This window comes from Lepisosteus oculatus, chromosome 13, assembly GCF_040954835.1.
Source record: "Lepisosteus oculatus isolate fLepOcu1 chromosome 13, fLepOcu1.hap2, whole genome shotgun sequence".
Classification (NCBI taxonomy): domain Eukaryota; kingdom Metazoa; phylum Chordata; class Actinopteri; order Semionotiformes; family Lepisosteidae; genus Lepisosteus; species Lepisosteus oculatus.
Genome location: NC_090708.1, coordinates 28,026,077 through 28,170,255, shown reverse-complemented (window position 1 = coordinate 28,170,255; position 144,179 = coordinate 28,026,077). Strand labels below are relative to the sequence as shown.

At 40.1% G+C, this 144,179-nt stretch overlaps 4 protein-coding genes across 4 annotated transcripts; all 4 read left to right on the top strand.

Moving 5' to 3' along the window:
• The first annotated feature begins 38,285 nt into the window (after nt 1–38,285).
• LOC138242267 (olfactory receptor 6N1-like) lies at nt 38,286–39,245 on the top strand. The gene has a single exon (XM_069197760.1). It carries the CDS (start codon nt 38,286–38,288, stop codon nt 39,243–39,245), a length of 960 nt encoding a protein of 319 aa, XP_069053861.1.
• An 8,712-nt stretch (nt 39,246–47,957) lies between these two features.
• Nucleotides 47,958–54,508, top strand: LOC138242266 (olfactory receptor 6N2-like). Its single transcript, XM_069197759.1, has 2 exons — nt 47,958–48,790; nt 54,451–54,508. The coding sequence occupies exons 1-2, from the start codon at nt 47,958–47,960 to the stop codon at nt 54,506–54,508; spliced, it is 891 nt and encodes a 296-aa protein (XP_069053860.1).
• A 4,103-nt stretch (nt 54,509–58,611) lies between these two features.
• Nucleotides 58,612–110,880, top strand: LOC138242265 (olfactory receptor 6N1-like). The gene is made up of 2 exons (XM_069197758.1): nt 58,612–59,196; nt 110,605–110,880. The coding sequence occupies exons 1-2, from the start codon at nt 58,612–58,614 to the stop codon at nt 110,878–110,880; spliced, it is 861 nt and encodes a 286-aa protein (XP_069053859.1).
• A 23,612-nt stretch (nt 110,881–134,492) lies between these two features.
• Nucleotides 134,493–136,512, top strand: LOC107075970 (olfactory receptor 2D3-like). Its single transcript, XM_069197757.1, has 3 exons — nt 134,493–134,931; nt 135,096–135,272; nt 136,499–136,512. Exons 1-3 carry the CDS (start codon nt 134,493–134,495, stop codon nt 136,510–136,512), a joined length of 630 nt encoding a protein of 209 aa, XP_069053858.1.
• The last annotated feature ends 7,667 nt before the right edge of the window (nt 136,513–144,179 follow it).

Here is a 144,179-nt window from a genome sequence, read left to right as displayed (position 1 = left end):
TGGTGCTCGTGCCGGGAAATTCCAAATCCATACACAGTGGATAAGTAAACCCCATGTTCTACATTGCATCTCGAGAATTCAATTGTACCTCAACACACGTTGTTATCAATTTAATTCATGAGTAATGTATTTACTTCCGAATTTAGAGTAACAGTGGGTAATAACACTGATTAGCGATTTGGTAACCGAACAATATATATTGACATATATTCTCTGTTGTGTATCTCTTTGTGTTTGCATCTCTTCGAGATTATATACCTTATATATTGATAACCCTCACAGTAAGGTCTGCAGACTAGTATCCAGGCAGACTAGTATATGTTTGGTGCACAATTTATATTAATAAATGTATCTCGTGTATTGAACCCGTGTGTGCGCGTTGTTAGTTGTTCTGACGATTGATTTTCTAAAAGCCCCAACGAACAACCTCGTAATTACTGCTACAATTAATAATTGTCTCAGTAAACCCATCAAACCTCTACAACTGTTAGTAAACAAACCGGTTTCAAAGGTATTTTCAAAGTAGAATGGGGCGAGTCTTCCATGAAAGACACTCCATCTTCCACAACAGACATGTTTTCATAGAAAAACAGATTTACAACGCGAAGCTGCATCAGTCTTCTGTGTAAAAACATCGGTTTGAACCCAATGGGTTCTGTTTTTATGATGCTGCTGAGTATAGGAATTGTCCTGCTGTCAGCAGTATTGTGTATATAGTTGACCCTTACCTGAATGAAAACAGGACATAAAGAAAGGGTTTCAGAAATCAAACAAAGCTTTATTCCCGTGCTTACTGTCTGGGAAATTGGAAGCTACGCTGTTATGCTTCCTATGATGATTTACGGGTTTTTCGCACGAAGCCGTATTGAGCAGTATTTCTCGCGCTGTGAACATGTGTACACAACAGTCCACCCAGGTTCCAGTTATTGTGTAATAACACATTGATGAAAAAACTGAGGTTTAAAAAAGAGAATTAGCTCACTGATAGTTTTATGTGGAGGCTGTGAACATTTTCACAAGTCGTGGTCTTTAAAATGCATTTGGTTTAAAGGCATTCTGTGCTTCCCTTGAGAAGATATGAACAAAAGAATATTTGAGCGTGGTCAAAAAAATGGCTTAAAAAACGAAGCAACCATGTCAAAAAACGTTCTCCCCATTTAGATTTATTTTTCTTGGGATAGCCAAGAAGGAGTAAGGCTTAAAAACCTTACAGCATACACAGATTTCTAAGCTGTTCAGGAGGAAGAAAATCACCCATGTTTTGCGCATAAAAAGTGGTTGTAAACTATCGAAACCTGTTTCTATAGCTTTTAAAGTCGTGCAATGCAGGAACACATTATTATATCTTATATATAAAAAATATATAATATATATTTAACAAAACGATGGACTCCTGTTCAAGCAATTAGTTCCTCCTGGGTATGGTTTGTTTGACCTTCCGCGTCTTTCAAGCAGAGTCGGGGGCATCATTGTTATTTACAACCTTTTTTACAGTCTAAGTCCTATTACTATACCTCCTCCCTCTTCTTTTGAGTGTCTTGTTTTGATGTTTCTATCCCCCAATCTACTATTATTGCCACACTTTATAGACCACCCAAACCCAGTGAAGCCTTCTTAGGTGAGTTTGTTGATTTTCTCTCTTTCCTATGAATGTTAAGTTTAAAATAATTCTTATTCTAGGGGGCTTTAATATAAACATCGATTCAAGGTCTTCCAGTCTGGCTAAAGACTTCCTTTCTCTATTGGGATGCTTTGATCTTACTCAGTTTGTTTGTACCCCTACACATAACAAAGGACACACCTTAGATTTAATTATTGCAAATTACTCTTTTGTCTCCCATTGCTCTCCCCTTGATCTAGGCCTCTCTGACCACTTAGCCATTCTTTTCAATCTGGAATTACCTGTTTCTAATACTTCTCCCCACGCTCTGTAAATGTCCATAACTGGCGATCAATTAATCACCCAAGGTTTGCACATTCTGTTCTGTACTCGTTATCTTGTTTCTCTTTCTCTGACCCTTTAGAGCAGTGGTTCTCAAACTTTTTTGACCAAGTACCACCCCTGATCAAACCAAAGCACCCAAGTACCACCTACAAGTCATCTTCTCATAGGAACCCCACAAAATCTCAATGACCAATATGAGTGCACGTGTGCGCACACACTCACATACACATATAATAAATATAATAATAATAAACTTTATTTGATATAGCGCCTTTGTAGGTGGCTTCTCAAAGCGCTTTACAGAAGAAAAACAGGAACAACAACAAATAAAAATAAACAATAAAAAAGCACCATTTCAGTGAGAGGGGTGAGCCTGTTTAGTCAAGCAAAACAGATGTGAAGTCATTTTTCGAGCCTTGATACAATTCACGATCCAGTCTAACAGATTTCAAATCGTCAGGCATTTTGTTGACGGCAAAGGTCTCGCGGTGGATGTTGCAATGCGTCCATTCATTTCTGGAGCAACCTCTCTAATTCGTGCAACTACACCTCTGTGTCGGCTTGTCATTGCTCTAGCACTGTCTGTACAAACTCCGACGCATTTTATCCAGTCGATGCCATTCTCTTCGATAAATTCATTCAGAAGCTGAAATATGTGCTCTCCTGTAGTTCCTGTTGGTAGTGGCTTACAGGACAGAAAGTCCTCATGGGACATGCCCTCAAACTCGTATCTAACATAAACAAGCAAATTGGCCAAATCGACTACACTCATCTAATTGCAGTGAAAAGCATCTGCTCATCTTAACGGGCTCTATCAGCGTATTTTTTATATAATCCACCATTACAATAATTCTATGAGTGACTGTGTCTTTCAGAGGGGGCAGCAGGTCGAGCTGTTTAGCAGCTTCTCCTCCACACATAATACGTGTCAGCTCTTTTGCCAATGGTAAATAAGGTTAATCAAAAATAGTGTGGGGCTTACCTGCTTTAGCAACCTGCAAGCTTGCATTTTTCCACATTTTCGTTTCAGGAGTCTGTCTCAGAAGTTAAAAGAAGTTTTTATTTCATGCGCATGGGAGCGACACACGGAGGCGCTCTGTGTATTTTTCTCAAATTAACCTAGAACAGTTTTTAAATATTTTTCTGTTACCTATCACGCTTTCCTGTGCTCACAAGATAGCTTTCATAGCATGCATTTCGATGCATTCCTGTGTTTACAACATTGGCATTGGTCCAAAATCACGCACGTTCTCCTACCTCTCTACTTGCTTGAGATAAGTTTTTTAAAATACAATTGGTCACTTCGTTCGTAGCACGCATTCCTATAGAGTGGTAGAGAATTACATTGTAGCTCTGTGTCCATTTAAGTATTAGCGCGCGTTATATCGTGGTACGTAGGCTGCATATTTGACACGTATTAAAATAGATAATATGAAAACCCGTCCCGATTTTTCAGAGCACAAAACAAAGTTTCAGGGTCATATGGCGTAACAGGTGGCGGTGCTCCGCATACCACTCCTAGTACGCGTACCACAGTTTGATATCGACTGCTCTAGAGGACAAAATACAGTTACTTGACGTGCTCTTTTATCTACCCTCGACACCTTTGCTCCTTTAAAAACTTGAACCATCTCCTTCTCTCGCCCTTCTCCCTGGTACAATGACCATCTGTAATCCATGAAGGCAGCCTCTTGCAAACTTGAGCGTAGGTGGTGTCTTTTTGGCCTAAATGTACATTATCAGGCTTGGAGAGATTACTTATCTGAATATAAGGTTACTATAGATTCTGCTAGATCCACCTACTTCTCTCACATCATTGAAAATCACCAAAACAACCCCAGACATCTTTTCTCCACTATCAACAGACTGCTCAAGCCAAACTGTCCCACCACATTACCTGCCTCATCACAACTTTGCAACACATTCTTAGATTTCTTTAGTTCTAAGATTGACAACATCCGGCATCACATTCTCTCCACTAAGCATATCATTTCCATATCTCCTCCCTCCTCATCCAACTTCTCTGGTTCCCTTCTCTCCAGCTTCTCTCTTCTTGACTCATCATCCCTCAATAAACTAGTTACACGCATGAAATCCACATCTATTTTAGATCCCATTCCCACCACTTTATTTCAGTCCTGTTTTTCTTCTCTCTGTCCCATTGTCCTCAATATTATACATGAATCCATGAGCACTGGCATTGTACCAACGGTCCTCAAAACTGTTGCCATTACCCCTGTGCCAAAAAAGCCTAACATGGCTCTTGACAATCTTAACAATTTTCGCCCCATCTCCAACTTACCCTTTCTTGCTAAAATTCTAGAACGTGCTGTCACACTTCAGTGACATAATCACCTCATGACAAACAACCTTTTCGAACCCCTCCAATCTGGCTTCCGTCAACTTCATAGCACAGAAACTGCCCTGTGTCAAAGTCACTAACGCTCTTCTAATAGCTGCCGATTCTGGTTCTCTTTCTATATTCATCCTTCTTGATCTCAGTGCTGCTTTTGACACTGTTGACCATAACATCTTACTTTTTCATCTTGAGACTGTATTTAGAGTTTCTCACACTGCCCTCAAATGGTTCAAATCTTACCTCACTGATCGCTGTCACTTTGTCTCTCTTAATGGGTACAGGTCTGAAATTGGTCTTGTTAAGTCTACTGTTCCTTAGGGCTCAATGCTGGGCCCCTTGCTCTTCAGCATTTACATGTTTCCACTTGGTCAGCTTTTAAGATCACATGGCCTCAGCTTTCAGTTTTATGCTGACAATACTCAAATATACATCCATACCAAACTTGACACTGATGTGGCTGTCTCTATCCTATCTAATTGCATCTCTGACATAAAAATTTGGATGACTCAAAACTTCCTTCATCTTAACTGCGACAAGACAATCTTATTGGCACCCCCCATGTCCTTGAGCTTCAATCAAAATTGAAAAACCTTGGGGTTATATTAGATTCTGGCTTAACATTCGACCCACATGTGCAGCATACCGTCAAAACATCTTTTTTTCACCTCAGAAATATCGCTAGAAAATGCCCTATGCTATCACTAACTGTGGCTGAAAAGCTGATCAACACATTTGTTGCCTACTGTAATGCTCTACTTGCTGGGGTATATAAATCTACTCTGAACAAACTGCAGTATGTCCAAAATTCAGCAGCCAGAATCCTGATAAGGTCTAGGGCAAGTGTTCAAATTACTCCTATCCTGGAGTCCTTGCACTGGCTTCCGGTCAAATTCCGTGTAGACTTTAAAATCCTCATGCTCACCTATAAGGCTCTGCATGGCTTGGCACCTCAGTACCTGTCTGAAGTTTTATCGCCCTACTCCCCACTTTGCAACCTTCGCTCTTCTAATTCTGCTATCCTTACTGTCCCCCAAGCCCATCTACATTGTATGGGTGACAGGGCCTTCTCCTGTTATGCCCCCAAGCTCTGGAAATCCCTCTCCAAGGATATCAGAGAGTCACCTTTTTTAAACTCCTTCAAATCCAGACTCAAAACCCTCTTCTTCAGAAAAGCCTTTACTTAACTGGTTCCATTCTTCACCCCTCTGCTTTTCTTAGTACCACCATCCACGATCTCCTCTATACAGATGCAGCCAAGGGTATTTTGCGGTATACCCCGGTGGGCGTGTCGCGGTATCACACAGTATCACGGGGTTAATCGCGTCATTTGAAGTTATGCCGGAAAGTATCCGGCATCACCTTGTAAAACCGCCAAAAAAGGAGCCAATAAAGTTTAACCTCTCATGTACAGCATTTGAGCTTTTAAATTTAAACTGTGTATTACAGCATGTTAATCATCAGTCATTAAAATGTTGGTATATTTTATGAAAGCAAGATTGCTCAGTTGGACAGGAGTACACAACCTACCTTTATCAGAAATATTTATGCATCAAAGCCTTTACCGAAGATATTAATAATAGTATTAATAATGAATGACTTTGGACAAGCTGTATACTCAAAGTATAATTTCTTTAGAACATTTGTACAAGCACTTGGAATCTGTCCAAGCCCTACTTTGTCAGGCATTTTCTTTTACTTCAACGGACATAAAAACTCACTTGCTTTTAACAGGGCGTTTCATAATTTCTAACCACAAAAATTATTTAAACTGTGACACTTATCATTCAACTAGAGCTCAAAATATCACAAGAATCCTCAAGAGCACAGCAAAGACTGTATTGAAAGATACTTGTATCAGATACATGAGAATCCAAGCTTTTTTATCAATGCTTTCTTTTCCGTATACCAGATATTATGGAACCACTTCAGAAGGGTTTCAGCCAGTCAGATTCCAGGAATCGGTACTTGAAGAAAAAATACACACCGGTATTCCATTTCTCCCTTAACATTTTAAGCATCGAAGTATTTAACTAACGGGAAATAGCTTGTAAAAAAGTGGTAGTTTTAAGCTTTTCTGCTAATATAATATGGAATCGCGTATCTAAAGAAATTAATAGCGATATGATTATTTTTGTGTACTGCGACAGGGCTGTGTAGGGCTGTTTCGCCTCTCTTTTCATGCAACTTCCCTAGTAGCCCACTGGTCTACGTGCCTGATTACCAACACACAGGTTGTGTGTTCAAATCCAGCTGGTGCTGGACTTGTCTTTTAACAAACACTTCTTCGAAAAAATAGAATAGCAATATTATGGACAATCAATTGACTTTTATATTTCAAAATATCACAACATGATCGAATCTAACTCATTTTTGATAACAACGAATAGTCACCTTCTTCCCTTCTGACAACAGTTCCTGCTTCTGTGTGTGTGTGTGTGTGTGTGTGTGTGTGTGTGGGGATCCATTCAGATCTCTATTCAGATTTAAAAGGTTATTTATCATATCTTAGGTGTCGCATCTTACCAGTGCAGCTGATCTTTTGCTGCCTGGGGGGTCAACTATCACAAAGCTTTAGAGAACCTAACATTTCTATTATCAACAAATTGTAAATTTGTTATAGAGAAATGGAGGCTGTACAGTATGCGTTACAATATAAACATTTGTTTTGATTTAAATCACAAACACGTGTTTAATTCTATGTGTTTTTTTAATCATAATCAGACAAATGCAACATAAATTGATACAGTATCTTTGTCTTCTAAGTATCTTAATAAACTTTCAGCATAGCTTTCTCCCCGTTTAGATTTATTTTTCTTGGGATTTTGGGATCAAACGTGGAAGGATTAGATTGTAATCGTTTTTTTTTTCAAATACGTTTTAGAAAAGTGTAATCTATACTAAAAAGCTGTTCACCACCTGCTATACAGATAAATATTGTAATACTTTCAGGTTTGGATAGGACAGACACAAGAACTCAGACTTGTGGAGTTAAAGCAAGTTAAAGCCTTTATTTTTCTTCTACGTCACCACCTGCTAGCCCGGCTCTCCCATGCCCCCGCCCGCCCGCCTGCCAACAGCGTGAGCCAACACACCGGACAGAGAGAGAAAAGAGAGAGAGAGTAAGACCAAGGGGTGCAGAAGGAGGGAACTATTTACAAGGAAAACGGATACCTGCTCAGACTGTACGCCCGCTTCACTGTGGGACAGCCGCACTGGTCGGCGGCCTTTCTAAATCCCGCCCTGACCACTTTCACTCCTGTCCTGCTCTTCCCTGCGCACCCCAGCCAGGCGCTCTTCGGCCTCTGCCGGGGACGAATGTATATTTAGATATTTACACCGGGCGCTGCACTGAGGGAGCATCTGCATTTATAACTTAGTTTTTAAAACTAGTCAAGCAATATGAAGCATCTCCTTTTACTTTTAAGTCCCTTAAATACATTGAGCACAGCTTTCTCACCACTTAGATTACTTTTTGATACCATCCTTACATAAAGCAGAAACTTATTGTATTTTCCGATGACATACAGTACAAGTGGAAAGATTACAGATTTTAATTTTGTTACGTTATACGTGTTATTAAGATCTTTAATTTTGTTACGTTATACGTTTTAGGAACGTTTCATCTATACAAACACCACAAAACTATTCTCGATTGTATTTCTGAATGTTATGTCACTGCTTTAAATACATCGAATTAAGAAAGTTAAGGTGTAGCTAAGGTGTAGCACTTTAGATCTTTTTTTCTGAACCAGGGAAAATCTGATCATGTTTCTCTATAACAATAATAAAAAACTTTATTTTTCATTTCACCTTTAAAAGTGGTATCTCAAAGCAATACAGTAGATGTAAACCACAGATTACAAAGTAAATACCCAGACAAACACAAACGCGTTTTTAATAAAATGCTTTTATTCATTCAGCAGAAAGATAGAGAGACATCCAGCAGAGAGAGACACACACACAGGTTTTCATTGACAAAAAGTAATTGTTTTTTTACATTCCTCTTGTCTAACAGGAATGTTTTGTTTGTGGACAGACTGTCCACAAATGTGAGACTGTCTTTCTCAGACTCACATTCCAGATTCACATGTCCCCCGCCCCGGTCAACAATCCTAGGAAGAACACGAAACAGCCCGTTAATAAAATTGTTACAATTTTGTTAAGTCAGTTCTTCCTCCCAGAATTTATAGATTGCATCGATCAGTTCCTGCTTTGTGAGGGGCTTAGCAGTTTTCCGAACATAGTCTTTCAGCGAATGCCAAACCATCTCTATCGGATTTAGATCTGGGGATTCGGCTGGAGTTTTCACCCAATTCACTCCTTCTGCTACAAGCCCCGCCCTTGCTGCTGTGTGTTTCGGATCGTTGTCTTGACAGAGACAGTGCCTTGATCCAAAGTGCTCCCTGATATATGGGGCGGCATGCTGTGTGACCACGACTTCCTCGAAGAATTCACGGTCCATAATTCCTTCGAAAATAAGAAGTGGTCCTGGGCCTCTTCTAGATATACCCCCCCAGACGTGAACCTTCATTGGATGTTTGGGCTTTGGCTTGTCCACATATCTCCCCTTTTTGCAAAATGACATTGTTGAAAACTGTTCCAGAGCCACTGTTGTTTCGTCGGTGAAAAGTACATCCTGAAATGCCTCCCCCTGTTCAATCCATTGGAGCGCTTGTTTGAGTCTTTCCTCTTTGTTTTTTAGCCTTATCATGGGACATGTGTTGGTTTTTCTGTATCTCCATCCAACCTCCTGCGCACTCTTCTTATCGATGTCGGACTACCGGTCGCACCAAGGTCAGCCCATAGCTGTCTTTGGACTAGCATTGCCGGTAGCTCATCATTTTCATCAGTCAGTTTGTCAATAGCTCGCACAATAGGACTTGAAAAAAAAAGAGATCAACAGTTAGTTTTAAAAATAATGTGCGTAGTTGTATTTATATGCAAAAGTATTTTTAGAAAGTTATTTACCTTTGAATCGTCCTCAGTTTAGATTCTCTTTGCCTCCTCTCCCCTTTATAATGTCGTCTCACTGTGCTTTCAGAAACGAAGATGTCCATCGAAGCCAAATGCTGTACAATGTCCCGTGTTGACTTCCCGTTTCTTTTCATCTTCATTATTTGGTGTGAGAGATTCTTCGTGATTTTGGCCATTGTTCGTCTCCTTACCAAAGCGATATAGTGGTGCAGCTTGAATTCTGTACCTATATGCTGTATGGTATGGTACAGATAAAACTTACACCATACAGATGAGCTAATACCAGGACACCAGGAAATGTGTCTGATGCATTAGCAAGTTAAAACAATTGAGTCGAAAACCTGGGCATAACAGCTGTCCCTTTTTCTGATCACTCGCTCTCTGGATACACGTCTCACCTGTCCTGTTCTTTGTTTTCCTAATTTGCTGATTATGCCTGTTGCGATCCACTCCTACCCTTACACCTAAAGAAGGCTATTTTAAATTTCTTGGCGCAGTTCATTGTGCAATTAACTCTTGTATGTGCTGTCCTTAAGGTGATATCACATAAAGGTTATACTGCTATTTCCTTAGATATGTGATTAAAAAAAAATTTGAATCCCCGGCAGAACAAAGGGTCCTTGTGATATTTCGAGCTCTGGTTGAATGATAAGTGTCGCAGTTTAAATAATTTTCGTAGTTAGAAATTATGAAATGCTCTGTTAAAAGCAAGGGAGTTTTTATGTCCGTTGCAGTAAAAGAAAATGCCTAACAAAGTAGGGCTTGGACAGATTTCAAGTGCATTTTTGCAATTTACGTTGCATTGTCCATTGTGCTGCTGTAATACAGTTTAAAATAATTCAAAGTCTAAACTGTATCAGCTTTATTTATGGGTTGGAATGTAAAAAAAGTCAAAAACCGCACTCAAAATGCAATTTAGAGCTTTCTGGCAAGAGGAGACAACCAAATTAGTAATGTAACATGCCACTGTTTGTGCATGAACAAACTATTTCCTTAGATAAGCGATTAAAAAAAAACATTTTTGAATCCCTGGCGGAACACATTCCATAAGAATCAACGCTTTTATATATCGCCTTTAAAGGTGGCTTCTCAAAACGCTTTACAGGATAAAAACAACAATAACAGCAAAAACAACAATATTGTATTTCATTGCACTTTGAAAACCAAGTAATAACTTAACTATATGTGCAAACATTTTATGATATGTCACTGTTGTGAATGTCTGTGGAGTGTATCTTAATTGCCTGTCTGTACTGGCTCTCTCGCTCGCCCTCCCCCCTCTCTCCCTCAATTCAATTCAATTCAATTCAAGGTGCTTTATTAGCATGACAGATGGGTACAATCAGTGTTGGGTATTTACTTTGCTTTGAGATTCCACTTTTAAAGGTGATATTTAAAATCAAGGCTTTAACTTGCTTTAACTCCGCAAGTCTGAGTTCTTGTGTCCGTCATTTCCAAACCCGAAAGTATTACAATATGTATCTGTATAGCAGATGGTGAATAGCTTTTTAGTATAGATTACACTTTTCTTAAACGTATTTGAAAAATAAAAACGTTTACAATCGAATCTTTCCACGTTTGATCCCAAGATCCCAAGAAACATAAATCTAAACGGGGAGAATTCTATGCTGAAAGTTTATTAAGATACTTAGAAGACAAAGATATCAATTTATGTTGCATTTGTCTGATTGTGAATCAAAAAACACATATATTTAAACACACGTTTACGATTTAAATCAAAATGCGATTTAAATCAATATAAATGTTTATATTGTAACGCATAGGTGAGTATTCATTGTTATTAAAATGACTTAAATTCGATCATGTTGTGATATTTAGAAATATAAATTTGTTTGGTGCGAGTGAGGTTTAATTTAATCTCTGACCTAGGGAAACGTTTAATTGTTTCAAAGAAATGTTTGTTAAAAAAAAGTCATGGTTCCCGTGAGATTTGATCACAGACCATGTGATGTTGGAGTCAGGAACCTAACCCACAGTGCCACTGGCAAAGTCACATGCAGAGTGCTGAAAAAGCACTACAGAGACATTATCAACAGACAATGTACAGCGTGTACTATTCTTGTGTTGTGGTACATGAATATAATTATATTGTTATTAATTTCTTTAGATACGCGATTCCATATTATATTCTCTTTTAGTCAAATTTGAAAAGTATGCTTGTTGACTCCGGTATCACATTAGTTAAAGACTTCGATGCTTAAAATGTTTAGGGAGAAATGGAATACTGGTGTGTATTTTTTCTTTAAAGTACCAAGACCAGCCATATACTGTATGTTTATGTTCCAAAATTAATATCGTTTATGGCCTTCACACGCTTTACAGTATGCTCCTATTCTTTTTATGCTCAGCTACTAAGATTTCCCTTCAGTGGTAAAATTCCATATAAATATTCAATACTAAAATGGGCACAGTAAAGACATTTACTGTAAATCTTTCTACGACAGACCAACGGACCACGAGTGCCCCTGACGGTCAACCAATCATGTACCGTGATACCGCGCATCATTGTGCTTCACAATGCGCGTCCCCGTAGCCAATTACCTCCGGTACGTGTCTGTATCGCGCACTTTGAATGGCTGCATCTGTAAATTGTAATTCTGTTTTATCTTGTGTATTCTTCTTATTTATTGTTGTTGTCATCCTGTAAAGTACTTTGAGAAGCCACCTTTAAAGGCGCTATATAAAATAAAGTTTATTATTATTATATCTTATATATGAAATAGTGTGTGTGTGTGTCTCTCTGTACTGAAAAATAAAGCACCGTTTTTCATTCAACTAGTGCCTGAGTCACAGTGTCTGTCCTATATAATAATCCCAAAATATTATAAATACCCTATTAGGTTTTAATTTTAAAAAAAATGAGATGTAATGATGTGTTCCTGCTTAACTTAGGAATTGCATGACTTTAAAAGCGATAAAAACAGGTTTCAATAGTTAACCACTTTTTGTGCACGAAAATCAGGTGATTTTCTTCCTCCTGATCATCTTAGAAATCTGTGTATGCTGTAAGGTTTTTACTGCTAAATTAAACATTTAAAATACACGTTTCGAATTGAAAAAATCATATTCTGTTGTCTTCCTGTTTTGTAGAACAGATCGGCAGGTCTTTTTTTCCCTAATCAGAGGGAAAAAAATGAATGGCTTCAGAATGGTGATTGGCTGACACCATTCTGAAGCGGTGCCATAATGTCTGGTATACGCACACCCCAGAATTTTGACTTTTTACTAAGTGATAATGAAATTTTAAAAACTACTTCTTAATGTAGATAAGAAAGTGTAGATAAAAAAGCTTGGATTCTCACATATCTGATACACGTATCTTTTTCTGCAGTTTTTGTTGCACTCTTGAGGATCCTTGTGGTATTTTGAGCTCTCGTTGAATGATAACTGTCACATAGTTCAAATCATTTTCATTCTTAGAAATAATGAAACGCTTGGTTAAAAGCAAGGGAGATTATGTCTGTTATGTGGACATAAAAACAAGAGTTCGCTGCTGCGTTATTGGAAACTCAATTTTTACAACAAATCGTTTTTGTTATATCCTGACCAGCGCCAGTGTGAGCATGCCCGGAGCGTAAAAGAAAATGCCTGACGACAGTTTGGACAGTTTTTCAATGCTTGTACAATCAATGGAAATGTTCAAATAAATGTGCTAAAGAAATAAACAAAAAAGTCATTTATTTCTTTACCATATTGGCTAGCTAATGTCCTCTCTTTGCTAGTTACTTGTGGCTGTGTTTCTGCATTGCGTAGCAACGAGGGCCTATATTCTCAGGTGGAGGAATGTAAACAGCTTAATTTTCATGTTAAATATTTTTTTTTTAAAATTAAAATGCATTCTAAACAGGAATTGCATATTTGAGGACCATTTTATAAAAATTTGATGCTTAAAATGTTAAGAGAGAAATGGAAGACTGGTGTGTATTTTTTCTTTAAACTACCAAGACCAGCCATATACAGTACAGTTTACATACAGTAATATGTTTATGTTCCTAAATTAATATCGTTGATGATCTTCAGATGCGTTATACCCCTCTTCTTTTTATGCCCAGCTACTAAAATTTCCCTTTAGTTGTAAAATTTCATATAAATATTCAATACTAAACAGATTAAAATGTGCACAGTAAATTCATTAAATGATTAAATCTTTCCACGACCGACCAACGCACCATGAGTGCCCCTGTCCGTCATTTTGGCCAGCCAATCATGTACTGCGGTATGACGCGTTATGACGCAGTATGAAGTATTGAGTTGCCTGCAGTAGGGGTTTGTACCGCACACTTTGAATGGCTGCATCTGTATGGAAATAATATTAATAATAAATTAATTACACAAATGAATGTGAAAAAGTTTAAAAAATGTGTATACTGTTAATGCTGGGAGTACAAACCTGTTGAACAAGTCAGATAAGCAAGATCATCTTTGGGTTGATTTACCTTACAATACACCAGTTGTTCTTTAAACAAGTAAAGACTTTTTCTAATTGTAAAATTATAGAAGCTTATTAGCATCACAGAGAAAAAAAAATAACTCATTTATAAGAGAAAAGTGTCTAGATTATATGTGAAAATTATTCAATTTGAACATAATAGTTAATTTGCATTGTGCCGTTTATGTAATAATAATATTGTCCCGGGCAAAGTAGCATTGATGTTAACAACAGTAGAATATTGCCACAAAATAATCTAACGTAGCACTTGTTGTGTTTTGTGTATACATGAAATTTCTAATATAAAGACAATAATTTTATTGTATAAACGAAATGCTATCTAGTTTTTTTCTCTATGTTGCTAATAAGCTTCTGTATAAAATATAATAAATAATATCTGTACTGTATTGACAATTTTGTTTTTTGTTATTTTCACAGTATGTAAAAAATTCAAACAATATTAATAATAAATGAATAGCATGAATGAACATTAATGAATTAGCAAAACATGAATAATGTCAATGATGGGAGTAAAAACCAGTTCTACAAGTCAGACCTTAATTCCAGTAAGGGAATTTAAGGTTGTCCATAAACAGGAATTGGAAATGAGGTACTTGATTGCATATTTGCTTGCAAAAACTAATCATTAAATGCACTAAGTAATATTTATTTTTTACAATTAAATTCTAAGAAAGTGAATACTAAAAAGACGATACCCAACAAACATTCAAGGTTAGTGATGTTATGAAACAATATGTTCACATCTCACTCAGTACACCCTTTTTCCCCTCTTCTGACGAGGGGAATGTTTGGACCCCCTGCAGAGTTAGAAGTGTGGAAAAGTATAAGAGGGATGACAAATGAAATGTGAAAAAAGAGGGATGTGATATCATGAGAAATTCATGACCATTATGTTCTTAAAGATGAATATACATTTGCGGATTTAAACAGATTAAATTTGAAGAGAAATGTTTTTCAAAGTAAAAACGTAAACATGCTTTAACCTAATCACCTGAATAAAGATATGAGATGTGAAAAGAGGGTTAACTAACTTCTTTCTGTACAAAGACTTATATTCCATGCTTCAGCGCTTTTGAGCTACAGCAGGGATGGGAGTTAACTGATAAAAGATTCCAAGTGTGAGCTAGAAACTCCCTAACTGTGGGAAAATGAGACCAGCCATTCAAAGTGTTCAAGGCCTTGAGAATGTCCAAACAAAGGTGGTCACAGGCTGTTTCTGATGCAAATAGTTACCATGGAAATTGGGGGACCATTTCCATGGTAACGATTTGCAACAGAAACAGCTAAAGTTTGTTGTGTAAACTGGAGCTGTGCACCTATAATCTTTGACAAATTCTGATTGTATTGTTCCTTGCATGCAATAAAACTCACTTGTTCAGCTTCATCTTGGGGTCCAGAACTTATTTGTTTGTTATAACAATTTTGGCACTGTGAGCAGGGTCCTCCAGAAGGCAAGGGGATATCCCATTGGCAGGAGAGACGGTCAGCACACACTACAAAGAGGTAAGGACTCCTCTTTTATGAAAAGTCCTGACTCTCTCGTCTGACCATTTGGGAAGTCTTCACTCCCTGCAATGATCACCCAAGATGATGGAGTGAATGTTAGTTTCTGGTTTTCCCCTGGCCCAGACACTGGTGTATTCAATGGGTGGTTGAATGTAAACCCAGAATATAGTCTGGCAGGCAAAGAAACTGTGGTAGTCATGCCCATAGTGCACGCAAAGTTCTGAACTGGTTGTGCCCAGGGAGTGCGCAGAGTTCAGAACTGCTTGTGCAAGAAAAGTGAGCAGAGTTCTGAACTGGTTGTATATATGTTCGTATGAGCTTATCATGCAGAAGTTATATAGTTATATTGTCACAGTCAGGTGCCTCAGCCAGTCGCGGCTGGCATCATCCAAATCGATAAAGTTGCTGGGGCACCTGAAGTGAGGGCAGGAGTGTAGGCTGTGGTCGGCTGTCTGCTCCTTGCCATCGCCGCATTCGCACGTAGGGTCATCAGTGAGACCCCACTTGTGTAGGGTGGCCCGGAAACGGCCATATCCGGTTCTTAGTCGGTTCAGCTTGACCCAGGCTTGTCTGGGTAGGTCATTTCCAGTGGGTTTGTTAGATACTTTGTCGATAAACTGTTTCCGTCTGCGGTTGTTATTATTCCACGCATATTGCCACTTTTTGTTAGCTCATTTGGTGCCATTGTCGTTGTTTGCTTCTTTCATAAGGCGCCTCATTGTGTTAGAAGGTGAGTGTCGGTTTTCTAGTCGGAGGATCGTGGTGTTCCAGTTGCAGATGGCATCGTGCAGCCGGTGGTTGGTGTCATCCGAGGCTTTCAGTGCAAGGTTGATGCAACTTGCTTCTCTGCGAATATTTGGTGGAGAAATGCCGCTGGGAATTGGTAGCAGTTCAGTGGGCGTAGGTCTAATGCACCCGGTGATAATGCACATACTGTTGTTCAGGGCTGTGTCTACCTTCTTCGTGTGGCTGCTGTTATGCCAGGCAGGAGAGCAGTGTTTAGCTACCGAGAAGGCTAGAGAAAGCACAGAGGTGCGTAAGATGGTGAAATTTGCACCCCAGCTAGTGCCAGCTAGTCTTCGCAGGTTGTTCCTTGCTTGGATTTTTGCTGCTGTTTGTTCGAGATGTTGCTTGAAGGTCAGTGAGCGGACAAGGACAACTCCTAGATATTTTGGGCTTTTAGCGAATGGAATGGTTTTGTCTTCACACTTGACATTGATTGTTATGTTAGCAAGGCAATTGGTGAGGTGGAAAATTCTGCTCACTGTCTTGGTGATGCTAAGTTTTAACCTCCAGTCTTTGAAGTAGCAATTCAGCTTGTTCAGGTCAGTCGATAGTGTAGTTTCTATTGCTTTAATGTCTGTGGAGCAACGCATAATAGCGATGTCGTCTGCGTATATGTACTTTTTAGCAGTTGTACATGGCAGGTCAGCTGTGTAGATGTTAAACAGCATTGGCGGTAGCACCGAGCCTTGCGGGATGCCATTCTTAAGGTAAAATTTCCTGGAGGTGTTGTTGCCCAGTGTTAAGGTAAATTATTTGTTTGAGATTAGTTCTTGGATAAAGAGGACCATTTTCTTGTTTGGGATGATACGAAGCAGTTTGAGTATGAGTCCTTTATGCCAGACCATGTCATAAGCTGCTGTTAAGTCCACAAGAACAGCTCCCACTTTCTTTTTTTCTTGGAAGTATTGTTTGATTTCATCGACCATACAGCAGACCTGGTCAGTTGTTGATTTATGTGGTCTGAAACCTGCTTGTTCATTTGTGAGCTGTGGGTCCACGATAGAGCTTATTCTCTTGTATATTAGCCTTTCCATAAGCTTGAAGGTGATGCAGAGGAGGCTGATTGGCTGGTAGCTTTTTGGGTCCTCAAGTGGTTTACGAATAGTGATGACTTTTGCTGTTCTCCAGATCTTAGGTATTTTGTTTAGTAATAGGCAGTTGTTGAAAAATGCTACAGATGCAACCTTTCAAAGTGCACAGCACAGACACGTACCGCGAGTAATTGGCCACGTCCTCGCACATCGTGACGCGCAATACCGCGGTACATGATTGGTTGACCGACAGGGGCACTCGTGGTGCGTTGGTTGGTCATAGAAAGATTTAAATGTCTTTACTGTGCTTGTTTTAGTATTGCATATTTATATGGAGTTTTACCACTGAAGGGAAATCTTAGTAGCTGAGCATAAAAAGAATAGGAGCATAACGTGTCTAAAGGCCAAAGACAATATAAATTTTGAAACATAGACATACAGTATTAAAGTATATGGCTGGTCTCGGTACTTGAAAGAAAAAATACACACCAGTATTCCATTTCTCCCTAAACATTTTAAGGATTTAGGGCTGTGTAGGGCTGTTTCATTTCTCCTCATGTGACTTCCCCAATAGCCTGCTGGTCTATGTGCTGGACTAGTAATCCACAGGTTTTGTGTTCAAATCCAGCCAGCGCTGTGACTTTGAACAAACATTTCTTTGAAAAAATAGAATAGCAATATTAGGGACAATTAATTTAATTTTTATATTTCTAAATATCACAACATGATCGAATTTAAGTCATATTTAATAACAATGAATAGTCACCATCTTTCTACTGACAACTGTCCTTGCCCCTGCTTCAAACGTGTGTGTGTGTGTGTGTGTGTGTGTGTGTGTGTGTGTGTGTGTGTGTGTGTGTGTGTGTGTGTGTGTGTGTGTGTGTGTGTGTGTGTGTGTGTGTGTGTGTGTGTGTGTGTGTGTGTGCCCTTCAGATCTAAGAGGTTATTTATCATATCTTCGGTCTTCCCAGTGTAGCTGATCTTTTGCTGCCTGGGTAAACTATCACAAAGCTTTAGAGAACTTAACATTTCTTTTATCAACAAATTGTAAATATGACGTTTACATTGGCATTATTAATTTTTCACTTGGGTGTATGGAGGATTGTCAGCTGTCACTGAAGTAGACCCCCCCCCCTCTTAGACTGCACAAATTATCTTTTAAATTTTTATAGAAAAATGGAGGCTCTACAGTATGCATTATGATATAAACATTTATATTGATTGAAATCATGTTTTGATTTAAATCGCAAACGCGTGTTTAATTATATGTGTTTTTTGATTCACAATCAGACAAATGCAACATAAATTGATATCTTTGTCTTCTAAGTATCTTAATAAACTTTCAGCATAGAATTCTCCCTGTTTAGATTTATTTTTCTTGGGATTTTGGGATCAAACATGGAAAGATTAGATTGTAATCGTTTTTATTTTTTAAATACATTTTAGAAAAGTGTAATCTATACTAAAAAGCTGTACACCACCAGCTATATAGATACATATTATAATACTTTTGAGTTCGGATAGGATGGACACAAGAGCTCAGACTGCGTAGTTAAAGCTGCCTTTATTTTTCTTCTCCATCACCACCTGCCAGCCCAGCTCTCCCGCACCCCCAACCAGAGACAGACAGCCCCTACCCGCCAACAGCACGAGCCAACACACCGCCCGAGAGAGAGAAGAGAGAGAGTAACACACAGGGGTGCAGAAGCAGGGAACTATTTACAGGGAAAACGGATAACTCCCCAGACTGTACGCCCGCTTCACTGTGGGACAGCCGCACTGGTCGGCGGCCTTCCTAAACCCCGCCCTGACCTTAATTTTTAAAAATTAGTCAAGCAAAATGAAGCATCTCTTTTTACTTTTAAGTCCCTTAATTATCATTAAGCACAGCTTTCTCACCACTTAGACTACTTTTTCAACTTGTTGTACTTTCTAATGACATACAAGTGGAAAGATTACAGATTTTAATCATCTTTAATTTTGTTACGTTATACATTTTAGAAACGTTTCATCTATACAAACACCACAAAACTATTCTCAATTGTGTTTCTGAATGTTATGTTGCATTTAGTTCACTAAGTGAAAACAGAAAACAGATAGGCGTTCTGAAAGGTCACATATAAACAGGTTTTCAATGGACAGAACGATAGTGTAACGATGACGGACACAAAAACTCAAACTTGTGGAGTTAAAAGCTGCCTTTATTTTCTTCTCTGTCACCACCTGCCAGCCTGCTCTTCTGTGCCCCGACCAGACAGAGACACACGACCAGCCCCCCGAGAGAGAAAGAGGGGGTGAGAGTGAGAGTGTATCTTCTTTTTAGTTTTGTAGCCAAAGGGCCTTGCAGATCAGATCAGATTCCCTACCCCCTACGGAGAGAAACACATGTTTTCTCAGCTTAGTAGTCGCTATTCAGACGCAGGCGAGCAGCTCCTAGAGAAACATCAACTTTATTTAAACCAACGAAAGTATTAATGGTTTTTAATTACCGTACTCTTATGGAACATTCCACCAGCCATCTGCATAGAATGATTAAAAATAAAAACGATTACGATTGGTACACCTGTAGCTTTTTCACGAAACTTCCTAGAGAGAAACCTCCTTTTTCACTAAACCTCCAACAGAGCTGTTCAACCGGTTTTTATCGGGCACCTCTTATGTCAGGCGTAAGCGATAAATATACAGTATTTAGCTGAAAAGCTGTACATCGCAAGACATTTCGTTACTCTAGGAGGTTTCGTGAAAAACCACATTGTGCTGCTGTAATACAGTTTAAAATAATTAAAAGTCTAAACAGTATAATCTTATTTATGGGTTGTAATTTAAAAAAAGTCAAAAACCACACTCAAAATGCAATTTAGCGCTTTCTGGCAGGAGGAGACACCCAAATTAAAAATGTAACATGCTACTGTTTGTGCATGAACATAGTTATACTGCTATTTCCTTAGATATGCGATTTCATGTTTTTTTTTAATCCATGGCGGGACCGGGCATCTATAAGAATCAAGTAATAGGTTTCATTGCTCTTTGACTGATCGTCTTTAGATCAATTGTTGATTTAAAGTTTGACAGTAAATATTTATATTGTAACGCATACTGTAAAGCCTCCATTTCTCTATAACAATCTAAAAGATCAGGTGTTCAGTGAGCATCAGCAGCGCACCGTCACAAGCCGCACAGCACAGCCTGGCTTGGAGCCAGAGAGCCCGCAGGAGATCTGAATCCCCAGAAATTGGATGAGTATTCAACTTCAATGCATTACAGCTCGAGAATTCAATTGTTATCCCAACCAGTTGATAACAATTTAATTCCTAAGAGTTATGTACTTGTTTTGAGTATCTAATGTAGAAGTTATAACCAAGTTCATTTACGAAATGGTCTAAATGAATGATATACCGAACGTTCTCTTAAAATATGTAACTCTTCGTAACTGACTGAATATATATCTTTTGTATTCTGATAACCCTCACGATAAGATATGTTAGGTTTACATGCATATTCTATGTATTAATAAATGTATCCTCGTGTATTAGTACCTGTGTGTGTGCGTTGTTTGAGTTATATCGCATGGCTGGATTCTAAAGCCATCAAAAGAATCAATTTCGTGATTAATAATTAATAATTGTCCCAGTAAATGCCCAAACCCTACAGAACTGGTGCCTTCAGGGAGAACACTACATTTATTGGCGTCCCTGGGTGGGCTATGGTAAGACTGAAATGAGTCAACCAAGCGGAATAATTCAACATAAAACGCAGCGGGTTTCATACATGACAATACAGTGTGCTGAAAGCTGAAAGGAAAAAAAGTTCCCATTGCTCTTTAAGCAGTGCTTGATTGTTTTGTGATCTTTTACGATCTACAAGGTTGATTGCATACATGATCTTGTGGTTTTCTGTGGTAAAACTGTGATTTCGTACTAGTTTAACGATGGTTGCTAAAAGGTCGGAATTCGAGTCGCTATTAAGCACTCTCTCTAGCAGCGACAGGTCTGACCACGATCTCCGCCATATCTCCGTCAGCGGAGAAGCTAGAAGGATAAATCTCCATTCTTTGAGAGAGCTAGCGAAGGACATGGAGAGATTTGACCCCGCAGTGTCAGAGAATAATATCGAGAGTTATATTCAAGACCTCAGGTATACCCTGCAGTACCTGCCAAACGCCACAGAACAGGAGAAAGTGTTTCTGGTCAGGAAAACTACCAGCAGAGCTGTACATGAGTGGATGGCTAGGCAGATTAAAGAAGTCTGTAATGATTTTGAGAAGCTGTGTCAAGCACTTATCCAAGAATACAGTACGTTTATTGACCCAACTGCTGCGATAGCCGCCGCCCTTAACAATAAGCACAACAGAGCAGAGTCCCCTCGCGAATATTACGAGAGACTTAGACAAACTTATTTTGCAGGGAGAAATGATGACGGTTGCGAAGAGAACACACATTTCAAGGGTTTATTCATTGCGAATCTCCACCCATCAGTCAGAAAGATGATCTTAATGCATACAGATGCACAGACCATGAAAATTACTGATATTAAGAGATTTGTGCAGGAAGCCTGGGAGTATGATGTCCAAAGTCGCTCTGAGCAAAAAGCTGTTAAAGCGACTGTGTTTGCCATCAGCCAGCAGGGTTAACTCCCTCCTGCTTGAAGGAGCACAGGCTCCAGAGCTGGCTAAGCCCCGTTCCAAAGCAGGTACACAGGACCGCACCCAGCATCCTAAGTGCCATGAGAACGCCTGTCCAGGCTTGAACAAGTTTTATTAGGACAGAGACAACCGCTCCCCAAGGCTGCCGGAAACGTGAATGAGCTGATACTCTCCACTGGAGGAGGCGGAGACCCGCCCCCTGTCCCTCCCTCAGTGTATCTGATTGAGCGGAAGGGTTCCTGCCTGGATGAGGTCAGCCACTCCCAAGTGAGTGCTGACTCCACCCCTGAAGTCACAGAGCAGGCAGTAAAACAGAGAGGAAAAGCAGGAAGCTTTTACCTCAAGGCTGCCATGGGAGATGTCTTACGCAGTGAGACATTGATTGACACTGAGGTTGAAAGGTGTTTGATGTCATACAGCAAGCTCAAACGGGTAGAAAAAGAAAAGGGCATGCGACTCAGAGAGGAACCTTTGGTGGATCACCAGAAAGGCAAGGTGTGGAAACAGCTCAAGGCTCCTAAGCCTTCTGTACAGAAGGAAAGGGGGGCCAAGAGGCAGACTGTGCTCACACAGTGCCCACCGAACACAGAAGCCTATGTGGAGATTCCTTCTGTTCCCTCTGGGCTTCTTCTTCTTCTTCTTCTTTTTCACAGCCTTAGTCCCAGACTGTCCTGGGGTCAGCTGCTTTGGTTGCTCTTCTCCACTTGTCTCTGTCGAGCACATCTTCCTCACTCACTTCACATACCTCCATATTTTTTCTCACACAATCTATCCATCTCTTTCTAGACCTGCCTCTTCCTCTGTTACCTCCCACCTCAAATTCCATTACCCTCTTTGTTGCTTCCTCAACGTCCCTCCTCATGATATGTCCATACCACCGTAACCTCGCCTCTCGCATCTTCTCAACCACATCCACCACCCTACATCGTCTACGGATTTCTTCATTTCTGATCTTATCCTTCATTGAAGTTTGCAGAATTCATCTCAACATCCTCGTTTCAGTTCTTCTCATCAAGTTCTCTTCCCTCTTTCCAACTGCCAAGCATTCAGCTCCATATAGTAGTACAGGTATAATCACAGTCTTGTACATTTTGCACTTTAACTTACTAGGAATTTTCCTGTCACAGATTATTCCAGTTATTTCTCTCCACTTGTTCCATCCAGCTTTAACTCTTTGTTTTACTGCGTCCAGTGTTTCTCCTCCCTTTACCAGTTTTGATCCAAGGTATTTAAAGCCATCAACTTGTTTCAGTTTTCCTCCATTTGTCACCTCAACATTGGTTATACTATCTCCTCTTCTCTCCATTGCCATTATTTTAGATTTTTCTGCATTCATTTTCAGTCCACCATTTTCCAGACTCCTCTGCCATTTGAACACTTTCTCCTGTAGTTCTACTTCTGAATCTGCCATCAGTGCCACATCATCAGCAAAGATGAGTTCCCAAGGCACTTCTGTTCTTACCTCGTCTGTCAGTGTGTCAATAATGTTTATGAAAAGGAAAGGACTTAGTGCTGATCCTTGGTGTACTCCAACTGTGATTTCAAACTCTTTTGTCACTCCCCGCTGTGTTATCATCTTCATAGTTGCATCTCTATAGGTTGGTTGAACTAACTTCACCATGTTTTCTGGTACTCCTTTCTTCCTCAAGCACCAATACACCACCTCTCTGGGCACACGGTCATATGCCTTCTCCAAGTCCAGAAAGGCCACATACAGCTTTTTCCCTTTCTCTAGTGTCTTCTCCTGTAACTGTCTCATCACAAAAATGGCATCTGTTGTGCTTTTCCCCGCTGAGAATCCAAATTGTGAGTTGTGGATCCTGACTATCTTCCTGAGTCTCTTGTCCAGAATTTTTTCCAAGATTTTCAATCCATGTTCCAGAAGTTTTATTCCTCTATAGTTTTTACACTCCATTGGGTCTCCTTTCTCCTTGTAGATGGTAACCATACTGCTTTTTGTCCATTCTTCTGGAATTCTCTCTTCCTTTGCAATATTGTTTAGCAATCTCGTCAGCCACTGAATCCCCTCTTCATCGAGGTACTTAAAGTGTTCTGCTGCTATTCCTGATGGTCCAGTTGCTTTGCCCACTTTCATCTCTTTGATAGCCTCTGTCACTTCCTTTACTGAAATTTCTTGGATTGGTCCATACACTACGTCTGCCTCCACTAGGTTCTCCCTCTCATTTTCTACATTTAACAGATTTTTGAAGTACTCCAGCAATCTTTGCTTGATCTGTTCTTCTTTAATCAAGACTCTGCCTTCTCCATCCTTGAGTACTGCCACCCGGATAATATCTTTTTTTCTGTCTCGCTCTATATTTAGCAATCTTGTAGATTTGGTTCTCTCCTTCCTTTGTTTTAAGTTTATCATACCATTCTTTCCAGGCTCTTTCCTTTGCTCTTGCTACACTTCTTTTTGCTACACTTCTTTAGTCTCTTATATTCTTGTAATTCTCCAGTGCCATCTTTCAGTGCCTTGTATGCTTTTTTCTTTTCCTTCAGTGTTTCCTGAACTTCCATATCCCACCACCACTCTTCATTTTCCCTCGGTCTGCCTCCTCTTGTCTTTCCACAAACCCTGGTAGCAGCCTCTTCTAGGATGTGGCTCATCTCAGTCCACTCTTCTTCAACTGAAGGCTCCTCTGTTTCCTCTGTGTTGTTTTGCATTTCTCTCACCAGCCTGTTGAAATCTACTTTGTTTTCTCTCAGTTTCCACACTTTTGTTCGTGCTGGGTGTTTCCTCTGCCTTATTCTTCGCTCCTTCAATATTGTGATGTCCATCACCAGTAGCCTGTGTTGTCTGGTAACAGCCTCATAGGGCAGGACTTTAGCATCTTGGACTTTCGCTCTATCAATTCTTCTCACTAATATGTAATCTATTTGGGTATCATGGCCTCCACTCCTGTATGTCACCTTTTATTCATAATTCTTTGTGAACCCTGTGTTCACTGCAAACAATTCAAGAGCTTGGAGTGTTTCTAGTAGCCTTCCTCCTTCTTCATTTCTCTCTCCTAGCCTTCTCTGACCATGTTCATCTGGATAATCTGGGCATTTCTCTCCTAAATGTGCATTGAAGTCTCCTCCAATTACCACCATTTCATTTCCTGTGATTCTGCTTACCACTTCTTCGAGATCTTCCAAAAAGCTATCCTTTTCCTCCTGTGGTCTTCCTACCTGTAGTGCATATACAGAGATGATATTCCATAACCCACTCTCAAAAGCCACCTGTACATTGATAATCCTGTCTGAGTGTCTAACCACCCTCACTATCTTGTCTGCTAGGTCTTTGCACACTATCACACCCACTCCATTCATTTTTGTACTCTTTCCAGCATATAGAATCTTGTATCCATCTCCTAGGTGTCTTGAGCTGTTTCCTTTCCACTTGGTTTCTTGCACACACAAGATCTCCACTTTTCTCTCCTCAATTCTCTCCTCTCCCTGTCATGGTACCAACATTCCAACTCCCCACTCTCATTGACTTAACATTCCTTCCAGGCCCCTTCACCTTGTTTCTTTTCTGTAGCCACAACTCTACAGTTTTCCCCACAGTAGCATAATTTCCATTAGTACCCTGTTGGGACACAGCACTAAAGGCGGACGTTGTTAACCCGGGCCCAGACCGATCCGGTATGTGCTTTGTGTTCTTTGCAACCATGGTTTTGGCAAGATGGTTTTACGTCGGATGCCCTTCCTGACACAACCCTTTTAGTCGCCTCTTACGACAGGCAGGGATACCCAGGAGGTATTCTGATCCCCCTCCCGAGGGATGTCTGTTCCCTCTGGACAAGAAATAAAAATATTTTCTTGTTCACATACAGAGAAGTCGTGTTTCGGCTGAGGTCACAACAGCCTCCATGCCACAGGAGTGGTGCTCCAAGCAGCCGCCTGATCCACCAGGTAAAGCATGCCCCTTTTACATCCCTAAAGAGGAACAGATCTCCCCACCTGGCGATGAAAAGGAGCTTTCCCTGTGCACCCTGGCACCCAAGAGGGGTCAGGACCACCACCCTGCAGTGGTGGAAGGGATCCAGATGGCAGGAGACCAGTTTGGTGATGTAGCCCTCACCTTTAGCCCTGAGAGGTCCTCTATTAATGAGGATCTGCTTGAGCAGCTGTCACGGGGCCACCGCCGGGTGCCCCTGGTGCAACATTCACAGGTTAGACAGGAGGTCCAACTGGACGCTGAGACTACTGCTCTGTGGACACACCTGATCCCAGATGCCGATTCCCTCTGCTTTGACCCAGGGAACCTGCAGTCAGGTAACATTATTTCTCACAACTACCAGGTAGTGAGTAAGACTGACCTGATTGTTCCTGCCTCAACGGCAGGGTTGCCAACACACCCAGTCCCCCAGAAGGGACAGGGAATGAAAGCTGAGCCGGTTTTCTTACAACCACCAGCTCAGTTTATCAGTCTGAGTCTGACCAACAGTGGTTAACCCAGACTGGAGCTGGATGGTCAAGCCACCTGCCTGTTAGTGCAGAACATCGCAAAGAGGGCTGTCAGAATCCCCGCCTGCACTGACATGGGCCTGGTGGGTGATAGTAAGTTCAAAGACAGTGAACTAGCTATCCAACTGCTGGGGCAGCTCCCTGAACCCCTATCGAAGGAAGGGGGGAGCGAGCAGGTGTCCTACACTCACGCCCAGCTAACGACTGTAAACATGCCAATAGAGGGATTCCTCAATCAGGAAGTGTGCAGGTACCTGAACAGCGAGAATGGGGTAACAATCCCAGATCACTCAGGTGCTCCAGATGACCACTCAGCCAAGGGTCAGGAATGCTCCACCGCTGCACCGCCCCCTGCAGGGTTCCTAGAGCACAGGCATGAACAAATCGAAAAAGCAGATGCCCTGGAAATGGAGGAGCAGCATCAGCCACTGCGTCAGATCTCCCCAGATTTCCAGGATGTTGGTGCCCAAGATGCCACAGGGCATACTGAGAAAGACACCATGTACACGCTGCGCCAGCTTAGAAAGGCAACAGTCACTCAGAAGGAGATGACTGGGATCAGCCACCCGAAAAGACTTTTGGGAGGACTGATTGCTGCCGCCACTGTTGTGCATTTGCTCTTTTTGGTAGGTTTGTTTGTTACTGGCACTCTCACCCTGACTGCCCCAAGAAGGCAGGTGTCAGAGATGCAAGAGGTTAGTGACAGACTGTATCAACAGCAGCAAAAGTTGGAAAGCTTAGAGAAAACCCTACAGGCAACTTCCTATTCAACAGGGTTGAATCTTATCCCCCACCTAGTGGACATGATTGTTGGTGTTATGCAGTGGGTTTATGCTTGTGTGCAACAGGCCAGAATGTTGACACAAGACCTGTTAAGGGAGCTTAGTGCCACTGTAGCCAGTCTTACCATGGCACAATTCCCAACCCACTTGATTCCACTCTTCTCAGTAGAGGAGTATGTGACATTAACCCCATCGCTCATAGCTCACCCAGAAGGCAATCCAAGATTGAATTCAGTTCCAAATCTTGAGATGGGTAAAGCTACTAACGAGCAGAGGGAAGTTAATGAACCCCTTGAAGAGCAGGTGGGAAGTAAATGGCTGGTCAGCCCACCACATTTAACTGACACAATGACTTGTGAGAGGCATGATACAGCTACCACAATGCAGCTACCTAACCAATCAGTTTTCCTGCAAGTTCCCGAGGAGGCCATAGTACAGCTTGGTGACTTAACACTGTATGGTCTGGAACCAGACAATAAGACCAAACTTGAGGTCGTTAATTTCTAACTACGAAAATTATTTAAACTGCGACACTTATCATTCAACCAGAGCTCGAAATATCACAAGGATCCTCTAGAGCACAGCAATAATTTTCGTAGTTGGAAATTATGAAACGCTCTGTTAAAAGCAAGGGAGTTTTTATGTCCGTTGCAGTAAAAGAAAATGCCTGACAAAGTAGGGCTTGGACAGATTCCAAGTGCATTTTTGCAATTTACGTTGCAACAGACAATGTACAGCATGTACTATTCTTGTGTTGTGGTACATGAATATAATTATATCATTATTAATTTCTTTAGATACGCGATTCCATATTATATTCCCTTTTAATCAATTTCTAAAAGTATGCTTGTTGATTCCGGTATCACGTTAGTTAAAGACATCGATCCTTAAAATGTTTAGGGAGAAATGGAATACTGGTGTGTATGTTTTCTTTAGAGTACCAAGACCAGCCATATACCGTATGTTTAAGTTCCAAAATTAATATCGTTTATGGCCTTCACACGCGTTGCAGTATGCTCCTATTCTTTTTATGCTCAGGCACTAAGATTTCCCTTCAGTGGTAAAATTCCATATAAATATTCAATACTTAAACGGGCACAGTTAACACATTAAATATACATATACATACAGATGCAGCCATTCAAAGTGAGCGGTACAGACACCGCGGTACAGATACCGCAGGTATGATGACACGGGGTACCGCGGTGCGTGATTGGTTGACCGACAGAGGCACTCTTGGTCCGTTGGTCTGTCGTAGAAAGACTTACTGTAAACGTCTTTACTGTGCCCGTTGTAGATATTGAATTTTACCACTGAAGGGAAATCTTAGTAGCTGAGCATAAAAAGAATAGGAGCATACTGTAACGCGTGTGAAGGCCATAAACGATATTAATTTTGGAACGTAAACATACAGTATATAGCTGGTCTTGGTACTTTAAAGAAAAAAATACACACCAGTATTCCATTTCTCCCTAAACATTGTAAGCTTCGAAGTCTTTAACTAACGTGATACCGGAGTCAACAAGCATACTTTTAGAATTTGATTAAAAGGGAATATAATATGGAATCACGTATCTAAAGAATTTAATAATGGTATGATTATATCCGTGTACTGCGGCAGGGCTGTGTAGGGCTGTTTCGCCTGCCTGATCATTTGAGCTGTCTTGTAGCCTACTGGTCTAGGTGCGTGTCTACCAACTGGCAGGTTGTGTGTTCGAATCCAGCTGGTGCTGGACTTTTCATTTTTATTTATTTATTTTTTAATCGCGTAACATAAACATATTACCGTATGCAAACTGTACTGTATACAATATGTATATGTATATTTAATGTCTTAACTGTGCCCGTTTAATTGAATTAAAAAAAAATATTTAACACTAACATTAAGCTGTTTACATCTTCCGCCTGAGATCAGTCACCCGTTGCTACCCAACGCAGAATGGTGATTGGCTGACACTATCTGACACCCCTTTGATTGGAGAAAAAAGACGTGCTGGTTTGCTATACACACTGTACCAGGAAGAGGATTTCTTTCTATTCAAAACGTGTATTTTAAAAGTTTAAGAAGTAAAAACCTTACAGCGTACACAGATTTCTAAACTGATCAGGATCGTTATCTTTGTCTTATGCATAATAATGTTCACCGCTCTGTCCAGCAAATTAATAATAAACTTTATTTTATATAGCGTTTTAAACGAATAAGTAATTAGATTGCTCATAAACCTAATCACTTGCTTTTTCTTTTTATTTAGGCTCAGATTTCAACTATAGATCGTATTATTAATAACCATAATAATAACCAACCAACAAAAACAACCATATAAACATAATGGTGGTGCTGGACCTTCCAGTTTTATTTATTTATTTTTTAATCGCGTAACATAAACATATTACCGTATGCAAACTGTACTGTATACAATATGTATATGTATATTTGATGCCTTAACTGTGCCCATTTAAGTATTGAATATTCATATCTAATTTTACCACTGAAGGGAAATCTTAACATAAACATACAGTATATGGCTGGTCTCGGTACTTTAAAGAAAAAAATACACACCAGTATTCCATTTCTCCCTAAACATTGTAAGCTTCGAAGTCTTTAACTAACGTGATACCGGAGTCAACAAGCATACTTTTAGAATTTGATTAAAAGGGAATATAATATGGAATTGCGTATCTCAAGAATTTAAAGACCAGACAATCGCAAACTCGTTTTCAATAAAATTATTTATTCATTCAGCAGTTTGTGAGAGGGACATCCAGCAGGGAGAGACACACACACCGGTTTTCATTGACAAAATTGTTTTTTTTCAATTCCTCTTGTCTAACAGGAATGTTTTGTTTGTGGACAGACTGTTAGACAAGAGGAAAAGACCGCCTCCTCCTACGAAGCATTTCGTTGATCCGATCACGAATTCTTTTCCAGTCGTACGCAGCAAGGGTTGAGAATCTCCGATTCACCATCGTACTAATGGTTTCCCGGAGATTGCAAGGCACTTTTGCCTCTGGACCCATCGAAATTTACAGACGTGGTCCACCCCCAGTAAATTTCAAAAGTCACAAGATTTCGAAACACGAGGGCGGCGTAGCGGTCGGCTCTTGCTTTCCCGTCTATGCCGATGCACTGCAAGTACAACCCCCCCTCCATCACCTGGGTGATGGGTAGCAGTTGGACATCTGGGAGAATTATTCGTCCCACTGGCATCTGTGAATTCCGCTGTGCTTCCTGGGGGGAGATAGCCGGCGGGGACAGCATCAACAGATTCCTGCGCGGTGGTGAACTGAGAGGCCGGGATGGAGTGTCCTGAGGCGGTGTGTGCTCTGCGGGGGGCAGAGCTTCCGCCAGGCATTGCAGCCTGCGCGGCGGGGAGAGGCACTTTTCGGGAGACAGCTGCTCAACTGTTTGACTGCTGGAACTCTAGCCTCCCAATCCTCCCCAGTAATGCATCGTAATGCTCCCGCTGCTGCCGAAATGTCTCCATACAGGTGCTGCTTCTACAGGTTGGCACCCTGGCCAGTGGCCGAGAGCAGAGACCCACGGCCTGTGGCAAAATAACATAATTCATGTAAGAAATAAAGTCACACAGTAGTATTCATCAGTCGCGGAACAGAAGTCAAAATAAACTTTTCTTTTTTTCCGTCTTACCGCTTTCTTTTTTACTGTCCTGGTGGTAGATCGTTTCGCCCGTGCGGTGTTTTCTTGAAGAACAGGCTACGAAGAAATAATTATAATTGAATTTAAAATTCAAAACAGCAATAATACCTTGTAATATGCGCTGTAATCGCGTATTTCAGATGAAGTCTGCTGTATTTGCTTACCCTTCGCTCTTTGGAAGCTGGGGCGGCAGAAGCACCCCGTCTCTTCCCGTAAAACGCCTTGGTCTCCATACTGTACTATGGTCGCTGTAGTGCAGGTTCGCAGTTTTTTTTTTGTGATGGGAGCTCACCCAATCCCTTGGTGTCTTTTATGCGTCACACATACTGTATTTCAGTGCCATATATTTCATGGATATTATGGAATATAATGGATGGATATCTTAGTTATCTTTCTAGTTCACAGGTTTGCATGCATAATTTAATTTTGAAAGCCACTGAGACATCAGGTACTACTGTTGTATTTATGAAAAAGAAACAAAACAAAAAACATACAAACAACTGTGCCATCCTACTCCTTAGTTAATACATTTTATTATTCATAAACAGTTAACATTGTTAGCAAAATATTTTGAATTATATTTAACCCTATTTTTTCTTTAGTTATTTAACTTATTATATGATAGTCAGACTTAATGTATATTTGAACAATGAAAATATATTTTTACAAGATTTTACATTAAGCACTTAAAATTAATATGGTTAATAATAGTAAACTGTAACATGCTGTAACAAGATCGGTTAAACTGCGAAGAAAATGCTTTCAGAGAAAATGTTTCAGGTGTGAAGAACATAGATCAATGCAATTTCAACCAAACCTGTTCCCACACACCCCGCCCCCACTACCATTAGAATATACACAAACATTTTAGCGTTTCATTTTGAGCAGAAGACCCTCACACCTGAAGAGTGCTGGCTGTGACGAATTAAACCGGTTTTACAGGTTTCTATCACAGACCATGTGACATGGGACTCAGTAAACTACAGTAACACCGTATTTGATAACGCTTTAAAAACGCTATAAAATAATGTGACTTGGCACAGAACAAGTCACATCAAGTCAATTTAAACACAAGCTGTCTTTAGCCCTCTAAGCTGGTTCATACAGAAATGTAGAGATCCAGGCTCAGAACAGACAGCTTCATTAGCGAATACATATGCAGGACAACTAGAGAAGACGTTTTACAGAGGATGGATTTTTAGAAACATCCCATCAGACATCCCATCATATTCACAACGTGAAATCTAGAAAATAATATTACGTAACCAAAATCCGCAATATGGAAACAGAACCTGTGTAATTGTTGATAGATGATGTACTCATAACATTTTTTCAAGACGAACTACAACATTTAAAAAATGACTTGTAGGTACTTGATATCTCTAATCAATCCACGGGTCCCAGCACAAAACGAAAGTAAAACGCATACCGTTTTGCGCTTCTTATTAGTTGCTCAAAAGTAATTTGACCGTATGAAATGCATAATATAAACCTAGAAACATATACGTGAGCAGTACTTAAGAACTGTAGTATCGGTGTTAAGACATACCTCTCAAATACTGTAAATCAAGTTAAAAATATCTCAAGACCGATTCTGGTCATAATGAAACCATGCAAGGGAGTTTTTATGTCCGTTGCAGTTCTTTTGCAACATGAATATAATTATATCGTTATTAATTTCTTGAGATACGCAATTCCATATTATATTCCCTTTTAATCAAATTCTAAAAGTATGCTTGTTGACTCCGGTATTACGTTAGTTAAAGACTTTAAAGCTTACAATGTTTAGGGAGAAATGGAATACAGGTGTGTACTTTTTTCTTTAAAGTACAGAGACCAGCCATATACTGTATGTTTATGTTAAGATTTCCCTTCAGTGGTAAAATTAGATATGAATATTCAATACTTAAATGGGCACAGTTAAGGCATTAAATATACATATACATATTGTATACAGTACAGTTTGCATACGGTAATATGTTTATGTTACGCGATTAAAAAATAAATAAATTAAACTGGAAGGTCCAGCACCACCATTATGTTTATATGGTTGTTTTTGTTAGTTGGTCGTTATTATGGTTATTAATAATACGATCTATAGTTGAAATCTGAGCCTAAATAAAAAGAAAAAGCAAGTGATTAGGTTTATGAGCAATCTAATTACTTATTCGTTTAAAACGCTATATAAAATAAAGTTTATTATTAATTTGCTGGACAGAGCGGTGAACATTATTATGCATAAGACAAAGATAACGATCCTGATCAGTTTAGAAATCTGTGTACGCTGTAAGGTTTTTACTTCTTAAACTTTTAAAATACACGTTTTGAATAGAAAGAAATCCTCTTCCTGGTACAGTGTGTATAGCAAACCAGCACGTCTTTTTTCTCCAATCAAAGGGGTGTCAGATAGTGTCAGCCAATCACCATTCTGCGTTGGGTAGCAACGGGTGACTGATCTCAGGCGGAAGATGTAAACAGCTTAATGTTAGTGTTAAATATTTTTTTTTAATTCAATTAAACGGGCACAGTTAAGACATTAAATATACATATACATATTGTATACAGTACAGTTTGCATACGGTAATATGTTTATGTTACGCGATTAAAAAATAAATAAATAAAAATGAAAAGTCCAGCACCAGCTGGATTCGAACACACAACCTGCCAGTTGGTAGACACGCACCTAGACCAGTAGGCTACAAGACAGCTCAAATGATCAGGCAGGCGAAACAGCCCTACACAGCCCTGCCGCAGTACACGGATATAATCATACCCTTATTAAATTCTTTAGATACGTGATTCCATATTATATTCCCTTTTAATCAAATTCTAAAAGTATGCTTGTTGACTCCGGTATCACGTTAGTTAAAGACTTCGAAGCTTACAATGTTTAGGGAGAAATGGAATACCGGTGTGTATTTTTCCTTGTGATATTTTAAGCTCTTGTGGAATGATAGGTGTTGCATTTTAAATCATTTTCGTAGCTAGAAATTATGAAACGCCCTGTTAAAAGCAAGGACGTTTTTATGCCCGTTGAAGTAAAACAAAATGCCTGACAAAGTATGGCTTGGACAGATTCCAAGTGCTTCTACAAATGTGCTAAAGAAATTATACTTTGAGTATACAGCTTGTCCAAAGTCATCCATTATTAATACTATTAGTAATATCTTCAGTAAAGGCTTTGATGCATAAATATTTCTGATAAAGGTAGGTTGTGTACTTTTGTCCAACTGAGCAATCTTGCTTTCATAAAATATACCAACATTTTAATGACTGATGATTAACATGCTGTAATACACAGTTTAAAATTAAAGGCTCAAATGCTGTACATGAGAGGTTAAGCTCCCCCTGGCGGTTTTACAAGGCGACGCCGGATAGTTAGTCACATGACACACGTGAAATGCGTGATACCGTGACAAGCGTATGCCGCGAAATACCTCACCCATTTTGAATGGCTGCATCTGTACTGTATACAGTACAGTTTGCATATGGTAATATGTTTATGTTCCTAAATCAGTCTCTTTTATGAGCATGTGAAAGGCATGTTGAATCGATTCTCAAAATTACTGTACTTTGCATGATTGGAAACAAATGTGTGATTGCGAAATGCTGTGGTGTTACTTTTACAAAGACGGTATTATAGGAGAATTTACGGTAACTAGCGGTATTTCATTCAAAGAGTGTCTGAGTCACTGTGTCTGTCCTATATAATAATGCCACAATATTATAAACTCCCCTTAGGCTGGGCAATCAAATTTTTTAATTGAAAAAAAAGATGTGTTCCTGCTTCACTTAGAAATGTCATTACTTTAAAAGCGATAAATACAGGTTTCGATAGTTAATGACCACTTTTTGTGCACAAAAAATGGGTGATTTTTCTTCCTCGTCTTCAGATCTTTCTTGGAAAAATATCTTACCCGCTGCGATTCCAGCACAGAAGGGTTAAAAAGACAGAAAGTCAGACAGGCAGAGGGGAGGGTGAGATGTGAAACTATTACCTGTCCTGGATAATGCGGTTAGAAAATAGGTGGATTTACACCTGTGAAAAGCGTTCCAATTTTAATGTGATACGGAAGACATTATTAATAAAAAATGATTTTGTACGGTCTGTAAACTGAAAATGTATGAAGGAGACCCGTTGAGTATCGGCTCTTTTTACACTTGGAAGAACATTACAATGTTAAAGCGACACTGAAGATATAATTAATAACCTTTTAAATCTGAAGGGAGATCTAAAGGGATCTGCACGGTACCCGTTTCTGCTAGCTATTCAGAGGGAAAGATGGTGACATCACCGCGCAGGTAAGCAGACACACCCTCTAATGTCAGGCATAATGTTAGCCTCACAACATTGTCCAATAATACTCCTTTTGTGTCTAATTTTTAGTTAAGCAGAATTTCAGCTACAGATCATAAAAAAACAGGAATAACTTTTTTCACATATTGATGATAATGATATCAGTAGCAGTTTGAAACTATTCATTTTTATAAATAAATGACCTAGATTCAAACATGTTGTGATATTTAGAAATATAAAAAAGTCAATGGAGTGTCCATAATATTTCTATTTTGCTATTGCTATTTTAGCAAAGGTGTGAGGGAGAGAGAGATGCCATAGGAGGTTGTGGCAAAGAGAGGGGGGAGGGAGTTCCAGAGAAGGTTGAGAACATCTTGAAAACTGTAAGAAAAGAGTAGACATTATGGTAGGTAGGGATCCTGCTGTTTTCCATGAAATAGTTGACATTATTTGTTTGAAAAGAACAGAAAAAATAGAAATTCCATTACTTTAAAACAGTGGTTCAAAAAATTTTTGGACCAAGTACCACCCCTGATCAAACCAAAGCATCCAAGTACCACCTACAAGTCATGTTCTCAAAGGAACCCCAGAAAATCTCAATGACCAACATGAGCAAATGTGCACACATGCTCTCACACACATATAGTAATAAAAACTTTATTTGATATAGTGCCTTTAAACGTGGCTTCTCAAAGTGATTTACAGAATGACAACAGGAAAAACAACAATTAAAAATAAATAATAAAAAAGCACTATTTCAGTGAGAGGGGTGACCCTGTTTAGTCGAGCAAACCAGATGTGAATTCATTTTTCGAGCCTTGATACAATTCACAACAGAGTCTAAAATATTTTAAATCATCGTGCATTTTCTTGTCGGCAAAGGTCTTGCGGTGGATGTTGCAATGCCTCCATTCACTTCTGGAGCAACCTCTCTAAATCGTGCAACTACACCTCTGTGTCGGTTTATCATTGCTCTAACACTGTCTGTACAAACTCTGACGTATTTTACCCAGCCGATGCCATTCTCTTCGATAAATTCATTCAGAAACTGAAATATGTGCTCTCCTGTAGTTCCTGTTGGTAGCGGCTTACAGAACAGAAAGTCCTCATAAGACATGCCCTCAAAACTTGTATCTAATGTAAGTGAGCAAATTGACCGAATCGTCAACATGTACAGACTGATCTAATTGCAGTGAAAAGCATCTGCTGATCTTAAAGTGCTCTATCAGCGTACTTTTGATATCATCCGCCATACCAATAATTCTATCAGTGGTTGTTTCTTTTCACTGTAGCTCCTAAAACTAATTTCATGGTCATATTCATCTAGCAATTGTCATTAAGTGTCAGTAATCAGGCAAGGGGTCAGCTGAAGAAATGCAGAAAAGTGTTTTGTCAGAATATGTCTAAATTTTATGTATAAATGCATCTGCGGCAGTGGAGATTTATATTACAATATACATACAAATAATAACTAGAAAACGTTTTGAGATCAGAGCTGAATAATTGTGGAGGTGAAGTTTTCTGGTCTCCTGTGATTAATAAAGATGAATTCCGGTCACCATGTTGTTTAACAGAATCTGTTCATGAAGTGATGCATTTTCTTTGTTGACCCTTTGGGACTGTTTTCTCTAGCACTCATGTTCTGTCTCTGTGGATTAATAAGAGCTACAGCTTCAGTTTTGTACTCAGGGGCCTCTGGGGTCACTTTCAAGAGCTGAGAATAAAAGCAGCTGATATGAAAGAGTTTCTTGTCCAGCAGCTGGAAGAGCACTGTAAAAAGATTCAGTTTCCAGGTATGTAAAACATATTGAAGACCAATACCAATAATAGGTGTATTATAGGTTTGTAAAGTATTTTTTTATATTTTGTACATTGGATTTTATTAACCAAATATTTAACTTGTGAACTTTTTATACATAGTTCTCAAAGTGTAATATTTTTCTTGTTTCCAATCAAAAATAGAGTACATACTGTGGGTGATAAGTAAACAAATACTGAAAACATCCTCTGTGTATTCATTTGTTGAGAAGTTCCCATTAGCTGTAGAAATTTCAGGAAACACAGAATGTATATTCTTGGCTTTGTTGAATATCTTAAAGATTTGAATAGTGTTATTTATGGCAGGGTGTGACAGAGTGTTTAGCATTGCTGCAGTTCTGGGATGCCAGGTTTAGTTACTGAGGTGCTATTTGTGAGCACTTTTTAAAGTATGTTCTTCCCATGTTTGCTTGTGTTTCCTCTGGGTGCTCCCATTATTGTCCATTGTCCAAAGAAATGTTGGTAAGTTAATTTACATCTGTAAAAAAATGCCCCTGTTCTATAAAAAGTGAGTGGGAGTGTGTGTGTTTGTGTCCTGTGATGGATGATAATAATAGATTGTGTTTTATTTTAATTCCAAATGATTTCCATTGTTTTTACTGTAGTTCAATTAATGCATAAAATGCTGTAACCTTGAGTAATACAATTTTCCTAAATATTTTCATTGCAATTATACATTATATAAACTACAATTATACAGACCTCAGCTGTGGTTTTTGTGTTTTCACCTTTTTTATTTCCCATTAGTAAATAAAGTACAGAACCAGGGATCTCCAGAAAGCACAACCCTCTGCCACGGTCCATGTTGTTTTTGCTTATCTGCAAACCACATTTCTATAGATCTATCACACTATCCTGTGTGTTCTGATATTAACATTGTATAGACACTCCTATAAAACTCTGGCAAGTCTTTAACACCTAATGACTGTTAGCAATTTTCTAGGTTTCTCTAAAACACTGTTGTACTGTGACAATCACAACCATTAGTAATTCTTGTTACTTTGCTGCGAAGCTGATATCTTTTCCCAGTTACTGAATAAAACCCTGCATTTGTATCATTCCAGCCAGAAACAGTCCCAAAATGTGTTCTCTCTCACATTTTTTCTGTTACTATGATATTGAACTGAGAATGATCAAAGTAAATAAACAAAGTAATACTGCTTTGCTAGAAAAGAAAAAAGAAAAATGAGGAGAGTAAAATAAAGGATGTAACCACCAGTCTATTGTCTCAAATCAGATTATCTTAAGATGTTCCAGGTTTTTGGATTGGTTGTTACAAAATATCAAAAGAAAGAACAATCCAGGGAGAAAAACGTGCTACTCACATGCAAAGAGATATGTAGCCAGAATACAATTCACCCTTTAGGAAATCGCTATGAGTTTGGCAGGGCAATGTGTTAAACGTTAATATGACATTTAAAATATTGGATATTCATTATAATAAGCCAAGTATAAAAACATATTTAACTATTTTTTCAGATTCTATGGATTTTTTTCCAAACCACAACTAAACCAACCTACCTCTTGGCTCTCCTGTGTAAGTACCCTGAAACACCGAACCATGAGTGACTCCAATAGAACTCTGCACTCTGAATTCATCATTGTGGGATTGCCTGGCCTGCAGGAACACTACATTGCACTCTTCATCTTCTTCCTCATCCTCTTCCTGGCCATCATCATGGGTAATCTGCTCATCTTGGTGTTAGTTGCCCTGGACCACAGGCTCCAAACCCCCATGTACTTCTTCCTGGGGAATTTAAGTCTCTTAGATATTCTACTAACTAGTACTGTCATACCAAAACTGCTAGCAGTTCTTTTGCATCACGACAACACCATTTCTTTCTCGGGTTGTTTTATACAGATGCATTTTTTCATAGCATTTGCTGCTATTGAAGGATTCCTTGTAGCAGCCATGTCTTATGACCGATATGCTGCAATCGTAAAGCCTTTGCATTACAACACCTTAATCAACACCAAGGTCTGTTTAAAAATGGCCTCCACCGTCTGGGTGCTGGGCTTCTTTGCGCCTCTTTTATCAGTGGTACCGGCAAGCACTTTGCCCTTCTGTGGATCAAATCTTATCCTACATATTGTCTGTGATTACCGTACAGTAATGTCATTAGCTTGTGGTGATGTTACAGTTCACGTAAATTTTACTCTACTAATGGCTATGATGTCAATCTATATCCCCTTTCTCTATGTCTTGTGGACATACTGCAGAATTATAGCATCAGTAATGAAACTGAAAACTGTGGAAAGCCGTAAGAAGGCCTTCTCAATGTGCTCCTCACATGTGGCTGTTGTCTTCCTCTACTATGTGTCCAGTGCTGTAGTGTACATTGGGTTGAGAGTGGAAAGCATCCCTCCTGATGGACGCATCTTTGTAGGTGCAGTGTACTATTTCCTCACCCCTTTGCTCAACCCCATTATTTACTGGCTAAGGAATGAAAAAATCAAGGCAGCAGCTGAAAGATACTTTAGTCTTCAGTCTCCCCATAGTGTAAAATCACTGTCAACATAAGACAGTAAGATAAAGTATCAGGAATGTAAATGCTCAATAACCAAAATAAATCAAGATTACCTGTTAAAAATAATTTACAAATCTATGAAGAACAGCATTTTATTAACATCTAAATTTAAAGTTGCAATACACATGACCTTGAATAAGTGTCATTGTATTGAAAAAGATCCTTAATATGAATTTCAGAATGCAGATTAAAATGTTTGCTGTTAGCAGGTTACTTATGGCGCTATTTTTATCTACAGTATATCTATATCTATATTTCCATTTCCAAGTCACCTTTTTATGAATTGTTTATAAGGTTTTAGCAATAGGATGGTTTGGAAATAATGTGATTTATCTTAAGACACCAATGTGGATCTAATATGTATTAAAAAAACAAATGAAAAATCTATCATATTAAAAATACATTTTAAGAAGCAGATAGCTCCATATTATTCATACAATTGTACAGAGGTTCATGTTTGGTGTTATGTACACATATGAACTGATTCTGTTATGATTTTAGCACTCTATTATTATTATTGTTATTATTGTTATTATTATTATTATTATTATTATTATTATTATTATTATTATTATTAATAATAATAATAATAATAATGATATCATGTTGGTACTATTTTAGATTATGCTAATAGTAAAGAATACTAAAATGGTATTAATTGAATTGGTTCAACAAAGATAGAATTGAAGAGAAGCACGTTAACAGCATTTCAATGCATCTAAATTAGATTTTAAAAAACTGTAATTAGACATTTTGTTTTCTAATCTATAGATATATTTTACTACCTTATAAAGATATACAGCAATCAATGTATTATCTAAACAAAAAAGAGAATTATTAATTCTGACAACAAACTCTTTTGGTTCTCATTCCTGTCTATATAACAAAATAGAAAGATTGCATATAGGAGGGGCAAAAACCTTAAAGTATCAAATTCAGAATGCAATTCACCCTTCAGGAAATCATTTAAAGGAATCTTTTTCATGCAAAAGACTATAATGTACCAATCATCAAAAAATATATATTCAAAACAGGAATCTACAAATAATACTGTACAGGCACATCTAAAGGAGTAGTTTATCACACTTCCTGTATAAAAATCAGTCAACTATGCTTTAAAAAACTCAAAAAGATTTTTAATACAGATATGTTGCATTTAGATTAATACTGCATTACTTGCAATTGTCTGTTATTTTAATATTAACCATTTCAGTGCTTCAGACGTCATTTAAAAAGTGAGTGTGAAGTTATTGTTTTTTCTAAACTGCAGAAAAACATCCCAAATTAAATACTTTTTCAGATCTTTTCTTCAGTCTTCTTTCTTTTTGTTGGTTTGTTTATTTCCATTAAATTTAGAATAAATCTCTGCAAACCATATCTAGTGATACAGTTGAATTATGATTGTGATCACTGTCACAGAAACAGAAAATCTACTGTAGATGTATGCTTTTGAATCAAGAATATGTAACACAAATGTTGGACATTCTCTTCAGTTGAAGTTTATATAAGAAATTAATTTATGCGGGGGCTTTGAATTGACCCAAGTAAGAGAGGTATTTGTTTGGAAAGAAGATATACTATATACCCTATACTCTAGACAGTGCTGGTTTGTGCTTTGAACCTGAAATATGTTATCTGTGGCCATATTTCCTCAGCTGCTGGTGTCAACTTAGACAAGTAAGGCTAGATCTTAGAACACTGTGTTTCGTGCTTCAAACCTAGTGCCTGTTATTTGAAAAATAAAGTTGGAATAGTAATAAGACTATAAGCACTTTACTGTAAATGTGTTCAAGGAAATGTTATTTTAGCTTCACACTTCATACTGTCTCCACTTTGCTAATTCTGTTTTTATAGCTATGGCATAATGTAAAACAATTAGAGGCAGTTACAGTACATATGAGTTTGAAATACTTGACATTTAATACTGTCTTTTGGGGTTGATCTTTAATGAATAGTCATTACCTGTAATTAGATGTGTTTCTAATGCAGTTTTGAACTGTAATTAATTATCCAAGCAACTTTTAACTGCAATTAATGAGTTTCAACTGTGAGTTTCTGTAATACAATGCAATGCAATAAATATATATTTCTAAGATGTTTCCTTTTTATAAATTTCTGAATATAAATGAATCCTCTTCTGACAGTCATTACAATTGCCTGCTTTATTCCCTTTATATTTAAACTCTCACATCCAATTGATATGCAATTACTGACATACAGTACTAGCAGTTCCTCAGACATTACATAACTCCAGATGCTGAATGCTAAATGACTTACTGATACTTCCCCTTGTTTCCATAAATGTTTATTTTACACACATACTGTATATAAACACACCATTTCTGACATAAAAATTAATTAAATCATTATCAGTGCCATGATACAGATCAGCAACTTTCAGGGTGATGTGCATGCTGGAACTTAAAATCAGAACTGAGTAATTAAGTACTGTAGGAAATCTTTGCCATTCTCCAGGGTTTAATAGGGAAGACCTCATCACACATGAGGTGTCAAGGGAAGAATTAGCTGTATTACAGGTCACAAAATGCTGTGTATGAGTACTTTCTTATTACAACTATTGTCAAGAAGCAACCATCCATCCATCCATTTCAGGACTGAGGGGGAGCTAGAATCTATGGCTGCATGGCAGGATACACAGTGGAGCAGGCACCAGTCCATCGCAGGATACACAGTGCAATAGGCAGCCAGTGGAGTTTAATAAAATAATTACAGGTATATGTGTGCCATGCCTGTCTGATCCTTGTTTGTCTGAGCCCACAAACAAGCGGTGCTGATGGCTGTCTGATTCAAAGGCTTTGTGATCCCTCCTGACAGCTAACTGGAAAGAACATACTGACTTAGTTACTGACTCACTATCTGTTCCATAAGTTTTAATATATTATTGATACTTGCTTTTTTCCCTTTATATTTTATTACTTTACTTTAATTTGAATGCAAACACTGGCCATAGGTAACATGATCTTTTGGGATCATCTGGTCGTTTATAGTGGGTTAATTTTATCAGCATGTGTAGGCTGCAAATGAACAAGTTAAGGTTTATTCCATGCTAGAAAAGAAAAGAAACACAATGTTTTGGCTGTGGAGCGTTCTTTGGCTGTGGAAGTTTAATTGTTTATAAGGCTGCTGGATTAAATCACTTGACATAAAGAGGTGTTAGTGGGGCCAGCAGGGGGCCCTCACCCTATGGTCCACATGGGTCCTAATGCCCCAGTATAGTGATGGGGACACTATACTGTAAACAGGTGCCGTCCTTTGGATGAGAACGAGGTCCTGACTCTCTGTGGTCATTAAAAATCCCAGGGTGTTTCTCGAAAAGTGTAGGGGTGTAACCCGGCATCCTGGCCAAATTTCCCATCGGCCCTTACCAACCAATGGCCTACTAATAATCCTCATCTATGAATTGGCTTCATTACTCTGCTCTCCTCCCCACTGATAGCTGGAGTGTGGTGAGTGTTCTGGTGCACTATGGCTGCTGTCGCATCATCCAGGTGGATGCTGCACAATAGTGGTGGTGGAGGGGAGTCCCCATTACCTGTAAAGCGCTTTGAGTGGAATGTCCAGAAATGCGCTATATAAGTGTAAGCAATTATTATTATTATTATTATTATTATTATTATTATTATTATTATTATTCAAATGGCAAGGTAGAACTGGATTTCTGGGGTTTATTTGTACCAAACTGGAAAGGTTTGTCTTTTGTTATGATAAATCTTGTTCTCTCGGAAGAGTTACAGAATTTACTGACACCGCCCTTCCGTTGGCTTTGAAGGATATTATCCAGGTCAGTGTTTCTATAATGTGTTGGGCTGCTGACTTTACTTTCATCTTTCCTGATCATTTTTCCACTTTATTCAAATGGTTTCTAGTTTTCATAGCTGCTTCTTATTTGGGGTCACAATCGGAAACAATCTGTCTATATCCATTTATACATTGGTCCTCTTCTATTACCAGAAAAATCTTAAAATCAGGTCATGAATAAATAAGTCTTCATACATCAACTTTGCATCACTCAAGGAGCATCTCCCACTGATCTCTTTTCGCTAATGAAGAGTCTTCTACTGTATTGTAACTTCTATCTTTACAATTAAAATTCTCACAAAGTTTGTATTTCTGGCTGAGCAATTTTCTCACCATTATTTCTGAATTGAAGCTACTTTCTCTTCAGCTTATTAATACATTCCTGACTATTTCATTAAGCAACTCAGCTGCTGGCTATCCAAGGCCTACCTTACTTACATAAACGTATACAGATGCCCTTAACCAAGAACTCCTCCAACCGTCTAACTATTGAAACAACCCACAATTCAAGCCAACACATCTCTCACCTTCTTTATATGTTTTCTACTTCTGCATTGGTGGTTTGAGGTCCCAATTGGTTCTTTTTGGGGGTCCTAGCCTCCATGTCGGATGGCAAGCAGTTTAACCCTCAGCTTAAGTGTGTTAAGCCAAATTTTATTATGACTATAGCACTTCATAAACTTTCAGTATGCTTACTCAGTTCAAGAGAAGATAAGCCTTAAAACCTGTTAATTAGTTAACAACAGAGGTCTGAATACATTACATAAAGATGGTTGATTGGATATGAAGGTAACATGTGTAGCAGCAATGCTTGTTAATAAGACAGAATTAATTGTTGCTGTGCTTTCCCAAATGAGGCCCCATCTCTCTCTTCATCTCTGTGGTGCAGACACAGAGAAACTATTCATGCAGGCTGATTAAGGTTTCCTTTGATAAGGGACAGCTCCCAAATGGGGGATGCACTTAGATAAGCCTGGCTATCATGATCAATGGTCATCCATTGGCGCCTATCTGTCTAGGGAGTGCCAGATGGACATCTGGACTGCATTCCTAGGTGTCAGGAGTAAGTGACTCATATCTCACCTTGATCAACCAATCAGGGACTGGTAGGGCCGAGTAACCCACGTGGGTCTCTGATGCCCATGAAACTTTCAGCCGATGAACAAGCTGATGTTCCTCCAGGTAAAAACAGGCAACACAGAGCTCCAAGACTATTCGTGGACTTTTCTAAGGAGAATTCTAAACGAGAATTCCAGGGCAGGACGGCCCAGGAGCAGAAGGCTCCCAAGGGCAGGACATTTTCGCAGCGCGCCACCTGACCATCTTGAGACTCAGCCAGGATAACCACGGAACGGCCAGTGTGTCCGAGTGCCAGAACATTCCTTTGTTCTAAGAGTCTAGAGCGGAGGTTGCCAGAGAGTAACCAGAGGATCCACCTGAGGTTAGCACCAGCAGCAAGCCTCATGAACAGGTCGGAACTGTGGACAGCTGAATCACTATTCAGAACAAGCGCTTCATCAGGAAAGAACCGGTCCTCTTCCTGACTTGCTGGGACCCACACTCATCTTTTCTCCTGTGCACAAACTTTGCTAGTTAAAGCCAACACTAACTAGCCGGTCAGTGAACATCAGCAGCGCACCGTCGCAAACCGCACAGCACAGCTTGGCACCTAGCCAGAGCACGGATTGGACAGCTTAGAAGCCTGCAACTGTTTATTAGAGCCCGCAGGAGATCTGAATCCCCGGAGATTGGATGAGTATTCAACTTCACTGCATTACATCTCGAGAATTCAATTGTTATCGCAACCAGTTGATATCAATTTAATTCCTAAGAGTTATGTACTTGTTTTGAGTAGAAGTTGTAACCAAGTTCAATTACGAAACGGTCTAAATGAATGATATACTGAACGTATGTCCTCTTGATATATGTAACTCTTCGTAACTGATTGAATATATACCTTTTGTATTCTGATAACCCTCTTGATAAGATCTGTTAGGTTTATATGCATATTTTATGTATTAATAAATGTATTCTTGTGTATTAGTACCTGTGTGTGTGTGCGTTGTTTGAGTTATACCTCAAGGTTGGATTCTAAAGCCATTAAAAGAATAATTTTGTGATTTACGGCTACAATTAATAATTGTCCCCGTAAATGCCCAAACCCTACAGAACTGGTGCCTCGTGAGAGCACACTACACATGCAATGATCATACAGTACATTAGGTACTTTAAATATAGTTTATATACAGTTGTAGAAGTGATTAAAATGATGGGCTCATTTATTTTTTTACAATAAACATATCTAATGGAAGTGTGCTGTCATTTATGGTTTTGTCTCCTTTTTAAGGGAATTTCACATTATATTATAAATACCTTTTGAAGAGGTAGCCCTTGATACTTTCTTCTCTCTTCTATCTACCCACTCTGGTATAGCTGGACAAACTCCTGTTTCTTATTTTGTATTGATGACGTTGCACCTTAGCTCATAAGATGGTTAAAAACTTCAAAGTCTTTAAGCCTTCAAAGAATGCTTAATTCTTGTGCTTTCCAATTTGAAGTGCTTCAGAATTTTCTAAGTTTGCAGAAATCAAAATTGTTTTTAATAAGCTTTTATGTGGTATAAATGTATCTGTTCATAATACTGTACATTTTTTTCTGTTCGTCCTTTGGGTCTGTTCCCCCCAGCATTCACTTTCTGTCTCTCTGGATTAATAACAGCTACAGCTACATCTCTGCATTCAGCCTCTGGTGTCACTATGAAGAGCTGCCCATAAAAGCAGCTGAGATGAGAGGAAGAGTTTCTTGTCCAGCAGGCTCATCCTGTTCTGAAAAAGCACAGCGAACAGACTCGGGATCCAGGTATGTAGTGCAGAGAAGAACAAAAAAACAAATAAATATATATTTTAGGTTTGTATGTATACTTTTACTATTTTTTGTGTTGTATTTTATTTACCACATATTTTACCCATAAACTGTATGCTGTTTAAAACAGTTCACATGCTGAGTAGTATCTTATTTCATGTTTTTACACATATACAAAGGACATACTGTAAGTATAAATGGAATAGTACAAATTGATTCTGTATGTTTGTGTATATTCTTGGCTATGTTGAATATCCTAAGGATTTGCAAACTGTTATTGGTGACATTGTATTCTATCCAGCCTGCCAGGAGAGTGTCTGCTTTATAGAACTAAAATATGTAAAAAACACTAGCCTGAGAAATGTAAATACATTTGTGCAATAGAAGCCCCTTTTTTAAAAGGACACGATGTGAATTTAGAGTTAATTCTAGATAATGTAGAGGGTGTTTTTTTCTCCAATCAGTTTGCAAATCTATAGAATAGAGGTGTTGTATGATGGTTGATTTACCAGTTAAACCAACTTAACTCTAGTTGCTGAGTTATTAGGTTAACAGTTAGCAATATCAGAGACCAGTGCATGATGTTGGACTCAGATTGAAGCAAAAAATCTTGTTTACAAAGTGGGTATGAACATTATTTTGAAGGAATAAAAGACTGAACTGGGTGTTTCTGTAACTATATGTGGAATGCGCATCTCTAGATTCTTTTAAGGTAAAATGAACCATGGTCTACTTTAATCCTGAATCGGCAAAAATAAAAAAAAACAGTACTTGAATGACAAATTTGACTTGAAAGTAGTGTTACTTAGTCAATTCAGAAGAAACATACAAGATAGAAATAATTTTATAAAGCAGCTTTTTCCTTGGTAAGGAATTAGAATAACATTTATCTAATTGTCTTAATCTGAATTCTTCTTGATTTCCCACGTTTAATTATAGTCTTATTTTGTCTTAATTTGTCTGCAACCTAAGTGTACAGAGCTGAATCATTGTCACAAGGATAACCTTATAAATCTAATGCTAGATCTGTAATCACTGCTGCAGTTGATGAATTCATACAGTATATTAGCAATACACTTTAAAGTCTTGTGAGGACAATATACCATATACTTATGGAAAAAAGAAACAACATTTTCTGGAATGTGAATACTATAGTTATACTGTAGCTAATGTACTTTCACAAAAAAATTACAATTTGTTTAAAACCCTCTGACCAGCAATACAACTTGTGCAGTGAGGCATTGCAACTTGCCAATCACATGAAAACACTTTTACCCAACGGGGTCCAGGTGGAACAATACCTGATCAGGTCACCTTTAAAAAGGCCTTTATTCAAAGCTTAGGTGACTGCAAGAAAAAGGTCACACTTAATTAGTTTTCTGTGTATTCCATAATGCCTCGACTGTCACCAGAAGCAAGGGAGAGGGCCATTGGCATGCTGCAGGCAGACATATCATGTGCCAGCATTGCCAGACACTATGGAGTAGGCCGCTCCACTGTGTCCCAACTGCAGAGAAGGTTTCAGCAGAGCAGTAGGACAGATAACCGTCCATGATCACACCAGAGCAGGACAGACACATCAGACTCGTCAATCTGAGAGATCGGTTCAGATCTGCCACCTGTACTGCTGCTGAAACTGCGGGCAGACACAATGCCCGCATCAGCGAGAGGACAGTGAGGCTCCATGCTGCTGGCCTTAGAGCAAGGCGACCTGTCAGAGGCCCTGTGCTCACACCTCCTAGTCGTCACACCCGACTGGCTTGGGCCAGACAGGGGCTGGGATGGACTCATCAGCAGTGGCATCAGGTCTTCTTTACAGATGTATCACTCTTCAGCCTGTTTTTGTTTTCCATCAGTATATATACTACATTATTATAACATTTAAAAACATTTGAGCTCTGTAAATTGTTTTTTACTTACCACTTATTATTCTTTCAGATTCCTTGGTTTGTATTACCGAACCAGTGTATGTGCACTCACTCCTTGATTCCTGTTTTGTACAAGTGCCTCTGAGACACTGAGCCATGAGTGACTCCAATGGAACCCTGCACTATGAATTCAGCATTGTGGGTTTTCCAGGCCTGCAGGAGCACTACATTGCACTCTTCATCTTCTTCCTGATCCTCTTCCTGGCCATCATCATGGGTAATATGCTCATCTTGGTGTTAGTTGCTCTGGACCACAGGCTCCACACACCCATGTATTTCTTCTTGTGGAACTTAAGTCTTCTAGATATTCTACTAACCAGTACTGTAATACCAAAGCTTCTAGCAGTACTTTTGCGTCATGACAACACCATCTCTTTCTCAGGTTGTTTTGTACAGATGTTTTTTTTCATTTCATTGCCTGCTGTTGAAGGATTCCTTGTAGCAGCCATGGCTTATGACCGATATGCTGCATTAGTAAAGCCTTTACATTACAACACCATCATCAATACCAAGGTCTGTATCATAATGACTGTCACAGTCTGGGGGCTGGGCTTTCTTGCTCCTCTTCCATCAATAGTATTGGCAAGTATGTTTCCATACTGTAAATCAAACCTTATCCTACACATGGTCTGTGATTACTCCACTGTAATGGCATTAGCCTGCGGTGACATTACAGCTCAAGTCAATTTAACCCTTTTAATTGCCATGTTTGCAATTTATGTCCCATTTCTCTATGTCTTATGGACATACTGCAGAATTATAGCATCAGTAATGAAATTGAAAACTATGGAGAGCCGTAAGAAGGCCTTCTCAATGTGCTCTTCGCATGTGATGGTGGTATTGCTTTACTATGTGTCTGCTGCTGTGGTGTATATTGGTTTGAGAGTGGAAAATATCCACCCAGAAGGACGCATTTTTATTGGCACTGTGTACAATTTCCTAACTCCTTTGCTCAACCCCATCATTTATAGCTTAAGGAATGAAAAAATAAAGGCAGCAACTAATCGATACTTTAGATTCCAGGCTCTCCACAGTGTAAAGAATACTGTCAGCATACAGTAGGTCAATAGTTTACAGTATGGGAAATGGCTATGCTCACTTCTCATAGGAACAAAGTTAATTTGTCCATAAATTAAATACTGTATGAAACTATACTTATATGATGGAGCTTGTTCACAAAATTGTTTATCTATATTTTCAAATCTGTTTTTTATGACTCACATATAAGGTTTTAGCAAATAGACACAATACTGTCAACATAAGGTAGGTCAATAGGTTACAGTATCAGCAAAGTCAAACCTCAGTCCCTAATAGAAATCAAGAAATATGGTCATATTATATGACACTTAGGAGGTCTTTCACAAAATTGTTTTATCTATGTTTTCAAGTTTCTTTTTCAGGAATTGTATGAGATGTTTTATAATACAGATTATAATTAAGATGATTTCCTCTACGACAGTTATATGGAGCATAACGTTCAATTAAACCCAAATAAAGATGCACAATAAAATCCAAACATATATGTTGAGAAAGACATTTAATCAAGCAGATATCTCTAAAATATAAATATTAAGATAAACAATGACAGTGTACAGTGGACCCTGTTTAGTGATATGTACTGATATAAACTAATACTACAATATCCTGTCCTTAATATTACATTTTTTTAAGGTTACTGGGAAACAGTAAATGATTTAGCACAATGATAAGAGTATTTCTAACATATAAAATATGCAAGAATAGATGTATTTAGACCAATAATAAATGTATAATGTATATCATAAGTAAAGTGCAGCCATTTGAATCACTTTTTAACTGCAAAATCCAGAAAACATCTCCATAGACATGAATGCTGCCAACATCAGTAGAAATCTGACAACAGAATCCCTTCCGTAAACAGTTTCTAGACCATCAACAACAAAGTACTGAACAAAATGACTTTCTGTAGATGAGTCCGGAACCTATAAGAATACCCAGTCTAGAATATGACTCATCCTTCAAGGATAATATTATATATTTTTTAGTAGATCAAGATTTACCTCATGCGAAAATATAAAATCCAAGCACAGAGATCACAGGTTCTAAGTCATTCACCATTCACCAAAACTTTACAGGCACATCTAAAGTTTACCACTCTTCCTGAAAAAAAATATTCCTACAGAAAGAACGTGAATTGGTGACCACTTGAACCTAGAAAGCATTCCATTCTGATGTCATCACACATATCATTTACAGACCTTGGGCATGACATGTTTTTATGCAGAGTTCCACACAGCAGTGATGACTATGACTTAGAGGGAAAAAAAATGAAAATAAAGTTTGTAATATTAATCCCACTTTTAGTACCCAGCACTTAAATAGGTACAAATATTTAATCATTTTAACACTGTAAACAAAGTTCCTGCTATTGGCAATATGAAGTGGAAACAGCAATAATTAAATTGGAGAGTGTCAGATTATCATCATTCTAGTGTCAGACTTTTTTTCTGATATGTTTTAGCTTTAAGATTATTTATATATCTCAAAGTTTGTTCTTTTTCATTATAGCAAGAATATATACCCTTATCACTCAGTCTAAAACAGCTACCATTCACACCAATACAAAAAATACTCAAAATTTAATTTTTGGTCTTGGTCTGTAATTACAGGAATTTCTCTACAGTTTAGTGTAATTTTTGTTAATATCCTGTCCAAAGCTGTTCTGCACTTGAATTAAAATGTATACACACAATTTGTATCTGGAACAAATTAGGTTTAAAAGTAAGCTTCGCTCATACTAGCAATAAAAATGCTTCTAATATCTGTGTTTCTTGTGTATTTTTTGAGTCTTGACATTCCTTCACTTAACCCTTTCTTCCTTTCCATTGACTGTGGTGCCTTATTGCAATCTCCTCATACCTACTTTGGGTCTGTTTACTACTTACAAAGCCCTGAGCCTGATTTCTCTAGATCCTAGTTTCTCTAGTTCCCTTTAAAATAAATTATTATTCCACAATGCAGAGTATTAAATGGCCAGTATTTACATATGATATTTGTGATTTAAAGAATTTAACACAAGCAGCTTTTGGGGATTAAAGTGTTGGCTGAGTTATTGCAGGATATAAGACTATAGATGTTGGTAGCGAAAAGATAATTTTGGGAAAGTTGAGGAATACACTGATAACAAGAACACTTCCAAATGGGGTTAGGCATACTTTTGATGAAGATGATGAAGTTAACAGACTGTATATTTGCATAGATACTGAAATGAGGATTGTATTTCAGATTTTGTGTAGTTTCTAGCATTGAACTGTGTGTTGGATGCACATGAGTTGAAGGAATGGGCAAACATAGCTGATGCTGATTCACAGAGCCATCATATTAAGATGTTTATATTAAGAAGCAATTTCTTTAAATAACTAACTACAGATGCAGCCATTCAAAATGGGTGGGGTATTTCGCGGCATACCCCGGTGGGCGTGTCGCGGTATCACGCGGTGTCACACGATGTCACGCAGTATCACGCAGTTAATCGCGCGTCATTGACGTCATGCCGGAAACTATCCGGCGTCACCTTGTAAAACCGCCAGGGGGAGCTTAACCTCTCATGTATAGCATTTGAGCTTTTAATTTTGAACTGTGTATTACAGCATGTTAATCATCAGTCATTAAAATGTTGGTATATTTTATGAAAGCAAGATTGCTCAGTTGGACAAAAGTACACAACCTACCTTTATCAGAAATATTTATGCATCAAAGACTTAACCGAAGATATTACTAATAGTATTAATAATGGATGACTTTGGACAAGCTGTATACTCAAAGTATAATTTCTTTAGCACATTTGCACAAGCACTTGGAATCTGTCCAAGCCATACTTTGTCAGGCATTTTGTTTTACTTCAACGGGCATAAAAACTTCCTTGCTTTTAACAGGCGTTTCATAATTTCTATCTACAAAAATGATTTAAAATGCGTCACTTATTATTCAACTAGAGCTCAATATATCACAAGGATCCTCAAGAGCACAGCAAAGACTGTATTAAAAGATACTTGTATGTATCAACGCTTTCTTTTCCGTATACCAGATTTTATGGAACCACTTCAGAAGCGTGTCAGCCAGTCAGATTCCAGGAATCGGTACTTTAAAGGAAAAATACACACCGGTATTCCATTTCTCCCTAACGATTTTAAGCATCGAAGTACTTAACTAGCATGTGAAATAGCGTGTGAAAAAGTGGTAGTTTTAAGCTTTTCTGCTAATATAATATGGAATCGCGTATCTAAAGAATTTAATAACGATATGATTATATTTGTGTACTGCGACAGGGCTGTGTAAGGCTGTTTCACCTCCCTCTTCATGCGAGTTGTCTTGTAGCCTACTGGTCTACGTGCCCAACTACCAACGCCTGGGTTGTGTGTTCAAATCCAGCTATTGCTGGACTTTCCTCTTAACAAACATTTCTTCGAAAAAATAGAATAGCAATATTATAGACAATCAATTGACTTTTGTATTTCAAAATATCACAACATGATCGATTCTAAGTCATTTTTGATAACAATGAATAGTCACCTTCTTCCCTTCTGACAACGGTCCCTGATTCTGCTTCCTGCTTCTATTGTGTGTGTGTGCAATAAAGTAATTTTTTATAGAGAAATGGAGGGTGGACAGTATGCGTTACAATATAAACATTTATATTGATTTAAATCGTGTTCTGATTTAAATCGCAAACGCGTGTTTAATTATATGTGTTTTTTAATCATAATCAGGCTAATGCAACATAAATTGATAGTTTCTTTGTCTTCTAAGTATCTTAATAAACTTTCAGCATAGCTTTCTACCCGTTTAGATTTATATTTCTTGGGATTTTGGGATCAAACGTGGAAGGATTAGATTGTAATCGTTTTTATTTTTCAAATACGTGATTGTATTTCTGAATGTTATGTTACACCTTCAGTAGTTCACTGCTTTAAATACATCGAATTAAGAAAGTTATGTGTAGCACTTTAGATCTTTTTTTCTGAACCAGGGAAAATCTGATCATGTTTCTCTATAACAATAATAATGTTTTTTTTACTTTAAAGTACCAATACCAGCCATATACAGTACTGTATGTTTATGTTCCAAAATTAATATCGTTTATGGCCTTCACATGCGTTACAGTATGCTTCTATTCTTTTTATGCTCAGCTACTAAGATTTCCCTTCAGTGGTAAAATTCAATATCTACAACGGGCACAGTAAAGACGTTTACTGTACTGTAAATCTTTCTGTGACAGACCAACGGACCACGAGTGCCCCTGTCGGTCAACCTAACACGTACCACGGTACCCCGCGTCATCTTGCGTCATGATGCGCGACGCCACAGTCAATTACCTCCGGTACTTGTCTGTACCGCTCACTTTGAATGGCTGCATCTGTAGGTATGGATACTGATGTGCAAGAGAAGTGGAAAGGCTGTTTCCTTAAGCCAGCACTATAAAATAATTTATCCTTAGTGAGATGCTGCCATCTCATAGTGGGTTTCTAACACTGTGTATAGTTCCATCCACACAGTATCTTTACTTCCATCCATTTTCTAATCTCTTTATCCAATACAGAGGATTTGGAGCCTATGCAATTAAGCAACGGACACAAGGCAGAATACACGCCAGTCCATCACAGGACAGACAGACATAAACACACACACACACACCAGGGCCAATTTTCCCATAAGACAATTAACCTACCAGTATGTTTTGGAGTGCGAGAGGGAATCATATCACACATATGGAGAGAAACCACTAAACCCAGAGAGAACATGCAAACCCCACACACACAGGACTGAAGGGATGGAACCTAGGGCCCCAGTGCTGGAAGACAGCAATGCTAACCACTTTGCCACAATTATAAATGGATAGTATCTTAGATATCTTTGTAGTTCACAGGTTTGCATGCATAATTTAATTTTGAAAACCACTGAGACATCCGGTGCTACTGTTGTATTTATGAAAACAAAAAGCATACTAACAATTGTGCCATCCTATTCCTTAGTTAATACATTTTATTTTTATTAACTGTTAACATTGTTAGCAAAATATTTTGAATTATATTTTACCCTATTTTTCTTTAATTTTGTGTTTAATTTATTTTATGATTGTCAGATTTAAAGTATATCTGAACAATGAAAATATATTTTTACAAAATGCAGGGAAAAGTGCAACAATTTATTACAGTGCTACATTTAATATAATTGATTATTAATAATTTATGCTAACACCTTACTTTCTTAATTAGATGTATTTAAAATAATGAACTAAGTGTAACATAACTTTCAGAAATACAATCGAGAATAGTTTTGTGGTGTTTGTATAGATGAAACGTTTCTAAAATGTATAACAAAATTAAAGACTATTAAAATCTGTAATCTTTCCACCTGTAAAGTCATTAGAAAGTACAACAAGTTCCTGCTTTGTCTAATTAAGGGACTTAGAAGTAAAAGAAAATGATTTATGTTTAGGTTGTTTAATTTTAAACACTTATGAATGCAGATGCAATTGGAGCCATTTGCACTCCACGCTATAGAACAGCCATTGTGCAATACTGAGCTCCGCTCCTCCTCCCTCTCTCAGTGCCGCCTCCCCCTCTGACGGAGCGCAGTGGGCAGTTCGCTATTTTCAGAACCTCTGATTGGGAAAAAAGACCTGCTGATCAGTTTCACACAACAGGAAGAGAAAAGAATGGGATTTTTTATCTTCAAAACATGTGTTGTCTTTAAGAAATTCATGTATTCTGAACATTTAATTAAGAAGTAAAAATCTTACAGCGTACACAAAGATTCGGAGCTGATCACGAGGAAGAAAAATCACCAGTTTTTAGCGCATAAAAAGTGGTTATTAACTCTCGAAACCTGTTTTTATAGGTTTTAAAGTCATGCAATGTCTAAGTTAAGCGGGAACATATCATTATATCTAATTTTTTATTTCTTTTAAAAAAAAGCATTTGCCCAGCCTATTCCTAGGTGTCGACAACACATGATCTAACCTGAACCCACCATACCAACGTAGCCAGGATAGCATGGCAGCGCCTATTCTTTCTCCGCAGACTAAAGAAGTTCGGCATATCCTTTTCAACCTTCAGGTGCACCACTGAAAGCATCCTAACTGGCTGCATCACTGCCTGGTATGGTAATTGCTCCGCCCCAGTGCACTAGGTACTCCAGAGCGTGGTGAAAGTGGATCAAAACACTACCGGCTGCGTGCTACCGAACATTGAGAATATCTACTCTGTTAGACACCTCAAAAAGGCCAGTTCTATCCTCAGGGACCCCTGAGTCACCCTTACCACAACTTGTTCTTTCTAGTACCATCTGGAAAACAATACCGAATTATACAGACCAAGACCACCAGGTTTCGTAACAGCTTCTTCCCCCAGTCAGTAATACTGTTAAAATGCCAACCACAGCATACACCTGCAATTACCCAAACGGCATCTGGCAAATAGGCAACCACTTGAAGTAATAGGGTGCATTGGCACCCTCCTGTCACTTTGAACTCTCAGGACACATATAAACTGCGCTAAATACTTCCTATCCTTGTATTACATTTGCACAATCTGTACTGTATTGTAAATAGCAATTGTATAATTTATGGTATCATAATCCTAACCTAATCTCTAAAAATGTATGTCCTTCTACTCTTCTATCCCTCTTAACGAGGGACACCTCGACAACACCGCTGTGTACTTAACTGTTTGTGCATTGATAAATAGACCTTGATTGATTGATTGATAATCCTTTACTACCGATGTTTCTCACTCATCTTTCCTTTAAGATTTTTCCCACAGCTGGAAACAACTAGGGAAGTCTTAAAGGCTATGTTTAAAGTTATTTCTCCCATTTGTGAATGAATCCATTGAATTATTGCTCCCCATTTTCTCAGTAGTTTAAATCACTGTATTTTAATTAAAAATGGGATGAACATACAAAAGTAATATCTTAATGCACACTTCATTTTGTTTAAATTGATTGATAAATTAAGCTAATTAACATTTTTCATCCATAGAGTTATCTCTATAACTCTCTATCTCCATTATCGCCATTGGAAGTTACAAGCTAGAAGCATCTGTAGCAACCACTGGATGCAATATGATGTAAAACAAGCTGTATATTTATACCTAATGCTTTGAACCAGGTTGTATAGTAGATGCTGTCTTGTGGGATTTCTATATCTTCCTCTTGTGCAATCTGGATATACTACATGTGCCTATTCAGTGGTTTCTTAGCCCTGGATGCCACAGACATTACCATCTCATCCCACAAATGTTAGGAGGTATCACATCTGGAGACTACTTAAACTTCACGCTCTTTACATTCCACCCACCCTGGTCTAGCTTTTGCCGATCTTCTTAGGTGTATTTTTGGACATACTCCTATTTATTTTTCAATATTAAAATCATAGCAACCAAGCTCTAAAGCTTTCTCTACACTTCAGGGATAAAAGCTGTATTAATGCATAGGTTTGTGTTTTCCTAAATGAATTGTTTCAAAGTGTCTTAATATGTCAGAGACTTAAATAATTTTTACTAAGTTTTATGCTGTTTAACAGTGTATGTTAATGAAGTGGTACAGTTTTCTGTTCACCCTTTGGGCCTGCTCCCTTTCTGTCTCTCCGGACTAATAGGAGGTAGAGCTACTCCAGTCCATGGCCTCTGGGGTCACTGTGAAGAGCTCCCCATAAAAACAGAGCAGCTGAAATGAGAGGGAGAGTTGCTTGCCCAGCAGTTGTGTTTTGTGCTGGAAGTCACAGGTATGTGTTAATACAAATAATTTCTATGTAACAGATTTGGAATGTACAGTATCTTATTACTAGTTTGTATATTGAATATAATGTACCAAATACATTACTCTTGAAAATTTCAAAGAAACTAGGTTCTGAAATGAACACTACTTTCTCATTTGACTTCAGGTTGTACAAGGATATAAGGATTATGTCATATTACTTATGAATTTACTCCTTCTTCAAGAATATTCAATCCTTCATCTTACAGGCACACAGTGCTTTTGGATAATCAGACCCTGTAGTGCTTGAAAAGACAGAATCATAGCAGATAACTCTTGTAAGTGCTTGGCTTTCATAAACATAAGGTATTGACTTTTTTCAGGCTTTCAGTCTCAGCATACATGCTCTTAATGAAGTATTTTTCAAAGTACTGCAGTGTATTATGTAAATATAATGTTCATATGTTTTTTGTTCTTAAAAAATATTTTTGTCACATTACAGATTTGATGCTGTTACAGATGTTGCCATTCAGAATGCATGTCAAAATTAAAGTCTGTAGTGAAGTAGCTACACAATAAAACGGTAGTATTCAGCATGCCAAATGTATCTTTTCACTGCCCCAAAAAGATAGATAGGAGGTATCTGTGGTGTGTTAAATATTATTGAAATGATAGCTTCATTTAACCTTTTGTACTATCTTCTTTAAATCCACTATCAATATGGAATGTTTCCTAAAGTGGCTCTACACTAAATGTTATTTCGACTTTTATTATTAACATAAATTTAATATACTGTGATATATACAAATAATACAAAATGTCAGTATAGTATATGATGTAAAAAAATACACCACTTTAAGTTTCTATGGTTTTACATATTAAGACATACCTGTATCTGACCTTCATCTAGACCTAACAGTAGATTAATCTTATATCATGTGACAGGTAACAAATACACATTTTGTCATTATGAAACAAAAAATCAGCCATCATTAATTAGACTTGTGTGAAAAAGTAAGTGCAGTAATTCAGTAATATGTGGTACCCCCTTAAGCAGCAATACTTGAAGTAAATGTTTCCTGTTAGAATTTATGAGTCTTTCACATCACCTGGGAGGGATTCTGGTCTCCTCCTTACAAAACTGCTTCAGCTTTGTGATGTTTGAGGGCATTTGCACACAGCTATCTTTAGGTCTTGACAAAGCTTCTCAAAAGGGGCCAAGGTCTGGGTTTTGACGTGGCTATTCTAAAACCCTGATTCATTTCTTTTTCAGCCATTCAATCAGAGATTTACTAGTGTATTTTGGATCGTTGTCCTGTTTCATGATCTACTTTCTCTGGACTGTTTCAAAAATTTTAAACGAATCATCTGGATATATAAATGATAGTTTAATTTATACTGTAGTCTCTTAAAATAATTTGTATTTTGTCTTTTTTCACTGTGATATATACTGTATCTGTGGATATCAAGCTTTTTTTGATACAATACAAACAAGAATATTTTAGAGTAGATTTTTAATGATGTGTTTCAGAACACATTGATTTGAAACTTGAAAGCACATGGCACAAGAGTAAAAAGAGTTCATTTTATGGCATAACTGTTAAACAAATACGAATTTATGTGGACTTTTAAGTTCAATGTTGCCTTTAAAGAAAGAAATGATTTATTCGGTTTCAAAGCCAATGAATATACATCCTTGTCTTCAGAAAATTATTGATCCTAAAGTTTTTATACACAAAGTTTTTATACATTTTTTTACAAATTATCTATACATTTTTGGAAGGGCAAAACATATACTGTACCACTAACTGTAATAACATATACTACAGTACTATGATTATAACATTTTAACATATGAGAGCCCTATTATGTTAAGTTCAGTTAAATAAAAAATAATGTTCTAACTTGAACAGTATTATTCTTTCAGATTCTGTGGATTTTTTCCAAACTAAAACAAATCCACTGTATAAGCATTTACATCTCCTGTTTTGTGTGACTTTTGAGACACTGAGCCATGAGTGATTCCAATAGAACTCTGCATTATGAATTCATCATTGTGGGATTGCCTGGCCTGCAGGAGCACTACACTGCGCTCTTCATCTTCTTCCTCTTCCTCTTCCTTGTCACCATCCTGGGTAATCTGCTGATTGTGCTGTTAGTCGCCCTGGATCATAGGCTCCACACACCCATGTATTTCTTCCTGTGGAACTTAAGTCTCCTAGATATTCTGCTGACGTGTACTGTCATACCAAAGTTGCTGGCAATTCTTTTGTGTCGTGACAACACCATCTCTTTCTCAGGTTGTTTTGCACAGATGTATTTTTTCATGACATTGCCTGCTGCTGAAGGATTTCTTTTAGCAGCTATGTCTTATGACAGATATACAGCAATTGTAAAGCCTTTGCATTACAACACCATCATCAACACCAAGGTCTGTCTCATAATGACTGTCACAGTCTGGGTGCTGGGAATTCTTGCACCTCTTCCATCAATAATATTGGCAAGTATGTTTCCATACTGTAAATCAAACTTTATCCTACATATTGTTTGTGATTATCCCACTGTAATGGCATTAGCCTGTGGCGACATTACAGCTCAAGCAAATGTTGCTCTTTTTCTTGCCATGTTTTCAATCTATGTCGCCTCTTTCTATGTCTTATGGACGTACTGCAGAATTATAACATCAGTAATGAAACTGAAAACTGTGGAGAGCCATAAAAAGGCTTTCTCAATGTGTTCTTCACACATGACAGTGGTATTTTTTTACTATGTGTCTGCTGCTGTGGTGTATATTAGTTTAAGAGTAGAAAACATCCACCCAGAAGGACGCATTTTCATTGGGTCTGTGTACAATTTCCTAACCCCTTTGCTCAACCCCATCATTTATAGCTTAAGGAATGAAAAAATAAAGGCAGCAGCTCAGCGATACTTTAGATTCCACGCTCCCCACAGTGTAAAGAATACTGTCAGCATAAGTCAATAGTTTAGGTACAAATGGCTATGTTCACTCCCTCATAAGAACAAAGTTAATTTTTCCATAAATTATATATTGTATGACACTATTCTTATGTGATGGAGCTTGTTCACAGTTTCTCTGAGATCTCTGAAATATAAATACCAAGATAAGAAAATGACAGTGTATAGTTGGTCCTATTTATTTGTAGAAGTTCAGGTAGTTAGCTGTGTCAGCATGCATAGACTGCAAAGGAACAAGTGTCACTCACCTGAAAAAGGCTCCACAGCTGAAACATTGTGGGTTTTTTTCCCCTCTTTACTTTTTCCTATTTAATTGTATGTACTGGTGACATTGGGGAGAAAGAGTTCACTGCAGTCCATTTAGACTTTTTAAAGAACTTGTAACTGTAAGAATTAATATTTTAACATGTATAAACAATGTAGATGATGTATAGATGTAATAGATGTATTTAGAATGATGGTAGCAATTTTCTAATCATAAGTAAACAAATGTGCAGCCTTTTGAAAATAAAAAGCAGTAAGTAATACATTTTTAACTGCAAAATCCAGAAAATCCCTGCCCAGACAAGAATTCTGCAAACATCAGTAAAACATCTGACAATAGAATTCCTTCGGTCCACAGTTACAATCCATCAACAACGAAGAAAGTTGAAAATTATTTCATACAGATGGGTACAGAACCCTTAAGAATACTTGGTTCAGAATATGACTCATCCCTCAAGGAATCATTTAAAAGGTTATTTTCCATTCAATAGACTGAGATTTAACACCTGAGAAAATATAAAAGCACAGAGATCAGAGGCTCTAAATTATTCACTTTTCACCAAACCTTTACAGGCACTTCTAAAAAGTAGCTTCCCACTTTTCCTGTGAAAATGTAATTGACTGTATGTGGGAGAACTCCCCATTTAATTTTGTTGTACTACTTAATGTATACATTAGTTATACATTACATTAAATTATATCAGTTACGTACATACTGTTACATCTTTACATATACAACAATTTCCTGTTGTGTAATATCTCAATAAAAATAAACTCAGTGTTGAATAAATCATTTTAGGAGAGTCATACCCCCATAGAATAAAACAGAACATGAGCTAGTGACCTTTGAAATTGTAGCGGCGAGGCTTAATAATAAGGCAGAATTAAGTGTTCTGAGCCTTCCCAAATGAGGCCCCATTTCTCTGTTCATCTCTGTGGTGCAGCCACAGAGAAACTATTTATGCAAGATGTTTTCTTTTGATAAGGACAGCTCCCAAAGGGGGATGCACTTAGCTAAGCCTGGCTATCATGATCAATGGTCATCCATTGGCGCCTATCTGTCTAGGGAGTGCCAGTTGGACATCTGGACTGCATTACTAAGTGTCAGGAGTAAGTGACTCATATCTCACCTTGATCAACCAATCAGGGACTGGTAGGGCTGAGTAACCCACGTGGGACTCTGATGCCCATGGAACTTTCAGCCAATCAATGAGCTGAAGTTCCTCCAGGTAAAAACAGGCAACACAGAGATTCAGACAAGATTCAGATTCAGATTCAGATTCAGATTCAACAAGATTCAGTAAGATTCTAAAGGGAATTCAAAGGAGAATTCCAGGTCAGGACAGCCCAGGAGCAGAAGGCTCCCAAGGGCAGGACATTCTCGCAGCGCGCCTCCTGACCATCCTGAGACTCAGCCCGGACAACCACGGAACGGCCAGTGTGTCCGAGTGCCAGAACTTTCCTTTGTTCTAAGAGTCTAGAGTTGAGGTTGCCAGAGAGTAACCAGCAGCAGGCCTCGTGAACAGGTCGGAACTGTGGACAGCTGAATTACTATTCAGAACTAGCTCTTCATCAAGAACGAACCGGTCCTCTTCCTGACTTGCTGGGACCCACAGTCATCTTTTCTCCTGTGCACAAACTTTGCTAGTTAAAGCCAACACTAACTAGCCGGACAGTGAGCATCAGCAGCGCACCGTCGCAAGCCGCACAGCACAGCCTGGCACCGAGCCAGAGAGCGCGGATTGGACAGCAACAGCCTGCAACTGTTTCTTTGTGCCCGCAGGAGATCTGAATCCCCAGAAATTGGATGAGTATTCAACTTCAATGCATTACAGCTCGAGAATTCAATTGTTATCCCAACCAGTTGATATCAATTTAATTCCTTAGAGTTATGTACTTGTTTGAGTATCTAATGTAGAAGTTGTAACCAAGTTCACTTTACGAAACGGTCTTAATGAATGATATACTGAACGTATGTCCTCTTGATATATGTAACTCTTTGTAACTGACCGAATATATATCTTTTGTATTCTGATAACCCTCTCGCTAAGATCTGTTAGGTTTATATGCATATTCTATGTATTAATAAATGTATCCTCGTGTATTAGTACCTGTGTGTGCACGTTGTTTGAGTTATGTCGCATGGTTGGATTCTAAAGCCATCAAAAGAATCAACTTTGTGATTTACTGCTACAATTAATAATTGTCTCAGTAAATGCCTAAACCCTACAGAACTGGTGCCTTCAGAGAGCCACTTTTCTTACATATTTGGCGTCCCTGAACCGGCTTAATCTACATTATTTGGCGTCCCTGGGCCGGCTTAATCTACATTATTTGGCGTCCCTGGGTCAGCTTAATCTACAAAATTATATAAATAAAGATTCTATTCTTCCATTCAGACGTCATCACAAATAACATTTACAGACCGTGGGCCTGAGATGGGGTTTTTTCAAAGTCCACACAGCAGTGATGTTTGTAATATTGAGGGAAAATGCTTAAAAACAAAGTAATATTGATCCCACTTTTGGTGCGCTGTACTTGAATAGGGATAAACTTTTTGATCAGTGCATTTATTTCTGAAAACAATGTGCCTATTATTGGCAAAATGAAGCTAGAACAGCAGTATCAACCAACAATGACGCAATATTGACCAACAATATGTAGCAGCAATGCTTGTTAATAAGACAGAATTAAGCGTTGGTATACTCCTAAAAGAGGCCCCATCTCACCCTCCATCTCTGTGGTGCAGCCACAGAGAAAGAATTCATGCAAGCTGATTTAACATGTTTTCTTGTGATAAGAAACAAACTCCCAGACGGGGATGCAATTAGCTAAGCCTGGCTATCATGATCAATGGTCATCCATTGGCGCCTATCAGTCTAGGGAGTACCGAATGGACATCTGGACTGCATTCCTAAGTGTCAAGAGTAAGTGACTTATATCTCACCTTGACCAACCAATCAGGGACCTGCAGGGCGCGGTAATACCACGTGGGTCTCCAATGCCCGCCAAACTCTCAACCAATCAGCACACATCTGGGTCTTGATCAAAAAGGGAGCGCAAGCTCAGTTCTGGGCTCTCCTTGGCCATTTTCACGCATCCTCAGAGACAATCACGTGACAACTGCTGTTGTCTGCAAAAGGACTTGGACTTTGTTCTAAGCGCGAGGCCAAGGATCCCGTACGTACTCAGAATTCTACCAACGTGAATGCTCCGCTTGATCAACGGCAGCCTACAGTTGGACCCTCGTCGACAACCTGAATAGCTTATTCAGAAGCAGCGCTGGACCGGGAACGAACCAGCTTCTTCCCAGGCAAAAGAGTGACTTGTGAGGACTCGCGGTCACACTCTGTGCATAGAGACTTTCTACTAGCCAGCCGGACTGCTGGTAGATCCCCTCGGAGCAACGACTGCCCTGTGCGCCGCAGTTAGATTCCTCCGCCCATCCTACTCCGAGCTGCACCTTGACTGGTTGGCCGGTAGCCAGAGGACGCCGACACAACGCCCATTGGACAACCGCTGGAACAGAGGCTGTAACAGAGCCTGTCAGCTGGTTTGGTGTTCGTGCCGGGAATTCCAAATCCATACACAGTGGATAAGTAAACCCCATGTTCTACATTGCGTCTCGAGAATTCAATTGTACCTCAACACAAGTTGTTATCAATTTAATTCATGAGTAATGTATTTACTTCCGAGTTTAGAGTAACAGTGGGTAATAACACTGATTAGCGATTTGGTAACCAAACGATACATATTGACATATATTCTCTGTTGTGTATCTCTTTGTGTTTGCATCTCTTCGAGATTATATACCTTGTATATTGATAACCCTCACAGTAAGGTCTGCTGCTCATATCCAGGCAGACTAGTATATGTTTGGTGCACAGTTTATATTAATAAATGTATCTCGTGTATTGAACCCGTGTGTGTGCGTTGTTAGTTGTTCTGACGATTGATTTTCTAAAAGCCCCAACGAACATCCTCGTGATTACTGCTACAATTAATAATTGTATCAGTAAACCCATCAAACCACTATATTTAATGGCGTCCCTGGTTGGGCGAGTTTAGAATGAAATGAGAATCAATCGCACAGAATAACTGATATTGCTGTGAGTTCAAGTTCAGCACAGCACCTCGGCTTCTATACGCGAATACCGAGTGTGCTGATAACTGCGTAAAGAAATCCCCCTGTTTTCTAGCGTTTAGTGTAACGCGTGCTGATTGGAAATCCATCTGCTCGGGTGTTTAGATTCCATACTGTATTTTGGTAAAAGGAAAAAAAAGTAATACTCTTAAAGTTTCTCTGACGTAATGACAATGGCTGCTAAAATGTCTGAAGTGGAGTCGCTTATAAGTACTATTTCTAGCGACGATAATCCTGGTTACCAGAGCGGTATCGAAAAGTTGAACTTTAATGATATTGAGAAGCTGCAAGTAGATTTAGTAGCTAAGGTAGCGAACCAGATTAACACAGGAGGGTCCGTGAACGCAGTTCAGGTCCTATCGAGTTTCGCCTTAAATCTAGCTAAACAGCTGGAACTGTCTTTGTCCGAGCTGACAAAGTTTCAAAAGCTTCAGGGAAAGCTAGAAAGATATAAGGCGCGAGTTGAGTTGCTGGATATAATCAGAGAAAAGAGAGTGAAAAATGAGGAAAGTGAAGACAGACTCAGGGAAGTTCTAGGTAAATTAGATGACCTGTCTGCTAGAGAAACTGCGGGTGAGGTAGCTAGGAGAGACCTGGAAGCTAGCTTGAAAGAAAAAGAAAAAGAAATTGAGAGTTTAAATGAGCTCAGCCAGAAAAGGCAAAAGGAGTTAGATGCTTTCGTACTGGAAGCAAAACAGGCTAGATCCCACTTGCATGCCAGCCCACCTAGCAGCCCGGAGCGCTCACCCAGTGCGCCGGGAGGAGGTTTCTCCCGTCCAGGGTCTGTGGTCGGATCGGCATGGGGGAGATCGCCGAGTCCTGCGCGAGATGCAAGGGAGATGCAATTCAGGCAGAGACCCCCTGCTCCTGATCACGGCCGTCCCCCTGCCCGCGGAGAAACCGTAAAAATTAACCTCCACTCCCTGAGGCAGTTAGCCAAAGATGTAGAAAGGTTTGACCCATCAGTGTCAGGGAATAATGTGGAGACCTACATCAATGAGCTGAGATATACTTTGCAGTTTATGCCCGAAGCGTCCGAACAGGAAAAGTAGGAAAACTACCAGCTAATCTGCATCCCTCAGTCAGGAAAATGATTGTGATGCACACTGATGCAAAAGCGATGAAAATGGCTGACATTAGAAGGTTGGCTCAAAAAGCCTGGGGAGCTGAAGTCTCTGCTTCCTCAGAGCGAAAACCTGCTAAAACGGCCGTGTTCGCCACTAAACCCAGCAGGGTTGACGACTCGCCTCGGCTCGAGCCCTATAAGCCCCGGCGCAAAATAGGCAGGAAGGAAAGCACTAAGTGTCAGAGCCGCCGTGAGCGCTACGGGGAAGGCAAGGGCTCAGGCAGAGCCTATCATAAGGCTGGACGAAGGGAGTCGACTGCAGCCCGCCTGGCCCGGCTTGAACAAGCCCTGCTTGAGAGATCAGGACAGGGTAAACCTTCCGCACCGAATGCCGAAAGCGTGAATGAGCTTAGGGGGACCACGCCCCTTCTCACATGGAGGAGGCGGAGATCCATCTCAAACCCCTCCCTCAGTCTATCTGATTGGGTGGGAGGGTTCCTGCCTGGAAGAAGGCTGTGACTCTGAGTTGGGCGCTGACCCCGCCCCTGAAGTCAAAGAAAAGGCAGGCTTCCAACAATTCTTAGGGAATCTCAGCCAGAAAGGCAAAGCATATTTATATCAAGGTTTCACTTGAAAACATCTTAGATAGAGAAGCACTGATTGACACTGGGGCTGAAATTAGTTTGATGTCAGCCGATCTACTCAGCGATCTCAAACGATTAGCGAAAGGAAAAGGCATCAGACTTAAGGTAGAACCGTGTAAGATAGATATTTCCAGCTATACCCAGGATCATGCCAGGATCACACACCGAGTGTGGGTGGCACTTAGGTTTGGGCCATTGAACGTGGTGCATCCTGTTTACATCTCTAGGTTTAAAACAGAGCCACTACTCATTGGCCAAGACCTGCTTGACAGGCTGGAGCCTCTAGTGGACTGCCAGCGTGGAAAATTGTGGGCTCAGGTCAAAAGCCCTAAGCCTGTCGTACAGCAAAAAGGGGGGTTCAGTGGTTATGCTGTGATCACACAGTGCCCACTGAACACTATAGCTGAGTTGGAGGTTCCACCTGGTTCTTCTGGACGAGAAATAAATGTCTCTTCTTTCTTTCCAAAACTACAGGGAAGTCCTGCCCAGGCCAGCACTCCCACGGTCTCCCAACTACAGGAGCAGTGCTCCGAGCAGCTGCTTGACCCGCCAGGTAAAGCACACCCCTTTTTCATCCCTGAAGAAGAGTGGATCTCCCTGTCCGGTAATGAATGGGAGTCCTTTCTGTGCGCCCTGGTACCTCAGGGGGACCAGGACTACCATCCCATGGTGGTGGGAGGGGTCCAGGTGGCAGAAGTGCAGGTTGATGATGTAATTCTCAGCCTCAGCGCTGAGAAGTCCATAATCAGTGAAGGTCTGTTCAAGGACCTGTCGCGAAGCCGTCAGGTGACCCTGGTGACGCAGTCACAGGTTCTGTGGTGGGCACCCCCACCTCATAGGTCCATTTGGAGCAAAGGAAGCTGTGTAGCTTCCATCTCCATCAGAAAAAGGAAGTTTGCTCATTACTTCCAGGTAGCACCTCAGCTGACCCATTCGGTCTGTATTGGTGCAGACCTGTTGGTTCGACTGGGCGCCCAGCTGGACACAGTAAACAGTGTGCTGTGGACACGGGTGAACCCAGATGCCCACTCTCTAAGCGGCGACCCCGAGAACATTCGGTCAGGTCAGACGATTCCTCAGGCCTGCCAGGTAGTAAACGAATCGGACCTGATCGTTCCTGCGTCAACAGCAGGGTTTCCGGTACGCCTTGTCCTAAAGAAGGGACAGAGAATGGACGCTGATATGGTTTTCTTCCAACCATCAGCTCAGTTTATCAGACTGAACCTAGCAGTCTGTGGTACCCCCAGACTGGAACGGAATGGCCGAGCCACCTGCCTGTGGGTGCAAAACATAGCAAAACAAGATGTCAAAATCCCTTCTCGCACTGACATGGGACTAGTAATTGACAATGGTTTCTATGATTTCAAACTGGCCATCCCAGTACTGGGGCAGCTCCCTGGTCCCTTGGCCAGGGAGGGGGGAAACGAGCAGGTGTACTACACCTACCCCTGGCGGATGATCGCAATTATGCCAATAGAGGGATTCTGCAACCAGGAGGTGTGCAGAGTGGACCTTAGCTATAAGGATGAGATGGTTGTGTACACAGTACACGCAGGTGTTCCGACGGACCACTCAGCCAAGAGTGCTACCCGGGATACAGCCATGCCGTCAAAAGCGGGGTTCCTAGAGCAGGTACAGGAACAGGTTGGTAAGGCAGATGCCCTGGAAACGGAAAGCCAGCGTCAGCAGCTGCGTCACATCTTCCAGGATTTCCAGGAAGTGTTTGCACGGGATGCCTATGACTGCGGGGTGACGAATTTGCACACAGTGCACATGCCCACGGCCCCTGGCGCCCGCCCAACCTATGTCAGGCAGTATCGCATTCCCCTCACGGCATACGAGTCCATAAAGCAGACGTTGGATGCTCTACTAGAGCGTCAGATCATAAGGGAGTGTAACTCCACTTATAACTCCCCACTGTGGCCGGTGCTGAAACCCAATGGTAAGTGGCGTCTGACCATTGACTACCGGCAGCTGAATAAACAGGTTCCTTTGTCACGATGGCCAATGATCTACCTAGATCAGGAGTTAGCCAAGGTGACAACAGCGAAATATTTCACCACAGTGGATGTGGCCAATGGGTTCTGGACCCTTAAGGTAGAGCTGACAGACCAGTACAAACTGGCCTTTTCCTTTGGAAACAGGCAGTTCACCTGGAATCGATGCCCCCTTGGGTATTCCAACTCCCCAGCAGAGTTCAACATATTTCTGCACAAAGCCATGAGTGATGCAGCCGCCAGGGGCAACCTGGTCTATGTGGACGATATTCTGATGCGGAGTCCGACCTGGGAAGAACACATGGCCGAGATCAGGCATGTGTTGACCCAGCTCTCCCGTGCAGGGGCCAAACTGTCCCTGGCTAAGGGACAGTGGTGTAGGACCCAAGTGGAGTACGTGGGACTGTTGGTTGGAGCCCAAGGCATACAGCCACAGTCCAGCAGAGTCCAAGCTATCCAGAATATGAAGTCGCCCACTAACCTGTCTGAACTGCACAGCTTTCTGGGAGTATGTAATTATTCCCGGCAGTTCATTGAGGATTACGCTGAAATAGCAAGGCCCCTCCACAAGCTGTTGCAGAAAGACGTGCCCTTTGAGTGGGGGCCTTCCCCAGAACAGGCTGTGATGGAGCTGAAGCGCAAACTCGGTAGTGCGCCGTGCTTGGCTTCCCTGACAAAAATAAGGTCTTCTACCTTGAAGCAGGGTTCTCAGAGCACTGCCTTGGGGCTGCTCTGAGTCAGGAATATGACCAAGAGCGAAGGGTGGTGGCGTATGCCAGTCGAGCCCTGAGCCCAGTGGAGCAAAAGTTCTTGGACTGCGAGAAGGCCCTGTTGTCTACGGTCTGGTCGGTAGAACACTTCCGTAGTTATGTTGGGGGACAAAAGATCATCATCGAAACATGCCACCAACCTGTGACATTCCTGCATAGCCAGAGACTGAAAGCGGGCAGGGTGTCAAATAACAGGATTGTGGCATGGATGATGGCCCTACAAGGCTATGAGATAGAGGTACGTTATGCACAGAGCAAGAAAATGTACCTGGGACAGGGCCTGGCTTTGGGCCAAGTGTGTCACGGCTGTGACACTGACATGGAAGCTCCAGAAATGATTCCCGCTGCTGAGCTACCGAACAATCATCGGTACTACGATGAGAACGTGGGCCAGGGCTTACCCATGGCCTATGTTGACGGTTGCTCTTTTCGCCACGAACAGCAGGTGCTAGCAGGGGTAGGAGTAGTCTGGCAAGACAATACTCCCTGTGGGCCGACCCGCTATAAGCTAGGACCAAAGACTAGTCAGTATGCGGAAGTAGCTGGGGTGCTGATCACCCTCCAGCAGGCCCTGACAAATGGCCTTAAACAATTTGTCATCTGTAGTGACTCGAACTACGCCCGACACAGCTTCGTGTCCCATCTTCCGTATTGGAAGGGTAACGGCATGAAAAATGCCCGGGGCAAGGAAGTAAAGAACAAAGAGTTGTTCCTGGCCAGTGACAAGCTCACGACCGAGGCTGGAATGATGGTTTACTGGAGGAAGGTGAAGGGACAATCCCAGGTGAAGGGACCCGACAAAGACGGGAATGATGAGGACGACCGGCTGGCCAAATCTGGCGCCTTAGAGGGTGAACCCTGGCAGTTCCAACAGGAATGGCTACCCCCAGAAACCGTGGCTGAGGTCAAGGCGGTCACCCGAAGCAGGGCTAGACAGGATGTCGGAGCTGACCCTCAATCTGTAGTGCTTGGGTCACAGGGTTTTAACACCGATCTTGCGGAAATGCAGAAACAGGAAATGCAGAAACAGGACCCAGCAATTGGGCAAATGTATCAGCATATCGCTGATCATCAACCTCTTTCAGAGCAGGTGCTGAGCCAGTCGCCGGAGCTGAAGGAGGTGGCAGAGGTGAAAGACAACCTAAAAATTATAAATGGGTTGTTGGTTTGTGTACCAGTTGCACAAGGTGTCCCAAAGTGGGTAGTTCCCCGCTTAAATCGGGGGGTCATGATCCAACACGCTCATGACGAACCCTGTGGGGGTCACCGGGGAATCAAGGCCACGTACGACACTATCCAGCAGGTGGCATTCTGGCCTCACATGGGCCAAGACATCGCCGCGTATGTAAAGGGGTGTCTGACGTGTAGCCAGTTCCAACCATCACGGCCCTTGCCCCGGGCACCACTCCAGAAAAAGGGCATGACATTCCCCTGGTCCAATCTACAAATGGATTGGGTGGGGCCGCTGGTGAGGTCATCCAGAGGGAACAAATATTTCCTCACTGTTACGTGTGCATTCACAAAATGGATTGAGTGCCTCCCAGCACCCAACGACACGGCAGAGACAACTGCAGTGCTGTTGGTGAACCATGTGTTCAGCCGATGGGGACTCCCCCTGACCGTGGACTCGGATCGGGGAACCCATTTCACAGCTACAGTAATGGCAACCCTGTGGAATATGCTTGGGGTCAAGGCCCAGTTGCATATCTCCTACCACCCTCAATCCTCGGGCCAGGCGGAAAGGGCAAACCGAACAGTGATTAGTATGCTCAAAAGTTTGTCTCCACCAGCAGTGGTGACTGGGACATTAAGCTGCCCCTGGTTCTGATGGCCATCCGAGCCACGCCCCATTGCTCTACGGGGGTCCCACCTTTTGAGATGATGACAGGTCGGAAGATGACTCTTCCCCTACACTGTCTTTATTGGGTGGAGGACCTGAGCACGACGGGGGCTGCTATGGCCCATCAGTATGTGTCAGACCTGCGAGCACATCTGCAGGCAACCTTACTTTTGCCCAGAACAATCTGGGAAGGAGTGCAGAGGGTAGGAAAGCATACTATGACCGAAAGGCAGTTAACCAGGAACTCCAAGTAGGAGACAAGGTCCTGTACTTCCAATTTTCCAAACCCACAGGGGTGGCCCGGAAGTTCTTACCCAGTTGGACAGGACCCCACAAGATTGTCGATAAGGTATCACCGGTAGCTTATCGAATTCGGATTGAGAAAGGAAGGCAATCTCTGGTCTACAAGTGGGTGCATCGCAACCACCTCCGGTTGTATCGCCCATCTTAAATGGCGCCGGAGGACACAGAATAGGGTTAAAAGTCTAAACCCGATCAAAGAGGGGGGTGCCCCTTTGTAGTTGCAGGTAGTTAGGTACTGTAGTGTAGGTCCTGCTAGGAAAATATATTCAAAAATATAGTGGAACTGTACCATGTGCCTCATCTGTGTTCCAGAATGGGGATCCTAAAACTGCCACGGCTGGTCCTGACAGTACTGTGGATCGCCTCAACACAGCCCCTTGAAGTTGTGGAACCCGGTCCTTCTACCGGCATAGTCCTGCAGGACGCTCCCGGATAGTTGTTGTCCCGGATACAAATTGCAGAACATATACTCAGCGAGTGTATGTACGGCTGGACCCACATGATGTGTTTCGGAAGCACATCAACATGAACAGTAGGGTGTCCTATCATGGTAGGCAGTGGGCTGGTGATACTATATGGCACGCCCAGCTAGACACTATACACATGCTCCGCCAGCTGAGGAAGGCAACAGTCACCCAGGAGGAGATGACAGGCCTCAGCCGCCCCAAAAGGTTCTTGGGGGGTCTGACTGCTACAGCCTACGCCGTGGGTTCGCTATTTTTAGCTGGTCTGTTTGCTGCTAACACTGTCACCCTGACCACCCTGAGAAGGCAGGTGTCTGGGTTACGTAAGGAAATGCCAGAAATTTATGACAGGCTGTATCAACAGCAGCAGCGGCTGGAAAGCCTAGGGAAAACCTTACAGGGCACAATTTTAGCAGTAAACCTTCATGCAGCAGTGTTAAATAACACCCTCCACACCGTGGGCAGGATTGTCGACGTGTTACAGTGGGACTATGCTTATGTGCAACAGGTCAGAATGCTGATGCCGGATCTGCTTAGGGAGCTTAGTGCCACAGTAACTAGCCTAGCCATGGGACAGATTCCAACCTACTTGGTTCCACTTTCCTTGGTAGAAGAAGTACTGAAGACAACCACTTCCAAGATGGTGCAGCCATTGCAAGTACATCTTGCATACAGTCTAGGCAGTGCCATTCCCATACATGCCAAGGAAATAGGTTTCCTGTTGAACCTTCCCATCGTGAGTAGCATCGTTGGCTTCTGGAGGGGGAACATGCATGTGAAGTTGACCACCCCACCGCCTGTAGCTTACCAGGAGGATGATCCGAATTTGTACCTTGTTCCAAACCTGGAACTGTGTATATCAACCAAGGATATCCACTGGGTATGCCCAAGTAAGCCATTCCTTAGGGACACAACTCAGAGGTTGTGTGGTATCAGAAAGGGGGCTGCCACTGAAAAGTGTAAAGCCACAGTGACGAGCAAAAGTGAGGTTAACGAACCCCAGGTTGAGCAGGTGGGAAAGCAATGGCTGGTCAGCACACCACAGTTAACTGTTACAATAACCTATGACAGACATGATACAGCTACCGAAGTGCAGCTACCCAACCAAACAGTTTTTCTACAAGTTCCTGAGGGAGCTATAGTGCATCTCAACGATTTAGCACTATATCACCTGGAGTCAGAACTGTATGAAACGGAACTCGAGATTGTGGACGCTTTCAGAGGACACAGCGTTGACTTGGATGAGAGAATCCAAGAGACAGTAAGTCTTGAGGGTGTACAGGTAGTCGAATTTGTTCTTAACGACACAAACTTAAAAACTACACTGGTAGGTCCCAAGCATTGTCGTTGTGGATCCTCTGGGGCGCTAGGAACAGTAAACGTGGTCATCTTGACACTGCTGCTGGGTAGCTGGATCATGGCTGGGGTAATGTGTTGGATGCTGTTCTCTTGTATCAAAGCCTTGCAGGGTAGTTTGAATGAGACAAAGGGAGCAATGGTTTATTACCGAAATCAGGTAACTACTCCCAAACGTCTGCCTGCTGCAGAGCTATCCGATACTGATAGTGAACTGCCGGAAGTTTAAGGTCTAGGGCTAATGATGACGCCCGATGCCTCATTTCTATGTACCTTATAACTGAGAGCAGGTATACGCAATGTTCTTTCCAACACTATTTCCTGTACAAATTCTCGAGAGGTAATGTGAATATTGGGTGGTAGAATCCACCGGGGTACAACAGACATCACTTAACTCTGTTTTTATTTTGAAGGCAACAACGCCTCAGGACCTCGTGACCTTCAAAAAGGGGGGATATGTAGCGGCAATGCTTGTTAATAAGACAGAATTAAGCATTGGTATGCTCCTAAAAGAGGCCCCATCTCACCCTCCATCTCTGTGGTGCAGCCACAGAGAAAGAATTCATGCAAGCTGATTTAAGATGTTTTCTTGTGATAAGAAACAAACTCCCAGACGGGGATGCAATTAGCTAAGCCTGGCTATCATGATCAATGGTCATCTATTGGCGCCTATCAGTCTAGGGAGTGCCGAATGGACATCTGGACTGCATTCCTAAGTGTCAAGAGTAAGTGACTTATATCTCACCTTGACCAACCAATCAGGGACTGGCAGGGCGTGGTAATACCACGTGAGTCTCCAATGCCCGCCAAACTCAACCAATCAGCACACATCTGGGTTTTGATCAAAAAGGGAGCGCAAGCACAGTTCTGGGCTCTCCTTGGCCATTTTCGCACATCCTCAGAGACAATCACGTGACAACTGCTGTTGTCTGCAAAAGGACTTGGACTTTGTTCTAAGCACGAGGCTGAGGATCCCATACGTACTCAGAATTCTACCAACGTGAATGCTCCGCTTGATCAACGGCAGCCTACAGTTGGACCCTCGTCGACAACCTGGATAGCTTATTCAGAAGCAGCGCTGGACCAGGAACGAACCAGCTTCTTCCCAGGCAAAAGAGTGACTTGTGAGGACTCGCGGTCACACTCTGTGCATAGAGACTTTCTACTAGCCAGCCGGACTGCTGGTAGATCCCCTCGGAGCAACGACTGCCCTGTGCGCCGCAGTTAGATTCCTCCGCCCGTCGTACTCCGAGCTGCACCTTGACTGGTTGGCCGGTAGCCAGAGGACGCCGGGACAACGCCCATTGGACAACCTCTGGAACAGAGGCTGCAACAGAGCCTGTCAGCTGGTTTGGTGTTCGTGCTGGGAAATTCCAAATCCATACACAGTGGATAAGTAAACCCCATGTTCTACATTGCGTCTCGAGAATTCAATTGTTCCTCAACACAAGTTGTTATCAATTTAATTCATGAGTAATGTATTTACTTCCGACTTTAAGTCCAAAGTGGTGACCAGATCTTCCAACAGTGCTCTGATCTCTAGTCGAGATCACAAATATTTATTTCCAGAGGTTGAAATGTTGCTACCTGAGAGAGCCACATTTCAACAGTTGGTAACTTGGAGATAGACCATAGCAACAAAATACATTTTTTTGTGAAATTAACTATAATAAAAAATAGATATTCTGAATCTTTGTAACGTTTGACTGCATAATCACTATGTAGAAGATATATTTCTGCAGGTATAGTAAAATGTATGAAGAGGAAAGGTCTAAATACCTTTTTCAGGTCCAGTCTAGAAGTCCTTTATTTTTCATTTTCAGAGGGAAATCAGGATTGAGGGCGATAGGAGATGTAGGAGAGTATTGTGTACTAAAAATTTATCTGACAGATTTCTCAATACACCAACATTGTTAATAAAGGCCAGAGATTGTATAAGTAATGGATGACATACTGCTGATTCTATATTCACGCAAAATTAAAGTAAACAAGTGCTTTATTTGGGAAACCCAATAAAATAGCTCAAAGTGTTGAACTGCAACACCTCCCTGTCCCGCATACAAATTGCAGAACATATACTCAGCGAGTGTATGTACGGCTGGACCCACATGATGTGTTTCGGAAGCACATCAACATGAACAGTAGGGTGTCCTATCATGGTAGGCAGTGGGCTGGTGATACTATATGGCACGCCCAGCTAGACACTATACACATGCTCCGCCAGCTGAGGAAGGCAACAGTCACCCAGGAGGAGATGACAGGCCTCAGCCGCCCCAAAAGGTTCTTGGGGGGTCTGACTGCTACAGCCTACGCCGTGGGTTCGCTATTTTTAGCTGGTCTGTTTGCTGCTAACACTGTCACCCTGACCACCCTGAGAAGGCAGGTGTCTGGGTTACGTAAGGAAATGCCAGAAATTTATGACAGGCTGTATCAACAGCAGCAGCGGCTGGAAAGTCTAGGGAAAACCTTACAGGGCACAATTTTAGCAGTAAACCTTCATGCAGCAGTGTTAAATAACACCCTCCACACCGTGGGCAGGATTGTCGACGTGTTACAGTGGGACTATGCTTATGTGCAACAGGTCAGAATGCTGATGCCGGATCTGCTTAGGGAGCTTAGTGCCACAGTAACTAGCCTAGCCATGGGACAGATTCCAACCTACTTGGTTCCACTTTCCTTGGTAGAAGAAGTACTGAAGACAACCACTTCCAAGATGGTGCAGCCATTGCAAGTACATCTTGCATACAGTCTAGGCAGTGCCATTCCCATACATGCCAAGGAAATAGGTTTCCTGTTGAACCTTCCCATCGTGAGTAGCATCGTTGGCTTCTGGAGGGGGAACATGCATGTGAAGTTGACCACCCCACCGCCTGTAGCTTACCAGGAGGATGATCCGAATTTGTACCTTGTTCCAAACCTGGAACTGTGTATATCAACCAAGGATATCCACTGGGTATGCCCAAGTAAGCCATTCCTTAGGGACACAACTCAGAGGTTGTGTGGTATCAGAAAGGGGGCTGCCACTGAAAAGTGTAAAGCCACAGTGACGAGCAAAAGTGAGGTTAACGAACCCCAGGTTGAGCAGGTGGGAAAGCAATGGCTGGTCAGCACACCACAGTTAACTGTTACAATAACCTATGACAGACATGATACAGCTACCGAAGTGCAGCTACCCAACCAAACAGTTTTTCTACAAGTTCCTGAGGGAGCTATAGTGCATCTCAACGATTTAGCACTATATCACCTGGAGTCAGAACTGTATGAAACGGAACTCGAGATTGTGGACGCTTTCAGAGGACACAGCGTTGACTTGGATGAGAGAATCCAAGAGACAGTAAGTCTTGAGGGTGTACAGGTAGTCGAATTTGTTCTTAACGACACAAACTTAAAAACTACACTGGTAGGTCCCAAGCATTGTCGTTGTGGATCCTCTGGGGCGCTAGGAACAGTAAACGTGGTCATCTTGACACTGCTGCTGGGTAGCTGGATCATGGCTGGGGTAATGTGTTGGATGCTGTTCTCTTGTATCAAAGCCTTGCAGGGTAGTTTGAATGAGACAAAGGGAGCAATGGTTTATTACCGAAATCAGGTAACTACTCCCAAACGTCTGCCTGCTGCAGAGCTATCCGATACTGATAGTGAACTGCCGGAAGTTTAAGGTCTAGGGCTAATGATGACGCCCGATGCCTCATTTCTATGTACCTTATAACTGAGAGCAGGTATACGCAATGTTCTTTCCAACACTATTTCCTGTACAAATTCTCGAGAGGTAATGTGAATATTGGGTGGTAGAATCCACCTGGGTACAACAGACATCACTTAACTCTGTTTTTATTTTGAAGGCAACAACGCCTCAGGACCTCGTGACCTTCAAAAAGGGGGGATATGTAGCGGCAATGCTTGTTAATAAGACAGAATTAAGCATTGGTATGCTCCTAAAAGAGGCCCCATCTCACCCTCCATCTCTGTGGTGCAGCCACAGAGAAATAATTCATGCAAGCTGATTTAAGATGTTTTCTTGTGATAAGAAACAAACTCCCAGACGGGGATGCAATTAGCTAAGCCTGGCTATCATGATCAATGGTCATCCATTGGCGCCTATCAGTCTAGGGAGTGCCGAATGGACATCTGGACTGCATTCCTAAGTGTCAAGAGTAAGTGACTTATATCTCACCTTGACCAACCAATCAGGGACTGGCAGGGCGTGGTAATACCACGTGAGTCTCCAATGCCCGCCAAACTCAACCAATCAGCACACATCTGGGTTTTGATCAAAAAGGGAGCGCAAGCACAGTTCTGGGCTCTCCTTGGCCATTTTCGCACATCCTCAGAGACAATCACGTGACAACTGCTGTTGTCTGCAAAAGGACTTGGACTTTGTTCTAAGCACGAGGCTGAGGATCCCATACGTACTCAGAATTCTACCAACGTGAATGCTCCGCTTGATCAACGGCAGCCTACAGTTGGACCCTCGTCGACAACCTGGATAGCTTATTCAGAAGCAGCGCTGGACCAGGAACGAACCAGCTTCTTCCCAGGCAAAAGAGTGACTTGTGAGGACTCGCGGTCACACTCTGTGCATAGAGACTTTCTACTAGCCAGCCGGACTGCTGGTAGATCCCCTCGGAGCAACGACTGCCCTGTGCGCCGCAGTTAGATTCCTCCGCCCGTCGTACTCCGAGCTGCACCTTGACTGGTTGGCCGGTAGCCAGAGGACGCCGGGACAACGCCCATTGGACAACCTCTGGAACAGAGGCTGCAACAGAGCCTGTCAGCTGGTTTGGTGTTCGTGCTGGGAAATTCCAAATCCATACACAGTGGATAAGTAAACCCCATGTTCTACATTGCGTCTCGAGAATTCAATTGTTCCTCAACACAAGTTGTTATCAATTTAATTCATGAGTAATGTATTTACTTCTGACTTTAAGTCCAAAGTGGTGACCAGATCTTCCAACAGTGCTCTGATCTCTAGTCGAGATCACAAATATTTATTTCCAGAGGTTGAAATGTTGCTACCTGAGAGAGCCACATTTCAACAGTTGGTAACTTGGAGATAGACCATAGCAACAAAATACATTTTTTTGTGAAATTAACTATAATAAAAAATAGATATTCTGAATCTTTGTAACGTTTGACTGCATAATCACTATGTAGAAGATATATTTCTGCAGGTATAGTAAAATGTATGAAGAGGAAAGGTCTAAATACCTTTTTCAGGTCCAGTCTAGAAGTCCTTTATTTTTCATTTTCAGAGGGAAATCAGGATTGAGGGCGATAGGAGATGTAGGAGAGTATTGTGTACTAAAAATTTATCTGACAGATTTCTCAATACACCAACATTGTTAATAAAGGCCAGAGATTGTATAAGTAATGGATGACATACTGCTGATTCTATATTCACGCAAAATTAAAGTAAACAAGTGCTTTATTTGGGAAACCCAATAAAATAGCTCAAAGTGTTGAACTGCAACACCTCCCTTTTCTCTTGATTTTAATAATTCTTCAAATCTGAACCTCATTTTTTTATTATTCCAGTTAAATTTTGATATATTTGTATTTTGTTCTGTAAAGAAAAGAATTAGGCAGGTGGCAATGGACAGACTGCAAAAGACAAATCAAACAAGGAATAATATTCATGCTTTCCACTTATATCCTCCCATAAAAGGAAATTGGAAAAGGTCACCATGTGGTTATATCATGTAATATCAAAAAGGAGAGGTGAGAGTGGACAGCCCTGTCTTGTGCCTTTACCAATCTGGACTCTATTATAAGACCATTTGTGGTTACTACAGCTTGGGGATTATAGTAATTTAATTAAATATACTGTATTTTGGTTCAAGGTTAAACTTTTCTGGACTAGTAAACAGAAAATTTCATTCCACTTTGTGAAATGCTCTTTCAGCATCGAGAGAGTAATAATGTTGGCTCTTTATTGTTATTGATCAGATCTATAATGTTAAATTACTGACACAAATTATCTAAACTATATCTGGATTTCACAAATCCTGTCTGATCAGGTTTAATACTACTTGGTAATATTTTTTTTATTGTATGAGCAAGAACCTTTGCTAATATCTTACAATTGGAGTTAAATATGCTTATGGGCCTATATGATGAACAGTCTTCTGTAAGCAGATAGAGGCTGTATCAGACAGTCTCAGGTAATGAGCCTTTATCTAGTAGATTTTGGAATACTTTCAAAAAGATTTGTTCAGGCCAAAATGTTTTGTAAAATTCTGGAACCTATCTATCTAGCCCAGGTGACTTACCCAAGGGCACAAGAAAAATTGTTTTCAGAAACTTTCCTGGGGTCAAAGGTATTAAATAATATTATTTTTTTAAATAATCCATTTAATTATTTCTCCCAATCTTCTCAGTAGTTTAACATTATGACCAATTTGGGTAGTACAGGAGTGCCCAACCTTTTTTAAGGAAGATCAACTTTTTCATTTGCCAGTCCAGCCAGTTCTACCAGAATTTGAAGCTCTGATTTAGGAAAAACAGACTGTGGGCAAATCAGTATATTGACTATACCCATCACTAAAATGACAGCAAATAAAAGAAAGTGAGTCCTGTTACAGTGAACAAGTAATGTTCTCCATTTTAGAAAAAAGAATATCCTACCTTAATGTGAGCCTTGGCACAGAGAAACTTATTTGAGAATTTTTTTTGGAACGTGTTGACACTGCTGATCATGTCAATGACATTTTTATTGTGTCCCTGCAGCTTGACATTCATCTCATTTAGCAGTTTAGTCAAGTCTGTGAGGAATGCTAAATCCAGAAGGCACTAGTCATCTTCTAATTGCGCATATTCACCATGTTTAGACGACTTGGGAAACTGATTTCAGGCAACGGCTGTCTGAACCTCGCTAAAAATGTTTGTTTTTTAAATTTCTAAACAGCAAATCAGCAGCCTCAACAAATGCTTTTTTATTACTTCTCAATCTCTGAAAGACTTTTTGTGTTTAGCCAGGATGTGGCTCACACGGAATGATGTAACGATTGCCGCTTTACCTCTTGTATTAGGCCTCATGGAAACCGACTGCTGGTAGTTGAGATTTTATTTTTTTTCCATAATTTACTTTTATCGGGAAAGTTCACATCATATGTTTTGTGTACAGCTTTGAAATTTTGTTCTATACTGTATTTCCCCTTTTCACGTAGATGCTAGCATTGCAGATTTGAATGTGAAAGTACAAAATAATAATCATTTATTCCGTTAAGTTTTCAGTCTGTTTGCTTCATCATTTTTGCTAAAAAACTATCAAATAGCCAATCAAACTTATCAAACTGTTTAGCGAATTTGTCACTGTCATGCCCTCTGCAGCCAGAGGGTGCTCGTACTCTGTCCTGTCCCTAGTTTCCTGCTCTGCTGTCCTTCCAGTCTCCCTCTTTCCCTGGGCTATATATTTCCGGGTCTTTCATTCTGCCGGAGCTCAGCATTGACGTTCGGATGTCCTGAAACCCGCCTAACACCAGATCACCCCACCTCCGCTGCCTGAGGGCATAGGTTTCTATACAGCATTCCCTGAACAGCTGAGCCCAGGCTAACCCCCATCTCTCCGCTATGCATAGGGTCTATTCTCTCTCCTGCCATTCTATGGTTCGTCCTTCCCAAGTTCAAGTTCCAGTTCAAGGGTCAAGTTTATTGTCATTACACTCATATACATGGTATATGGTATAATGAAATGCTATTTAGCTAGCTCTCGGACATAAGTAGTACAAAGAGAAAAAAAAAACAACAACAACAATACAATTGTGCAGCAAAAGAAAGACAGAGACAACAGGCAGTGTGCAAAAAACAACAACAGACGATGTGCAAAAAACAACAACAGGCAATGTGCAAAACAACAAAAAGGTAACAGGTTATGTGCAAAAATATGCATAAACAGAATAAAAATAAAGGGATAGAAATTATGGGGAGTGAGCTTTTGACAAGTATGGTAGAGGTAGATTTTCAATGTATGTTTGGGTTTTTGGTAAGAAAGAAAGATAGGAAGAAGGCACTGTGAGGTTCAGATCATAGGTGAGAGGTGAGGTGAGAGTGAGAGTGAGAGAGGCGGGGAATTTAACAGTTTGATAGGGTGGGGGTAAAAACTGTCTCTGAGTCTGGTAGTCCGGGCCCGAATGCTCCGGTACCGTTTTCCAGATGGTAGCAGATCATAAAGTCTGTAGCTGGGGTGTGTGGGGTCTTTGATTATGCTTAGAGCTTTCCTCAAGCAGCGTCTGTCATAAATGTCCTGGATAGATGGGAAGGTGACCCCAGTGATTGACTGGGCAGTTTTCACCACCCGCTTTAGGGCTTTGCGGTCAGCAGCACTGCGGTTGCCATACCACACTGTGATGCAGCCTATCAGTGTGCTTTCTGTAGTGCATCTGTAAAAGTTACTGAGGATCTGGGGACATATCTTAGCATTCTTCAACAGTCTTAGGAAGTACAGGCACTGTTGCACTTTCTTGATCAGACAGGTGGTGTTGAGAGACCATGTGAGGTCCTTGGTGATATGGACACCAAGGAATTTAAAGTTACTGACCCTTTCCACTTCAGTCCTGTTGATGTGGATAGGATAGGGGCATGTCCGGTTTGCAGTTTCCTGAAATCAACGATCAGCTCCTTGGATCAGCTCATTGTCTGTGATCAGACCTACAACTGTGGTGTCATCGGCAAACTTGATGATGGAGTTGGTGTTGTGTTTGGCCTTACAGTCGTGGGTATAGAGGGAGTAGAGCAATGGACTAAGCACACACCCCTGGGGGACCCCAGTGTTCAGAGTTAGTGTGCCGGAGGTGTGGTTTCCAAGCCTGACAGCCTGAGGTCTGCCTGTCAGAAAGTCCCAAATCCAGTTGCAGAGGGTGGTGTTGAGACCCAGTGCACTGAGTTTCTTGACTAGTTTCTCTGGGATGATAGTGTTAAAGCTGAGCTGAAGTCGATGAATAGTAGTCTTGTGTATGTGTTCTTTTTGTCCAGATGGGATAGGGCCGTGTTTGTGGCAATGGAGATTGCATCATCTGTGGATCTGTTGGACCGGTAGGCAAACTGGTACGGGTCCACTGTGTTTGGGATGGTGTCCTTAATGTGCTTCATGACCAGCCTCTTGAAGCACTTCATGATGACAGGTGTTAGTGCCACTGGTTGGTAGTCATTAAGACATGTCACTGTGGCTTTCTTTGGTATTGGGATGATGGTGGTTGTCTTGAAGCAGGTGGGGACTATGGCTTGGGCCAGAGACATGTTTTGGTCAGCCACTCACATACCACAGTAATCTGCTGTGGCTTGTGGGTAGTTACGTGCGGTACAGGTTTGTACTGAGCAGTTTGAATGGCTGCATCTGTATGTTGTTTCACAGAAGTGCAACTGTACAACATTTCAGCCATGGAGCTTTCTTCAGGTGTGAGAAAGACAGGGCAGAATTAAACTCAGGGTGTTAATTTCTCACACCTGCAGAAGGCTCCAAAGCCGAAATGTTGTTTTCTTTATTCTCTTCTCAGCATGGAATAAACCTATTACTTGTTCTTTTGCAGCCTACGCATGTTGAACAATGTTAAAAGAATACATTCATATATATCTTTATCAGTAAAATGGTTTTGAAGGTTTGTTTGGTATAGCCTGAACACAAAATAAATATTTTTGCAGCAGGCACACTGACATTGTACTGAAAATGTAGTCTTCTCCACAATTATTGTCACACTTCATAAAGATGAGCAAAAAAGTCTGTAGAAACTAACCAACACAGGAAATTAACTATATCATAATTTTGCAAGATGTGGCATATACTTTATTCATTATTCAGTGGAATCAACTAAAATTACACTTTTCTTAAATTCTATATTTATTTCCACAATTATCGGCTCCACTGTTTTCAGTACTTCAGTACCCTCATCATGAAAGGATAACTGCAGTGAGCCTTTTCCTATAATGTTTTATGAGACTAGAGAATACATTTGAAGGCATGCTATACCTTAATTTATCATATAATTAATTATAATTATAATAAAATAGCCAAGTAACCATTTCTTTGTGAATTTTGATGTATGCTTGGAGTTTTTTGTCTCGCTGGAAGTTCGATTTGCTTCCACGTTTAAGCCTGCTGGCAGAGGCAACCAGGTTTTTGGCTAAAATGTCCTGGTACTTGGTAGAGCAGATGACCTTCACATGGGCCCCAGGATCAGTGGGAGCAAAACATCCCCATAACATCAAAGATCCACCATCAGATATATAGTAGGTACAATGTTCTTTTCTGCGTATATATCCTTCTTATAATGCCGAAATAGTACAAATGCAGCCATTCAAAGTGCGCGGCTCTTAATTGCATTTTGAGTGCGGTTTTGGACTTTTTTAAAATTACAACCCATAAATAAAGCTGATACTGTTTAGAGTTTTAATTATTTTAAACTGTATTACAGCAGCACAATGCACAATGCAATGTAAATCACTACCTTTGTCTTTAGCGTAATAATGTTCACCTCTTTGTCCAGCAAATTAACAATAGTAATGATAATGAACTTTATTGTATATAGCGCCTTTAAAGGTATTTTCAAAGTAGAAGGGGGTGAGTCTTCCAGCGAAAGACACCCCCCCCCCCCAAAACCCCTTTTTTTATTACAGTAGTACTTAAGTACAGTACAGTAAGTACAGTACTTACTTACAGTAGTACTTCTTGCATTAAAAAAGCTATGTGTTAGCATAAATTATTAGTAATCAATAATATTAAATTTAGCACTGTAATAAATTGTGCTAATAATAAATTATATTCTACTCTGAGAATGTAGGAGGGAGGAAGAATGCCCGTGGTATTTTCACTGACTGCAATATTATGGACACTCAATTGACTTTTAAAAAAAAAACTTTTTTTTTTACAGCACCCCACTGCGCCCATGCACCAGCATTATATTCTCATGTACGGGTAGAATATGTTCATTGTCTTCCAAGGAAAGATGGGTTCCTTTCACCGAAGTCGGTAGACATTAGACGCTTGGCGCACCCAGACTGTTACACCAACGCATTAGCAAGTTAAAGCTATCTCATTGAGGAGCCAGGTGCAATAATTGTTTTGTTCCTTGATTTTCTGATCTGCAAGGCCATTTGGCTACAGCAAATGTGAATTCTGTCTGGCATTGCCAGATTGTGAAAAAATAAAAGTATTTAAATCAAGATGGGGGGTAAGGGAGTCGTCTCTATGACAATCTCCCTTATAACATTAACATGAAACAAAACAAAAACTAAAAATAAGATACAATCTACAGACATTCACAACATAGACATATCTTAAAACATTTACATATATTGTTAAATTATTACTTTGAATATATACTTTAAGTTACTTAAACAGCCAGTTAATAAAATCGTTGCAATTTTGTTCTTGTTTGGTAGTGGGGATATTCTGACAACAATTGATTTAAAGATAATCTGTCAAAGTGCAATGAAATACAATATTACGCTGGGTAAACGTTCCAAGGTCAATTTCTTCCGTGACAGGGGTACCTTTAAAGTGCAGACGACAGCACCGAAAAATTCTGGGCCTCCCTCTCTTTAAAGCCCTGGCCAAATACGAAGACAGTAGGTACAGTTATAATTCAAACTGAATTAAAAACTACACATCCCAGTTACCATGGTAGTGCTTGTGATCATTGCGTTTAGCCAATGAAACAGGGCGAAAAATAATTCACATGACTTTGGGGCTGAGTTTAGAAAGCTTAACCTATCGGCAACAAAGCAAAATGTACACGATAGGTTACCTCAAACTGTCAGTTACACGACTGTGTATGTCGCTTAAGTCACTCCTATTTGGCATTTTAGTTATGGAGGCAGAAAGACGCCCCCCCCACCCCTGGATGCCTGACTTGTCACCAACTTTAACCATTCCATGTCCAAGTCACAGTAGGTAGAGACACGTCCGAAAAAAAGGCCATTCCAGCTACAATACACATATATTTTTGTGGTAAGAGGGAGCAAAAGATCAGTATTTACTGCTAGTAATTAGTGTACGATTTAGAGTTGAAATCCTGAGCCTAAATATAAAGTTAAAATCTCGACAAACAAAGCAATGTAAGAAATGCACACACAGAAATGCACAGAAAATAAATCCGTTCTGACATCTCAAATCAGTTTCGATCAAGGTCTCCAAAACGAACAAGAAAAAGAGCATTTTCAGAGAGCAATTACGCTGTGTTTATGTAGAATAATTGATTAGATTTATGAGCAATCTAATTTCTTAATAGTTTAAAACAGTGAAACAGCTGCAAAAGATCACCTGTTTTTTGAGCATAAAAAGTGGTTATTATCTCTCGAAATCTGTTTTTATAGGTTATAAAGTCGTGCAATGTCTAAGGCAGAACACATCATTATATTTAATTTTTTATTTCTTTTTTTTAATTAAAATCGTTTGCCCAGCCTAACTTTATTGTTATCCTGTAAAGCGCTTTGAGGAGCCACCTTTAAAGGCACTATATACAATAAAGTTCATTATTATTACTATTGTTAATTTGCTGGACAGAGAGTTGAACATTATTAAGCAGAAGACAAAGGTAGTGATTTACGTTGCATTGTGCATTGTGCTGCTGTAATACAGTTTAAGTCTAAACAGTATCAGGTTTATTTATGGGTTGTAATTTTAAAAAAGTCAAAAACCGCACTCAAAATGCAATTAAGAGCTTTCTGGCAAGAGGAGACACCCAAATTAATAATGTAACATCCTACTGTTTGTGCATGAAAATAGTTATACTGCTATTTCCTTAGATACGCGATTCCATGGTTTTTTATTTAATCCCTGACTGAACCGTGCCTCCATAAGAATCAAGTAATAGGTTTATTCCATGATGAAAAAAAGAAGAAAGAAAACACATTCCATAAGAATCAGTGCCTTTATAAAGTGCCTTTAAAGGCGAGATCTAAAGGGATTCCCACACGGTAGAAGCAGGAAGCAGAAGCAGGTCACATGATGAATGGTGAAAAAGCCCTACACAAACAATATCAACAGACATTGCACAGTGTATACTATTGTGTTGCAGTACATGAATATAATTATATCGTTATTGATTTCTTTAGATACGCGATTCCATATTATATTCCCCATTAATCAGATTCTAAAAGCTTAAAACTATCCCTTTTTATACACATATTATTTCACATATTAGTTAAAGATTTCGATGCTTAAAATGTTTAGGGAGAAATGGAATACTGGTGTGTATTTTTTCTTTAAAGTACAGAGACCAGCCCTATACAGTTTACATACTGTACTGTCATACTGTATGTTTATGTTCCAAAATTAATATAGTTTATTGCCTTATTCTTCCATTCCTTTTTGCCCAGTGGTAAAATTCCATATAAATATTCAATACTAAAAGGGGCACAGTAAAGACATTTAATATACATATACATACAGAATACAGTACAGTTTGCATACGGTAATATGTTTATGTTCCTACTGTAAATCAATATCTTTTATGAGCATGCGAAAGGCATGGTGAATTGGAGATTCTCAAAAATTGGTCTACTTTGCATGATTGGAAACAAATGCGTGACTGGATCAACGAAATGCTGTGGTGTTACTCAAACTGTTCAAGGCAATTTTTGAAAGCTGTTTTTTGGCTGGATTCTTTTTAATGATGCCGGAGTCCAATCGGACACGGTCTTTTTCATAATATTCGGCGATATATCTTTGTTGTTTCGAGACATCAGTACACCACTCTGGAAACCCAGAAGCTTCCCGTTTCCCTTTCAGATGCAGCTTAATGTAGTCAGAAAAAAGATTGTGTGAGGACTTTTCGATATGCCAAATTTAATAAATTTCACCCACCCTATACCCCAGATCTAAGGCCTTCTGTAATTCCGGAGTGCACCAGACAGCAGTCAAAGCGCAAACTTCATCACTGTGCTCACAGTATGTTGTCTGTTTTGTTTCAGCGCACATATGACACAGTGTGAAAAACAGTTTTTTGTCAATTGTGGTTGGAAGAACTGGAAAGTACAAACGTCTGGGTGGGTAAACTTTCACCTTCGCTAAACCAAAATACCATTTTTAATCTCCAAAGTTGTTATAAATTATTCTGGGGTGACCCAGTGGGTATTTTTTTAGTTTTGTTCACAAACGGATACAGACTGGTGAAATCATAGTAATGAATTTTTTCACAGGGCTATGCTGTGTAATGCAAACAAATGGCATTTCTTCTCCCGCCAAAAAGCGAATCGTGCGGCTGCAGTGGCTCTGGTAACTTTGCAACTACAAGAAATTTCCTCAAGTCTCTATTTTCATCAAGCATGTCTCTGAACTCGTGCTCCCACAAAACACGCACGTTAAAACCTCTCATTTTGAGAAAATTAATTTTCACCATCGTCTTTCTGTACAACCAACCAAAAGTAGTGTTTGTCAGTGGATTAAAATCATTTTCACAATAACAAACACTACAGCCGTGAAAAAAGCAACCGTTGAACTCAAATGCTGTCGGCGCTCTGTCAATTACTGCTGGACTACTGTCTGGTCATGTTCATGGCCTCGTCCCGAAACCAGACACAGCCTTCTCTTAGAATTGCTACATCCAGTCGGCAGTTGCGTTTCAGCTCAGTCTGTAAGTTAAACACAGTTCCCTTGCATACTTCATACCAAACCAAAAACTCAGCTTTCTTGCTCAGCAGCATGTAGTTAACGCCATAAAGTTCTGGCGGTGGCAACGGTTCTACATATTTTTGGTTTTCTGAAGTGTTCATCAAGTGTGGAAAATGCCCTTTACCCCTGGGGAACCCCATTAAGTTTGCTTAATTCCATGGGGAGAAAGATTAGAGAATCGATAAATCTGATGTTCAGAGCTTTTAAGGTCATACACATTATTTTACCACCCTGATTAATTAGTTCAATGTCCATCTTGTCATCTAGCAACTGTCTGATTACTAGGTTAATTGTCATATCCCTTGCCATTGTGCGAAATTAATGTATAGTTTTTGAAACGCCCATCAATAAATTTACGCACAAAATCCTTTAGACAAGTTTCACTGTAAAATTCCCAGTGTAGCGGCGAGGCTTATTAATGAGAAAGAATTAAGTGTTCTGAGCCTTCCCAAATGAGGCCCCATTTCTCTGTTCATCTCTGTGGTGCAGCCACAGAGAAACTATTCATGCAGGCTGATTTAAAGTTTCTTTTGATAAGGTTTCCTAGGACAGCTCCCAAAGGGGGATGCACTTAGCTAAGCCTGGCTATCATGATCAATGGTCATCCATTGGTGCCTATCTGTCTAGGGAGTGCCAGATGGACATCTGGACTGCATTCCTAAGTGTCAGGAGTAAGTGACTCATATCTCACCTTGATCAACCAATCAGGGACTGGTAGGGCCGAGTAACCCACGTGGGACTCTGATGCCCATGGAACTTTCAGCCAATGAACGAGCTGAAGTTCCTCCAGATAAAAACAGGCAACACAGAGCTCCTGTATGACAATTCCAGGGCAGCTGGCCTGGAATTCTCCTTTTGGAATTCTCCTACTGGAATTTCTCCTACTCCAGGCTCTCTGGTTGCCTGTTTTTACAATGGATGACCACTGATCATGATAGCAGGCTTAGCTAAGTGCATCTCCGTTTGGGAGCTGTCCCTTATCAAAAGAAAACATCTTTAAATCAGCCTGTATGAATAGCTTCTCTGTGGCTGCACCACACAAATGAAGAGGGAGATGGGGCCTCATTTGGGAAAGCACAGCAACACTTAAATCTGTCTTATTGACAAGCCTTGCCGCTACAATTGCATAAAACAAATCCTGAAATATGTGAATGCATATGTTTATTTAAACAAGGAATTAATTTTATCCAATTTTAATTCCAAATCAATTCCATTGTCCTAGTTTGAATTATAATTACTGCATATAATGCTTGAATCCTATGTCTGTAAGACACTTGCAAATCTAGAGGTTTAGATCCTACAAACTTGCTACAACTGAGCTCAACATAAACTACAAAATAATGCACAAAGTAATGGCTCATCATACGGAAGTCAGCATGATTCCCAAGTTCTTTGATAGCAAATGAGGCCCTTTCTTCAGTGTCCTGCGATTAAGACAAGACAGCTAAAGAAAGAGACATCACTAGGAGAAATATGTATCGGTGCCTTCTGTGCACTGCAACAGCCTAATGTCTCCATTCAGAGATTATCAATATTTTCATGGTAATGGCAGAAATAAAAGTTACAATAAGGAGAAAAAAAATGTTACTTGTGTACAGAGCTCTGTCATTGTCAATGGCATCACCTGATTGAATTAATGTTAGATCACTATGAATCCAGATATTAGGGTTAATCATAAAATATTTGGGAGGGCAATATATAATATATAATATATAATAACAATAATTATTATTATTATTAATAATATTTGAAACTTACAATATACAATTCTTTCAGATTCCTTGTTTTTTATCCAAATCAAAAGTTACACCTGTTCTTGCATTTATTTTTGTCTCTCCTGCTTCATGCAAGTACTGTTCCTTTGAGCCACTGAGCAATGAGTGACTCCAATAGAACTCTGCACATCATCATTGAATTCCCTGGCCTGCAGGAGCACTACATTGCACTCCTCATCTTCTTTCTTATCCTCTTCCTGGCAATCTTCCTGGATAATCTGCTCATTGTGGTGTTAGTCACTCTGCACTAAAGGCTCCACACACCAATGTACTTCTTACTGTGGAACTTAAGTCTCCTATATATTCTGCTGACAAGTACAATCATACCAAAGTTGCTAGCAGTTCTTTTGCAACATGACAACATCATGTATTTTTTCATTTCATTTGCTACTACTGAAGGATTCCTTGTAGCAGCCATGGCTTATGACCGATATGCTTCAATAGTAAAGCCTTTGCATTACAACACCATCATCAACACCAAGGTCTGTATCATGATGACCATCACAGTCTGGGTGCTGGGCTTCCTTGCGCCTCTTCCACCGGTAATACTGGCAAGTATTTTTCCATTCTGTTGTAGCGGCGAGGCTTATTAATAAGAAAGAATTAAGTGTTCTGAGCTTTCCCAAAGGAGGCCCCATCTCTGTTCATCTCTGTGGTGCAGCCACAGAGAAACTATTCATGCAGGCTGATTTAAAGCTGTTTTCTTTTGATAAGGGACATCTTCCAAAGGGGGATGCACTTAGCTAAGCCTGGCTATCATGATCAATGGTCATCCATTGGCGCCTATCTGTCTAGGGTGCCAGATGGACATCTGGACTGCATTCCTAAGTGTCAGGAGTAAGTGACTCATATCTCACCTTGATCAACCAATCAGACACTGGTAGGGCCGAGTAACCCATGTGGGACTCAGATGCCCATGGAACTTTCAGCCAATGAACGAGCTGAAGTTCCTCCAGGTAAAAACAGGCAACACAGAGGGCCTGAGAGGATTGTGGAGAATTCTGAAGACTTTTATAAAGGAAATTCAAAGGAGAATTCCAGTGCAGGACGGCCCAGGAGCAGAAGGCTCCCAAGGGCAGGACATTCTCGCAGCGTGCCTCCTGACCATCTTGAGTCTCAGCCCGGACAACCACGGAACGGCCAGTGTGTCCGAGTGCCAGAACTTTCTTTTGTTCTAAAAGTCAAGAGCGGAGGTTGCCAGAGAGTAACCAGAGGATGCACCCGAGGTTAGCACCAGCAACAAGCCTCGTGGACAGGTTGGAACTGTGGACAGCTGAATCACTATTCAGAACTAGCACTTCATCAGGAACGAATCGGTCCTCTTCCTGACTTGCTGGGACCCACAGTCATCTTTTCTCCTGTGCACAAACTTTGCTAGTTAAAGCCAACACTAACTAGCTGGTCAGTGAACATCTGCAGCGCACCGTTGCAATGCCGCACAACACAGCCTGGCACCTAGCCAGAGAGCGTGGATTGGACAGCAACAAGCCTGCAACTGTTTCTTTGTGCCCGCAGGAGATCTGAATCCCCAGAGATTGGATGAGTATTCAACTTCAATGCATTACAGCTCGAGAATTCAATTGTTATCCCAACCAGTTGATGTCAATTTAATTCCTAAGAGTTATGTACTTGTTTTGAGTATCTAATGTAGAAGTTATAACCAAGTTCATTTACGAAACGGTCTAAATGAATGATATACTGAACGTATGTCCTCTTGATATGTGTAACACTTTGTAACTGACTGAATATATACCTTTTGTATTCTGATAACCCTCTCGATAAGATCTGTTAGGTTTATATGCATATTCTATGTATTAATAAATGTAACCTTGTGTATTAGTACCTGTGTGTGTGCGTTGTTTGAGTTATATCGCATGGTTGGATTCTAAGGCCATCAAAAGAATCATTTTGTAATTTACTGCTACAATTAATAATTGTCCCAGTAAATGCCCAAACCCTACAGAACTGGTGCCTTCAGAGAGCACACTACATTTAATTTGGCGTCCCTGGGTGGGCGTGGCAAGACTGAAATGAGTCAACCAAGCTGAATAATTCATATAAAACGCCGTGGGTTTAATACACGATAATACAGTGTGTGCTGAAAGCCGAAAGGAAAAAAAGTTCCCCTTGCTCTTTAAGCAGTGCTTGATTGTTTTGTGATCTTTTGTGATCTACCGGGTTGATTGCATACTTGATCTTGTGGTTTTCTGTGGTAAAACTGTGATTTCATACTTAAAAGTAATACTCTTTAAGTTTAACGATGGTTGCTAAAAGGTCTGAATTCGAGTCGCTATTAAGCACTCTCTCTAGCAGCAACAGGTCTGACAACGATCTCCGCCGTATCTTCGTCAGCGGAGAAGCTAGGAGAATAAACCTCAATTCTCTGAGAGAGCTAGCGAAGTACATAGAGAGATTTGACCCCGCAGTGTCAGAGAATAATATCGAGAGGCATATTCAAGACCTCAGGTATACCCTGCAGTACCTGCCAAACGCCACAGAACAGGATAAAGTGTTTCTGGTAATGAAAACTACCAGCAGAGCTTTACATGAGTGCATGGCTAGGCAGATGAAAGCAGTCTGTAATGACTTTGAGCAGCTTTGTCAAACACTTATCGAAGAATACAGTGTGTTTTTTGACCGTCTGCCGCGATAGCCGCCGCCCTTAACATTAAGCACGAGAGAGAAGAGTCCCTTCACGGATATTACGAGAGACTTAGACGAACTTATTTTGCAGGGCGAAATGATAAGGGTTTATTCATCGCGAATCTCCACCCGTCAGTCAGAAAGATGATCTTAATGCATACAGATGCACAGACCATGAAAATGACTGATATTAAGAGATTCGTGCAGAAAGCCTGGGAGTATGATGTCCAAAGTCGCTCTGAGCAAAAAGCTGCTAAAGCGACTGTGTTCGCTGTCAGAGCCAGCAGGGTTAATTCCCTCCTGCTTGAAGGAGCACAGGCTCCTGAGCTGCCTAAGCCCCGTTCCAAAGCAGGCACACAGGACCGCACCCATCGTCCTAAGTGCCATGAGAACACCAGGGGAGGGAAAGGGCTAGATAAAGCTGAACAAAAGGATTCAGTAGCCACCTGCCTGGCCAGGATTGAACAAGCTTTATTAAGACAAGGACAACCACTCCCCAAGGCTGCCGGAAGCGTTAATGAGCTGATACTCTCCACTGGAGGAGGCGAAGACCCGCCCCCTCTCACTCCCTCAGTCTATCTGATTGAGCGGAAGGGTTCCTGCCTGGATGAAGTCAGCCACTCCCAAGCGAGTGCTGACTCCACCCCTCAAGTCACAGAACAGGCAGTAAAACAGAGAGGAAAAGCAGGAAGCTTTTACCTCGAGGCTGCCATGGGAGATGTCTTACCCAGTGAGACACTGATTGACACTGAGGTTGAAAGGTGTTTGATGTCACACGGCAAGCTCAAACGGGTAGAAAAAGAAAAGGGCATGCAACTCAGAGAGGAACCTTTGGTGGATCAACAGAAAGGCAAGGTGTGGAAACAGGTCAAGGCTCCTAAGCCTTCTGTACAGAAGGAAAGGGGGGCCAAGAGGCAGATTGTGCTCACACAGTGCCCACCGAACACAGAAGCCTATGTGGAGATTCCTTCTGTTTCCTCTGGACAAGAAATAAAAATATTTCCTTGTTCCCCGGATATACAGGGAAGTCGTGTCCCGGCCAAGGTCCCAACAGCCTCCATGCCACAGGAGCGGTGCTCCAAGCAGCTGCCTGATCCACCAGGTAAAGCACACCCCTTTTACATCCCTAAAGAGGAGCAGATCTCCCCACCTGGCGATGAAAAGGAGCTTTCCCTGTGCACCCTGGCACCCAAGAGGGGTCAGGAACACCACCCTACAGTGGTGGAAGGGATCCAGATGGCAGGAGAGCAGGTTGGTGATGTAGCCTTCACCCTTAGCCCTGAGAGGTCCTCTATTAGTGAGGATCTGCTTGAGCAGCTGTCACAGGGCCACCACCAGGTGCCCCTGGTGCAACATTCACAGGTTAGACAGGAGGTCCAGCTGGACGCTGAGACTACTGCGCTGTGGACACACCTGATCTTAGATGCCGATTCCCTCTGCTGTGACCCAGGGAACCTGCAGTCAGGTAACATTATTTCTCACAACTACCAGGTAGTGAGTGAGACTGACCTGATTGTTCCTGCCTCAACGGTAGGGTTGCCAACACACCCAGTCCCCAGGAATGGACAGGGAATGGAAGCCAAGCCGGTTTTCTCACAGCCACCAGATCAGTCTGTCAGTCTGAGTCTGACCAACAGTGGTTCAGCCAGACTGGAGCTGAATGGTCAAGTTACCCGCCTGCCAGTGCAGGACATCGTAAAGAGGGGTGTCAGACTCCCCGCCTGCACTGACATGGGCCTGGTGAGTGATAGTAAGTTCAAAGACAGTGAACTAGCGATCCCAGTGCTGGGGCAGCTCCCTGAACCCCTAGAGAGGGAAGGGGGGAGCGAGCAGGTGTCCTACACCTACCCCCAGCGAACGACTGTAAACATGCTGATAGAGGGATTCCTCAATCAGGAAGTGTGCAGGGTGGACCTGAACAGTGAGAATGGGGTAACAATCCCAGATCACTCAGGTGCTCCAGATGACCACTCAGCCGAGGGTCAGGCATGCTCCACCGCTGCACTGCCCCCTGCAGGGTTCCTAGAGCACAGGCATGACGAAATCGAAAAAGCAGATGCCCTGGAAACGGAGGAGCAGCATCAGCAGCTGTGTCAGATCTCCCCAGATTTCCAGGATGTTGGTGCCCAAGATGCCACATGGCATATTGAGAAAGACACCATGTACATGCTGCGCCAGCTTAGAAAGGCAACAGTCACTCAGAAGGAGATGACTGGGATCAGCCACCCGAAAAGACTTTTGGGAGGACTGATTGCTGCCGCCACTGTTGTGCGTTTGCTATTTCTGGTAGGTTTGTGTGCTACTGGCACTCTCACCCTGACTGCCCCAAGAAGACAGGTGTCAGAGATGCCAGAGGGTAGTGACAGACTGAATCCACAGCAGTAAAAGTTGGAAAGCTTAGGGAAAACCCTACAGGCAACTTTCTATGCAACAGGGTTAAACCTTATCCTCCAACCAGTGGACATGATTGTTGGTGTTATACAGTGGGTTTATGCTTGTGTGCAACAGGCCAGAATGTTGACACAAGACCTGTTAAGGGTGTTTAGTTCCACTGTAGCCAGTCTAGCCATGGCACAATTCCCAACCCACTTGATTCCACTCTTCTCAGTAGAGGAGTATGTGACATTAACCCCATCGCTCATAGCTCACCCAGAAGGCAATCCAAGATTGAATTTGGTTCCAAATCTTGAGATGGGTATGGCTACCAAAGCTATCCATTGGCTGTGTCTAAACGATTCACCAATGAAGGGTGTAAAGCTACTAACGAGCAGAGGGAGGTTAATGAACCCCATGAAGAGCAGGTGGGACGTAAATGGCTGGTCAGCACACCACATTTAACTGTCACTATGACTTGTGACAGGCATGATACAGCTACCACAATGCAGCTACCTAATCAAACAGTTTTCCTGCAAGTTCCCGAGGAGGCCATAGTACAGCTTTAACTTAACACTGTACAGTCTAGAACCAGCCAACATAAGACCAAACTTGAGGTCGTGGATGCCTACAGGTGCCACACTATTGAATTGGATAGAAATCCAAGAAACAGTATGCCCTGAAGAGGTACAGGTAGTTGAGTTTGCTTTAATGGAACAAACCTCCAAACCACCCTAGCAGGTGCCCAACACAGGTGTTGTGGTTTATCAGGGGGCTGGGAACAGGAACTGTTGTTATTGTAACACTACTGCCGGGTAGCTGGACCATGACTGGATGTACTCTCACATCAAGATGTACTCTGGGTAGCAGGAATTAGTCAAAGGTAACATGTCAAAAGAAAGGAAGTGACTTCTCCCCAAATATCTACTACAGAGGTAACAGATATTTACAGTGAACTTCCTGATGTGTAATTCCTAGACTGAGATGATGTCTCCTATACATACTCCAGATGTTGTTCATCATGTTTGTTCCCAATGCTGATTCCGGTATGAATTCTCGAGGAGTAATGTGGACATTTAAGATTAATGTTCTAATGGGAAGGGACATCACTTAACTCTGTTTTGTTTATACAGTACAGTGATATACAGTACATGTCATTATCCTATCCTGATATATTAATTTTGTTGAGGTATTATTTTAGCTTATTTATTTATATTGTTTTATCCTGATATTATTTAATACTATAGACATCTTAACTGATCTGGCACAGTGATAGTATTGGAGAGACGAAAGGTAAAAGGACATCACTGCAAACCATATATTGAAAAAAAATATAACTTGAAGTAAGTTATTTTTTAACCTATACAAGTAAACATAACTAGAGGTATCACCAATGTTGATAAAGATTTTCTAAACGTAAGTAAAGAAATGCTGCCACATCCAAATCATTTGTTAAGAGACAAAAGGAATTCTTAAAACAGCAATAAGAAATCTGCCAGATTTTTCAACAGAATTTATCTGGTCATCAATTACTAGACAGTCATTTTGAGGGACTTGGTGTCACGCCCTCTTCAGCCAGGGGGCGCTCCTACTCTGTCCTGTCCCTAGTTTCCTGCCTGCTGTCCTTCCAGTCCCTCTCTTTCCCTTGGGCCATATATTTCCTGGTCTTGCACTCTGCTCTCACTCAGCACTGACGTTCGGATGTTCTGAAACCTGCCTTACCACCCAGATCGCCCCACGTCCGCTGCCTGAGGGCATTGGTTTCTACCTGACTCCTGAACTGCTGAGCCCGGGTCTTTTTAAACTCTCCTGCTCTCCACGGTTAGTCCCTTTGGGCGTCCATAACACTTGGTTCAGAGTTAAATTCATCCTTCAGTGAATCTTTTAAAATAAAATACTCTTTTGCATTTACAAGACCAAGTTGTACCATCTTCAATAATGTCAAATCCATGCACAGAGACCACAGGCCCGAAATTATTCCTCAATATTCACAAACATGGCGTATTAAGCCATATTGACAATATTCATGATATGGGATTTTTCATCTTGCCATACAGCAGTGATGTGTGTGGATTTCAGGGAAAAAGCATGAAAAGAAAGTTAGCAATATACTTCCCACTTTCCTGGTGCCCTGCCCTTAGTTATGTATCTAACTTTCTAATGCTGTGTTTCTAGCTGCGAGCTAAGTGCTTATTATCTGAACATTTACTCTCCTACATGTTTTAGATAAAGTAATAACTGTATCTTGTGAAGTCTGTTCTACTTAGCCCTGGCATGAAAACAATTATTAATCAGTCTTAAAGCAGTTACCATGAACATCAGTTTGAAATACAGATGCAGCCATTCAAAGTGCGCGGTACACACACGTACCGGAGGTAATTGGCTACGGCGTCGTGCATTGTGCCGCAAGATGACGCGGGGTACCGCAGTACGTGATTGGTTGACCGACAGGGGCACTCGTGGTCCGTTGGTCTGTCGTAGAAAGATTTACAGTAAACGTCTTTACTGTGCCCGTTGTAGTATTTAATATTTATATGGAATTTTACCACTGAAGGGAAATCTTAGTGCCTGAGCATTAAAAGAATAGGAGGATACTGCAACGCGTGTGAAAGCCATAAACGATATTAATTTTGGAACTTAAACATTCAGTATATGGCTGGTCTTGGTACTTTAAAGTAAAAAATACACACCAGTATTCCATTTCTCCCTAAACATTTTAAGCATCGAAGTCTTTAACTAAAGAGATACCGGAGTCAACAAGCATACTTTTAGAATTTGATTAATAGGGAATATAATATGGAATCGCGTATCTAAAGAATTTAATAACGATATGATTATATTCGTGTACTGCGACAGGGCTGTGTAGGGCTGTTTCACCCCCCTCTTCATGTGACTTCCCTTGTAGCCTACTGGTCTACATGCCCGACTACCAATTCATGGGTTGTGTGTTCAAATCCAGCTGGTGCTGGACCTTTCTTTTAACAAACATTTCTTCGAAAAAATAGAATAGCGATATTATGGACAATCAATTGACTTTCGTATTTCAAAATATCACAACATGATCGATTTTAAGTCATTTTTGATAACAAACAACAAACTAACATTCCGTTTCCCTTGGTCAGAGATGTTAATATATTATATATAAATAAATTAAATTTAACTAACATGTGAAATAGCGTGTGAAAAAATGGTAGTTTTAAGCTTTTCTGCTAATATAATATGGAATCGCGTATCTAAAGAATTTAATAACGATATGATTATATTCGTGTACTGCGACAGGGCTGTGTAGAGCTGTTTCGCCTCTCTCTTCATGTGACTGTACCAGGAAGAGGATTTCTTTCTATTCGAAACGTGTATTTTAAAAGTTTAAGAAGTAAAAACCTTACAGCGTACACAGATTTCTAAACTGATCAGGATCGTTATCTTTGTCTTATGCATAATAATGTTTACCGCTCTGTCCAGCAAATTAATAATAAACTTTATTTTATATAGCATTTTAAACGAATAAGTAGATTGCTCATAAACCTAATCATTTGCTTTTTCTTTTTATTTAGGCTCAGATTTCAACTATAGATCGTATTATTAATAACCATAATAACAACCAACCAACAAAAACAACCATATAAACATAATGCCAACCAAAAACATAGAAAACGACCACAATACAAAATCAAATATATCAAACCATTATACTCTCGCAAATTCCTCCAATTATCATACTCCCGCCCCTTATGCAAAACCAAACCCTCCTCTCATCCCAGTTTATCCTCTTTATCATAAACAAAATCCACCTCAATTTTCAACATAAAGCATTACACAAAATCAATACCTCAACACTCCATACTCAACAACGATAATTCACAAACAGCAAGAACATGTAGTGGTTTCATTAGTGACAAAGGCTAGTGACCTTTGTTTCATTAGTGACAAAGGCTAAAAGGGCTTTTATGTAAACCATGTTTGCTGTTAATTCACTCAGGGCTAAAGTATGTTCATTGTCTTCAAATGAAAGAAGGGTTCCTTTCGCTGTGGTCGGGTTGAAATTAGAAGCTTGCCACGCCCGGACTGTTACACCAAGGTATTAGCATGTTAAAGCGATTTCATTGAGGAGCCTCGCCTTTCTTAAGTAGTACTGTACTTACTGGGTTTTTGAGGGGGGGGGGGCTTTCGCTGGAAATCTCGCCTGCTTCTACTTTACAAGTACAACCTCCTCTCTGCCGGAGTGCTGGCTGTGACGAATTAAACCGGTTTCACAGGTATTTTCAAAGTAGGAAGTACAATGTTAACTGGTAGCTGGGCTCCTCAATGAAATCGCTTTAACATGCTAATGCGTTGGTTTAACAGTCCGGGAGTGGCAAGCTTCCAATGTCAACTCAACTCGATTGGAAGACAATGAACGTATTTTAGCCCTAAATGAATTAATAGCAAACATGGTTTACGTAAAATACATTTTTCCAAGAAAGTTTATAATAATACGATCTATAGTTGAAATCTGAGCCTAAATATAAAGGAAAAGCATTTTCAGAGAGCAATCATGCTGTGTTTATGTAGAAAAAGCGATTAGTTTTATGAACAATCTAATTACCTATTCGCTTAAAACGCTATATAAAATAAAGTTTATTTAGAGATGAATGATCAGTGTCGCAGTTTAAATAATTTTCGTTGGAGGGCTTGGAGAGATTCCAAGTGCATTTTTGCAATTTACGTTGCATTCTCCAATGTGCTGTTGTAATACAGTTTAGAATACAGTTAGTCTAAGCTTCATCAGCTTTATTTATGGGTTACAATTTAGAAAAAGTAAAAAACCACACTCAAAATGCAATTTAGAGCTTTCTGGCAAGAGGAGACACCCAAATTATAATGTAACATGCCACTGTTTGTGCATGAACAAAGTTATACTGCAATTTTCCTTAGATACGCGATTAAAAAAAATAATTTTTTTGAATCCCCCGCGGAACACACTCCATAAGAATCAGCGCTTTTATACAGTATATCACCTTTAAACACATATATTTAAACAAGCGTTTACGATTTACATCAAAACGCGATTCAAATCAATATAAATGTTTATTTTGTAACGCATAGGTGACTATTCATTGTTATTAAAAAGACTTAAATCCGTTCATGTTGTGATATTTAGAAATATAAATTTGTTTGGTGCGAGTGAGGTTTTATTTAATCTCTGACCAAGGGAAACGTTTCATTTTTTCAAAGAAATGTTTGTTAAAAAATAAAGTCATAGTTCCATGGGATTTAATCACAGACCACATGATATGGGAGTCAGGAAACTAACACACAGCGCCACCGGATTTGATAACACTATAAAAACGCTATAAAATAATGTGACTAGGCACAGGACAAGTTTACAGCACAGTACAATAATAAATGCTGGCCATGACTTTAGAAGCATAAATTACCTTACACTCAATTTAAGCACAAGCTGTCTTTCTGTATGAACCTCTAAGCTGGTTCATACAGAAATGTAGAAATACATTAGCCTGATTATGATTAAAAAACACATAATTAAACACGCGTTTGCGATTTAAATCAGAACACGATTTAAATCAATATAAATGTTTATATTGTAACGCATACTGTCCAGCCTCCATTTCTCTATAAAAATTTACTCTATTGCACACACACAATAGAAGCAGGAACAGTTGTCAGAAGGGAAGAAGGTGACTATTCATTGTTATCAAAAATTGCTTAAAATCGATCATGTTGTGATATTTTGAAATATAAAAGTCAATTGATTGTCCATAATATCACTATTCTATTTTTTCGAAGAAATGTTTGTTAAAAGAAAAGTCCAGCACCAGCTGGATTTGAACACAGAACCTATGAGTTGTTAGTCAGGCACGTAGACCAGTAGGCTACAGGGGAAGTCACATGAACAGGGAGGCGAAACAGCCCTACACAGCCCTGTCGCAGTACACGACTATAATCATATTGTTATTTAATTCTTTAGATACGCGATTCCCTATTAATCAAATTCTAAAAGTATGCTTGTTGACTCCGGTATGTCTTTAGTTAAAGACTTCGATGCTTAAAATGTTTAGGGAGAAATGGAATACTGGTGTGTATTTTTTACTTTAAAATACCAAGACCAGCCATATACAGTACTGTATGTTTATGTTCCAAAATTAATATTGTTTATGGCCTTCACACGCGTTACAGTATGCTCCTATTCTTTTTATGCTCAGCTACTAAGATTTCCCTTCAGTGGTAAAATTCAATATCTACAATGGGCACAGTAAAGACGTTAACTGTACTATAAATCTTTCTACGACAGACCAACAGACCACGAGTGCCCCCCTCGGTCAACCAATCACGTACCGCGGTACCCCGCGTCATTTTGCGTCATGATGCGCGACACCGCAGCCAATTACCTGCGGTACGTGTCTGTACCGCTCACTTTGAATGGCTGCATCTGTATATATCGTTCGGTTACCAAATCACTAATCAGTGTTTTTACCCACTGTTACTCTAAACTCGGGAAGTAAATACATTACTCATGAATTAAATTGATAACAACTTGTGTTGAGGTACTATTGAATTCTCGAGACGCAATATAGAACATGGGGTTTACTTATCCACTGTGTATGGATTTGGAATTTCCCAGCACGAACACCAAACCAGCTGACAGGCTCTGTTGCAGCCTCTGTTCCAGAGGTTGTCCAATGGGCGTTGTCCCGGCGTCCTCTGGCTACCGGCCAACCAGTCAAGGTGCAGCTCGGAGTAAGACGGGCGGAGGAATCTAACTGTGGCGCGCAGGGCAGTCGTTGCTCCGAGGGGATCTACCAGCAGTTCGGCTGGCTAGTAGAAAGTCTCTATGCACAGAGTGTGACCGCGAGTCCTCACAAGTCACTCTTTTACCTGGGAAGAAGCTGGTTCGTTCCTGGTCCAGCGCTGCTTCTGAATAAGCTATCCAGGTTGTCGACGAGGGTCCAACTGTAGGCTGCCGTTGATCAAGCGGAGCATTCACGTTGGTAGAATTCTGAGTACGTATGGGATCCTCAGCCTCGTGCTTAGAACAAAGTCCAAGTCCTTTTGCAGACAACAGCAGTTGTCACGTGATTTTCTCTGAGGATGCGCGAAAATGGCCAAGGAGAGCCCCGATCTGAGCTTGCGCTCCCTTTTTGACCAAGACACAGATGTGTGCTGATTGGTTGAGAGTTTGGCGGTCATTGGAGACCCACGTGGTATTACCACGCCCTGCCAGTCCCTGATTGGTTGGTCAAGGTGAGATATAAGTCACTTACTCTTGACACTTAAGAATGCAGTCCAGATGTCCATTCGGCACTCCCTAGACTGATAGACGCCAATGGATGACCATTGATCATGATAGCCAGGCTTAGCTAAGTGCATCCCCGTCTGGGAGCTGTCCCTTATGAAAAGAAAACATCTTAAATCAGCCTGCATGAATACTTTCTCTGTGGCTGCACCACAGAGATGGAGGGTGAGATGGGGCCTCATTTAGAACTGCATACCAACGCTTAATTCTGTCTTATTAACAAACATTGCCGCTACACCGTAATGATGAGAACCTTTTTCAGGGTGGTGAAATGCATGGGATTTTTCTATTGAACTTATAAACACCAAGCACTGCATTTCAATTTGACAAGGTACTGTATATTGATACAAATAAGAAACTATTGATCATACTTAGGGCTTCAAAATAATGCATTGCAACCTTTGTCATTTTAGAGGTTTTCTGTCATTTTATGAAGGGCAGTATATGTTAAAACATATGGCAGCATATATTTATAGTAATATATGAAAAAAACATTTTTACCTTAGAAAATATAATGCATAACATTTCTTTATAAGATCTCCTTCTAATACAATAATATTTGACTTCTTCCAAAGTACCTAGTGAGGTGACTTCTGAGTCATGAGCAGCAACATACCTTTCATTCTGAATTCATCATCACAGGACTACCAATCCTACAGGAACGGGACACTGTATTCTTCCTTATTTTCCTCATCCAGTTCCTGGCCATATTCCTGGAAAATCTGATCATCATGGTGTTAATCTCCCTGGACCATCGGCTCCATGTGCTTCTTTTTTTGGAACTTGGCTTTCTTAGACATACTGCTGTCAACCTCTGCCATACCCAAGATGCTAGCGGGTCTTTTAGGTTATAAAACCATCTCCTTCTCAGGTTGCTTTGCACAGATGTACTTTCTCATCTCATTTACAGCTATTGAAGGATTCTTTGTTGCAGCCATGGCACATGATAGATATGTTGCTGTAGTGAAACCACTACATTACAACACCTTAATCAACACCAAGGCCTGTATTACAATGATGTCCACAGCCTGGGTGCTGGGCTTCCTAGGTCCTCTATTGACAGTAGTACTGGAAAGCACTTCTGTGGTTCAAACTTTATCCTCCACATTGTTTGTGATTATAATACTGTTTTGTCATTAGCCTGCAGTGATATTACAGCTCAAGTACATTTTACCCTGTCAATTACCATGCTGTCAATCTATCTTTCTCTATGTGTTATGGACATTTTGCAAAATCATAGCATCAGTAATAAAACTGAAAATTGCGGAGTGCTGTAAGAAGGCCTTATCAATGTGTTCTTCACACCTGACAGTTGTCTTTGAAGACAGATGTGAAGACGGGGGTTTGAATTTAATCCTTTCTGTAGGGGGTTTAGACTTCTAAGCCACAAGCTGGGGTTTATGGAAGGAAAGGGGGTTAACTGATAAGGATTGCAGATGCAAGCTAGGAACCCCCCTGGGTGTAATGTTAAACTGACCATTTGTCCAGAACATCGTAAACTGGCCAAATACCATGAACCCCCCTCTTTAACATCAGACCGAGTGACGTCAGAAACGGAGAAGAAAACACTATATAACCCAAAAGTTTGTAACAGTACGGCGAACAATACTTCGGTTTTGTTGTTTCTTGCGGGAAACAAGACTTCGGCTTTATTGTTCCTTGCATGCAATAAACTCATCTGTTTTACTTCATCTCGGGATCAAGAACCTTATTTCTTCTGTTACAACATCTTTCTGTACTATGCTTCTGGTACTGTGGTGTATACTGGTTTGAGAGTGGAGAGGATCCCTCCAAATGGGCGCATCTTCATTCGTGGGCTGAATTAGCTCCTCAGCCCTTTGCTCAATCAAATTATTTACAGCTGAAGAAATGAAAAAATCAAGGCAGCAGCTCAGAAGTATTTTAAACTAAAAGCAATGTCATGCCAAGTCAATAAGACATAGTATAAGGGAAATCAAAGATTGAGGTGAAATAGTTATATATTGTTACATCTATAATAGACCAGAAAGTGTCTCTAAGAATTTAGGTAAAGTTAGTAACACTTAACAGTGTAAAGAGTTCCAGCTTCAAAGGAGAGGGATTGTTTGCTGACATGTAGGGAGTTCCCTGATCAAAAACAACATTACAGTAATTAATTAAGTTAATTACCTAGTTTCCTGGGTAAAACATATCTCAGTTAGAGACATCTTTTCTGCTTATGGGTGCATTTTTAGAATAAGGAGATAGGCTTCCATTATTTTGTGCTATCCAGGTTTGCAGAGAGAGATTTACTGTAACTCCAGGTTGTATTGCATTTATTCATAAGGCATCTTATCATTTATTGTGACCTCTGTAGGTTCCCTGAATCAGCTGCCTCTCATTCACGTTCCTGGATCTCACTACGAATCTCACCTCAGGAGAGCATCATTACAGTACTGTCTCTATACTAACTAATACTTGACTACCTGACATTCACTGATCCAATACAGCATAATACATAATCTGTGCTAAGAAATAATAAAAATAATTGGGTAATAGAAAGACTCATTGCTAAGTCTTAGTGTTTAACAGCTTTCTATTAAAATGGGATGGTGGAGCATATTAAGCATGAAATTGCTTGTCTTTTCCAAATTTTATGAAACAACAAATTAAAACCAAAAGGAATTCTGATGTAAGATATGAGTAAGCACAATACTCCTGGAAGAACATCAGCATTATACTTCCACTTTCTCAGTGCTCATTTGGACTTCATGTCACTGTATTTTGTTGTTGAAAACATAATGCTTATTGCGTGCAAAACAAATCTGGAATAACAATAGCCTGCCAGATTAGAAAGTCTACATAAAATCTGAAAATCTGGTGTCAGTTTTTCCTTCTCTTTTTGATACTGTACCTTGTAAGCTCCGCTGTTTTTTGCATATGTAATACATAATTGATATATGTAATTTTAAGCCTAGAAAAAGTTACAGACCACATTAATATAAAATGCCCAGTACAGATTTATTGGGATTTGTCTGTGATAACAGTAATTTGTCAGTCATTTAGTGTACTTTTTTGTGTATTTGTTGTTTTTTTTTCAAAGCAATTCTGAACTGTAATTCATATGTCTACAGGAAAACTACATCTCTAATACATGACATTGCAGAAGTGCATTTCACTGACACAATGAATAAACTTGTTTTCAAAACTGTAAGTGTTTTTTATTTAATATTATATAGAGTGTGGACAATTCCACTTCTGTTTTCACAGTGTCTCAGTTTCCCACCCTTAGCATATTTTAGCAGTTTGGAAAAATCCTGATTAAGAAGATAGAAAATAAGAGAAATCTGAATTATTGAGATTTATTTGCAAAACTCTTCTGGTTGTACAGAATGACAAAATTACTGTGAAGATAAGGCTGTAAAAAAACCCCATCCTTAATGGAGGATAAGCAGGGAACTGCTGATAGGTTGAATTTGGCAGAGAGGGAAGGATATGAACATACATTTAGAACATGAAAATTATACAGTACATGTAAGTCAAGTGTTGGAATGTATGGCAGGGTTGTAGAGGGAGTATACATTATATTTAAATAATCTCTATCCACTAAAGCCTATAACACACTACCCATTTCCCACCCTTGCAGGCACAACAGAGGGCTACATTTCCAGACACGCAAAGAAGTAAGGTTCTTTGGTGTGTAATGAGCTCCAGCTGTCAAGGATTAGCTGGCCCCACTTTGGATATAAAAGATATAAAGGGGCACAGGTTTTATGTCTTTGATTTGGAAAGACCTCTAAGACTGCTGGTTTTGAATTGTGTAATAATTATGAGAGCAGCAATAACAACCTGTGGTTGTAAGGTTTGTATACGTGGCGAGGGGAAAAATAGTTGCGTCTGAGAGCTCACAAGTAGATTTCAGACTGTGGTGAGATGGGAAACACTGCAACAAAAGTGGCCAAAAAAGAAAAGAAAAACATGCAAAATAAACCCAAAACTCAGGGATGTAAAGCGGTAGTGACTATAAAAAGGGAAAGCTCTGAAACAAGTAAGCAAGTGCAAAAAATTAAGAAAAAGACATGGTAGAAAGAAACTGTAGGAAATGTACAGCAGCTAAGCTAATGCAGATGTCAGAGGAGTAGTCGGGGATAGTTGTATTTTTGGATCATATGCACAAGTTTTCAGGCTCGATAGAAGGGAGAGAATAAGCAATAATGCTTACACAGGGAAAAGGAGAAGCAACTAAGGCCGAAATTCGTAATCTGAAATCGTAGTCTAGTCAATATTCAAGTCGGGGAACGATAGTTAACAAACCAGTCAACTGAGGAAACAGGAACAAAGCTCTTCTCAAGAAACCCAATACTGAGCACTGGAAACTTAGTGAAGAGTGCTTAAGTTGTCAGGTTCCGGGTAGGTGTGGTAGAGAGTGGAAGCTTGGGATTGGTTAATTAATTGTGCCTTATTAAATTGACTAGGGTGGAAAAGCATATTTGATTGTGGGGCCTTGATCTAATGACAGCAGAGCCCTGAGTGAAGGGCAAGGGAAATCAAACTAATGATGGAATAATTAATGAAATAACAGATTAATTAGTTACCCAATTGAAAATCTGCCTAAGTGAGTTCTAACAGCATGGGGAGGTGTACTGTTCCAGGTGTGCATGTGGGACCAATCACTGGTGCCCGCTAGTGCTCCAAAGATGGAGCTAAGTTTTGTTCTGGTTTTGGTAGGTAATGTTAAATTAAACTTCTTTCTGGCCACACTCTGTGGCTACGACGTCAAGATCCTGGTTGTGACCTGGAATACCCATACAGTACCACAGTAGGTAGAAATTGGCAAGATTAGGGTTTACCTCTGCTCTAAGCTACTGTTGAATCTTCCTAGAGAGAGTGTGCAATTCTGTGTTTTTAGGAAACTTGGGTTTCCTGGGTACAAGATACCTCAGTTAGAACTTCTTTACTGCTTAGGGTGCATTTATATGGACAGGGATACAGGCTCCCATTTATTTTGTGGCTCCCACATCCGGGGAGTAGAGAGAGATTTAACTGCAGGTTGCAATGTAGTTAGTTAGAAGGCAGCTCTTATCTTATGTGGCTTCTGTAGGCAGAGTTACAGTACCTCAATTAGAAAAGTCTTTCCTGCTTAGGGTGCATTTTTATGGACAGGGATAGAGGCTCCTGTTTATTTTGTGGCTCCCACATCCGGGGAGCAGAGAGAGAGATTTAACTGCAGGTTACAGTTTATTTAGTTAGACAGCAGCTCATCTCTTACGTGGCCTCTGTAGGCATTAAGAGTTTAATGCTTAGTTGCAATCTGGGGTTTTCTGGATCACCAGAATATTAGGCCTCTGAAACGTCTTGTTTTTAAATACTGGACATAGAGTAACTTGTGCGTTGTATATTTTGTTGTGTGTGGTGTAGTCTTGTGATCATTAATATTTATATATTTGTTTTACCACATGTGCCTGGATATTACTCTTCTCACCAAAACTGTGCCAGAGAACAAAGAGTTCACATGCCTCTAATTATACCAGCTGCTCAGGTATATTGCTAGAAATCCCTTACAGGTTGGGGGTTATAAATAATTATTGACTAAACTGCTCAGTCAAATCCTGATTTTCACCAGTTTCATAAACCCCCCATTTTAAACAGTATGCTCTAATCGTCTGTACTGTAATGCACCTAATTACATTTAAAAAGTAGATAAATCTCATCAGTGTGCAGGAATCTCAAACAACATTGAGGAGTCATAACACTGAATGTCATGATACAGAGAGACACTGTATAGATGCAGCCATTCAAAGTGCGCGGTACAGACACGTACCGGAGGTAATTGGCTACGGCGTTGCGCATCGTGACGCAAGATGACGCGGGGTAAACATACAGTATATGGCTGGTCTTGGTACTTTAAAGAAAAAATACACACCAGTATTCCATTTCTCCCTAAACATTTTAAGCATTGAAGTCTTTAACTAAAGAGATACCGGAGTCAACAAGCATACTTTTAGAATTTGATTAAAAGGGAATATAATATGGAATCGTGTATCTAACGAAATTAATAATGATATAATTATATTCATGTACCGCAACACAAGAATAGTACACACTGTACATTGTCTGTTGATAATGTCTTCTGTAACAAATCACAAGCTTTCCCTGCTCCACAATTCAAAAACCTACTAGTAGCTAAACTGGTTTCTGGGAAAATTATCCTTAGGTGTGAGTATATGCATGTCTGTGTTGGTAACTCAGTGTGCTCTGCGATGGACTGGCATCTTGTCCAGGCTGTATCCTGCCTTGCACCTGTTGGTGGTAGGGTAGGCTTTTGCTCCCCTGTGACCTTAAATCAGTTGAATTGGTTAGAACAAAAATGCTTGTACACATATGTGACATCAGGATTTATGGAGTTCTTAACACAGGATCATCCTCAGTCTGACATTTACTTAACATGAACTAGTTTCTTGAATCAAACACACCTTCCTAGAATTTATTGCCCTTCATTTCATTGTCTTGCATCTATAGTTCCAAACTTAGGCCTGCTACCACAGCATTACTCAACCTCCCGTTGTCTTCTTCCAAACCTTCTACTCACCAATCATTTCAGGTCCACAAAGATCTAGAACAATCAGGGGTCTCCTGTTGGGATCAGTCAATATTTAGTTTTAGGAACTCAACTCTTGCTCAGATGCTTTATTTCCAGCTCAACCCACTGACGAGGAACTATCCCTGCTCCGTTTCTGTTCAGTCACATAGGTGTTTTTTACCATTAGTATAGCCATTTTCAGAATCAGTTTTTTATTGTCATATCCATATCAACTAAGTATTGTGGTTTGTGTATTTTTCTTTTCCACTTCCAGTTAAAAACTAATGTAAGAGGACCAGAGGAAGGGTCATCCAGGACATGTATTTTAAGAACGATCTGCTCACTTTACTTGACTTAGACCTGACCAAGATGGCCGCTAAGAGAAACCAGCTGACCCGCAGATGGAAAGGGCTCAGTCTGAAAGACAACGAGACGCAGGTTGGTCTCATCAGGAAACAAAATATATATGCCCCGGAAACAGTGAACCAGCGCGGAAGCCAGTAGGTGAATGCATTTTGGGTAGTTTGGTTGGTTTGGATATATATTTAAGGACAATGGATTTACAGAATAAATAAAGGATAACGGTATACGGTTTGTGATTTGGACTCGGTGCGGATTTGTGGGATTTTACGGACTTTTGGAACACGGACTGAATAAGGATAGAGAAAACGGATTGCAGACTGGCTTGGAGACGGATGAACGAAAGAAAAGGAGAAAACTTCACAAAAATAAAAGAAGAGTGTGTGGTGTGAGTACTTTCGTACTTATTACATAAACCTATTCCCCCGGAGGCACCACAATTGTTGGAGGATGTGGGCAACCTGCTGATCGAGACTAAGACTTGGAAATAAAAAGTTTACTTTTTTTTTCTCTTCTCTCTCCGTTTGGGTGAGAACTCTCGCTAAGAAAAATGGAACAATTGATACAACAATTGTCCCAAGCCACCTTAACCCAGTTTCAGGCTTTAAAAGTACAACAAGAAGCCATACAGGCACAGCAGGAGGCTAATAAAATTCAAATGGAGATGAATCAACGAATTATAGAAGAGCAGAATTTGGTGAGAGAGGAATTGCAAAGATTAGGACAAGAAATAAGACGGTCCTCAGTAACAGGGAGAGAACCTAGTAAGATGGAAGAAATTGGGCTTCAAAAGATGACAGAGCTCGATGATGTGGAAGCATATTTAACCACTTTTGAAAGAACAGCTGCCAGGAATGCATGGCCCAGAGAGCAATGGGCAGGGAGAGTAGCACCTTATTTAACTGGGGAAGCCCAAAAGGCTTATTATGATTTAAAAGAAGAGGATGCTGAGAACTATGAAACTCTAAAAAAGGAGATTTTGGTGAGATTAGGGGTAACCACGGCGATACGAGCAGTCAGGTTCCATCACTGGAAGTATCAAATAGACAAGCCCACTAGATCTCAAATATTTGACCTGGTACATCTGGCGAAGAAAAGGCTTCAGCCAGAAGAACTAAACTCGGGGCAAATGGTAGAAAGAGTAGTATTGGACCACTTTGTGAGTAGTCTGCCTGTTCCCTTGAAAAGAAAAGTAAGTGATGGGGATCCCCAGACCTTAGACCAGGTGGTTGATTTAGTGGACCGACAGCATGCCATGGAAGCCTTGATTAAGGAAGAGAGTGGGGAATTTTGAAAAGAGGAGTGGAGGAAACCTGAGAGTTCAGCAAGTGGAATGAAATTTCAGTCATTAAAGTACAGGGACCATTTGTCACGACCACCAGTCAAGACCAACTCGTAAGCGAGCTAATCAGCCCCAGCAGCGGGTGATTATTAACAAATGCCGCCGCACGAGTTAAACCACCTGCGCACACTCACCATGCGGTGCGCACTGCTATTTATACCATCTTCACCTGCTTCCTGCTGCTCAGTATTGAGTCTACTCCTTGAGAGCTCTACCTGGCGTTTTTCCCCGTACCTCGTTTATTCTGGATTTTGGATTCCCCTTCTGCCTTTTCGACTTTGCACCTCGCCTCTCACCTCGGACTGTTTGCTACCAGAGATCTTCCTGGATTACGATTTGCCTTTCGCCTTTTGACTACGACCTAGCCTCTCGTTTTGGTTTGTTCGCCTGCCTCATCTATTACCCGTGCCTGCGTCTGCACAGGATCATTGTATCTTCCCACCAGGGATTCCTAACACCATTGAGGTCCTCCACAATTTAAGACATCTTTTCAGGAAAGATCAGTTCAAAAGGCCCCGACCATGGAAAGAGTCCGGTAGATGTTTTAAGTGTCATGAAGAGGGACATTTGGCCAGTAATTGTCCCAACTGGGGTGAACCTATGCAAGTGGACATCAGAGAGGAAGCCAAGTGCAACTGCCTCACGGCAAGTGTCCTGTCCTGTGAGGCTCCCCACATTGCTAAAATCAAGATAGGGGAAAAGCCTGTCGAGGTCCTGTTAGACTCTGGAAGTATGGTGACCCTGGTGACCTCTACAGTACTTCCTGAAGGAACCAAGGTCAGGGGATACCTATTATGTGCATTCAGTGGGAAACTAAGGTGTATCCATCTGTGAAAGTTTCCATTACTACAGAAATGGGAATGTATAGTTCGACTGTAGGGGTGGTTGAACAATTGCCTTACCCTGTGGTGTTGGGACGTGACTGTCCCCACTTTCTTCAAATTTTGAATACTGTCCAGTTGGCTAGGCAAGATCCACTCCCCTGTCCAGGAGATTCGGACGATAACACAGATTCCCCTGGAGAGGTGGACCAACCAGGAGAAGGCTCAGAACTTGGAGATGAGTTCTTAAATATGGATTTACCGGACTGGGAGCCACCCGAACATTGAGGTAGGTTCGGGACAGCCCAGTTGGAAGATGGGAATTTAAGACATGCATGGGGACACGTGAGAAAAATTGAGGGGGAGTTGTGTAATAATAATAGTCCCCTGAATTACCCTTATTTTATGGTAAAAGACAATCTCCTCTATCAGGTGCAGAAGAGGGGACAAGAAGAAGTGGAGCAACTCCTCATTCTCTGGCTAAGCAGGCTGATGCCGTATTCGAGGACACCGGTGGGCACCAACGGAGGGGTGCACAGGGAATTAGATGTAGAGGAGGAGACGGCCAGTGCCGCGATGCTGGGGGAGCGAAGACGGCTGGTCATCTGCCATTGCTGTGGGGAGAGGGGGCACATCGCACAGGAGTGCTGGGCGCTGGAGACCCGGGGACTCTGGAGGCTGTCAGGAAACAGGAGCAGGGCAGCCTAAAGGGGGGAAGGCCGCCCTTGAGCGACGCTACCCTCACTCCCGAAAGCCAGAAGGAGCGCTTCACCCGGCCTGCTGCCGTGGGAAGGGTTGGCCACAGTCGGGGCTTATTTCTTCCCTGCCTCATCGAGGGCAGACCCTGCCAAGCCCTCGTCGACACCGAGGCAGCCGGACCCCCAGGGCGCTCACTGTGCATTTTGGGGCTGCGAGGGTGAAACACCCCTTCTACAGTACCTTGCCCCAGTCCGTGAGGACTGTATCCTGGGGTTGGACTGGTTGCAGCAGGTGGGTGGTTGTCTTGACTTGGGCCAGCGAGAGTTGGTGGGGCAGGGGGAATGAATCAGTCTTGCGGTGGGCGGGGCAGGAGGTGTCTGGGGTGTGTGGTTTGACCGGAGCAGGAAGCGGAGGTGGCAGCGGCGGGCGTCGCTTTGGCTTGTCGGAGCCACGGGTGTCTGGGCGAGCTGACTCCCAGTACGGTGAGATAAGCTTGCCCCTACCCGAAGTCTGTAAGGCACTCTCTGCACTGTGGGAGGCCTTGGAGGCGAGGGATGGGGTGCTGCGATGGGGGTAGCAGGTATCCCTCCAGCGGTGAGGTCACTGTTTGGCAACCTCCGGCTGGCCGTGCACCGCTTGGAGAACTGCCCCACTAAATAAAGTTGATGTTTTATCTGGGGGACTTCTAAACTGTGAAAACAAGTGTCTGTCTTTCCGTGGGGGGAAGGGAATCCTTTTCCTCACCTTCAACCTTATCGCTCCCCCTTTACTCTCACCATCTGATTAAGAATGAATAAAAGCATTGTATTTTTGTCTGGGTGCTGACAAAGTAAGCACTCTCTTTCTCCGCTGGCGTTTGTAATCATTTTTATTTTTAAATACATTTTAGCAAAGTCATGTATTTTAAAAATCTTAAGATTTCTATATTTATGTCTTTATTTAGTGGTTTCATTAGTGACAAAGGCTAAACTTTCTTGGAAAAATGTATTTTATGTAAACCATGCTTGCTATTAATTCAATTAGGGCTTACTGACAGAATTGCTGTTTTTTATGCATGCCAAAAAATTTCGGTACCATCGTCGAGATAACACTTTGTTTCGATTCTACTTTCGAATCAATCTTTCTGTAACTATCAAAGAAGCAGTGAATAGCCAATAGCAGTGAATTACATTTCTTCATGTACAGTATGTATTCTGTAATCAGGTGGTTCCCTGATTCCGTAGTAAGCAAATATCTTCTGGTTTTTCTAATAAATTTTCTGTGTTTTCAATGTAATTTCACAGGCTTATTGATTTCTGTTTTCTTTTTTACACAGATTTATAAACTTGATTTAATCACAATTAGGCAAATCAATGAAGTCTTCAATTAGGACTGGACAATAAGCACTTTGAGACTCAGCTGGAATTAACACCAGCGTTACCCTGGGAGCAGAGCTAGGAACCACTGCCTCGTTCCAAAAACTGTAAAACGTTCTGATTGACATGTAATTTGAAGTTAATACGGCATGATCATTAAACTAAAGCTTTTGCAGTTTTGCTTCGGAGGCTTTTGTTCAAACACACAACACATTCTTTTGACAGACTGAAGGTTCTGTGCTTGGAGGGTACTTTTAAGATAAAGCATTAATGACATTGCACACAGATCGAACTGATGATCATTCAATTTGTAATACAATGGCTCATCTGCTCTATTCACTTTGTGATCCTTGTTGAATCATTGCCATTATTTGCCACATTTGCACCTTGATAAGATTATTATTCAGTAATACAGTGGGCTGGTTCATTATATTGAACTAAAATTAAAGTAGAAGGTCTTGAATAGCATTGAGTCTGTAATAATATTAATCTTTGTGTTTCTGTAGTATAGTTGAGTTTCTTAGTGGATGAAGTGCAGATCTCTGAATTGTTATCAAGTTAAATAACCTGCAACTAGCAATATTTTTTTCTAGAAATAAAGCAAAAGCTTCTAGCATACAACAAAATGCAGGCAAACTTGTTTAATAACTAACATACCTGTACAAGTGGTTGCATTTTGGTTTCACAGTGAACATATTCAGAGCTAAATAAAGACCTTAACAACTAGTAATGTCTGACTCATTAATTATCGGAATAATCATTCAGGGTTCAATTAAGATAATTAGGATTCAATACAATCTGAAATTAAGATTGAAGAGCACTTAAATAAGAGGGCAGAAAAACTATAATACTACAGATGCAGCCATTCAAAATGAGTGGGGTATTTCGCGGTATACCCCGGTGGGTGTGTCGCAGTATCACGCAGTATCACGAGGTAAATCACGTCATTTGACGTCATGCCAGAAAGTATCCGGCATCACCTTTTAAAACCGCCAGGAGGAGCCAATAAAGCTTAACCTCTCATGTACAGCATTTGAGCTTTTAAATTTAAACTGTGTATTACAGCATCTTAATCATCAGTCATTAAAATGTTATAATATTTTATGAAAGCAAGATTGCTCAGTTGGACAAAAGTACACAACCTACCTTTATCAGAAATATTTATGCATCAAAGCCTTTACCGAAGATATTACTAATAGTATTAATAATGAATGACTTTGGACAAGCTGTAAACTCAAAGTATAATTTCTTTAGCACATTTGTACAAGCACTTGGAATCTGTCCAAGCCCTACTTTGTCAGGCATTTTCTTTTGCTGCAACGGATATAAAAACTCCCTTGCTTTTAACAGGGCATTTCATAGTTTCTAACTATGAAAATTATGTAAACTGCGACACTTATCATTCAACTAGTGCTCATAATATCACAAGGATCCTCAAGAGAAAAGCAAAGACTGTATTAAAAGATACTTGTATCAGATACATGAGAATCCATGCTTTTTTTATCAATCCTTTCTTTTCCGTATACCAGATATTATGGAACCACTTCACTTTAAAGAAAAAATACACACCGGTATTCCATTTCTCCCTAAACATTTTAAGCATCGAAGTATTTAACTAACATTTGAAATAGCATGTAAAAAAGTGGTAGTTTTAAGCTTTTCTGCTAATATAATATGGAATCGCATATATAAAGAATTTAATAACGATATGATTATATTCATGTACTGCGACAGGGCTGTGTAGGACTGTTTCGCCCCTCTCTTCATGTGACTTCCCTAGTAGCCCACTGGACTACGTGCCTGATTACTAACCTACAGGTTAGTGTTCAAATCCAGCTGGTGCTGTGACATTTCTTTGAAAAAATAGAATAGCAATATTATGGACAATCAATTGACTTTTATATTTCAAAATATCACAACATGATCGAATCTAAGTCATTTTTGATAACAATGAATAGTCACCTTCCTCCCTTCTGACAACGGTCCCTGCTTCTGCTTCCTGCTTCAATTGTGTGTGTGTGTGTGGGGGGGGAATCCCTTCAGATCTCCCTTCAGATTTAAAAGGTTATTAATCATATCTTCGGTGTCGCATCTTACCAGTGCAGCTGATCTTTTACTGCCTGGGTGGGTCAACTATCACAAAGCTTTAGAAAACCTAACATTTCCATTATCAACAAATTGTAAATTTGTAATAGAGCACATTTTTATAGAGAAATGGAGGCTGTACAGTATGCGTTACAATATAAAAATTTATATTGATTTAAATCACGTATTGATTTAAATCACAAACGCGTGTTTAATAATATGTGTTTTTTTATCATAATCAGACAAATGCAACATAAATTGATACAGTATCTTTGTCTTCTAAGTATCTTAATAAACTTTCAGCATAGCTTTCTACCCATTTAGATTTATTTTTCTTGGGATTTTGGGATCAAATGTGGAAGGATTAGATTGTAATCATTTTTATTTTTCAAATACGTTTTAGAAAAGTGCAATCTACAGATGCAGCCATTCAAATTGCACGGGCGATACCGCATTATTTTGCAGTGCGCTTTACGCAGTCTACCGCGAGTTACCGGTAAATACCGCGAGTTACCGTAAATTCTCCTATAATACCGCAAGCAAAATAATAGTATCCGGAATTTCCGCAAGGTAGAGCTAATAAAGCTCAACCTCTCATGTTTGAGCTGTCACCATCAAAGTCTTTAACGAAGATATTACTAATAGCATTAATAATGAATGACCTTTGACAAGCTGTAAACTCAAAGTATTGCCCTGGTCCACCTTTTTTTCATTGACCGTCTTTGTAAAAGTAACATCACAGCATTTTGCAATCCCACATTTGTTTCCAATAATGCAAAGTACAGTAATTTTTGAGAATCGATTCACCATGCCTTTCACATGCTCATAAAAGAGATTGATTAAGGAACATAAACATATTACCTTATGCAAACTGTACTGTATACAGTATGTATATGTATATTTAATGTCTTAACTGTTCCTGTTTAAGTATTGAATATTTATATGGAATTTTACCACTGAAGGGAAATCTTAGTACCTGAGTATAAAAAGAATAGGAGCATACTGCAACGCGTGTGAAGGCCATAAACGATATTAATTTTGGAACTTAAACATATAGTATATGGCTGGTCTCGGTACTTTAAAGAAAACATACACACCAGTATTCCATTTCTCCCTAAACATTTTAAGCATCGAAGTCTTTAACTAACGTGATACCGGAGTCAACAAGCATACTTTTAGAATTTGATTAAAAGGGAATATAATATGGAATATCTAAAGAAATTAATAACAATATAATTATATTCATGTACTGCAACACAAGAATAGTACACGCTGGACATTGTCTGTTGATAATGTTTCTGTAGTGCTTTTTCAGCACTCTGCACATGACTTTGCCGGTGGCACAGTGGGTTAGGATCTTGACTCCTATGTCACACTGTCTGTGGTCAAATCCCGCTGGAGCCATTAATTTGCTTTAACAAACATTTTTTTTAAAAAATTAAACGTTTCCCTGAGTCAGAGATTAAATAAAACCTCACTCGCACCAAACAAATTTATATTTCTAAATATCAAAACATGATCGAATTTAAGTCATTTTCATAACAATGAATAGTCACCTAGGCGTTACAATATAAACATTTATATTGATTTAAATCGCGTTTTGATTTAAATCGCAAACGCGGGTTTAAATATATGGTTTTTTTATTCACAATCAGACAAATGCAACATAAATGGATACTGTATCTTTGTCTTCTAAGTATCATAATAAACTTTCAGCATAGCATTCTCCCCGTTTAGATTTATTTTTCTTGGGATCTTGGGATCAAACGTAGAAAGCTATAAAGATACATATTGTAATACTTTCGAGTTCGGATAGGACAGACACGAGAACTCAGACTTGCGTCAAAGCAAGTTAAAGCAAGTTAAAGCCTTGATTTTATATATCACCTTTAAAAGTGGAATCTCAAAGAAAAGTAGATACCCAACACTGATTGTACCCATCTGTCATGCTAATAAAGCACCTTAAATTGAATTGAATTGAATTAAGGCAGAGAGGCAGAGAGGGGGAGGGTGGGCGAGAGAGCCAGGACAGACAGGCAAATAAGATACACTCCACAGACATTCACAACAGCGACATATCATAAAACGTTTGCACATATAGTTAAGTTATTACTTGGTTTTCAAAGTGCAATGAAATACAATATTGTTGTTGTTGCTGTTATATGCTGTTTTTATCCCGTAAGGCGTTTTGAGAAGCCACCTTTAAAGGCGATATATAAAAGCACTGATTCTTATGGAATGTGTTCCGCCGGGGATTCAAGAAATCAGTCTACTTTGTCAGGCATTTTCTTTTACTGCAACAGACATAAAAACAGACATTTTCTTTTACTTCAATGGACATAAAAACTCCCTTGCTTTTAACAGAGCGTTCCATAATTTCTAACTACGAAAATTATTTAAACTGCGACACTTATCATTCAACCAGAGCTCGAAATATCACAAGGATCCCCAAGAGCAAAGCAAAGACTGTATTAAAAGAATCGCGTATCTAAAGAAATTAATAAGATATAATTATATTCCTGTACTGCGACAGGGCTGTGTAGGGCTGTTTCACCTCTCTCTTCATGTGACTCTATTCAAAAGCCATTTACCAAAGAGGGGATAAGAAGAGTGACAAACTAATATACTTTAGATCTTTTTTTCTGAACCGGGGAAAATCTGATCATGTTTTCTATAACAATAATAAATAAACATTGCCACACCCGGACTGTTAAACCAACGCACGTCAAAGCCCATTAAGGAGCCTGGTGCAATAATTGTTTTGTCCCTTGATTTACTGATCTGCATTAATTACAGAAATCGAGTTCCTGCTCTTTGCAGATGATCTGGTCCTGCTGTCGCCCACAGAAGAGAGGCTGCGGCAGAACCTGGCACTGCTGGAGCAGCACTGTCAGACCTGGGCGCTGACAGTCAATCTGGACAAGACCAGAGTTATGGTTTTCCAGAAAAACAGCCAGACCTCAGGGAAACAGGTACAAATTCACACTTAACAACAACACATATACACCTAACAACGGGAGCAGGGCTGAATTAGGCCAGTACCCACTATTGTTAAACATACAGAAAAGAATATTAAAGTATTGGCTTTAGTATTAGCCATACAGAACATTAATGTGCCCCTTTCCATTCAGCGGGTGTCTGAGCCGCTGTGTCCTATCTTCTGACAGTCGCTGTTGTGAATGTCTGTAGAGTGTATCTTATTTTTAGTACTATATTCAACAACAGATGACAATTCCCTTAGTCCTCCCTTAGTCTCCCCGAAATTGTCAGATTATGAGTGAATAAAAGCATCTTATTAAAAACATGTTTGCGTTTGTTTGGGAGCTATATTATTTATTTTTCATATGTAAGATATAATAATGTGTTCCCGATTACACATCGCACGACTTTAAAAGCTAGAAAAACAGATTTTGATTCACATTATCTGGCAAGCCTTGTTTTGTCAAAGGACAGCACAAAAAAAAACAGACAATACACGGGGGGGGGGGAGGGCAAGCGAGAGAGAGAGTTTTTTACCATCTGTCAAAAAAAAACAAATCACCCGGGGCAGAGACTCTGGGGTGATCATTGTGTGGTACAGAACGGAGCTCAGTCAGTCCAAACAAGTTCAGTAGTAAAGAGAGAAAAGTCAACAATTGATTTAAGGACTATCTGTCAAAGTGCAATGAAATACAATACTGTTGTTGTTGCTGTTTTTGTTGTTTTTATCCTGTAAAGCGTTTTGAGAAGCCACCTTTAAAGGCAATATATAAAAGTGTTGATTCTTATGGAATGTGTTCCGCCGGGGATTAAAAAAAACTGCAACGGACATAAAAACTCCCTTGCTTTTAACAGAGCGTTTCATAATTTCCAACTACGAAATTTATTTAAACTGCGACACTTATCATTCAACCAGAGCTCGGAATATCACAAGGATCCTCTAGAGCACAGCAAAGACTGTATTAAAAGTATACTATTGACAAACTAGTATACTTTAGATCTTTATTTCTGAACCGAGGAAAATCTGATCATGTTTCTCTATAACAATAATAAAAAACATTATTTTACATATCACCTTTATGCGATATCACCTTAAGGACAGCACATACAAGGGTTAATTGCAAGATGCACCGCACAAAGAAATTTAAAATATTCTTCTTTAGGTGTGAGGGCAGGAGTGGATCGCAGAAGGCATAATCAGCAAATTAGGAAAACAAAGAACAGGACAGGTGAGACGTTTATGCAGAGAGCGAATTATCAGAAAAAGGAACAGCTGTTATGCCCAGGTTTTACGCTCTCTCTCTGCTGAATGAATAAAAGCATTTTATTAAAAACCCGTTTGCTTTTGTCTGGGTATTTACTTTGTAATCTGTGGTTTACATCTACTGTATTGCTTTGAGATGCCACTTTTAAAGATGATATGTAAAATAATATTTCCACTTGTATGTCATCAGAAAATAAAAGAAGTTTCTGCTTTGTGTAAGGATGGTATCAAAAAGTAATCAAAGTGGTGAGAAAGCTGCGCTCAATGTAATTAAGGGACTTAAAAGTAAAAGATGCTTTTAAGAGATGCTTCACATTGCTTGACTAATTTTAAAAACTAAGTTATAAATGCAGACGCTCTCTCGGTGCCGCGCCGGGTGCAAATATTCGCCCCTGGCAGAGGCTGAAGAGCGCCCAGCTGGGGTGCGCGGGGAAGAGCAGGACAGGAGTGAAAGTGGTCAGTGCGGGGTTTAGGAAGGCCACCGACCAGTGCGGCTGTCCCACAGTGAAGCGGGCGTACAGTCTGGGCAGGTATCCGTTTTCCTTGTAAATAGTTCCTTGCTTCTGCAACCTTGGTCTTACTCTCTCTCTCTTTTCTCTCTCTCTTGGGCACGTGGGCGGTGTGTTGGCTGGCTCTGTTGTAAGGCGGGGGCGCGGGAGAGCCGGGCTAGCAGGTGAGTCCCTTAATTACATTTAGCGCAGCTTTCTCACCACTTAGATTACTTTTTGATACCATCCTTACACAAAGCAGAAACTTCTTGTATTTTCCGATGACATACACTACAAGTGAAAGATTACGGATTTGAATCGTCTTTAATTTTGTTACGTTATACGTTTTAGGAACGTTTCATCTATACAAACACCACAAAACTATTCTCGATTGTATTTCTGAATGTTATGTTACACCTACAGTAGTTCACTGTTTTAAATAGATCTAATTAAGAAAGTTAGGTGTAGCACTTTAGATCTTTTTTTCTGATAATGTTTCTCCATAACAATAATAAAAAACTTTATTTTACATATCACCTTTAAAAGTGGTATCTCAAAGCAATACAGTAGATGTAAACCACAGATTACAAAGTAAATACCCAGACAAACACAAACGCGTTTTTAATAAAATGCTTTTATTCATTCAGCAGAGAGAGAGAGACATCCACCATAGAGAGACACACACACACAGGTTTTCATTGACAAAAAGTATTTGTTTTTTTTACATTCCTCTTGTCTAACAGGAATGTTTTCTCAGACTCACATTCCCGAATGTCCCCCACCCCGGTCAACAATCCTAGGAAGAACACGAAACAGCCTGTTAATAAAATTGTTACAATTTTGTTCGGTCAGTTCTTCCTCACAGAATTTATAGATCCCATCGATCCGTTCCTGCTTTGTGACGGGTTTAGAAGACTTGCATCGCCGGTAGCTCATCATTTTCATCAGTCAATTTGTCGACAGCTCGCACAATAGGACTTGAAAAAAAAGAGATCAACAGTAAGTTTTAAAAAATAATGTGCGTAGTTGTATTTACATGCAAGAAAAGTATTTTTAGAAAGTTATTTACCTTTGAATCGTCCTCGGTTTAGGTTCTCTTTGCCTCCTCTCCCCTTTATAATGTCGTCTCACTGTGCTTTCAGAAACGAAGATGTCCATCGAAGCCAAATGCTGTACAATGTCCCGTGTTGACTTCCTGTTTCTTTTTATCTTAATTATTTGGTGTGAGAGAGTCTTCGTGATTTTGGCCATTGTCCGTCTCCTTACAAAAGCGATACAGTGGTGCAGCTTGAATTCTGTACCTATATACTGTATGGTATGGTAAAGATAAAACTTACACCATACCGATGAGCTAATACCAGGGAAAGACACTCCTATTTTATTTAAAACACAATACGCCAGGAAATATGTCTGATGCATTAGCAAGTTAAAACAATTGCGTCGAAAACCTGGGCGTAACAGCTGTTCCTTTTTCAGTTTAAATAATTTTCGTATTTGGAAATTATGAAATGCTCTGTTAAAAGCAAGGGAGTTTTTGTGTCCGTTACAGAAAAATAAAATGCCTGACAGAGTAGGGCCTGGACAGATTCCAAGTGAATTTTTGCAATTTACATTGCATTGTGCATTGTGCTGCGAGTTTAAAATAATTAAAACTCTAAACAGTATCAGCTTTATTTATGGGTTGCAATTTAAAAAAAGTCAAAAACCACACTCATAATGCAATTTAGAGCTTTCTGGCAAGAGGAGACAACCAAATTAATAAATTAACATGCCACTGTTTGTGCATGAACAAGGTTATACTGCTATTTCTGCTATACTGCTAAAAAAATTTTTTTTGAATCCCCAGTGGAACCGGGCATCCATAAGAATCAAGTAATAGGTTTATTCCATGCTGAAAAAAAGAAGAAAGAAAAACACATTCCATAAGAATCAGCGCTTTTATATATTGCCTTTAGAGGTGGCTTCTCAAAAGGCTTCACAGGATAAAAACAATAATAACAGCAACAACAACAATATTGTATTTCATTGCACTTTGAAAACCAAGTAATAACTTTACTATATGTGCAAACGTTTTATGATATGTCGCTGTTGTGAATGTCTGTGGAGTGTATCTTATTTGCCTGTCTGTCCTGGCTGTGCTCTCTCGCTCGCCCTCCCCCCCTCTCTCCCTCAATTCAATTCAATTCAAGGTGCTTTATTAGCATGACAGATGGGTACAATCAGTTTTGGGTATTTACTTTGCTTTGAGATTCCACTTTTAAAGGTGATATATAAAATCAAGGCTTTAACTTGCTTTAACTCCACAAGTCTGAGTTCTTGTGTCTGTCCTATCCGAACCCGGAAGTATTACAATATGTATCTTAAAAAATAAAAATGATTACAATCTAATCTTTCCACGTTTGATCCCAAGATCCCAATAAAAATACATCTAAATGGGGAGAAAGCTATGCTGAAAGTTTATTAAGACACTTAGAAGACAAAGATATCAATTTATGTTGCATTTGTCTGATTGTGAATCAAAAAACACATTTATTTAAACACGCGTTTACGATTTAAATCAAAGCGCAGTTTAAATCAATTTAAATGTTTATATTGTAACGCATAGGTGACTATTCATTGTTATTAAAACTACTTAAATTTGATCATGTTGTGATATTTAGAAATATAAATTTGTTTGGTGCAAGTGAGATTTTATTTAATCTCTGACCAAGGGAAATGTTTCATTTTTTCAAAGAAATGTATGTTAAAAAAAAAGTCAGAGCTCCAGCAGGATTTGATCACAGACCTTGTGACATGAGAGTCAGGAACCTAACCCACAGCGCCACCGGCAAAGTCACATGGAGAGTGCTGAAAAAGCACTACAGAAACATTATCAACAGACAATGTACAGTGTGTACTATTCTTGTGTTGCGGTACATGAATATAATTATATCGTTTTTAATTTCTTTAGATACGCGATTCCATATTATATTCCCTTTTAATCAAATTCTAAAAGAATGCTTGTTGACTCCGGTACCACGTTAGTTAAAGACTTCGATGCTTAATGTTTAGGGAGAAATGGAATACTGGTGTGTATGTTTTCTTTAAAGTACCGAGACCAGCCATATACTGTATGTTTAAGTTCCAAAATTAATATTGTTTATGGCCTTCACACGCGTTATAGTATGCTCCTATTCTTTTTATGCTCAGGTACTAAGATTTCCCTTCAGTGGTAAAATTCCATATAAATATTCAATACTTAAACGAGCACAGTTAAGACATTAAATATACATATACATACTGTATACAGTACAGTTTGCATACGGTAATATGTTTATGTTCCTAAATCAATCTCTTTTATGAGCATGTGAAAGGCATGGTGAATCAATTCTCAAAAATTAATGTACTTTGCATGATTGAAAACAAATGCGTGATTGCGAAATGCTGTGGTGTTACTTTTACAAAGACGGTCAATGAAAAAAACAACGTGGACAAAGGCAATACTTTGTTTACAGCTTGTCCAAGGTCATTCATTATTAATACTATTAGTAATATCTTCGTTAAAGACTTTGATGGTGACAGCTCAAACATGAGAGGTTGAGCTTTATTAGCTCCACCTTGCGGAAATTCCGGATACTATTATTTTGCTTGCGGCATTATAGGAGAATTTACTGTAACTCGCGGTAGACCGCGTAAAGCGCACCGCAAAATAATGCGCATTTTGAATGGCTGCATATGTAAGAGCCTGCGTGATAAATTGTTGCAGGAGGAAGGGCTGACTTTAGAAAGAGCTCTTACAGTTGCTAGAATTCAAGTAGCAGCTCAAACAGAATCAAGCTTTCTGACCACAGTGACAAAGCTAGAGAGAGTCATGTTTACTTCACAAGAAACACTGAACGAGGCACTCGCTCAAACTTTACAAACAAAAGCCGAGCAGCAGGACGCAGTCAAGCTAGAGATATAGAAGAACAGGGGACGGCTGACATTAAATGTTACAGGTGCGAACTAACAACGCACAAGATGAATGCGTAGCGCGAACACAAAATGTCTACACTGTAAGAAAACAGGACATTATGCACGAGTATGTAGAAAGAAAGACGTTTCCCATCAGGAAAAGAAACTTAATACAAATAAGGAAGGGACAAAAATGAGAGCAGTTCAAGAACCTTCTTCATACTCAGATGAATTTGTTAATTCCATTGACCCTGAAGGTAAAGAAACTGTTTGAATAAATGGACAAGAGATAAAAATGGTGATAGATACAAGAAGTCGAAGAAACTTCATTGGAATAGAACTTTTCAAGAAAGTGTTTGCACACAGAACTAAACTTCAGCAGAAGAAATTTTATGCCTATGCACAAATTAGTCCACTTCAGTGTGCTACTTTGAGGCACAGCTGAAATGGCTGGAAAATGTAATAAAGGACAAAGTCTATGTAATTGAAAGAAATGTAGAAGCGTTGTTGGGAAGAAAAGCATGTTTTGATCTGAAGACTCTGAATGTAGGAGACACTGTCAATGTGGTTTGACCAGAGGTTTAAGCAGTTAGCACAGGAATATGAGTCACTCTTTAAAGGTTTAAGACAGATCAAGGGTTACAGTTACAAGGTTACAGTAGATAAGAAAGTTTCGCCAGTAGCTCAAAGTCTGAGACGAGTACTCTATCTGATGATAGAAGCTGTTAATCAGGAGTTAGATAAAATGTTGAATGATGGAATTATTGAGGACGTGAATGAAGGTGCAGAATGGATCTCAAATATTCTGATAGTACCTAAAAAAGACACCAAGGATGTGAGACTGTGTGTGGATCTGAGAGAAGTGAATAAAGCAGTTATCAGAGAGAGACATCCAGTACCAATGGCTGACAGCATATTGCAGCAGTGCAAGGAGCCAAAGTTTTTGCAAAGTTAGATGCTCGAAAAGGGTTCTGACAAGTTGAGTTGGCCCCGGAATCAAGCCACCTGACTACCTTCATTACAAATAGGGGTTGTTACCATTTCAGAAAAGTTCCTTTTGGGTTGTCTAGTGCCCCAGAGGCCTATCAGAAGGCTATGGACTCGATGTTGTGTGCAATGCCAGGTGTTGTATGGTATATGGATGGTGTTGTAGTACATGCAGAAAATGAAGAACTAGAACAGAGGCTCAGGCAAGTATTCCAAAGATTCCAAGACAGAGGTTTAACTTAGTAAATAAAGATAATAAAGATAAGTGTATCTTTGGCCTGAAAGAGATCGAGATACTGGGACATTTGGTCACTGCAGAAGGAATAAAACAAGACCCGAAAAAGGTGACAGCTGTTTGCAGTGCACCGAGACCTGAGAATGTTGCACTTTTGCACTCATTCTTAGGCACTTGTGGATTTTTTATGAAATGTATTCCTAATTATGCAGATATATCAGAACCCCTTAGAAAACTAACGAGGAAAGGACAGAAGTGGGAATGGACATCGGAAACTGAGAAAGCCTTTGCCGAGTTGAAAAGAGCACTTGTAACTGAACCATGTCTGGCATACTTCAAACTAGATGCACCAACAGTAGTGATCAGTGACGCGAGTCTTGTAGGACTTGGAGCAGTATTGCTACAAAGACAAGACGATGGACAGAACAAACCAGTGCCATATGCAAGTCGCTCACTTACCCAAACACAAAGGCATTACTCGCAAATAGAACGTGAAGCCTTGGGTTGTGTTTGGGCAGTGGAACATTTTAGGACATATTTATGGAGAGGCAAGTTCACACTACAAACGGATCATAATCCCCTCATTTACATGTGTAATCCCAAAAAGGCAACATTGTTACCACCCGGGATACAAAGACTTGGATTGAGATTACGGCTTTATGATTACAAAATTGAACACATAGTAGGGAAAACCAATGTCGCAGACTCATTGTCACATCTTCCTTTACCAGACACAGAAGACACTGGTTATGTAGATACCTATGTTGATAGAGTGCTTTCAATCAGCACTTATGAACTGCATGCACTGACACTTGAGGAACTTAAGCAAGCAACAAACGAAGATGAAACATTGAAATTGTTGATGTCCATAGTGGAAAAAGGACAATGGCCTAATCCAATTCCAGAAGAACTGCAGCCATACCACAGGTGTAAATTGGAGTTATCTACATATGATGGACTGCTTTTAAGAGGACAGAGGATTGTGTTACCAGAAACAAAAATCAGACAAGCATTGAAAATAGCACATGAGACACATCAGGGTGTGGTTCGTACAAAACAATATCTTAGAAGGAACTTTTACTGGCCCAACATAGACAGTGATGTTGAAAGACTAGTCGGTAATTGTTCCACTTGTGTGTTGAATCAGCCATTGCAGGAGGATCAACCTCTCCAACCACTTGAATTACCACCAAGGCCTTGGACAAAATTGGGCATTGACCTGGTAGGTCCCATTCAGAATGAATACATATTGACTGTCATAGACTATTACACCTCTTACCCTGAGGCATTTGTTGTATCAGACATATCTTCAGCCACAGTTATTAAAGAGCTGATGAACATCCACTAGAGGTAGTAAAAAATAATTGCAGGAAATTCATAGGACAGTTGTTTGAATAATTTCTGACTAACTGGAATTAAACACATCCGTGCACCACCTTACTATCTGAGAAGTAATGGCAAAATTGAAAGATTTCACAGATACCTGAAAAAGGCCTTAAGAGCAGCTGCGACAGAAGGAAAAAAATGGAGAGAGGAACTCCCTAAGATTCTGCTGGCTTATAGATCAACACCTAACAGGGCATCTGGAGAAACCCCAGCTAATCTTATCTTTGGAAGTGATATCCGGACTAAACTACCTAACTTGGAAGAGAAAGAAGAAGAGCCGAGGGACATTCAAAAGACGAAAGATATCCATAGATATCATGAGGAGTACACACACAAAATGAAATTATATGTAGACCAGACACATAGAGCAAGGGCTCACAACTTCAAGGTCGTTTATGTATTGTTTGTGGCTGGCCTAGACAACGGCAAATTGGATGCCAAGTTCAAAGATACTCGCTATGTGTTATTGAGAAACACCTCTTGTAACTCTTTTGAGTTAGTGAATGTGGAAGATGGCTAAAAAATAATGAGAAATGTTAAAAATTCTTCGACAGGCTCCTCCATTGGATTTTGATTTTGAATCTGCAGAAACAGAAAATTCTGAGAATCCTGGACTTTCTGACGTGCAGGAAATGCCGAGTCCTCAGACAGTGGAAAGTACATCCGTAGGAGAGCCAGTAACTTTACCCAGAAGTGAAGTAACAACCAGAAGTGGCAGGGATATCAGGAAACCGTGTTGTTACAGAGACATTTAAAAATCTAGGACTTGCATAGCTCTCCAAATGTTAAATTGCCCTATTTTGTTTGTGTTATCTACAGATGCAGCCATTCAAAGTGCACGGCACAGACACGTACCGGAGGTAATTGGCTACGGCGTCACGCATTGTGATGCACGATGACGCGCGGTACCGCGGTACGTGATTGGTTGACCGACAGGGGCACTCGTGGTCTGTTGATCTGTCGTAGAAAGATTGACAATAAACATCTTTACTGTGCCCGTTTTAGTATTGAATATTTATATGGAATTTTACCACTGAAGGGAAATCTTAGTAGCTGAGCATAAAAAGAATAGGAGCATACTGTAACGCGTGTGAAGGCCATAAACGATATTCATTTTGGAACATAAACATACAGTATATGGCTGCTCTCGGTACTTTAAATAAAAAATACACACCAGTATTCCATTTCTCCCTAAACATTTTAAGCTTCGAAGTCTTTACCTAACGTGATACCGGAGTCAACAAGCATACTTTTAGAATTTGATTAAAAGGGAATATAATATGGAATCGCGTATCTAAAGAAATTAATGACGATATCATAATATTCATGTACCACAACACAAGAATAGTACACGCTGTACATTGTCTGTCAATAATGTTTCTGTAGTGCTTTTTCAGCACTCTGCATGTGACCATGCCGGTGGCGCTGTGGGTTAGGTTCTTGACTTCCATGTCACATGGTCTGTGATCAAATCCCACTGGAACCATGACTTTAACAAACATTTCTTTGAAAAAATGAAACTTTTCCCTTGGTCAGAGATTAAATAAAACCTCACTCGCACCAAACAAATTTATATTTCTAAATATCACAACATGAACGGATTTAAGTCTTTTTAATAACAATGAATAGTCACCTATGCGTTACAATATAAACATTTATATTGATTTAAATCGTGTTTTGATTTAAATCGTAAACGTGTATTTAAATATGTGTTTTTTTAATCACAATCAGACAAATGCAACATAAATTGATATCTTTGTCTTCTAAGTATCTTAAACTTTCAGCATAACTTTCTCCCCATTTAGATTTATTGGTCTTGGGATCTTGGGATCAAACGTGGAAAGATTAGATTGTAATCATTTTTAATTTTTAAATACATTTTAGAAAAGTGTAATCTATGCTAAAAAGTTGTACACCACCTGCTATAAAGATACATAGTGTAATACTTTCGGTTTCAGATAGGACAGATACGAGAACTCAGACTTGCGGAGTTAAAGCAAGTTAAAGCCTTGATTTTATATATCACCTTTAAAAGTGGAATCTCAAAGCAAAGTATATACCCAACACTGATTGTACCCATCTGTCATGCTAATAAAGCACCTTGAATTGAATTGAATTGAGGGAGAGAGAGGGGGAAGGCGAGCAAGACAGCCAGGACAGACAGGCAAATAAGATACACTCCACAGACATTCACAACAGAGAAATATCATAAAACGTTTGCACATATAGTTAAGTTATTACTTGGTTTTCAAAGTGCAATGAAATACAATATTGTTGTTATTGCTGTTATTGTTGTTTTTATCCTGTAAAGCATTTTCAGAAGCCACCTTTAAAGGCAATATATAAAAGTGTTGATTCTTATGGAATGTGTTCCGCCGGGGATTCAAATTTTTTTTAATTTTTTTTAATCGCGTATCTAAGGAAATAGCAGTATAACTTTGTTCATGCACAAACAGTGGTATGTTACATTATTAATTTGGTTGTCTCCTCTTGCCAGAAAGCTCTAAATTGCATTTTGAGTGTGGTTTTTGACTTTTTTTAAATTGCAACCCATAAATAAAGCTGATACAGTTGATTTAGACTTTGAATTATTTTAAACTGTATTACAGCAGCACAATGGACAATGCAATGTAAATTGCAAAAATGCACTTGGAATCTGTCCAAGACCTACTTTGTCAGGCATTTTCTTTTACTGCAACAGACATAAAAACTCGCTTTTAACAGAGCGTTTCATAATTTCTAACTACGAAAATTATTTAAACTGCGACACTTATCATTCAACCAGAGCTCGAAATATCACAAGGACCCTCAAGAGCACAGCAAAGACTGTATTAAAAGAATCGCGTATCTAAAGAAATTAATAAGATATAATTATATTCGTGTACTGCGACAGGGCTGTGTAGGGCTGTTTCACCTCTCTCTTCATGTGACTCTATTCAAAAGCCATTTAGCAGAGAGGGGATGAGAAGAGTGACAAACTAGTAGCAGTAAATCACAAAGTTGATTCTTTTGATGGCTTTAGAATGCGACATAACTCAAACAACGCACACACACAGGTACTAATACACGAGGATACATTTATTAATACATTGAATATGCATGTAAACATAACAGATCTTATCGAGAGGGTTATCAGAATACAAAAGTTATATTCGGTCAGTTACAAAGAGTTACACATATCAAGAGGACATACGTTCAGTATATCATTCATGGCTTGTTGCTGTCCAATCCGCGCTCTCTGGCTTCGTGCCAGGCTGTGTTGTGTGGCTTGCGATGGTGCGCTGCTGATGCTCATTGACCGGCAAGTTAGTGTTGGCTTTAACTAGAAAAGTTTGTGCACAGGAGAAAAGATGACTGTGGGTCCGAGCAAGTCAGGAAGAGGACCGGTTCGTTCCTGGTAAAGCGCTAGTTCTGAATAGTGATTCAGCTGTCCACAGTTCCGACCTGTTCACGAGGCCTGCTGCTGGTTACTCTCTGGCAACCTCCACTCTAGACTCTTAGAACAAAGGAAAGTTCTGGCACTCCGACACACTGGCCGTTCCGTGGTTGTCCAGGCTGAGTCTCAGGATGGTCAGGAGGCGCGCTGCGAGAATGCCCTGCCCTTGGGAGCCCTCTGCTCCTGGGTCGTCCTGCCTTGGAATTCTCCTTTGAATTCCCTTTAGAACAGTCCACAGAATCCTCTCCAGAATCTTACTGAATCTTACTGAATCTCCCAGGCTCTCTGTGTTGCCTGTTTTTACCTGGAGGAACTTCAGCTCATTGATTGGCTGAAAGTTCCATGGGCATCAGAGTCCCACGTGGGTTACTCGGCCCTACCAGTCCCTGATTGGTTGATCAAGGTGAGATATGAGTCACTTACTCCTGACACTTAGGAATGCAGTCCAGATGTCCATCTGGCACTCCCAAGACAGATAGGCGCCAATGGATGACCATTGATCATGATAGCCAGGTTTAGCTAAGTGCATCCCCCTTTGGGAGCTGTCCTTATCAGGAACCTTAAATCAGCCTGCATGAATAGTTTCTCTGTGGCTGCACCACAGAGATGAACAGAGAAATGGGGCCTCATTCGGGAAGGCTCAGAACACTTAATTCTTTCTTATTAATAAGCCTCGCCGCTACATGTAAAATAACATTTTTTATTATTGTTATAGAGAAACATGATCAGATTTTCCCTGGTTCAGAAAAAAAGATCTAAAGTGCTACACCTAACTTTCTTAATTCGATGTATTTAAAGCAGTGAACTACTGTAGGTGTAACATAACATTCAGAAATACAATCGAGAATAGTTTTGTGGTGTTTGTATAGATGAAACGTTCCTAAAACTTATAACGTAACAAAATTAAAGAGGATTAAAATCTGTAATCTTTCCACTTGTATGTCATCGGAAAATACAAGAAGTTTCTGCTTTGTATAAGGATTGTATCAAAAAGTAATCTAAGTGGTGAGAAAGCTGTGCTCAATGTATTTAAGGGACTTAAAAGTAAAAGGAGATGCTTCATATTGCTTGACTAATTTTAAAAACTAAGTTATAAATGCAGAAACTGCCTCGGTGCTGTGCCGGGTGTAATTATCTAAATATACATTCGCCCCGGGCAGAGGCCGAAGAGCGACTGGCTGGGGTGCGCAGGGAAGAGCAGGAAAGGAGTGAAAGTGGTCAGGGCTGGGTTTAGAAAGGCCACCGATCAGTGCGGCTGTCCCACAGTGAAGCGGGCGTACAGTCTGGGCAGGTATAGATTACATTTTTCTAAAACGTATTTGAAAACTAAAAACGATTACAATCTAATCCTTCCACGTTTGATCCCAAAATCCCAAGAAATATAAATCTAAATGGGGAGAAAGCTATTCTGAAAGTTTATTAAGATACTTAGAAGACAAAGATACTGTATCAATTTATGTTGCATTTGTCTGATTATGATTAAAAAAAACACATGTAATTAAACACGCGTTTGCGATTTAAATCAAAATAAATGTTTATATTGTAACGCATACTGCCCAGCCTCCATTTCTCTATAAAAATTTACTCTATTACAAATTTACAATTTGTTGATAATAGAAATGTTAGGTTAAAGCTTTGTGATAGTTGACCCACCCAGGCAGCAAAAGATCAGCTGCACTGGTAAGATGTGACACCGAAGATATGATTATTAACCTTTTAAATCTGAAGTGAGATCTGAAGGGAACCCCCCACACACACACACAATAGAAGCAGGAAGCAGAAGCAGGGATCGTTGTCAGAAGGGAAGAATGTGACTATTCATTGTTATCAAAAATGACTTAGATTCGATCATGTTGTGATATTTTGAAATATAAAAGTAAATTGATTGTCCATAATATTGCTATTCTATTTTTTCGTAGAACTGTTTGTTGAAACAAAAGTCACAGCACCCACTGGATTTGAACACACAACCCCTACGATGGTAATCAGGCACGTAGACCCGTGGGCTACAAGGGAAGTCACATGAAGAAAGAGGTGAAACAGCCCTACACAGCCCTGTCGCAGTACACGAATATAATTATATCTTATTAATTTATTTAGATACGCAAATCTTTTAATACAGTCTTTGCTGTGCTCTTGGGGATCCTTGTGATATTTCAAGCTCTGGTTGAATGATAAGTGTCGCAGTTTAAATAATTTTCGTAGTTAGAAATTATGGAATGCTCTGTTAAAAACAAGGGAGTTTTTATGTTTTTTTGCAACATGAATATAATTATATAGTTATTAATTTCTTTAGATACGCGATTCCATATTATATTCCCTTTTAATAAAATTCTAAAAGTATGCTTGTTGACTCCGGTATCACATTAGTTAAAGACTTCGATGCTTAAAATGTTTAGGGAGAAATGGAATACTGGTGTGTATGTTTTCTTTAAAGTACCGAGACCAGCCATATACTGTATGTTTAAGTTCCAAAATTAATATCGTTTACACGCGTTACAGTATGCTCCTATTCTTTTTATGCTCAGGTACTAAGATTTCCCTTCAGTGGTAAAATTCCATATAAATATTCAATACTTAAACGGGCACAGTTAAAACATTAAATATACATATACATACTGTATACAGTACAGTTTGCATACGGTAATATGTTTATGTTCCTAAATCAATCTCTTTTATGAGCATGTGAAAGGCATGGTGAATCGATTCTCAAAAATTACTGTACTTTGCATGATTGGAAACAAATGCGTGATTGCGAAATGCTGTGGTGTTACTTTTACAAAGATGGTCAATGAAAAAAAGAATGTGGACCAGGGTAATACTTTGAGTTTACAGCTTGTCCAAGGTCATTTATTATTAATACTATTAGTAATATCTTCGTTAAAGACGTTGATGGCGACAGCTCAAACGTGAGAGGTTGAGCTTTATTAGCTCCACCTTGCCGAAATTCCGGATACTATTATTTTAATTGCAGTATTATAAGAGAATTTACGGTAACTTGCGGTAGACCGCGTAAAGCGCACCGCAAAATAATGCGGTATCGCCCTCGCATTTTGAATGCCTGCATCTGTATATTTGGGGACAACATCTGACCTTAAGTGGGAAACTGCTCATTAAACAAATTTGTACTTTTTTAACCTAATTTCATGTATTTTTTGTAGAATAATAAGGTTGCTAAACACCATTGCTGATTTTGCTTAAATTTGATCTTTTTCATTCAAAACTATTCTGTTAAGGCATTCACAAGTTAATTGCAAATATGTTCTTTAAAAATATATATACACAATTTGTAATTTTTCTAAATTGGACACCAATTGAATGGGGTGAAAATATTTGCAATGCATTATACAAATGTTTTAGACACATTAGTTGAACAGTGAAACAATAAATTTGATATTACACAAAAGTAAATCAACTTAGTCCGGATCGCGGTCACCGAGGACCACTCTGTCTCCCCAGATGACAATTTTTATTTATAAGATAAACACGAGATAAACAACGTTTGTTTGAAACCGCTCCACAAATTTTCTCACATGCACGTATTCTCAAATATCACCACAACAAAACCATAGAGTTTGTTTCCACAGACATGACACTATTATGGAATAAACCAATAAATTAATGAACTAGCAGAATCCCAATAAAAACACCTGGCCAGCACAGCATGTCAGTATGCATTTTACCAACAAAACCACAAAAGCAAAAACCAGCAAACATATATATATATATATCCCGTGTTTTTACCTTATTCTGGAGCATGATATATATATATATCCAAAATAACCCAGACTAGTTTATCTCAAGAGCTAGAGACTAGTAAACGGTATTGATTACGTAGTAAATGTTTGAAGAACGAGCGCCAGAAATAAGGTGATTTGATTGGTCAAAACCGCTGTCATTCATTGTATTTTCAGCCATTCAGAGCCCTTAGGGGGTGAGCCTTCCTCTAGAAGCTTCAGGCTGCATTTGTAGCTGTCAATCAGAAGGGGTAATCAATCAGTTTTTTATCAGTTTCTTATCAGTGTTCCTTTTTTTCACACCAGAAGGCAACTCTGAGGTTTTTTTTTCATTGCATAACAGCAGATAAAGGCTCTCTAGCAGTGTCTTAAGGTTTTTATAGCAATTGCAATGGTTTTTATTCTTATTATTTTCAATTTTTTTATGATTCTTTATTATAGGCGTGAAGTTTCATTCCAGGTCCAGTCTTCACAAAACATGATGTAGATTTTTTTCTAATTGATCAATTTGTCCCAGATTTTTATCCAAGCTAGTAGTTACGTAGGACAAGGTTTTCAAATCATTCCCAGGCCCTTGACATGCATATAGTTGAAAAGTCTGACCTCTAAAGACCAAAAAAATATGTTCGCCAGCTGTTTTTTTTTTCCTTTTTCATATGTTTCTCTGCTGAGTGGACACATTAAGAAATATAAGAAATATGACTATTCACACTCAAAGCCAAGGGGGTTAGCTTCAATCTAAGACCTGAACCAGGCTCCTGCTATGTTCTGTTGCAGAGATATAACAAATGTTTAAGGGGGAGGAAATTCCAGGCAGACATTGGCTAAATATGTCACTAGTACTAACAGGTTAATCCTTTTACTTTGATCATCTAAAAATCATAATGCAAAAAAATAATAAAGCTTCAATATTAATATCTTTACACATAAGTTTTTTTAAACTTCTACATACACTCTGAGTACTTCAAGAACATGCCCTAAACAATGTTATTATGAGTATACAGTGGATATAAAAATTATATACACCCTTATTGAAATTGCAGGTTTTTGTGATGTGAGGGCAGAAATCAAGATAAATCATGTCAGACATTTTTCCATTTTTAACGTGACCTTGCCACCAACAAAATTCAAGAGAAAAACAAATAGATAATAATTAGGAAAAATATTTGAAATTAAAAAACCTACAACCTGGTTGCATACAGTAAGTGTGCACACCCTTTTATAATGGGGGCTGTAGCTGTGTTCAGAGTTAACCAATCACATTCAAAATCATGTCCAAAGGTAAGTAGCATACACCTGCCATCAAAGAAAGTGATTCTGATTAACCCCAAATAAAAATCAGTTGTTCCTGACTTTACATCACAAAAACCTGCAATTTCAATAAGGGGGTGAAGACTTTTTATATCCGCTGTAGAAGGTAATATTTCTTAAAAACTCCACTTTCCTAAAAAAAGAGGCTGATCAGTTTTTCAGAATGTAGTAGTGGTAATTTATTATGAACACTGTATGACATACAGTATTAATAATTACCCATGACTCTGTTTTGGATCAAGTAATTAGAAATATATGGATATATTATATTAAAATTTGAATTTTATTATCACTATATAACCTCTAATTCTTTAAAATGTATTAAAGTCTCTTTCTCCAAACTATTAATAACCCACTGCATGTATACTTGATCTTTGGCATCCAGTTCCTAGCCGGAGCTGCTGAGACTTTGACCAATGGGAGGAATGAATGTCACCCTTTACTCTGAGTTCATCATTGTGGGAGTGCCTGTGCTACAGGAGCACTACATTCCTCTATTCATCATCTTCCTCATCATCTTCCTGGCCACTTTCTTGGGTAATCTACTCGTTGTGGTGTTAGTGGGCCTGGATCACTTGCTCCACACACCCATGTACTTCTTCCTCTGGAACTTGGCTGTCATAGATGTTCTATTGACTGTTACTATTATACCTAAATTGTTAGTAGTGCTCTCTGGTCATGAAAGGACTATATCCTTCGCAAGCTGTTTTGCACAGATGTACTGTTTTATCTCATTTGCAGCTGTTGAAGTATTCCTTGTCGCAGTCATGGCTTATGATCGCTATGTTCCTATAGTGAAACCTCTACATTACAACACCATCATGAGCAGTAAAGTCTGTTTTACAATGACAGTTTGGGTGCTTGGCTTCCTCATTCCCTTAACATCTGTAGTACTGGCAAGCACTTTACTGTTTTGTAGCTCAAACCTCATCCTGCACATCCTGCACATGACCCCACTGTAATGTCTTTAGCTTGTGGTGATATCACAGCACAATTGAACCTTGCTTTGAGTATTGCCATGGTTGTAGTTTACATTCCTGTTCCATTTGTCCTGTGGTCTTACTTCAGAATTGTATGGTCAGTGATAAAGATGAAAACTGTTGAGAGCCATAAGAAGGCCTTCTCAATGTGCTCTTCACACATGGCTGTGGTCTTTCTGTGCTATGCTTCTGGTACTCTGGTGTATGTTGGATTAAGAGTGAAAAGTATCCCTCCTGATGGGCACATCGTCATTGGTGCAAATTACTATTTTTTCACTCCATTGGTTAACCCTATTATTTACAGCTTAAGGAATGAAAATATCAAGGCAGCTGCTCACAGATGCTTGAGGATACAGGCTCCCTTACAACATCATAAAAATCATAAAAATATTGAAAATAAGAATAATAACCATTGCAATTGCTATAAAAACCTTTAGACACTGCTAGAGAGCCTTTATCTGCTGTTATGCAATGAAAAAAAACCTCAGAGTTGCCTTCTGGTGTGAAAAAAAGGAGCACTGATAAGAAACTGATAAAAAACTGATTGATTACCCCTTCTGAGTCATTGATTGACAGCTAAAAATGCAGCCTGAAGTTCTAGAGGAAGTCTCACCCCCTAAGGGCTCTGAATGCCTGAAAATACAATGAATGTTTTTACCAATCAAATCGCCTTATTTCTAGTGGTCGTTCTTCAAACATTTACTACGTAATCAATAACGTTTACTAGTCTCTAGCTCTTGAGATAAACTAGTCTGGGTTATTTTGGATATATATATCATGCTCCAGAATAAGGTAAAAACATGGGATATATATATGCTTGCTGTTTTTTGCTTTTGCGGTTTTGTTGGTAAAAATGCATATTGACATGCAGTGCTGGCCGGGTGTTTTTATTGGGATTCTGCTAGTTCATTAATTTATTGGTTTATTGCACAATAGTGTCATGTCTGTGGAAACAAACTTTATGGTTTTGTTGTGGTGATATTTGAGAATATCATGTGCATGTGAGAAAATTTGTGGAGCGGTTTCAAACAAACGTTGTTTATCTCGCGTTTATCTTAAAATTAAAAAAGTCATCTGGGTAGACAGGAGTACCCCCCGGTGACCTCGATATGGACTAACAGGTTTTAAGATGTTTTCTTTTGGTAAGGGACAGCTCCCAAACGGGGATGCACTTAGCTCAGCCTGGCTATCATGATCAATGTTCATCCGTTGGCGCCTATCTATCTAGGGAGTGCCAGATGGACATCTGGACTGCATTCCTAAGTGTCAGGAGTAAGTGACTCATATCTCACCTTGATCAACCAATCAGGGACTGGCAGGGTGTGGTAACACCACGTGGGTCTCCAATGCCCGCCAAACTCTCAACCAATCAGCACACATCTGTGTCTTGGTCAAAAAGGTAGCACAATCTCAGGTTGGGGCTCTCCTTGGCCATTTTCGCGCACCCTCAGAGACAATCACGTGACAACTGCTGTTGTATGCACTGGGACTTGGACTTTGTTCTAAGCACGAGGCCAAGGATCCCTTACATACTCAAGAATTCTGCAACGACCAACATAAATGCTCAGCTTGATCAACGGCAGCCTACATTTGGACCCTCGTCGACAACCTGAATAGCTTATTCAGAAGCAGCGCTGGACCGGGAACAAACCAGTTTCTTCCCATGTAAAAGAGTGACTTGTGAGGACCCGCGGTCACACTCTGTGCATAGAAGCTTTCTATTAGCCAGCCGGACTGCTGGTAGATCCCCTTGGAGCAACGACTGCCCTGCGTGCCACAGTCAGATTCCTCCACCCGTCCAACTCCGAGCTGCACCTCGACTGGTTGGCCGGTAGCCAGAGAACGCCGGGACAACGCCCATTGGACAACCGCTGGAACAGAGGCTGCAACAGAGCCTGTCAGCTGGTTTGGTGTTCGTGCCGTGAAATTCCAAATCCATCCAGAGTGGATAAGTTAAACCCATGTTCTACATTGCGTCTCGAGAATTCAATTGTACCTCAACACAAGTTGTTATCAATTTAAATCATGAGTAATGTATTTACTTCCGAGTTTAGAGTAACAGTGGGTAATAACACTGATTAGCGATTTGGTAACCGAATGATATATATTGATATATATTCTCTGTTGTGTATCTCTTTGTGTTTGCATCTCTTCGAGATTATATACCTTGTATATTGATAACCCTCACAGTAAGGTCTGCCGCTCTTATCCAGGCAGACTAGTATAGGTTTGGTGCACAGTTTATATTAATAAATGTATCTTGTGTATTGAACCCGTGTGTGTGCGTTGTTAGTTGTTCTGACGATTGATTTTCTAAAAGCCACAACGAACAACTACAATTAATAATTGTCTCAGTAAACCCATCAAACCTCTACACTGTCATACCTAAATTGTTAGTAGTTCTTTCTGGTCATGAAAGGACCATATCCTTCTCAGGTTGTTTTGCACAAAAGTATTTTTTTCATCTCATTTACGACTATTGACGTATTCCTTGTTGCAGTCATGGTTTTTGACAAGTATATTGCTACAGTGAAACCTCTGCATTACATTAACATCATGAGCAGCAAGGTCTGTATTACAATGATGTCATCAGCCTGAGTGCTGGGCTTCCTTGTGCCCTTAGCACCTGTATTACTGGAAACCACTTTACCATTGTCAGGGAACCAATACGTGGAATAGGAGGATCCTTATGCGTGACCGGAATCCCACAGGACACAGAGTAGCAAAGGGACAATCCAAAAGACAAAATCCAAAGGCAGGGTCGATAAGGGAGGCAAAGGGTCCGGTAACGAGAGATAGTCAAAACAATTCAAAGGCAAAATCCAGAAGGCGAGGTCAAGAGGCGGAAGCAGAAGATTCATAACAGGCGATCAGTCAAAAGGTTAGGAAACACGCACTGGAGAATACTAAGATAGGCTTCTCATTCTGTAATGGACACGGACTGGAATCCGTGTCAGATCTTGTAGAAGACCCTATACAATGCGGTAAGAGCTGGAGAAAACAGGAGGCGTGGTAAAAAGGAACACACAAGGGTTTAATGGTGCACAAAATAATAGTGACCGTCCGTGAGACAGTGTACGGGGAAGACAAAACGGCATCCAAATCCAAACGGGTCCAAGGGCAGGTCAAAGCACGGTCCGAAAGTCCATAAACTGGAAATCCATCCTGGAACGCGACAAAGTTAAAATCCCCGGAAGGGGGGAGCACACAGACAAACGAAACATGGAGGTCCAAGGGTGACGGGGCGAGATCCTCCTGACCCCAGGCTCAGGAAACGGGAGGTGTTGGGGATGAGGCCTATGCCCTCAGGAGACGGACGTAGGGTTTCCTGGTGCTAGGCGGGCCTCGCGACATCTTACCCTAATGATGAGCCCCGAGGACCGGAAGAGCTGGTCTTTAAATAATATCACTAAAAGGGTGCACCTGGAGAGCTAAATGACACGAACAATAATGAGAGCAGTGGAGCGCCCTCTAGGGAGGGATGTCGGGCGTGACAGTACCCCCCCCTTCAAGGGCGGCTCCTGACGCCCTACACAATTAAAAATAAGGGCAATACTATCAACAAGAATATCACAAGCACAGACTATATACAACCAGAGAAGGAAATTCAGAATCACTATATAGACAAGAGATAAAACCGGAGAATACTATATACAAAACGGTAGGGCTGTCCACTCTCAAAATAGTTCCAGCGGGGAAAGAAAAAACAGAGAAACAAAACGGTCCAGGAAAAAAAATCCAAGAATTCCTTTTAAAAAAATCCACAAAAAATACCTTGTCCAGCGAAACAGGAATGGATCTTGACAGGAAAACAGGAAGGGCATCTTGAAAAGAAAAAGGTCCAGATGAGGGTCCGGGTGTACCAGATTACCGCTCGCGGGGTCTAGCGTAGGCTCATCATTCTGTAACGAACAGTTCTTTCCGGACCCTATGCGGACGACAACGTCATGCAGGAAAACGGGGCAGAAGACAGGGGGGCGTGTCCAAGGTGCGCTGGTGCACGGGGGAGGTGTGGCCGAGGCGAACAATCCAAAAGTGTAATCCTTAGAGTATCCAAAACACACGAGTAAGTCCAAAACCAGGAGATCCATCAGAAGAAGGATTAAAAACCACGAAGGCCGGGTCGGAACCGGCGGACGGGGAACAGGAACGGGAACGGGAACAGATGTTAAAACCTTAACGGGACCAGGCGCTTCCAGGTCCCGGACTCGCACGATATGGAAATCAGATGCAGAGCCCGGAAGAGCGTCAGCGCCTGGCTTTTAAGGTGGGCAGGGAATGGGAAACAGGTGCAGAGAATGAAGTCTTTAGTGAAAGGGCTGGAGCACCCTTAAGGAGGGGGGACTATAGTCGTGACAACCATTCTGTGGATTAAATCTTATTCTGCACATTGTCTGTGATTGTAATGTCATTAGCCTGTGGTGATTTCACAGCACTAGTGAACTTTGCTTTGTTCCTTGCAATGGTTGTAATTTACATTCCTGTTCTGTTTGTCCTGTGGTCCTACTACGGAACTGTATGGTCAACGATAAAGAAAGAAATTTTGGAGAGCCGTAGGAAGGCCTTCTTAATGTGCTCTTCTCACATGACAGCGGTCTTTCTGTGCTATGCATTTGCATAGTATCCCTCCTGATGGATGAATCTTTAATGGTGAAGTGTATTATTTCCTCACTTCTTTGGTCAACCCCATCATTTACAGCTCAAGGAATGAAAAAAAATCAAAGCAGTAGCTCACAAATATTTGAGGCTACAGGCTCCTTTCAAGCTTGATGCAAAGAATATTGTCAACACATGACTATATGCCCCATAAATTATTTTTTATTACAATGTATAAATCAAAAGAAGAATCAAACACAACATTTGCATGAAAAGAATTTGATAAAATTTCACAGCAGTAATTAATAATAAACATACTGTGGAAGTGAGGTCCAAGTGCAAGAAAAATACATCACTTTATTATTATTGTAGAATTGATATCTCCAGACAGTGGTTCTGTAACTAAATACCTTTGGTTAATTTTCTCTGTGTTTCAAACTTATATTTTATCATGTATGTTTTAATGAATTGTAATTAAAAAAAATGTTTTTTTTTTGCAGAACCTGAAGGATCTAAAGCAGGATCTAAAATGTATAAAACCACAAATTAGAAGAGATCCCAAATCAGCAACATCAGGAACTTAATTACTGAAATGGAATAACAAAGGACAGCAAAATGTCAAATCTGCATGGTGGTTTAGGAACAACGTGGATCATTATGATCCGATGAGATCATCGTTCTCTGTTTAAATACATAATAATTGTGGTAATTTATTCATATAATCAAACTGTTATGTTTCCAATACAACATTTTCTGATGCCACAGTCATCCCTTATTGTTTAATACACTAACAACACGGTACAGCCTTCTATCAGTATGTGACAGAGGTACAGATAGCATGGGAAATACATATTCATACACCTTCTGTTGAGCAGTTGCTAGATGAGTTCCTGAGGGTGCACACTCAGGGCTTCACTAGAAACTGCTATTACTTAATTTCATATACATTCACATACTTAAACACAGATATGAGTGAGTACTGTGGTGTGAATAGAGAGCACTCTCAAAATGGATGATACTCACTGTTTGTTTGGTGTCGGTACTTCCAGGGTGAGTCAGCCTATGGTGGCCTCAGAAGGCCATACCTAACCGTACTTCTCAAGGCTTATTTAAGGAGATGGGAAAAAACATGCATTGAATTGGAGAAATGGATTGTTCCAGAGGGGGAGGGGGATACAAGCTATTTAAGCTGGCTCCTTAGCCTAAGAGGGGGTTGGTTGTGGTTGGTGGTTGGTAGTTGGTGGTTGTTATGTCAGGTAGTGTGACTGAAAACAGAGAGAATGCAATAAGGAGGATTTGTTTTCATTTAAAGAATTAGATTTGTTTCCTTTTGGGGTTTTGTTTTCTGGTGTGGGGGACTGGGAGCACTGTAAATAAACTGCACCTATTTTACTTGTTTTTGCGGTGGAGCCATTCTGGTATAAAACGGACCTACTTTGGCCTTCCTCAGGCCATTGTGTGACAAGTACAATGGGCATTAGTGGAAAAAAGATATTGAATATCGGACCTGAATCCTTTTGGAGGAGCAGCATTCCCCTGAGATGCTGTTTAAAGTTAGTGATTTTATCTCAATGGGGAAGTTACTACACTTCAGATAAATGGGGGCTCTCCTAAAAGTACATGGTCAAGAAATGAAATAATAATAATAATTATGCCCAATAATAAAATAATACAAGTACGCAGGTGTTAGGGATGAGTATTGATACTCTTTTTCCATCAGTGACAAGACATGTACGCTACATGAGCTCATTTTGTACGTTTTTGAAAGGTAGTAGAATGTCCTACATCACAATGCTTGTATTCTGAGTAAGCATCACTGAATGTGGGGAGTTTCATTATTGTAGATGTAGGGATGTCTGCTTTAGTGAAACAAAAGTTTTCAAAGGGTGTGATTAGAACATTGATTTTAAAACTTAAAATGTGAAACATTTTAAAAACAGTCTTGTGAGTATATACATATATGTTAATGAATTTGTATGCTATTAATGAATTTGTAAGCTATTATTACAAATTTATGTGTAATTGGTTATGTTTTGCCAACCATGCCTGGTGCTATAGCATTCTTTAACCGCTTGTTCTCTTCTCCTATACATTCCTCTCACCAAACATTTCACGGCCATGTGGAACAATCAGGGGTCTCCTGTTGGGTTCAGTCAATTACCTGCTTCAAGAACTCAGCTGTCCCTCAGATTGTCCTTTTCCAACTCAACCCAATGACAAGTATCCTTCCCCACTCCATTTACAGTCAGTCACGTAGGTGTTTTTTACCCTTCAAAATGCCATTTTCAGAATCAGATATTTGTCTTATCTACTTAACTAGGAACTGTCAGCTGTGACTTTTTACTTCTCCACTTTCATTTACAAACTCTAAAACACAGGGAAGGATGTAGAAGTGCAGGCAGATTTCACCAGTCTGTCCACCTTTTAGATTTTATATCATTAAACACAATATAAAGGCCACAACTCCATACAGGAGATTTAGAGAAAAGGTGTGCTCTTCACTATTGTAGAGAAAACCGGTTCAGGGACGCCAAATATGTAATCATAGTGGCTCTCTGAAGGCACCAGTTCTGTAGGGTTTGGGCATTTACTGAGACAATTATTAATTGTAGCAGTAAATCACAAAGTTGATTCTTTTGGTGGCTTTAGAATCCAACCATGCGACATAACTCAAACAACGCGCACACACAGGTACTAATACACGAGGATACATTTATTAATACATAAAATATGCATATAAACCTAACAGATCTTATCGAGAGGGTTATCAGAATACAAAAGATATATATTCAATCAGTTACAAAGAGTTACACATCAAGAGGACATACGTTCAGTATATCATTCATTAAGACCGTTTCGTAAAGTGAACTTGGTTACAACTTCTACATTAGATACTCAAACAAGTACATAACTCTTAGGAATTAAATTGATATCAACTGGTTGGGATAACAATTGAATTCTCGAGCTGTAATGCATTGAAGTTGAATACTCATCCAATCTTTGGGGATTCAGATCTCCTGCGGGCACAAAGAAACAGTTGCAGGCTGTTGCTGTCCAATCCGCGCTCTCTGGCTCCGTGCCAGGCTGTGCTGTGCGGCTTGCGACGGTGCGCTGCTGATGCTCACTGTTGGCATTAACTAGCAAAGTTTGTGCACAGGAGAAAAGATGACTGTGGGTCCCAGCAAGTCAGGAAGAGGACTGGTTCGTTCCTGATGAAGAGCTAGTTCTGAATAGTGATTCAGCTTTCCACAGTTCCGACCTGTTCACGAGGCCTGCTGCTGGTTACTCTCTGGCAACCTCCACTCTAGACTCTTAGAACAAAGGAAAGTTCTGGCACTCGGACACACTGGCCGTTCCGTGGTTGTCCGGGCTGAGTCTCAGGATGGTCAGGAGGCGCGCTGCGAGAATGTCCTGCCCTTGGGAGCCTTCTGCTCCTGGGCCGTCCTGCCCTGGAATTCTCCTTTGAATTCCCTTTAGAATTGTTGGATCTGAATCTTGTTGAATCTGAATCTGAATCTCTCAGGCTCTCTGTGTTGCCTGTTTTTACCTGGAGGAACTTCAGCTCATTGATTGGCTGAAAGTTCCATGGGCATCAGAGTCCCACGTGGGTTACTCGGCCCTACCAGTCCCTGATTGGTTGATCAAGGTGAGATATGAGTCACTTACTCCTGACACTTAGTAATGCAGTCCAGATGTCCAACTCGCACTCCCTAGACAGATAGGCGCCAATGGATAACCATTGATCATGATAGCCAGGCTTAGCTAAGTGCATCCCCCTTTGGGAGCTGTCCTTGGACCTTAAATCACCTTGCATGAATGGTTTCTCTGTGGCTGCACCACAGAGATGAACAGAGAAATGAGGCCTAATTTGGGAAAGCTCAGAAACACTTAATTCTGCCTTATTATTAAGCCTCGCCGCTACACTATCAACCCCACATACTGTACCTGCAAGTGTTCAAAGGTCTCAGGACTGACTGTGTCACTGTCTTAAACAGGCACTGCGGCACAGCAGTGTGTGTGGTTCACTGGCTAAAGACGATCAATAAATGCCATTAGATGTTAGTGAAATGATTGCTTCATTTACTGTCTCTCTACAGTGCATTCATACGGAATATTAATAAGTAAATTGTGTAACTAAAGGGAAATTTTGGTAATTGAAAATAAAAGTGTAACATCAGAATGCCATAAATTATATTATTTCACAAATATAAATATATCTAATGCACATACAGTAGCTGAGAGAAGTATTTAACAATTTGCCATGTTTGCATTATTAGAAAACAGTTTTTTTATTTTAGTGCAATTACCCACAGACTTGAATAAAGCGGTATACATATGTAGCCATTCAAAAAGCGCAGTAAAATCCCGTAAAGAGGTATAGATTTAAACAATCACAGTATAGAGATTAAATAAAGCAATCATTTAACTATAAAACTAATGCACTGCAAGTGCCACCTGTTAATCTTTGCGCAGTGAATCACGTACCGCAGTCGCCTGTAGCTCAAAACTCGCAGTACGTGTCACTGATCAGTCACT

Excerpts from the sequence above, each read along its gene's own strand:
- LOC138242267 (XM_069197760.1), top strand. The coding sequence starts at position 38,286 with ATGAGTGACTCCAATAGAACTCTGCACTCTGAATTCATCATTGTGGGA.
- LOC138242266 (XM_069197759.1), top strand. The coding sequence starts at position 47,958 with ATGAGTGACTCCAATGGAACCCTGCACTATGAATTCAGCATTGTGGGT. Across the intron at positions 48,791-54,450 it reads CGCATTTTTATTGGCACTGT|TGCCGCCTCCCCCTCTGACG; the intron begins GTACAATTTCCT and ends TCCCTCTCTCAG.
- LOC138242265 (XM_069197758.1), top strand. The coding sequence starts at position 58,612 with ATGAGTGATTCCAATAGAACTCTGCATTATGAATTCATCATTGTGGGA. Across the intron at positions 59,197-110,604 it reads GTGGCGACATTACAGCTCAA|GTGCAGAAGAGGGGACAAGA; the intron begins GCAAATGTTGCT and ends CTCCTCTATCAG.
- LOC107075970 (XM_069197757.1), top strand. The coding sequence starts at position 134,493 with ATGAATGTCACCCTTTACTCTGAGTTCATCATTGTGGGAGTGCCTGTG. Across the intron at positions 134,932-135,095 it reads AATGACAGTTTGGGTGCTTG|TTTACATTCCTGTTCCATTT; the intron begins GCTTCCTCATTC and ends CCATGGTTGTAG.